The 144179-nt window shown below is 37.2% G+C and overlaps 1 non-coding gene and 1 pseudogene across 1 annotated transcript; both read right to left on the bottom strand.

Moving 5' to 3' along the window:
- Window positions 1-23927: 23927 nt before the first annotated feature.
- On the bottom strand, window positions 23928-85479 carry LOC100467136 (annotated as a pseudogene).
- Window positions 85480-122659: 37180 nt separating this feature from the next.
- TRNAK-CUU lies at window positions 122660-122732 on the bottom strand. Its single transcript has one exon. It is a non-coding gene; the product is annotated as a tRNA-Lys (tRNA).
- Window positions 122733-144179: the final 21447 nt, after the last annotated feature.

Genomic DNA, 144179 nt, shown 5'->3' with positions numbered 1-144179 from the left:
ATCTGACCCTATAAACAAGATTACCATTGCTTGATACCTAACTCAAGGCCTGTATAGTTTAGGGTAAATCAACCTGGCTTAATATAGTCAACTGTTTTATTTGTTTTCATTTCGAAGTTAGGAATTAAGGATGCTTTTCAATCGAGATAATGTGCCTGTTTCCAGTCACATAAGATAAAAATGAAACTCAGTAAATTTTGAGTGCAGCAGATGAGGTACAACATACAACATGGTTGAAAATGTCTTCCTTGCAGAAGGCTGTCCATTGCTGTGTCTACACATTTTAAAATAGATTTTTTTTTTTGCAATAAGAAATGCTATAAGGCAATATAGGGTAGCGAATGCCGCAACTCTCAATCAGCACAAAAATTCTTTAGAAATCTTTGGAGTCACTTCCCTTTATACATACATTATCTTAAATGCTACTGGCCCGAACTGTGTTTTTGCGAATAGGAAGTTAATTAGATAATCAAACTTTGAGCCTTGAGCGATGGACATTACAGCCGACTAAGGGGGTATGTCAGGAAAAAAAAAAAAAGTGTCTTTTCTTTTATGACCAAACCAGGAGGTTATACAGCTGGCATTACATACATGACAGATGTGCATATCTGGAGCCTTAAATACACAGAAGCAGGGAAGCAACCGTGCATATTATCTAGCAAGAGACAGCAGCAGACACTCGCCAAAAAATACAGACAGAAAGGGACAAGAGAGACAGACATAACAAGATAGCAAAAAAAGGAAGGGGGATCAATAAAACGATACAACCTGAACTTTTCGCGAATTAAAAAATGCAAATAAATCTTTACATATGCATCAGTATTAAAAATAATACACGCTGGAACCAACAGGAGCGGGAGCAGGAGGAGGAGGAGGAGGAGAGGTGGAGGAGGAGGAAAGGAGGAGGAGGAGGAGGAAAGAATGGAGGCGCCGCGGAGCCCTGATTATGCATGGGCTGGAGCTGCCTCCTCTAACCTGTTCTTCTCCGAGCCGGGCAGCCGGCGGTCCTCAGCCGCCCACAGAACAGGAGCCGAAACAACCGTTCCCGAAGGCTACAGCGTTTATTTTTCTCTTTTGGGGGTTTTGGCGGTTGTTTCAGGGGCTCGCCAACTGGCCCCTTTAATTAAAAGCTTCAATAAAAGGCGATCGCGCCAGGAATGCACCGGCTCCTCTCCGCGCAGGATTTGCATATTTTTTTAATGCCCTAATTTCCTTGATGTATGTAAATGTAGCCGGACGTAGAGGGAGACAGGGAGCTGACGTCAATGGACGTGACCTCGCAGCTAAACCTTGAACGTGAAGCCGGGATGGGGGGAAAACACGGAGCGGCAGCCGGCGGAGCCCGCTAGTGCGGGCGGCGGTAGCGGCAGCGACCAAGCCCAGGCCGGAGGAGGCCAAGGGGCCCCGTACCCACCCAGGGGGAGGATGAGCCGCCGTCTTCTTTCTCCACCGCCTGGCTTCCAGCCTTGCCAGCCTTCCGGCCGTAAACACAGGCTCTTGTCCTGCGCCTCCGGCGCCACCAAATAAACGTTCTTTTGCTTCCCTCAGAAAAACAACACACTCAAAAACAGCAAACCAAAATCAACAGATAACAAACCAAATCAGATCCCCAACTGTTATAGACCAATGTTGGGGTAACTTATCAGAGAGAAGACTCTGACAATGGAACATGATTTTTTGTTTGTTTTTTTTTGGCTTCTCTCCACAACAAGAAGAGGGGGAGACCGCAGGCAACAGCAAATCATTCCTAAAACACGATAAGCTACACGTGTTTCCAGTAGGGAGAGGTAAATCGCCCAGCCAACTGGTGGGAGCTTCTCGTTTTGGTACCTATTTACCTGTGCACTCATTAAGCGCGTCGGCTTCATTAACTGCCATGCTATTAGCCTGCATTGTAATGTGATGGAAGTGTGTGTGTGTGTGTGTGTGTGTGTGTGTGTGTGTGTGTGTGTGTGTTAAGGAGGCGCTGAGAGCGACATGAGAGCGAGATCGGTGTTTCTCCAAGGCCACCTCTGGGACTTATCTGCAGGGCCATCTAGGCCAGAGTTCCTGGGCTGGAGTTCGAGTTTTACCCATTTGGGAATGCGGGGTGTGTCGATCAGAGAAGGCTCTCTCTCTGAACAGCCAGGCCCTTCCTATTACACTGTGTGGGAGGAGGTCTTTTGAGGTGTGAGCCATTCCTTGGTCGCAGCCCAGGGCGCTGCCTGGTGGATTCAGCCTGGTGTGTTTTTATCTTGGAGCTCAGCAGCCTCAACCAGGAGGTAGCGACTCTCGGCTGCACGGCAGGGAGGCCTTCAGACTATTCCCCACCCCCGCCCCCCACCCAGACCCGCGCGCCGGCGTGTGCGTGCCTGCGCACCGGGCGGGAGCCGCTGGCACCTCCCAGTGCACATCCGCCCCCGCTTCTGCTCGCTACCCACTCCTAGGTAGCTAAGAAATGATCCTCGGCCTCTTCTGGGCCGGGGCCGTGCGGAGTCCGGGGCGGAGGGCAGAGCCGCGGGCTGCCGAGGAAGGGGCGCCGGAGGCCGCGGTGTCGGCTTCCCAGTCCTGCCCTCGGCCGCCAAGGCTGCCGTTTCTTCGTTCCACCTCGCAACCCTAGCTTTGTTTTCCTGACAAGCTCGTGGCCACCGAGCCCCACGCCTGCGAGGGGAGTGTGTGCGTGTGCGCGGGGGACGGGCGCGCGCGCGCGGGCGGGCGGGGGCCCTCGCGCCAAGGACACGCATGGCTGTCTGTCCTCCGGCTGCACTTGGCGGGAAAGCTGGGGGCCGCCGGCGGGCTTGAGCGCCGGCGGCTCTCATTACCACCTCCCCGCTCCCCCCGGGCTGCATTTACATACGGGCCACTAGCCTGAATTTTTATAGCCCCGGTTCTGCCCCCGGTCGTACGCGCGCAGGCTCGGAACAAGCGCCCGCGCGCGCAGACACCCGCGCCCAGGCTGCCAACGGCTGGGAGCGCGAGCAGGCCCAGGGGTGCAAGCCGCCCTCAGCGAGACAGATTCTTGCACCCTCCCTCTCGCGCCTACATCCCTGACAGCCTCCCGGCTAGTGTTCCAGGAAGCCCACTTTCCCTCAAGGCCCCCACCCTTCTCTCCCTGCACACTCCCACCCACACCCTTCCACATCTCTCTGCCTCTTTCCCTGGAACACACACAAACACACACGCTTTTTCTTCCTCCTCAAATAGATAACCCCTATAGGGCGTCCCTGGTACCTTTTGAATAGCTCTGGAGTTTAAAGAATAAAAATCCTTATAACGTATTGCTTGTCTTTAGCCAAACATATTTGACGACCACAACAAAAAGAGGAGGAGGAGTGAGGAAAGGGGACTTGAACCAAAAGACCTTTCTTTTTTTAAAAAAGTCTGCAAGTCAAAAGGTCATTCTCCAAGTTTGTAAATAAAATTGCAAAGAGAGTTCTTAAAAAAAGGAGAGGAAAGAAGGAAGGTAGAAAAGATCCACAAGTTACATAAAATGGTGCATTGGAAAAACAAGACAGGCCTATTCTTAAAAAAAAGAAAGAAAGAAAAGAGAGTCTAAAGAAATCAAGAGAAAAAAACTGAAGGAAAAGAGAAAAAGAGGGAAGAGAAAATAAAAGGTAGAAAAGGCAAAAGAAGTTTCCAAAGAAATGTGTGCTTTACATCCTACAATAGGCAAATGTAGCCATTGCCTTCCTTCAGACGAGACATTTCTAATTTGTTCCGTCTGTCAGGAGGGGACTATGAGAGGTTTGGGTGCAAATTCATTATCTCTGGCAACGCAGAACGTAGTGTGGGGACTGAAAAAGACCGTGGCAATGGATGAACAATAGGGCTTCAGTTCATCAGTAACAAAAGCAGTGGGGAAATTGGTTGAGTTTCAGAGCACGTCCTCCTCGGCAGAGGGGGCTGGACTAGACCTTGGACAGCCCCCCCAAAAACTTGCCGAGCCTCGCACACACCACTTCACTCTCCACTCCGAGGCTCAGGGAGCAAGTGCCTGGCGTGGGGGGGAAAAGTTGGCTTTTTTCCTCTTTCGTCTTTTGCGCCCTTCTCTCTTTCCCCAGAAGGGAAGATCCGTTTAAACTATTTTAGACGCAATCAAGCAAGAATCACCGTGTGGAATTGAGCGGCAGTTTTAAATGTGCTAAGGAGAGGAATGACCTGAAAAAAAAATTTTTTTTTCTCTTTTGAGACGCCGAAAGGAGCCGGTTTGTGTACTGCGGCCGCCCTGTGACTCTGGATCTTGTCTTCTGGCCAGCGCCTCTATTCCTGCCCAGCTGGATTTGGGGGGCAACACTGCCTGGCGCAGGGAGGAGAGCAAGTGAGTATCGTGGCGGCCCGCAGGCGGCAAATCGGTCAGCGGTACGGGGCCAGCAGTGACCGCTGCAAACCCCGCGCCCGCGCTCCTCACCTCGTCCTCGAGACAGTGACCGCAGAGCCCCGCTGCGGGCCGCTCCGAGGGCCAGTCCGGGGCTTTGCTTCAGCTAATTGATTGTGAGTCTCGGATGCTAAACCTGTTGATCTCTCGAGTTGTCTGAGCCAGAACTGTTAATTATCCAGCGGTCTGACCCCCCAGTTGCAAAGAGATGCCAGGAAAATTTCGCGTTGGAAAGGGGAATTTTGTATGTAATTTTGTGTTGTCGTTTAATGGGACTTTTTTCTTATAAACCTAGAGCTAAGTACAATTGTATTTTGCGTTTCTGGCTGGATTCAGGGTTTGCATTTTGAATGATTCTTTTAACCACCTCAAAGTTACAATCATCTGGCAATGAAGTGAGGATCTGACTGGATTCTGGTGGAAACTTAATGCACACTAGCTAACTAGACGTGGTGGATTTCCACTTCCTTTTTCTCTTCCCTTTTGGATTCCGGGAGGCGAGAGGCCGCTTTACAGGGTTATCCCAAGTTCAGATTCATCAAGATACAGCCATCGCTGTTGCTTATGGCACTTGGAACGTTTCAGCTTCAGATGCTTCTGGTATCTGAGCGGAGCCCGGTCTCTGCAGTTTGCTTGGAGCCCAGACCCCGCTGAGGGGGGGAAGACCTTCCTTCCGTGGCCTGGAATTGTCTGAGGGAACACGGGGAGCTGGGAACCCAGGCACAGTATTTGCATTAGTGTCTGCCGCGTTTTCTCTTGCAAATGTACGGGCGCCGCTTGAATGGGGGACTGTCTTGAGGGGTCAGGGCAGCAGTGGTATTGATCTGAAGTTAGACCCGAGGCCCTGTCAAGTCACGGCCATGGCCGGGGGCTCTTTTGGGGCTGTGGCTGCCTTGGGCCCAGAATGGCAGGGTCGGATCCAGTTTCTTTCCTCTCCTGGTGCCCAGCTCTTCCCAGCACCCCCCTTCCCCACCTTGCCACCAGTAATTAGGGCGCTGTCTCCGAAACGAGCTCCCATAGTCAGCATAATTGAACCAGTGCGGTACTTTCATTTTGCAAAATCAGTAGCCCCACCCCACTACTCCAAAATAACAATAAGCATTTAAAAAAATCATAAAAGAAAAGCAAGGTATTTTTGGGAGATTAAGACTTATTGAATATTGAGTCATGGAGGAATGGGGGAAGGGAATAAAAAATCCACCACTTTACAGCAATCAGGTTTTACATTATTCATTGATTTACTGAAGGAAATAGCCAATCAGGTGCCATAGATATGAATGCACATCTCACGGTGCTATGGCCTTACAGTAAACTATTTGCATTTTTCTAATGGATTAGATATTTATCTAGGGATTCCCATTGTTTGTAAGGCCTGGAAATCCAGTTCCTTAAACATTTAGAAAATATGACTTTGTGCCAGTCTTGAGATTCTTACATGGAAGAACTCTCCCTCGTCTTTTGTATGGCAGGTTACAGTATTAAAATCCCTAATGTTTTTTTAAGGGTCCCTCTTCCTTCCAAGCTAAAAATAAAAGAAAAGAAGAAAGAAAAAAATTAATTTCCCAAACCCCTCCAGATTCTGCATATTTTGCATTCTCATTATCATGCATGTCTCCATTTAAATGCAAATTAGCATATTTAACCCTGTGGGTGCTGAAGCCCAGCATACATTGTACTGGGGCTTTCTGTAATCTCTTGGCATTTTAAGGGATCATGGTAATTGCAATACTTTAAAATGAAGCCAAATCTAAACATGATTATATAGATATATGTACATATTAAAACTGTGATCATTTGTTTTCTTGACTATTTTTCAGATGAGACTACAAAGAAGCATAAAATGAATAGACAATACAACCAACCAAAGGTAATTTAAAATTTTACATTTGATAAAATCAAAATGATATACAAAGTCAAAATAGAATTGCCGGGTGGTAGGCCTGCAATGTATTGCATATGTCCCAGTTCATGCAATAGATACAATTCCGGAAAAATCTAAGTTTCCATATGTGCAGTTTTTTCCCTGTATGTAGCCTTTGTATATTATATATCAAGGATAATGCAAACATAACCTGTAACTGCCTATAAAAATGAAATTCAGGATACAGAAGACATAATAGGACACTTTTATTAGAAAGTAAGCCAGTCAAGTACCTTGCCTGAACTATACAAATCGCTGTAAATTAAATGGCTTTTATGTAGAAAATGGTAGTCTTGAGTGTATCAGTGGACTGTGGTTTACTTACATAAGAATCTACAAACTCAGTATTAAAAAGGGATTTAGTAATAGGCCAATTCTTTATATACTCTGCAGTAGTCTGAATAGGATTCAGAGAGGTGCTCTAAATATGAGTGGCAAACCTGATTATTTGCATTTATGGAATAGCATAATTCTGATCCAAATATGTGGAAAATCACAACTTTTCACTTCTAACTTAAGCTGAGATTGTTTATTCCCAAGAAAACCAGGACGTTTCAATTCATGTTTTAGCCATCTGGAGACCTATAAAAAGATTAGAAAACAAGCATGACAATCACGTCCTAATCTACTGGCCATTAATGGGAATTTATTAGAGAATGAGCAGGCAAGCCATTTGAATTCAGTATATCCTTCAATATGCAGATTTCAGAAAGAGTATTCTGTAGCTCAGATAAATGGCTTTCTGAAAAACAATAATATCTGAAATAAAAACATGTAGGTGCTAATAGTTGCTCATAACAATGTATGGCAGGCGTTGCTAGGAATCAGCCCAATTGTTTCAACTGGCTCACACCCTAAGGGATAATAAAGTCCTTGAAAGGTATATGACAAACCATGACATGAACCTTGGCAATATTCAAAATAATCAGGTGTTCAGTGTTAAGCCTTGCTATGTATCTTTTATTTCTCCATACCTGGAAAGAGGATGGAGAGGTAAAATATTTAATTGGCTATATGGCTAATGAACAGACTGCTCATAATCTTTAATTTTCACTTTTTGGGGCTCTCACAATGCATCTACGGTATATGTGGCATGCATGAGGGCCATTCCTGGAGTCAGTTCATGTGACTATGTGGCATTGCTTTAGAAGATGCTATTTTAAGACAGTATTTTCTGTAGCTTCTAATTGAAGAAGCACTTCAAATGTTCAGTGTCTTGGCTTCCATGGTAGTTACTTGGGTTCTAAAAATGCATTTGATTGTTAAATTTGGGAATATACCCACATTAATTTGCAAATTCACACAAATATGGGGTGACACACATACACAGACATACACGAATCACATCTCTCCACTTTCACCAACCCCCACCCAGATGTATACAAGGCAAAAAGATATTCTAAAAATATCTGGCATTTCTTAGGGTTTTGACTTAAGGAATTGAATTTATCTGATCATATGCTTGTTTTATGTAGTACATGCCAAATCACTAATGATTCTGCTTCTAGGTCTTGGAAGGCAAGGCCGAAATACTCTCAATCTTCCAATGCAACAAAGCTCTTTACAGTTTTACATAATGTCAAAGTGGCATGTGCTTCAGTCATGTGTTCAATTCTGTCCATTCGTTTGTGTTGTGACCTCATAGTTCAAGAAGGAACAGTAACTCTATGGGAGTGTGTTTCTCTGAATTAGTTTGTAGTTTGCACGTACATTTCATATGTAACCCAATGCAGCCATTTCTGATCATACTTCTTAGACCAAGATTTGAGAAGAAAAGTAGATGAGTGATTTCCATAGCTTAGTCTTTTGTAAATAATCAGAACATAAATGCTCACCCAAAAAAGTGAATAAAAAATCTAAGGGAAAGTTGGCGCCTGTGTTTCTAAATTGTATCTTTAATTGGTGTAATATTATTGTATGAACTGTAGATTGGGGGCTTTTCATAGCAATTTTGGTTTTCTGGACTTGTCAGTCTTCTCTATAGGATTTACATATGTGTGTTCTGTATGTAACTTGGTAAGCATATTCACACTCATGTCTTACAGGAATAAATTACTGAATTAATGAAAGAGGATATATTAATTCTGAAGTGTTTTAGTCATTGGGCAAAATAGTCAACCTAAAGAAATGAGAGTATTGTGATAAACTAGTGATGTGTGAAATGAAGATGAGGATTTATGACATTCGCGTGTAGCATATATTTTAAAGAATAGTAACACCACCAAACATGACTCCCAGTTTTGGAAAACAATCCATAAAGTTCGCCCATGGTGATTATGCATCTTATGTGGACTGCACCTTAGATACTCTGTTCAGGGGCATCTGTGTATTGGAACTGTGCATAGCATAGACGCATTAGACATAGATAACCCATCAATGAAGGAGAAGAAGAAAAGAGCTCTTTAAAGTGACCATATTTACACTTTGAAAAGTCCCAAGAAAAGGAACGAGGCTAATTAATTAATAAAACAATATTCTCATCTAGATAGAAGAAAGGTGGGGGTGGGGCAGGGAAAGGTGGGGTAGAGTTATGCTCTTAACACCCAGGTGTTTTGTCGTTTTCCTGAGGTAAGGATACTTTTTTCATAATTTCATAAGGAAGACTAGTACATTTTGTCCTTCTGTATGAAAACTGATTTTTGAAATTATAAACAAAGGCTCAGCGTTTTCATTACAGCAGAGTTGTGTACAACAGTAGAAACTAATGCTGCGGTGTTTACCTGTGCTACATTCTAAGGCACACACCCTGTACAGTGTCATTTTTTTAAAAAAACCAGGATGAAGTTGGCCTGCTTAGAGCATTCCGTTTGAACTTACAGAGCAAACAAAATACGCTGCCCTATCGCCATGGCACATAGATACAAAACATGACTGAGCTGTGAAGCCATTAAAAACACACCACCAGAGCAAATTGTCAATTTAATCACACATCGACTCACTGCGTAATACAGATCTGATTCCCAGCCCCAGAAAGCAAGGCCCTGCTTTAAGCAATAGCAAAGTGCCTTCCATCTGTCTGCCCATGCAATCCGCCAGAAGAGAAATGCAGGCAAAGACGTTCCCCAGATCTGAAATGCTTTTATCTGTCCTTAGAGAGAGATTTCTTCCAGTCTTTGGATATTAGAGCGATCTACACTAGCACCGACGAGGTAAAAGGCCGCGGGTTGCTTTTCCTGGAGCGGTCGGTAGTGCTAGCGGAAGAGATGTTGATTGAGAAAATAGGGCTTGTTGCAGGGCTGCCGCCGCCACCGCCGCTGCCGCTGCCGCTGCCGCTGCGGCCGCTGCTCGGGCAGGAGGCGTGGGGCAGTTGGCTGATCACTGATGCATATCAATAACCGTGTACTTGAGATTTCTCATGACATCATCATTACCTTGGTCTCCCGCGGTCTCGAACCTTTGACCTTGCCGGGCTGGTCCACATTTTGGCAGTGAAAGCCCCTCCAATGATGGCCCTTTTCTCCTTCTTTCAGACCGGGGGCAGCAGCACGCCAGCAAGACGGCATCTTCTCCTCCCCAGCCTAGAAGCCCTGTGAAATCGAGGATCTTCCCCCTAAAACACACACACACACGAGATATGTGCAATCAAGCTGCCACCGCTTGGTAAAACGCTCACGATGCCTAACCCAAAAGGATCAGGAGCAGATCCTTGAATCAGCTGTCACCTCTTCTATAGAATGGGATGTTTTTTTTCCTTCCTCCTTAACCTGCGCTGGAAATTGCCGTTGGCTTTATACATCTTTATAGAGAGAGGCTAAAGAGTCTTGCGTGAGAATGAAGCAATTTACAATGCAAATAGAGGCCTGTGGAGGGACGGATGCTGCTGCTCGCTCGTAACCTCTTGCTGCACCTTAATAGCTGGGTTTATTTTCTGATATTCATAGATGAATTGTTGGCTAACGCTGCCGGAGATTACTTGCTGAAAGGAAAAAAAAAGTTCGGAATAAACTTTGAAAGCAACAGATCTCGTTTGGATGTTTTAGCCGCACACACAAACAGAAACCAGGTCATATTTACATGCAAGAAGGAATCTTACGCCCGGCAAGTGTCCTGGAGGACTACTCTTCGGTTCTACCAGAGAGATCGGGATCTGGAATCTGGCCAGAGGAAGACAGAGGCGTGTGAGGGAAGCGAGTTGTTATCTTTGGTTATCTAGCTGTATGAGTGTATTGGTCTTCATAAAGCTAGATAACCGAAAGTAAAAACTCCTTCAAGATCGCCGGGGAGCATGTGAGAATGAAAGACTACAACCAAGAGACAGTAAAAACCAGAAAGGTCAGGAATCCTTATTGAATCTAACTTTGTTTTTGTGTTTGCTTTTGTTCTTTTTCCTTATGATTAAAGGTGGGGTTAGAGGAAATTAAGTGACACACAGATGCCAAAATATAAAGGTGCCAGGTACTTTGAGAGGGGTTGTTACAGCTGCAAAGGAGAATTGTATAGTGCTAGTAAGTAAAGATGCATGTGTAGTTTGTCCTACTTTAAGACAAAAGTTTATATGAGGGTGCTTTTTTTTCCCCCTTAGAAAGCTATTGTAGAGATGTCTGGTATCTAGTTTAAAAATGATTTCATAGTAGGTAGACCTAGGCTATTTCCTTCTGAGGTTCCCCTCCCCCGAAAAATTTGAAGATTATGCTTGAGGACTACACGTATTGGGGTTGTATGTCAAATTATATGAAATTAGACTTTCAGAAAAGTTTATAATGGAAGGTTAATAATCTGTATCTCTGAGGACATACAGCTACCAGAGAAAATGCAAAAAAAAAAAAAAAAAGCAAAGGCTGATTTTTATTCTTCTATTCAAAATACAAGGACAGATGCTTCTCTGTTCCAAGAGGGTTTCCTTGAGGAAGCTACTGAAGCAGAAAGACATGATGGAGACGAGATCGCCTCCCCTCTTGTCAAAGTGTTAAAAAAATGTTCTGTCTTACTCTGCGCCTAGCATTGGAAATGAAAGTGACATTTACGCCACAACCCACGTGTGCGCCTCCTCTCTTTTTGTTTAAGGATGATCAGGTCTATCCAGGAAACAGCTCTGGCATCCCAAACTGAAATAATTAGGACGTATATAGACCTGACAAAAATGGAAAGGGGGTGGGGAATCTGAGGGTCTGTCTTGCCTAATTGATTCCGATAAACGGAATGCAGGAGATGTGAACGGCAGGACGCTCCGATTCCCACGCTCGGGGGCAAGTGGTAAAGCGGGCCCGGCAGCCTATGACAGACAGCCCTGTTGGGGGGTGGGGGTATGAAAAAAACATCAAGTGCACACACCATACTCATCTCCATCGCTTAAGAAAGTAGAGGCATTTCCCACCCACAGCCATCTGCAGCCTCCCAAATGGTACCACCAACTGGTCCATGGCTGCTGCATACTGTCTGTTTCTGTTAATTTTATAACCACTGTTTAATTTGGCCATAATTAAGTTCAGCTTTCTTCTTTGCTTAAGATTTTCAATATTTAAGGAAAGCTAGTAGAAAGCAGTTCCAAAAAAGTCCTGTTTCTACCTGCCCTTCACGTCAAATTCTCAGTCTGTACTTTTGGCTTTGTGACCACCTTTTGGCTTTTGTTTTGGGTGGATTATATCTAAAAAATACATACTCTGTAGTGGACATCATTATCACTTCATCAGGCTGTTTACCCCTTAACATGATATTAGGAACTTGGCCTAATTATGCTAGTAGACACACACTGGAAGTAAAACTATAAAATCATCGGCCTACAGAAAGTTAATTACAATAGTAATATGATAAAAGGTTGTTTTGGTATCATCCCAGTGAGATGAATTCTATACAGCCATTTTTATTGAATCTAAAAATGACTATACTTAGCAGAAACTTTGGGGCTTTGGAGGTCCCCACTGCAATCTTTTCATAAAAGTTCTTACATTTTTCCACGTGTCATAGCAAACATTTGTATAGGCGTTAAATGTAAACACAAATATTACAGTAAGAAAATGCCTAAAATGGCCTGTTATCTTCCATGTGGCCTGGATTACTGACAATCTCAAATCCCAAATAAACAATTTTTCTTCAAAACCGTTACATTTTCCTTTGTAGCTTCAGCACCTTATAAGATTCCAGACTGGAGAATCCTGTAAACCCACTGTTAGTTTCAGTTAGAAACTCTGAGAGACTTTATTAATGTAAATTCTCATTATGGCTGCTGAACACGTGCCAAAGTTTTACTACTGTAGTGACCATTGAGAAGACCCTTGTTTATTTACATTTGAAGCACTGTTTGTGCAAACAACCTTTCATTGTTAAGTGCCTGTATTCCTTTCATTTACTTCATGTCCAGGGGTGCTATTTACCTAGAACCATTGTCTACTACAATTAACATTTACATTACAAAGTGTGTGGTTTTCTTTCTCAAGGAGGTTCAATTAAGGCAATAAGATGTTTGCTAGGGAAACCTATTGTTTACTGAAAGCACTCAATGGAGTCAAATTACTGAAGCTTTTGCTTACATCTTGGTCTTTTATGTAAATGTGTTAAATATAGCATCTAAGGAAAATAAACAATATTATAATTATGTGTTTGCCATTGTCATATCAAACTTGCTTTGTACCATACTAATGTTACATGACTTATCTATCAATAAAAATACATTTCAATGTTATTATTTTCATTTTATTTTTTGCTGTTCCACTACCTGCTGCAACATGTCCCAATTTTTCTTTTTTCTATTGCACATCAAACTTCTGACATTTTGTTTTATTTGTGTGTGTTGAAGAGAGGTACTATATCTGAGCATGGGTCTGAAGGATGTCCAAGGTAATCTCTACAGTGACCTTATAATAAGGTGATATTTCTTTGAAATCTGAAATATTCCAAAGGCATGTACATATAAGTCAAAAGAAGTGTAAATATCAGTTAAGTAGTTCTTTGAAAGCTAGTTTTAACATTGGCAGAAACCGGATCAAGTTTATTTAGCGTACCACTGCATTGTAAAACAGTTGGAGCGAAGTTGCAGGTTGCGTGAGTATGCATGTTAACTAGTGGGAACCAAGCGCAGTCTTTGTGAAAGGGGAGCAGCAGATTGCTGTGCAAGGCCAATGTTAAAAAGGCAGCTGAATTTAACACCATCTGGAAGAAAAGATCCCTTCACGACTTTCTCACACCGTCAGACAAAACTAGTGTCTCTTGTTCCGAGCCCTTGTCTATGCAACCATACAATACTGAGTCATTATACTTTTGCTGAGAGAAAATTTGAGAACACAATATGGGTAACCAGTGAATGACCAAGTTTCATTGTGCCCGCTTAAGTCGATTGAAATCTACGTCTAGAGCTATGAATGGTAGTATTGTTTTCCTCACCAGGGCTGTACTAAATGTCAGCACAGTGTAAAGAAAAACTTGAAGTCTGCAAATAACTTACCAGATCTCAATTATAATATTTTCCCACACTAGAACTAATATCATTGCGAGGGGCTACATTGCAGAAAATACAAAAAGAAACGAAAAGGAATAGAGAGTTCATTTAGAAGTTATTTTATCCAGACAAACATTTTAATTTTCTGATGGGAACTTCAATTCAGGCTGCAGGCTGGGTTGAGAAGCGGAATTCATTACTGGGAAGTTCAAGTTACAAAAATGCTTCTTATGCAATTAAAATAGAATAAAACAACTACTCCCACCTGAAACCCTCCCTTCTTAGATATAAAGATCTTGACTCTACTTGGGTTTTATTGCTTTAGCTCTGCTTAGAATTATTAGTATGAATCTAGCCTAAATTTTGCTTGAAATTTTGGCAGACACTGCTCTTTCAGAGTTTGCCACTATGATTGACATTGCAAAAGAACATCACAGATGTACATTTCCAAAAATATGCAACATTCTGGCACCTCCCTAGGTGGATTCTGGTACCCTCAGGAATACACCTCCCTTTGTGTTACACTTCCTCCCCATTTTCTAACTTTCCTTTTCTCATGATGTGTGTAAATCAGTTATTATACCTAGATTTAACATTCACATAATCGATTTAACTGTAAACAGTCAGAAAAAGGAAACAAAACAGTTCAAAAAGAGTAAAAGGAGTTGGTTGTGTATGTTTTATTGGGATGTCTATTTTAAATATAATTGACTTTGCAATTTTGTTATTGTGTCACGAAGTGTCGCATAGTTCTTAACATGTAAGTGCAAAACAATGAGTAATTGCTGTTTTGCTGAATAATACATCTGAGTTGCCAACGTCAAAGGTATTATTTTGTGTATTTCTAAACAGGAGCATTAACTGCAGGTTTTGACATCTAGAATCTTTTCATGAAATACTTAAAAATTGGCCAATAAAATGACACTTGTGAAAGAAAATATAAAGATATAACCAACTAATTTTCCTTGTCCTACTTTCTACTAGAAAATTAACAATGAAAAGTCACTCAATAATAGAATCATAAAGGATATAACATAAAAACACAGTCATACAGAAAAATCCAAAACAACAACAAAAGTGGAAATTGGGTAGAGGTAAAAAAAAATACACAGGAAAAACTCCTGCAATATCTTTGCAGGATGTGAGTGGATATATCCACCAGTATCAGCCCCCTAGTGAAGTTACCATTAATGTGCATAGTAATGAGATAAAAGCATTATTTACATTCAAAATGAATTATTTTCTCAAAGTGGCTTTTCTTTAAGTCTCCTTAAACAATACATTTCCACCAGTGCTGTTTGATTTTTAAACTGAAATTATTTTCTTAGTTGGAAAAATATGAATTCTAATTTGATTTTGTATAGTCTTTGATGAAAATTAAGAAACCACTTGAATAAGAGATAAGGATAAGTATATTTCACGTTCCTAAAAGTTCTTCCTATTTATAGACTACATTTAAACGGCTCAAGACAGTTTAGCATTTTGAGAATTTTGAATTTTTTAGAAATGGAGAGATAAAGCCAAAGGTTTTATTTTCTAATGTAGCTAGAAAATAATCAAACAGCGTGTAACTGTATATCTAATTTTTTTCCTATGGGTCTGTACCTCTGGAAATGCCATTGTGGCTTAAGAATATTCATACCCTTTCCCACTGTCTTGCTGTGACTTAGCTTTTCCCTGATAAGTTAGGGTAAGTAAAACCCACCTTATATATGATGTTGCATTTGGATGGATGCTGGGGGTGGAGGTGGTGAGATGGGCAACAAAGACAAGGTGTCCTTTAGAAATTAATGAGGAAAAAGACACCTATAATGCTGGCCCAATTGTTTTAACGTTAGTACTTCCAGACAGCTGAACAGGTCCTACAGTGACAGGGCATGTAAGGTAGTTCTTCAGTGTCTCCAGATTTTAATGGATGGCTTTGTTATCCTGTTTTTGTGTTCATCGGTTTCTTAGCACAAGTTAACCTAGTACAGAAATCAGCAGAAACCTTCATTCTCATCTGCTTAGAGAACCCATTTCACCCCTTTTGGGAATTGTTCGACTTTATTGTGGAATTAATTCTAAAGATGGAATGGAAATGAAAAGTATATAGTTATGATTGCTCCTAAAGAATGTCTGCTTGCCCTCAATCAGGGTCGCGAGAGTTAGTGCACTTCCTTAGAAAGGTGATGACCATCTTTGAGGTGGGAGCATGTGGCTTTCCGCTTTGCAGCCAACTGCCAGACCACAGGGGGTAGGACTTTAAAAAGTGAAGATAATCGACTTTATTCAGGGAAATATGGAGTTCAGAGCCATATTTGTTCAAAGAGAAGCACATCACTGTGTTTGGTGGTTTGACTGAGGTTTAGCTGAGCTCCCGCACAACGCATTCTTGAGATCTAAAAATAGCCAGGCTTAGCAGTCGCATTGCAAGGTGCTTGGCGTGGGCGGTGCACAGAGGAGACAGCCGACTCTGTGACTGGCTGCGGAACTGGCTGGGCTAGGCAGTGGCAGCGGCAGCGGCGAAGGCTACCGGCTTGCCGCCGGGCAGCACGACTCCTCCCGGTGACCGCCAACAGCCAGAGCTCTCCTGCAGTTGTGGCTGCTTGCGGCCCTTTCCTGAAGCGGGCGTCTGATTGGTGTTTCCCGGGAGACGGGCTGCCAGAGCCGCCAGAGCTGCTGGAGCTGGTGCGCCGGCGCGCGCGCTCCCGCGACTGGCGCGCTCCGCGCCGGCGCGCGGCAGGGCCGCGGGGGGCGCGCTGCGGCCCAGGTAGCTGGCTGGGACGCCTCCCAAGTTTGCGCGAGCTCAAGTTCCCGCGCCCGCCCTCCAAGGTTTGAGAACCGTAGAGGGGGGCCGGCAGTCTTCCTCTGCCTAGCATGCTGAGTTGCATCCGCTAGGGCTGTTCTGTTTTTTTATTTGCCCGCCCTTCGGCCCCTCACCAGCGACCTCGGTCCTGCTTCTGCGCCAGCTCCGGATTGCGGTTGTTTAGGAATCTCTTAGTTGGGCTTGTGCATGAGGGTGGCGTCGGGGTTTAGTCACGCCAGGACGTCGGTTGGAGCAAGGGATCTAGCTGCGGCCACCTCCTTCGCAGGGCCCCTTCCTCAAGCTAGCAGGCAACTTGTGTTTAAGGGGCTTTCCTTTGCTAACAGTTGCACTAGTTCTGCCCAGGAATATTCCCTGGATATGGTCAGTATCATTGATAAAGATACTGTGCTCCCCTCCCCCCATTTTTTAACCTAGTGAAAAGCTAAAGGAAAGAGCAACCCTCCCCCAACACATACCCTGGGAAGCTCTTGGAGAAGGAAGTTTTCTGAATCAGGAGCCAGGGTTGGTGAGCACACTCCGCTCTGGGCCCTTCCCTGGATCAACTTCCACTTCTGCCCCATTGCCCATTCGGGACCCAGCGCGGATCTTTTCCCTATCAGATTTGCAGGAAATATTAATCTCCCTGTTGGGTGGATACAGTAGAACTTGTTCAGAGATTACTTTAAAAAGAGATCTGGGTCTTAAGCACTTACTAAAGCCAGTTAATAACATCATGCATGGACATTTAAACTTGTTGTAAGTTGCAGAGAGGATTAGTGGGAAGTCACGCTGTGCGCAGCTAATGATACCATCTTAACTCTAACCGGGCTAAATCCACCTCGTCCGGCGCAGGTCCAGCTCTGCGGCCCTCGGGTGAGGTTGGGAAAGAGGAGGGTCTTGGAGCAGCTCAAGAGGGCGGAAACAGGAGGAGCCACTCTGGTCCTCGCTTCAGGTGATGGTCACTTGTCCTGGGAGATTGCGGGCGATCTTGCGGCTAGTTGGGCACGAGCACTGGGACGAGGACACAGGCTTCCTGGTGTACGTGTACGCGCCACAGCCCACAGGCTGTGCTATAGTGACACTAAAGGACACTTACCTACATGTAAAGCAGGTTTGATTTCATTCACCAAAGGATGCACCAAGGTCTGTAGCAAGCTCAGGTGAGGTTGTGGGATTCCCACGGTGGTGGCTTTCTGCTACTGATCGATTTGCATTACAAAGGCCGTTTACTTTCAGTTCTCTTAACAAAAGTAGTCAAGCTCAGTATTTCACAGGTAAATTTCGAAGCATGTTATTGACAACTTCCTGTCATAGGCTTGCTCAACTGGTTTCAAACTGATTACTGTTTTAAGGCAGTTTTCGACTACTTTATGACAGGGCCAATTAGAAATAATCTTGGAAAAATGCTTCGAAAATGCTGCGTTATTAAAACACTCACCTAACAATATTCATTTGGTTCTGTCACTAAGTAGCTAACTGACGGATATCTTGTGTTCTCAGAGTTTCTTTTAATAGTCACTGGCCCTGGGAAAACAAGCTATCAGGAGCATTTTAACTGCAACCTGGCTCTTGGATTTTTTCTTTTCTTTTTTTTTTAGTTTTGAATTCAAACTTGACAAGGTTAAAATGTTTATGTCTTATATAATTGCTAGTGGGAGACTGGAAATAGCTATAGATGCTAATCACTGTAATAATTGGTGAAAACTTGTAAATGAACCTCTTGGGAAAAGGAATGTGTGCTAATAATAATAATAATAATAATAATAATAATAAGCACTTTCTCTGAATCAGTCCACAACAATGATTTACAGAATGTTACGCAGGATATTTCTCAAATCTTTGTCTTTTAGGGGAAAAAATATAGTCTACATATATAATCATACATGCACATATATAAATGAGTTGAAGAATTGCTAACCAGTATGATTAAGAAATATTTTCCCTGAATAAATATTTCAAATATAATTAATTTATGCACTTATCGACCCTGGTCTAATGAAAAAAAAACTTACTATAATTTATTTGGAAGTAATGCCTTCATGAGGACAATGATAGATTTAATATCATTGAAATTCAGAATCTATGCATTTACTTCCTGTCAGGACTACATCTCTTGTATAGTAATAATAAAAGTGTACTTAGTCCTTATTTTTAATTCAGTGAGCATTATGAAGGTACCTGAAACTGTCGCATGAATTTAACAGTCTTTGAGAGGAGCTCAAATAATGGATTTTAGGCCTTATTTTTAGAAAGCACATAGTTTGTACATAGAAGCTGCTCAATATATATCATTTTAAAGTATTGAATTATCCTTGAAATATATGATCTATATACAAAGTTAAATTAGTAGTGGCTGACAGGAATCTGAAGTTGAGGATGTTGAACAGTCTGGAATAGTTTGAAAACTGTTTAGGAGCTTTAAATATAAAGTTATCATCATGACAAGTGGCTTTGAAAAGAGTGGAAGAAAAATAATTTGATAGGTCTTCATCTTTAGGGTCTGTAGTACATGCCTCTTGAGTGATTCTGGTAGTGAAAATATCTAGACAGCAAGGAAATAGGGATTAATTGATGAATTCATATTTGCATTGTTTTATAAAGTAACTCTTAAGACAATTTGTAGGTACTTAGATAAATATAAAAAATAACAAGTTTAGCTGTCCCCAAATAAAGTTAGAAATTGCTGAGTAGCTTAGATTTTCACACTCAAGTCTCATGCTCAATTATAGTCTAAAATCTGAGTTTGCAGATATGACATGGGACTCTAGTGATTCAAACAGCATAGTACAAATACTGCATATATTTCTGCCAAATTTGTCTCACGTGGACTAGCTGGTAAGGAAGAATCCATAGCATGACTGAGCTAACAGAAAGTGTGTTACCTTTCCAAGAGGTAATCCCTCCATTTGCATGTGGTGCCCACTGACAAGAGAGAGGACTTGAATTTCTGTCATTTTTCTGGAATTCAGCCTTAAGGTCTATATCGTCAGTTCAAAATAACATGAACAGTAATTTATGCTAACCAATAATTATTATTAAGACAAAATTATTTTCTTGGCCAATAGAAATAGAAATTTGGCTTTTAAGTTCAACTTAACTAGCTCCATTTTATTAGAGATTGTGTAATTCAATTTTGATTTTTCAAATTGCTTTTTATATTATGAAGAACCTTCTGTATAAAATGTAGTTTGAAAAGAGAAAAATATTTATGCTTTTATCATTTTAAGTGATCAAATACTGCAGTGCTAGATATTAGAATATCATGTGCATCAATACATTATTAACTTAATCTAATGCTCAGAGTCATTACCACATTCATGGGCGTCTTTCTGATATCTCTCCAGTCCACTGGATTTTGAAGTGTGATTATGTAAATTTTGTACTGATAAATAAATGACTATAATTGTACTTGAAATACCACTCAAATTCTTAAGACCATGGCATCTAAATAATATATTATGCATTCTTTAATTATTTATCAAGACTAATTCAAAATAACTGTAGGGTAAAGCATACATTTATTTTTAAATAGCCATCCTTTCCCCCAATTTTTTTCTACACCAGGTTAAAAAATATCCCAGATGGTGGAAGTATGGAGAGATGAGTAAAAGGTTGATAAGTAGAGTAAACAACAAGTTTATTCCTCAAGGAAACATCTCTGGTCTGGCCAATAATACTATCACCATGATGCAATTTTTATGGCGTGTGATCTTAATACCAGATCAGTAAGGGTATTTTGGTGACAGAAGAAATCATGCTTAAATGTTAAGCATCAGTGTAGAAATTCCTCACTATTACTTGACAAAGAAAAAGGGAAAAGTTGGCAGGAAAAAAAATTCAACGATGGGTATTTTTTAAGGTTCTTTTATAATCATAGTAGGGAAATTGTAATCTTGAGTTATAAAATTTGAGTAAGAATTATACAATCAAATAACACTAAATGTAAAGTATGGCTTTCCTTCATTTAATTATAGCCATAGAAAATCACAATAATCGAATGGTACCTTTTCATTGTTTAACATTGCAAGGCTGTATTCAGAACTCTTGTACTGTGCCTTTAAAAGAAGCCTCTGTGTGTGTGTGTGTGTGTGTGTGTTTTACCTACATAAATTCTAATTGCAGAATCCACTCTAATCACCATGTAGAAATCATCTGAAGCCTCATAAGTTCATGAGCTACACACTTTTCTTTTTTATTCTGCAGACCACACCTTATCTGGTTGCTAATGAAATACAGGAGATTGATTGCAGAAAATCTTCAAGGGAATATTTGCTGTACCACATATAGTAAGCTCCATTTGGTGCATTAGCATTTAGCCATTTTATGCAAATTTAGAGAAAATGACTCATGTATATGATTTAATATGCATCAGCGATAACTCATACCACCCTTATAAGAAGAAAGAAATTAAAAATTCATTAGAAAACTAGACTAGTGTCACTACATGGTTAAAACATTATTAAAGCATATTTCAATGTTTTGCTTACACTAGTGTTCTCATCATGGTGCCACCATTTCATGACAAAGGCCGTAGAGGAGAAAACATTCAACTTAAAATGTCTGCTGGCACACATCGCTGGATTTGTGTGTCACTAAACAATGAGCGAGCATAGCCTTGAATACCAACTATTTAATTAGCACTTTTGGAAACCATGCATAGAAAATAGCTCATTTACATGCATCTGCTTAGCGATTAGTCCCATAAAAAGCTACCATTTTTTTTGTTGTTTAATATAGCGAGCATTTTACCATCGGCCATGAAAAAAAATCAAAACATATGTTATTATTTTCAAATCCTGAAATTCAGAGATTTAATTAAAACAGGCAAAAGTCTTCATATTTCTCTTCAAGGTATATTTAAATTATTTAATTTAACCTTAAGTGTACCATAAAAGGCTGGATACAAGTAATAATTAAGAACTTCAAAGGGCAACGGAAACCCTCTAACAGTCCTTGGTTTAATTAAAGGCTATTATTAGAAAGCTCTCGAATATACAGTTACATTTAATGACAAGTGATGGCTAGTAAAAGCTGTGTTTGAAAATTATGAGTATCTTATTCTAAATACAATTGATAGGGTGTAGAAAGTATTGCTATCATTTCATTTTGAAAATAAATGACATGTATTTCTTGAAAAATAAAACTGATAACATTAAAAACCTGTTAGTTTAAGATGCTTTGCTTTTCATTAATTCTCTAGTCTACACATACCTGTCATGATCAGAAATTAATTGTATGCTTCTTAAAAAACACTTCTGCCAATTTAGATGTCTTTAAGAGGTATTTTTTTTTAATACAGTGGTGTATTTATGAAGCCATGTATATAAATGTGTATGGATGAATTAACAATAAAAGTGGACTTTACTAGTGTATTTGAAATGTAACATTCTTTTTTGGAATGTGGGTTGATATTTAATATAATAGTAATAATTTATTTTTTAGAAGTTTATATTATCTTCCACATTTGTGTAAGTAGAGAATTGGCCCAAAAAACAGGTGATTCTAAATACATTCTAGAAAGTGTATAAAGCATATAGAAAATAGGATGGATCATTTATGTAAAATTTGCTCTTTATCATGAGTAATTATGCTTATTGTACTAGTTTGCTCCGTATGTATTTATACATGGAATTTAGTTGGAATTTGCATAAAATTCAGGGCAGATGAGTAGAGTGTGATATACACACACATATATAGATATTCTGAAGTGAAATTGAACAAATATTTTAAGAGTTTATTTAGAACATTTTACTGATTCTGTTTGTTAATTATCTTTAGTAATTGGCTTATAAAGCATTTATAGTAAAAAATTGCTTACTTATTAAGCATATAAAATTTTAATTTTATGAGAAATCTATTATTTTGAAAACGTGATACTGTTTTCCTTGTTCACTGTGGACCAGTGAACTACACCATGAAATGTTTGGTCTAAGAAAGATTGTGTGGTTTAAATATGTAGCTATGAATCTGTATCTGTGTAGCTTATCTATCCAGTTACATAATGTAGTGTACGTATCTGTAGTCTACCGTGTAAGACAAATGTGCTCCTGATGTGCCTTTTTCTACAGCAGGTTTCTTTCATTTGAAAAATTTTTTTTTACTTCAATTTCTTATTTATCTTCCTCATAACCAGTATTATTCTTTATTTGTTTATTATACTCACCCTACTTCCCTCCTGCATAGACACTCAGAATTTAAGGTTTGTAAGCAGAAAACTTACTGATCTTGTTCACTGCTGAATATCCTGCACCTGGAATGGTGTTGGACAGATAGTAGATGCTCAATGATTATTTGTTAATCAAAGAATGAATACATTTAAATATGAGATTGATCTTTCTGAGATAGCTAGCTGTTACCCTATGGATCTAAGGAATTGGTTTAGATAGACTCGTTCTCCCAACATGGAAGCCCTCTTGAAGCTGCCCAGCTTTGATGAGATTATCTTTCCTGGATAGAATAAAACCACTGTTTGGTTTTGGGGTTAGTGATGACTGCAAAGAAACTTGTAATCTAGATTTTTCAAAGTTCAGTTGTAGGAGAATTACATATATATTTGAGATCTTATCTTTGATATAGGGAATATCAAGTGGTTCATAGAACAGGGCCAAGTTAACTGGACACATGGGAACTGAATCCTAAATACAGAATTATTAAAACATATTCCAAAGAAATATTTTACAAGGAATTTTAATATTTTTCTTTTAGTTTGTTTTGATTAAAATATCTAATTCATAAAAGCGTGCTGTTTGTAAATGGCCTGAAATGCTTACAATTTTAATGATAAAGAAATAGATGTGAGTCAGAGTCTCCCTGAGGCCTGACCTTCTTCTTAATTATGTTAGGACCATTTTTGAAATCTCCATTTCTTTCCTTAGAATACTAGGGCATTATGAGTAAAGATATGGTTATGTAACTAAACAGTGCTCCTATGACTTAAAAATTAACCTGAATGTCTAACCTGCAATCCAATAGTTACAGAGAATTTAAATCATTGATTATAATTTCGAGCAGAAATTAGAATATATCATTTGGTATAATAAGTGAAAATTTATCTTTTCACATTTTCACACAACATGGGTTAAAAATAACAAATGTAAGATGGGAAGCTCAAATCAATGGAATGTTTACAGGGCTCTTATGTTCCCACCAATAAGGTTCTAAGGTTCTCAGAAAATAACCAGTAGTAGATTGAGTCCATAAAAGAATAAGTATACATATTCATAAGACCAGGCAGTTAGAAAAGTGAGTCACCAAAAAAGCCCAGCCCTTTTCTATTTATGTACCATTGAGAAACAATGTTCTTCTCCCCCGCCCCCCCAAACGCCCCGCCCCGCAAAAAGCTTTTTTGTTTCCATTTGTGCCACAATTTGGGCAAGGGTTCCAGGGTGGTGAAAAAGCTGCCTAGTGGCTGCAGGCAGAGGCTCAGGCAGAAGCCCTGGCATCAGTGGTTTGCCAGAGGGGTCCCTCAAAGCCTGCTGGGCTCCTGAGGCTCCTAGTTGTGCTCGAGGGTGAGCCTTTCTAAAACATACTGGCCCAGCCCCGCCTGCAGGCCAGTCTGCCTGCGAGGTTAGCCAGGTGGTCGCCATGTTCTTGATGAGGTTCACCTCCTGACCTAGGAAGTGGTTATTTAGGAAGTCACAGAGAAGGGCGTCTGCGCATGTAGAACTAAGGGCACGCAGATCCCGAAGGACCTGGTTCAGGTTCTTCTCCAGAACCACCGCGATTTCCACGGTGTACAGGCTTTTACGCCACTCATCCTCCGACGGCTTCTGCACTACGGGAAACAGGTCACTGCGGCAGCGCCCAGCGCACTGGTTAATTACATCTTCAAGGGGCTCTTGGGCCCTCACGCTTCTCCTCAGCCAACTCGGCGGAAGCGGTGCATGCCCTCCTGAGCCACATCGTCGTGGTTGAAAGAGAAGCCCACAGAAAGGTAGGTGTAGGAGGCCTGCAGATGCCTGTTGACCTGGCAGTTGACGGCAGCCTCCACCTCCTTGGAATAATTCTGTCAAATCTGGTAGCTGCTCACGGTTGATTGGCAATACAGAGCAAAGCTTAAAAAAAATTGTGTTGCTTGATTTTGGGGGCAGGGGATGGCTGAAAGGTGGCTCCCAAAGTTGTAACTGGAAGAGAGGTTGAAGGGTGGCTGGAGGCTGTGCAAATGGCGTCAAACACCGTTGAAGTAAGAGAGAGATCCGCGGGCGGCAGGGTGCACTGCCAAGAAAAAATGTTAGGATTTGGGAGTTGGGTTAAACATTTGATTAAGCCCATTAACTCTTTCATATTATTAAGGTATTATTTTAGTCTGTGAATGCATTTTTGGAAGCTACAGTGGATTTTATGTTGGTGCAAAAAAGGCGCCAAATGATTCCCCGAGAGATATAGTAGACTTCTCAAGTCATGTGGCTTGAACATCGTGACCGACTGGAATCCGGTAAAATCTGGATCCAAACTGATGTTGTTGGCAGACTTCATTATAAAGCAAAGCAGAGAATTCTGATTATATATTTTATCAGGTAATTTTCATGCTTCTGACTTTTAATTAAAATAGAAGTCTCCACTGTGTTAGTGGCCATACTATTTACTACACTAAAGGTAGAGCTAAATATGAGGAAATCAATGAAGAATTTTGGGGCTAATAGAAAATCTATTAACCAGAAAGTATGTATTGAGTACTTTATCAGAGTATACAGTGTGAAGGGCTAATTATATGTTTGGGAGTGTAGGGTTGGGAGATATAGAGATGGAAACTTTGGAAGAGGACTTAGAGAAAGTGTAAGAAATGATGCTAACTTTAAGAAACCTAACATCTGGTTGAAGAGACTAGATTAATAAATATGAAAAATTAGTGAATGATGTACGGATGTTGAAATCTGGGATGCTCATTAATAGTATTATAGGAATGTACAGTAAAGATAAATCATTGTGAATACCTAAGGAAAGCTTAGTAAAGAAAGTAATATTTGCAGCTTTGTATTTGAACTTTGAAAGAGTTGTAGAATTAAGACAGAAGGGAAAGTATTGTGGCCCAGAAAACCAAAATGATTTATGATGACCTGAATGCATCAGTGAACACAGCATGTTTTTGAGAGTGAGAAAGAGGAAGTTTATACTCAGTAATGGTGATTAATATTTGTGGATAGGTAGAATAAGCCCAGATTACTTGAAACTTGGCCATTAGAGAGAGACATGATGATGAAAATTATGCAGTTGTTCCGGATTTCTTCTTTACATATTCAACAGATATTTATTGAGCATCTACTATGTGCAAAGTACTGTGCCAAGCACTGGGAGAATAGTGGTGAACCAAAACCAATTCTTACCCAACCTCATGAAATTGTATTATAGCAGGAAGGCTAGACTGAAAAATTAACTATACAATTGACTAATTATGGCTATAATTAGTTCTACAAAGAGGATAATACAGAGTACCATGAAACAGTGTAACTAGTCTGGAACAGGGGTGGTGTTAGGGAAGTTTGCCTTAAGAAGTGATGTTTGAGTTGAATTAAAGGAGGAGTAGAGATGACTGAACAAAGGGGAAGGAGTGTGAGCAGAACTTGATAGTGGGAGGAGACAGGACATGTCAAGGTCAGTAGACAGGAGGAACCCTACCATGTTTGAAGAACTTCAAGATCAGTGTGACCTAGACTACAGAAATATATAGAAAAAAATACAGAACGGTCTAAGATGAGGTTAGAGAGGTAGGAAGACAAGATCATGCAGACTTTGTAGGGTTTTGTCTTTGAATGAAGTGTGGTGAAAAGCTACTGAAAGATTTTTAAGCAAGAGAGTGGCATGTTTGGATTACATTTTTAAAAGATGATTCTGCCTTTATTTTGGATTGGAGGAAGGCAAGGGTAGGTGAGGGAAACTAGTAATGAAGCTGAGGTAATAGTTAAGAGATGTTGATGGTTTGGACTAGAGTGGTTGTAGGGAAAATGGAGGGAGGAAAATAGATTAGTGAGGTGTTTAAGAGGCAAAACTTAACTGGATACACAAAATGAGGAAAGTAGTCTTTATTTATTTATTTAGTTAGTTAGTGAGTTAGTTAGTTTTAAAGTAGGCTCCATGCTCAACATGGGGCTTGAACTCACGACCCTGAGATTAAGAGTGCTCTAAGGACTAAGCCAGTGAGGAGACCCAGAGGAAAGTAGTATCTAGAGAAAGGTTCACTGTCATCAATTTTCAAGTGGGCCAAAGTGGGCCTAGTATGGATATAGAGAAACCACTTGGAGTTTGTTGCAGTAATCTGAGAAGGTGATGAGACCTGAAACTGGGAATGGAGAAGAGAAGACATATTTAGAGACATTCTAATAGAGCAACACAGAGATTTTTTGACTCAAAAATTTTAAGTCTTAATGATTTTAGTGGCCTGGGTGGCTAGAAGAAGGAAGTAAGACAGGGAGGAAAGTGTTGAGTTTGTGGTGTTAGATAGTTATATAGGGAGATACAGGAGTATGATTCTATTTGGGAAGGCATCAGGAGAGATTTGTAATTAGATTAAAGTCGTAAAATATGTGGAGTTTGCCAAGGACACAGTATAGAGAGTAGAGAATAGCAAACCAAGGCAATGATTCTGACATTGGTGGAAGAAGTAAGCATGTGTCACTTGTGGGTTAGCTTACATTTGGAAACACTTGTGCTCAGTAATTTCCTTTTGAAGGCAACTTAGATTTTACTGTTTAGTGTGTGTTCAATTATTAAAATAAGTAGAATCCTCCCCCAAATTTCTGCAATTTGCCACATTTAAAAATACATTACATTGAAATAAGAAAGAGAAAGAGGAGAAACTAGTTGGAAAGTGTTCATATAATTTTAGAAGTAATTGGAATTTAAGTAATACTTCATAAACATTTAATTAAAAATGATTACCAAGTAATCCAGTATATGCTCAAGTTCATAGACATTTCTTTTAGAAAAATGTTAGCTTATTCTTTCAATCTGTAAATATTTTTGAGAGCTTACATAATTGGTGGTGTTCTTGCTTCTACTGATTTACTTCTGATAAGCTGCATTTTATTTATATTTTATTTTATTTCAATTTTTTAAGTAAGCTCTATGCCCAACATGGGGCTTGAGCTCATGACCCTGAGATCAAGGGTCTCATACTCTACCAACTGAGCCAGCCAAGTGCCCCTGAAATCTACATTTTAAAGGGATGAGATAGTCAATAAACAAATAAATAAAAGAACGTATCAGATAGCTCTAAGTGCTATGATAAATAAAACAGGGTGATGGAGCTTACTTTAGTTTGGGTGGTCAGCCAAGGCTAACTTAAAGAAGTGATGTTCAAAATGGCACACGAGAGCATACTTATGCTAAGTCTATGAAGAGGTGCATACTTGTCTGTCTGTTTACATAAGATTAATGATCCTATTTGGGTTTAATAACATCAAAAACTTTGACATAATCTCTTTTGAGATTGAGAAAAAGATTAAGATGGGGGCACCTGGGTGGCCCAGTCAGTTAAGTGTCTGACTCTTGGTTTTGACTCAGGTCATGGTCTCATGGGTTGCGACGTCATGGATGTGAGATTGAGCCTTGAGTTGCCTCTAAGCTCAGAGGAGAGCCTGCTTGAAGATTCTCTCCTCTGCCCCTCCCTCCGCTTGCATGCACGCTCTCTCTCTCTCAAGTAAATAAATAAATCTTTAAAAAGGAAAAAGATTAAGATCTTTTTCTATTTCGATGTATTATGAATTTTTTAACTTGTTGAAGTTATCAAGTACAATTTTTCTTTTCAAGACATTTCTTAATTGCCTACATCATAGTTTTGAGAACTATTGTTTTCTAATTATGTGTGCTTAAGGTAGTTTTGGGAATCCACACTCAGATTTGAGTCTGTTATTTAACAGTTTCAAACAATTTTTAAAAATAGGCATGCATACACCTGCTTTTAAAAAGTTAAAAGTTCTAGCCATTTTGACAGGTGTAAGGTGAAACCTCATTGTGTTTTTGATTTGTATGTTTCTGATGATTAGTGATGTTGGGCATCTTTTCATCTGCCTGTTGGCCATCTGGATGTCTTCGGAAAGAGGTCCTCTACCTCAGAAAATTAAAAATAGAAATATCATATGATCCAGCAATTCCACCAGTGGGCATTTGGCCAAAGAAAATGAAAACATTATTTGAAAAGATACACACACCCCTTATTGCAGCATTGTTTACAATAGCTAAGATATGAAAGCAACCCAAAAGTCCATCAATAGATGAATGAATAAAGATGATGTGGTGTGTATACTGTGGAATATTATTCAGCCCTAAAAAGAATGAGAGCTTGCCTTTTGCAACAACATGGATTGACTTTGAAGGTATTATGCTAAGTGAAATAAGATATGATGTCATTTATATGTGGAGTCTAACGAAACAAAACAAATGAATAAACAAAGAAACAAAGAAAAGAGCAGATTCTTAAATGCAAAGAACAAACTGGTGGTTGCCAGAAGGGAGGAGGGTGGAGGAATGGATGAAATAGATAAAGGGGATTATGAGGTACAAATTTCCAATTATAAAATACGTTACAGAGATGAAAAGTACAGCATAAGGAATGTAGTCAATAATGTTGTAATAATGTTGTTCAGAGACAGGTGGCGACTATACTTGTGGGAAGCACTGAGTAATGTAGAGAATTGTTGAATCACTAATTTGTACACCAGAAACTACTATAACACTGTACGTTATACTTCAAATATATATATAATATATATAAATAATATATATATAAAATAAAAGTTAAATGTTGCACAGAGATATATGGTAAAAACTAGGCTCCCAGTTCCCTGAGTTTCACTATCCAGACGTAACTAGCAGTTTCTTGAGGTTTGGAAACTGTTTTAAAATTAAAATTGAAATTAGTTTGCTTATAGAAAAGTTCCTCAAATTGTAGTTAGGAATGTTTTTTTCTACTGTCTCACAACTTTCTCTCAAATATAATATCAAATGTATGCGAAAATTGGATTTAAACATAAATTATTAAGGGTCTCAATTGTTGAGGTTATCTTTGGTAAAAAGCTAGGCCTTAGTGAGTTCATATTGTTTATTCTTTTTGAAATTCATATTTCAGAGACTTAAAGGAAATTTGTGGACAGCCTTTCTCCAAAAGGTATTTATTTATGCCTCAAGGGATCTCATGAACATTTTTGCGAACATAGGGAGTTTATAATTACGATTTAATTTGTAAACAGTTTCCCTTGCAACCTCATGTACTTGACCAACTTTTAAAATGCCAAGATAGTTATTGATTCTCTACTGACTTCAAATTAGCTAATCTTTCAACTTTAGCTTAAACCATCATCAGTAATCTTCTTGTTGACTTCCAAACACTTATGAATCATTTAAGAATTTAAGGACAGAGTGTTCTCATGGCATCAGAAGTTGTTGCTGCTTGATCCCTCACCTCTGTCCAGTGGACTCCTAAAACCACAAGAACAACAACAGTGGTCTGATGTCCAGTCAGTCACTTCTTCCATTAGCAGATTGTGGTTGATGTATCTGTTCTGACGACATCTCCTGAATTCTGTTTGTCCTTAATAACTTCATCAGAGTTTAAGTTACATTTATATATTCTGTGAAGCTGTCAACTTCTTCTCTGTAGTCCTAGAGCTAGCCTCTCAGTTCAGATCGTTCATCTTGGAACAACTGTGGCTGCCAAAGGGAAATTTTACAGCAGTGTTAGCACGAAGCATTCCCTGGTAGAATGGAGATGGAGCATTATGCAGTTAGGTGAATAAATAAATGTCTTTGGTTTTCCCGATAGCGTATTATAAAGAAAACTTTGAACATCAAATATATTGTTAACCAGTGCCTAAATTGGGGAACAAACCAAGGATGTAAGCAAACATTTCTTTCTCATCCATTACAATTACTCTGACTCTTCTAGAACTGACAAGGAAAGAGAGGTGAGAAGAAAAGAAACCTTATTTTGTTAGACACTGTGCTGGGTGCTTTACATACATTGTCTATTTAATCTTCAGGAAAACTTTGTAGTTTATATTAACCTCATTTTTCAGAACCAGAAACTAAGGCTTGGGAGGTTTCTTAAAGCAAGTAAAGAAAGGAAGGGACAAAGGAGGAATGAATAGCTATAAAATCAGGGCCAGGATATTACTTATATTTAAACAAACAAAAATTTGGTAGAGAATTTTATTATATATTTATCTGTCTTAATAGTTAAGAAAAGCTTCATGTGAGTAAAACCTTAGCACTGTGAATTCATAAATTATCAGGTCATTTAAGAGAAAAAAGTGGTATTTGATGGGGAAAAAAACCCTAGTATCTTCCAAATGAAGTGAATATTTCATTTTGCATTCAGTTGCTATGGTATCATGGAAGTATAATTTATAAATTATACACATTTTACACATTTAGAAATTAAATCTATATGATAATTTTAGCACTTGTATTTCTTAATAGAAATTACCCATTTTTATGTGTGAAAATTTTTTCCAGCTTTATTGAGATATAATTGACAAAAATTGTGTATATTTAATGTGCACAACATGATGATTTAATATACATATATACTGTGAAGTAATTACCACAATCAAGTTAATTAACTCATCCATAACCTTAGTTACTTTTTTTTTGTTTTTTGAATCTGTGTGGTGAGAACAGTTAAGATCTACTCTCTTAACAAACTTCCAGTATATAATACAGTATTACTAACTGTACTCACCATGGTATACGTTAGATTCCCAGAACTTATTCTTCTCAAACTGAAAGTTTCTNAGTTAAGATCTACTCTCTTAACAAACTTCCAGTATATAATACAGTATTACTAACTGTACTCACCATGGTATATGTTAGATTCCCAGAACTTATTCTTCTCAAACTGAAAGTTTCTACCTTTTTTTTTTTTTAAGATTTTATTTATTCATTTGACAGAGATAGAGACAGCCAGCGAGAGAGGGAACACAAGCAGGGGGAGTGGGGAGAGGAAGAAGCAGGCTCCCAGCGGAGGAGCCTGATGTGGGGCTCGATCCCAGAACGCTGGGATCACGCCCTGAGCTGAAAGCAGACGCTTAACGACTGAGCCACCCAGGCGCCGCAGAAAGTTTCTACCTTTTGACCAACATCCTGATTTTCCTGACCCCAAGCTCCTGGCAACCACAGTTCTACCCTTTGGTTCAATGAATTTGACTTTTTTAGATTCCACATGTAAGTGAGATTGCATTAGTATTTGTCTTGCTGTGTCTGGCTTATCTCATTTAGCATAATGCCTTCAGTGTTCATCCATGTTGTCACAATTGGTAGAATTTCCTTCTTTTTTTATGCTGAATAATATTCCATTGAATACATATATCACATTTTCTTTGTCCATTTATCTGTCCACAGACACGGGTTGTTTCATACCTTGGTTATTGTTAATAATGCTGCAATGAACATGGGAGTACAGGTATCTCTTCAAGATCCTGATTTCATTTCCTTTGGAAATATACCCAGAAGTAGAATTGCTGGATCATATCTTGTTTTTTAATTTTTTGAGGAACCTCCATACTGTTTTCCATAGCAGCTGTATCAATGTACATTCCCACCAGCAGTGCACGAGGACTCCCTTTTCTTCACACCTGTGCCCAAACTGATTTCTTGTGTTTTTGACAATAGCCATCCTAATAGGTGTGAGGTGATAGCTTATTGTGGGTTTTTTTTTTCTTTTTTAAGATTTTATTTATTTATTTGACAGAGATAGAGACAGCCAGCGAGAGAGGGAACACAAGCAGGGGGAGTGGGAGAGGATGAAGCAGGCTCGTAGCAGAGGAGCCTGATTTGGGGCTCGATCCCATAACGCTGGGATCACGCCCTGAGCCGAAGGCAGACGCTTAACCGCTGTGCCACCCAGGCGCCCCCTTATTGTGGTTTTGATTTGCATTTCCCTGATGATTAGTGGTACTGAGTATCTTTCCATGTACCTTTCCATGTACCTGTTGGCAGTTCGTATGTCTTCTTTGCAAAAATGTCTATTTAGGAACTTCACCTTTTCAAAAATTGTGTTATTAGTTTTTTTTGCTATTGAGTTGTAGAAGTTCCTTGTATAGTTTGGATATTAGCCCCTTAAGCAGATATATACTTTGCAAATATTTTCTCCCATTGTGTAGGTTACCTTTCATTTTGTTGGTTATTACCTTTCCTGTACAGATACTTTCTGGTTTGATGTAGTCCTTGTTTATTTTTGCTTTTGTTGGCTGTGATGTGTGAGATTTTTACCCTTAATTTCATGGAAAGAAAGTGGGCAGTGGAATTATATTTATCATATATGATATTTTAACTGTACAAATATATTAACTGTATTGTTTAATAAGTGACAGTTTTGCTTTGCTTTATGTCTAAGTGTGTGAGGAGAGGTGGCTTTGATCAAAAGAAAGTTACAATTAACATAACCCACATTTGTCACTCAAGCATTGCTTGAATCAAATATATACTAGCATTTATTTTACCCCTTAAGCCTCTGAATTTTAACACCCAGATGAACTCATGCTCCTGAATGCTCTGCAGAAGAACCGAGCAGGCTACATTGCTGCAGTGTGACATTGCCTTACTGCATGGAAGGCATGTTGATACTGGGCAAAATTGTGAAGTTAAGGGACATTAGTAACTTGTGTGTTAGTAACAGATCCTCTTTGTTCTGAGCCTTTTCTCTTCAGAGTTGTGTTCTCTTTCCACACCCTTATTCCTCCTTAAAGAAAGATGTCTAGTTCTTTCTTGTCTTCTCCAATTTTATCCTATTAATTTTTGCTCTGGGGACAGAATTGGAAGAAACTAATTCCTGAGATGAAAATGACTGATATGGTTTAATATTTCTTAAAACACAGCGTAGATCAAAGGAATAAAAATTGTTTTATTTAACAAACTTTAATTCACTGTTCTGTGTGTTTTGTAAATGCTAACTCATTTAATCCTCACAATAACCTATTAGGTAGGTTTTTAATTGTGGAATGTCAGGTGATCAGTAAGGGAAAGCTTGGGAAGCAGTTAATCATTTTGTCTTCGAAATCTTTTCATGAAATGAAATTCTATTTGTATGGCCTGCCTCGTTTGTTACTCCCATGATAGTAATCATGAACCAAGGCAAATCAAGCACAAAATCTTATGGTCAGTCTTGTTCTCTGTGGGGCAGTGATGATAGAGCCAATGATTAGATTAAATTGGACCCTCATGACGGGGGTTTTATGGGCTCATACTACAAGTAGAAATGTTCACAGCTAAGTTTAAAAAGTTTTACAGAGATTTGCTAATTGAAATTTTACTATTGTTGTAATTGAGATGTAAGTTAATTTTTTGTTATATGTAATGTCACTGACCTTTTATATGTATTATTTTAAAATGTTAAGAAGTTTATTTTTTGACTTTTGGAGTGTCCTATTATAATCCCAATTTTAAAATGAATTATCCATAAACAGTAGTTGTTTTCAGTTTTTAAAAACACATCTTCTGATGAGCACTGAGTGTTCTGTGCAACTGATGAATTACTGAACTCTCCATCTGCAACTAATGATGTTCTATATGTTGGCTATTGAATTTAAACAAAAAAAAAATAAAAACACATCTTCTTAGAGAAGCCCTTCTTCATAAGAATGAGAATGAATTGTATTTTTTTTTTGCAATGGTACTCTACAGAGGTATAAACACGCTCTAAGGATATCATAAATTGTTTTTTAATTTAGTTATTTAACACTTTTAATGTGTGACAGTATTGAAATGTGAAATACATTGTGATTTTAACTACTGAATGATGATACTCTAACAGGGATCTCTAAAAACCCCTTCTAAATATGGGAAAGAATTAAAGGATTGTAATTCACAAAATATTCATTTTAATTGAATTTCTGCCTGACTTTTTAGAGTATATGGAAGAATCACTAAGAAATATTTTGTAGGGGCACCTTGGTGGTTCAGTCGTTAAGCGTCTGCCTTCAGCTCAGGGCGTGATCCCAGAGTCCTGGGATCGAGCCCTGCAATGGGCTTCTCCGCTGGGAGCCTGGTTCTTCCTCTCCCGGTCCCCCTGCTTGTGTTCCCTCTCTCGCTGGCTGTCTCTCTCTCTCTGTCAAATAAATAAATAAAATCTTAAAAAAAAAACAACAAAAATATTTGGTAAACAGTGAAAGCAACAAAGAGGAAAAAGTACTAACAGCAGTAGATTGATTTTAAGAAGTATCAAATTTTGGCACACCTGGGTGGCTCAGTCATTAAGCGTCTGCCTTCGGCTCAAGTCATGATCCAGGGTCCTGTGATCAAGCCCCACATCAGGCTCCCTGCTCGGCGGGGATCCTACTTCTCCCTCTCCCTCTGCCTGCTGCTCCCCCTACTCGTGCTTGCGTGCTGTCTTTCTGTCAAATAAATAAATAAAATCTTAAAAGAAAAAGTATCAAATTTCAATTTTAATGGCAGTCATTGTTTAATTTTCTCAAATCTTACATGATGAATTAACTGATAGCAAATTTGTCCACTCTGAAACTTATTATTTATGTAGTAATCCAGTTGTCATTTGATTTCTCAACTGGTAATTTCTCAAAGAAGTCTTCGAAGGGGGCACCTTGGTGGCACATTTGACTCTTGGTTTCAGCTCAAGCGGTGATATCAGGGTCATGAGATCCAGCCCCATACTGGGCTCTATGCTCAGCCCAGAGTCTGCTTAAGATTCTCTCTCCCTCTTCCTCTGCCCCTGTCCACCCCTACCCCTGTGCTCGCTCTCTAAAATAAATACATCTTAAAAAAAAAAAAAGAAGTCTTTGAAGAAATAGCATAACGTTTTATTAAGGTCAATACAGACAGGCTTATAACAGTAATTATCAACCTATACTATATTAATGGTAGAATTAAGTCAGACCAAAAAAAATGCAACTCAATTTATCTTTACTCATTTAAATGGTTAAGTCATAATCTATGAAACATTTTGTTGCTTCTGTGACTTTATAACCCTTAGGCAACTGGACTTCCCCAATATATAGGTTCAGGATAAATTGTACACATTGGAAAGAGTTCAGCCTTCCTTGTGAACATTGTTTAAATTCAGAAAGTCAGTCATCTGTCTTGAAACCTCATTTTGTGCTCAAGAGATGTAGTTCTAGAACTAGTTTTTGCTGTATTGATGCTTAAAAACTTATTTAATAAAAATTGAATTCTAGATAATTCTTTTTTTTTTCTCCCCACCTACAGTGAGGATTTATGGCGAAGGAAAATAAAAATGAAACTAGTTGCTGTAATGTGATAAGTAGGGAGAAGATTATAGGCCCTTTTATTTTCTCACAAACAGCTATAAACTTAGGGCATTCAAAAAGAATTCATGAAAATCACAGTTGAAATGAAAGCATTCCCTTTTTGCTAGGGAGTTTAGTTCAGTGTCTATAATGTCCCTTAACACATCTAAAATCAGAACTGAGTCAGTTTGTAGCTTCGCTACATACAAATTCCTTGAGATGTATTATACAATTGTTGGTCTGAAATAAGCAGTAGATTTATTACCCAAATGTTCTCAATCACTATAATAGGGTAGTGTCAATGTAATTACAGTCAAGGAAATGAACATATCCAGTACCCAAACATTTTCCTTGTACCCCCTTATAGTTTCTCCCCCTTGGCCCTCTCTGTCTCTCCTCACTCTCATACAGCCAAGTAACCTTTGAATTTTTAATAAATTTGATCACAAAGTATATACTGTTTTGTGGGTGGGGACTGGCTTCTTTCACTCGGCATGGTCATCATGGAATTCATCCATGCTGAGTGCATCAATACATCAGTCCTTTTTATTCCTAAGTAGTATTACAGTATATGGATATATCACAATTTGTTCATTCACTTATTGATGGATATTTGGATTATTTCCAGTTTGACAATTAAAATAAATCCACTTTGAATATTTGTATCAATTCTTTGTATGGATATATGCTTTCATTTCTCTTGGGTAAATGTGTAAGAGCGGAATGCCTGGATTCAAGGGAGTTGTGTGTTTAACTTCTTAAGAAACCTCCATATCTTAAAAGAAAAAAGTTATATTGGTATTTATTTCCACCAGGGGTGTATGAAACTTCTGGGTCCACATCCTCAGCAACACTTAGTATGGCCAGTCTTTTAAATTTTAGACTTTGTAATAGGTGCATAGTGGTATCATTTATGGCCTTAATTTGCATTTTCTTAATGACTGGTGAAACCATCATCACAGTAACATACTGAACACATCCATCACCTTAGCATGTGCTTGTTTGCCATTCATCTGTCTTCTTTGGTAAAGGTGATTATTCAAATCTTTTGCCCATTTGTTTTATCAGATTGTTGGTTTTTATTATTAATGAGTTTTGATTTTTGATTTGTATATTCTGGATACAAGTCCTTTATCAGATATATAATTTGCAAATATTTCTCCTACTTTGTGGCTTTTGTCAAGAAAATGAACATATCCAGTACCCCTTTTTGAAGAGTATTTTCTTACTGTATTTCTTACTGTATTTTCTCACTGTATTTTTTGAAGAGTAAAAGTCCAACTTGAATGAGGTTTAGTTTATCACTTTTTTCTTTCATGGATCATGTTTTTGTATCTGAGAAATCTTTGTCTAACCCAGCATCAAAAATATTTTCTCCTGTGTTATTTTCTAGAATTTTTAGTTTTATATTTAGGTCTATGATCCATTTTGTTTTAATATTTATATATAGTATAAGGCAAGAATCAAAGTTTATTTTTTTGCATATGGTTACCTAATTAGGTAACATTAGGACAAATGTTGAAAGTTAACAGTTCTTCATACTAAATTTTCTCTTTTTATATAACCGGTGTGGTTTCTGTTTCCTGACTGGACTCTGACACAACCTGGCTCTCTCTTGAATTGTGATCTGGATTTCTAAAGAATTTTAACTAATATTTTTGCCCAGATTGTTATAGCCATTAGCATAAATAATGTCCAAAAGGAATCTTCAAGACTGACATGTAGGTAATAATATTCATTTTCTTGTAAGTAAGTTAAAAGTTCTGGTTACCAATATATAGTGATAAAATATTTTAGAAGACAATATTTTCTCAGTCAGTACTCCCACAGTAAAACATTAGATTCTGAGTGCTTCCAAGAGTTTGGATTGGGGTGGGTGTTAAGTGTTAATACAGTACTTAAGTATAGAAAATAAATGACTGTCAATTTGTTTTTCTTAGAAATATCTCTGGGTATTTGGGCTGAATGGATGGGTAATTTGCATTGGATGGAATTAACCGACTAACTAACCAACTAGTCAACAAATAAATATACCCCAAATCAAAACAATGGAATCAGTGAAGCAAGCCATGTCCAAAATGAAATGTTTCGTACTTTCATAGTGACTTAATCACTCATTTTACCATTTTTTCCTTTCAAGTATTTTTAGGCCATAATATAGATAGAATAGTGATAAAAGTGAAGACTTAACAATTTGGAATTCTATGAGGGCCTGAAGTTCCTTGTCATTAGAATCTTGACCCTTGAACCAGATTTTATTTTGGATCCTGGTAGGAAACAATGTGAAGATCATAAAGCATAAAATTTGTACTTCTAAGCCATCCATAGCCTGTGCATTCTCTTTTACAACAATCCCAGGTTTGGGTGTATTGTGAACTAATGAGTATCTATATAGTTATGACCAAGCCTATTACTTAATGAGAAAGACTACTCTTTAAGCTAATGGTTTGAAAATACACATATTAAATTTTAAACATATACAAAATAGCCAATTTTGCTGTTTCTTCTGCAACTTGACTAAGTGTTCATTTTGCTCTTGTACAATGAGTAGAAAAAAAGTCAGTAATATTGACAGACTTTCTAATGAGGTCCAAAGGGCCAGAATACATTTAAAATATTGAGAGAGAATCCCCTACTTGTTTTTAGATCACAGAATAAAGGAGGGGTTGGTTGATAAACTACCCAGAAATAGAAACCATGTTAAAGGTGATCTTTTGGCTGTTAGGCTTTCTTCAGGCCATAATATATAAAACTAATATTTTTATATTTCTTCTTTTGCCCAAGGAAGCCCTCAAAGACAGAATGCTGCCTTTAACCTTATTTTATATTCCACAGAGTATTTTAAAGACTAGAAAAATATTGCTGGGGCAAAAATGATTGGGGCTGTTAAGGATCAGAAAAAATCTAGCACTTTTTTTTTTAAATAAGCAGACGTTGAGAACTTCATCCACAAAGTTATTCCAAATTCAGTGTTCTAGCCAGAGACTTTTGTAGTAAATAAATAAGATTGACCTAGAGTTCACTATATTTTTGGATCTGAGTGTTACTTTCTTTTAGATTGGTTTACTTGAAACTTTACCTATATTTCTATAATAGTTTTATTTACATTTAAATTTTAAGTCAAATATTGAATTCTAAAATGATTTTAATTTAGACCACTGAGTTTTTCAATACATTTTACTTACTTTTCCATAACAGCCTGAAAATATTAAATTATATAAAGATATTTCTAGAAATTATTAAAATCACAATTTTTTATTTTTCTCATTGAATTTGGTTATAGAATTTTTAAAATGAATTAAACATTCATAAAAAATTAAAATGACAGAAATCAAAGCATTAATTCCAAAAACTACTAGCAAGTAGGTCTTCATAACTTTGTCTAGTGAGCAGATATACATGCTCTGAAGAAAAATCTTGGATAGATATGGCCAGTTGTATGCATGGATTGTGATATTCAATGAGGAATTCAGGGCAGTGTTCTAAAAACTAGGTGGCTGCCAAAATCACCAATTATGTTAGTCAGTTGTGAATATCTAAAAAATGGAACAAATAACTATTACAGTTTAAGGAAAAGGAATAGCAAAAAAGGGAGACACTATTGATTACTAAAAGCTAATTCTGAACTACGTGTTTTGCACTTATTATCTCATTTATTCCTCACAGCCTCATAGCAATAAAACAGTTGACCTGTTATACAGCTAGAAAGTGTCACATTCAGCACTGAGGTGTGTACTCTCAATGCCTGCTTTCTCTCCACTACACATAGTTACCTCATAAATATATACCAGGTAATATTCTATCATTAATTTGATGGGAACAACAACTTCATAACCAAATAGTATGTCATTTAATACTGTGGAATGTGTTAAATTCTCAAGAAAAGTGAAAACATGTAGATTTCATGCTATGTTTTTAAATACAATTGTAGATTTTTTTAAAATTTAAATTTTGGTTAGAGTTTATTTTGGGCTTCATTTTTATGATTTTCAGTACTGATATTTTATAATATTGATGAACTTCAATTTTTCATATATTTTTCTGGGATAAAATGGCTAAATGTAGCCGAAATGACTAAGTAAAATTATTAAGTACTTATACAATGAAGAAACCATTCAGAAACTGGATGGTCTATTAAAACTTGCCATTTTGATGATGGTAATTTTAGTCTCTTATTAATTAACTTTTTATTCTCTTTAATATTTAGTGAAGTTTTTTTGAAAATGCCAAAGAATTCAGCATATTTTATTTTAATTTTTAAAAATATTTTATTTATTTAATTATTTAAAGCAGAGGTGGGGCGAGAGCAGAGGGAGAGAGAGGGAGAGAATCTCCAGCTGACACCACAATATGTGCTGAGCCCCATGTGGGGCTTGATCCCATGACCCTGAGATCATGACCTGAGCTGAGATCAAGAGTTGGACCCTTAACAGGGATGTACTGTATGGTGACTAATATAATATAACAAAAAAATATTATAAAAAAAAGAGTTGGACGCTTAACCAACTGAGACACCTGGGCACCCCTCAGCATATTTTATATTTCATTCATTAATAATAATAAACCAAGTCAGTGGATGGACTTAATATCAAGTAAGATTTTCAAATGAATTGTAATGATTCGTAAGACTGGGAATCTTGTGTTATTTTTCACTGTCATAGTTTCTAAAGAGCAGCACAAAGCTCATGTCAGGCACGTATGTCTTAGTAGTTTACTTGGATCATCTAAAGGTGGTTTACTGATCAAACCCACCAGGGGATAGAAATGGTTTCCAACTGCTTGGGTTTAAAGTACTTGCTGAGATTAACTATTTCCACGCAGCGTCAGGACACTCTACTAAGAATGCATGGTATATAAAAAAATAATAATTTCTGAGAATGATTGCATAATGGAGATCTTGGAAGATAGATTAGTTTACTTTAACTGTGTTTTAATGATGGGACCAAGGTGGAGAGGCATTTTCATTTTCAGTGATGTTTGATGAATAGATCATTAGATGTGTTTTCAATTCTTTGGGTCAAAGCTAAATGACCAACACAGGATTGACATTCAGAACTCATCATCTGTCTAGGTTTGGAAATAGTGCAAAGAATACTTGGAGTAGTTGTATTCTATCTGCTTAGAGTTACAATATTCTATCATTGTGGTCACGGTCCGTGACTAAATGTGCCATATGATTGTTTGTTTTTTCTTAAAATGAACTAAACATTTTGCTTGGAAATTGTAAGGAATTTTTGTAATACAATCTAACTGGGACATTTTAAAGAATTCAAAAATAAGAGATTGGAGTAAGTAGCTTAGAGTCACACTGACAACAAAAATTTTGATGAATTGTTTCCTAGTGATCAGTGCTAAATATGACAACCCCGTTTCTGTTTGTGATTCAACAGATCCTAAGACTATATAAGTGATTACTAAAAGGTGATTGTGAGCCAACTTTGTAAACACCGTTTTAAATGGTTTTTCTCATGGCTAATACTAGAGCACGTGTAGTTGTACTTGCAGGAAAAGACAAAGATGTATTTGTTAGTATGCACAAATACTTTTTAAAATTAGAATAAAGTTATTAAATTGATACTATTTAAAAATATTTCAGTATTGCTTTTAGGAAATTAGTTTTTTGATGAATGCTTGTCTTTAAACATCCCTTTCACTGTGGATAGTTTGATAACTTGGTAAAAGAAGGGAATTATAGCATATTGTATGTACTCAACCACCTGTCAGATTTATTTACAAAATATTTGTTTTTCTCCCTAAGAAGGACTTCAGTTCATGATTATTGAACAAATATTGAAGAATTATCTAATAAATATGGACTTCTAGGGTCTTATTAGATTATTATCTGAATTGACCTCATGATTGAGTCCAAATTGAGTTGCTGATTTTTTCAACCCATAGTTCAGTTTTCTTTTCCCGCAAAGATAGTCTGAGCCCTTTATATTTGTTTTTTTTTTAATGATTTTTTAAATTATATTATGTTAGTCACCATACAGTACATCCCCGGATTCCGATGTAAAGTTCGATGCTTCATTAGTTGCGTATAACACCCAGTGCACCATGCAATACGTGCCCTCCTTACTATCCATCACCGGACTATCCCAACCCCCTACTCCCCTCCCCTCTGAGGCCCTCAGTTTGTTTCTCATAGTCCATAGTCTCTCATGTTTCATTCCCCCTTCTGATTACCCCCCTTTTCTTTATCCCTTTCTTCCCCTACCGATCCTCCTAGTTCTTATGTTCCATAGATGAGAGAAATCATATGATAATTGTCTTTCTCTGCTTGACTTATTTCACTTAGCATTATCTCCTCCAGTGCCGTCCATGTTGCAGCAAATGTTGAGAATTCGTTCTTTCTGATAGCTGAGTAATATTCCATTGTATATATGGACCACAGCTTCTTAATCCAGTCATCTGTTGAAGGGCATCTCGGCTCCTTCCACGATTTAGCTATTGTGGACAATGCTGCTATGAACATTGGGGTGCATATGGCCCTTCTCTTCACTACGTCTGTATATTTGGGGTAAACACCCAGTAGCGCAATGGCTGGATCATAGGGTAGGTCAGTTTTTAACTTCTTAAGGGACCTCCACACTGTTTTCCAGAGTTGAGCCCTTTATATTTGTATCTTAACATTTTCACTGCATTTTTAAAAATAGAGAATTCCCCATTTTATTTCACTAAACAAAATAAAATTCATAATTAAAGTTAAAGCCAAATGTGGCATGGCTAAAAAAAAAGTGCTTATTTTCCAAAAATGAAACAAATGAGCGAAAGACCCCAACAGTTTGGTAACTATCTACAGTAGTGAGACATTGTGACAAATATCTGTTCCTCAAGATATGCTCCCAGGCCCCCCAACCCAATCTTCAGTGACTGTGTGAACCTGTGGAGGCCAGTAGAAGTGGGAATGAGGATATTTTATTTGAAGAGCAAATTAAGTAGGTCTAAACAGTGAAGCAGTGCTCTGAGGAATTGGTGAAGGTTTTTGCATGAAGAAGCAGCAAGGAAAAAATATGAAATGCATAAAAACTCTGCACAGCAGTTTTAGAGCTTTGATAAAATATAAAATGTCTTTAACCCCTTTGCTGTTCTTGCAAACGCCTGCAATTCAAGAATTTTATTATTCTGGGGCTAACGTAGTTTAAACCTCAATAACTGAATGTTTCCTTTGGGATACCTTCAGGCAAACTATATATTGATTTTCTCAGAATGCACTGTATTTTTCATTAGTACCAAGGTTTGGTGGATATCTAGTCATTTGTTCACCAAATTCCTCTGAAAATTAAAATGGACTATTCCATTTTGGCTGTGGAGTCTTCGGAGCATGGGCATTAATTCTTTTCTGTTGGACACTACCAGGATACGCTGTTTTGACATTCATCTTGTCCAGGGCATATGATACCAAATCACCTTTTAACTTGGTCTACCATTTTTCTCTAAATACCGTTCCCTACTTGCCTCTTGGGTTTGATGGCTCATTTAACATTGCCAAGATCAAAGTATTTTTCTGATTTATTTATTTTTAAACTATAAAGTTGCAGATTTGCCTACATAATGCAAGTAAAATAAGATCCTGTCTGATCATCCTTTTATTTGAATTATCTAGGAAATTTAGTTTTTTTTTTTTTTTTTTTTTTTTTTTAAAGATTTTACTTATTTATTTGACAGAGACAGAGACAGCCAGCGAGAGAGGGAACACAAGCAGGGGGAGTGGGAGAGGAAGAAGCAGGCTCATAGTGTAGGAGCCCGATGTGGGGCTCGATCCCATAACGCCGGGATCACGCCCTGAGCCGAAGGCAGACGCTTAACCGCTGTGCCACCCAGGCGCCCCAGGAAATTTAGTTTTTTAAAAGGCAAATCATCTCGAATTGGCTCAATATTCATTGTTTCTTCTGTTGCTAGAAACTTGGTCTATGAGGTAGGTAATGCGATTTCACAGTTGGAAGTAGAGTTACTGAAGTAATTTTGGTGTACCTTCAGTCTTATCCATCATGAACCACTTCTGTTTTCCTGAGTGAGGGGATCCCCAGCCTTTCTTAAAGCCTACACTGCTCACCAAGCCAGATGTATATATTTGAGGTCATGTATTAAAGAAAGCTTACTACTTATTTTGTCTTATACTTCTTGGTACCCAGCACAGTTTTGACTCAACTAGCCACCCCCAAGTATATGTAGTTTGAATAGTTTATACCTTTTTTTGGTATACATTTAAATCATGTAGTTGGCCAGTGAGTAAGAAAACTAAGCCTCCGAATTCATGTATCAGCATGGATCAGTGGTTATTATTTAGTTTTCATGATAACCTTCTGAAGTAGTTGCATATTAATATGCCAGTTTTACAGATGAGGAAACTGATAAGATTGTTTGCCCTGTTCTAATTGTAAGTTCATAATGATTCTAGAAGAACTGAGGTGTATTCTTTGGAAATGTTGAGCGTCAACCATGACAGGAATAATTCAAGGAACCTGGGAAAGGCTCAACGTAGACATATACTCGCTCTTTCATATTTACTATAATGCATCCTCAATTTTGAATTTCTGATTTCAAAATTTTGGAATTTTGAATGCCTTCTATGCATAGATCACTATTCTAGGCATGGAAGATTCAAGGGTGAAAAGGAAAGGCCCTTGTTTTTATAGAATTTACATCCAATCAGGGAGAAGGTGAGAGAGTCAATACAAAAAGAAACAAATAAATGAACAAGGTAATTTCAGGTAATGGATAATGCTTTGAAGATAGTGAGACAGGGTGATATACAAAGAGGGACTAGGGGAAGCAGAGTTGGGCTGGGACCGATGAGAGCTACTTTTAATTGGTTGATCCTTTACTGAGGAAGTGAAATTTGTCTTTAGCCTTTAATGATATAAAGAGGCTAGCCATATGGACATCTGGAAGCAGGGAAAACAAGTGAAATGACCCCACTGTGGTAATGAGCTTGGTGTGTGCGGGCAACAGGAAGAAGGCAAGTGTGGCCAGAGAATAGGGTGCAAGGTAACAGCATCATTAGTATGAGATGTGGTCCTTTATCCATGCTCAATCAAATTCATAATTTGGCTGTAATGATGTGATTTAAGGATTCAGAATTTAAAACTTTTGGGTCAAGATCAGTGTTCACCTATAATATAAGATTTTGGATCAAATATCCTTTTAAAAGAATTCATGCAAGAAGGAGATACAAAATTCAACTTAAAGTTATAGGAAAAAATCCATTTAATGAAGTCTTGAGCACTTCCGTGTATCAGACTCTGAGCTAGGTGGAGGTAGGTGTATAAGTAAGACATAATCCTGACGTTAAGGAAGTTCCTGAGAGGTAAAATGCAGGTTAAAGCGATTACCTATCAGTCAGGTATATGAAAAATGAACCAAATTCAGAAGTTATCCTTGTGTCTGAAACTGCACTTAAGTATCGTCTCAATTGCAATTAGCCTTTCTTGTCCCGTGTCCATTGTGTTTGAAATCAAGTTTAAATTTAAGCAAAGTAAATTATACATTGTGGATGCTTATTAACTAGTCATTTATTAGTTTTATTAACAACACCTGAGAGATTAAATATGTTTGATTTGTATCAACAATTACTACATCTGTGCTGTAATCATAACAGAATAAGGTAATAATGTAGAATTTTTAATCCATGTCTTAAAACGATTTCCACATAATCTTGTCAGTTGCAATGGCATATATTTTGTTTTATAAATCCGACTGTAGTTATTCTAAATTTTCTTCTGAATTTCTAAAACTAATTAATTTTAGGACAAATATGGGTTGACACATTACTAGAGCCCCTTAATTTTTTCTTTTTTATTTAAAGAACAGAAGTAATAAATTCCCATTAAAAAGAAAAAATATTACAGAAATTTATAAAAAGTCAAAATCCGGATAAATTGCCCCTTTTCCCCTCCAATTCCAAACCGCAGAGGGTCACCATAAATAGTTTGGTGTATGTCTTGAAGCTTCTTTCCTACTTCTACCCCCTCCTTCTCCACACACAGTCTTTGCTTAATTTCCTGTTTATGTGAATAAATCATACTCTACATGTGCTGTGACTCATTTAGCAGCCTATTACCAATATATTTTCAAGTTAATACACATAGATTTATACCATTCTCTTAGGATGGTATAGATTTCCATAGAATCGATACCTCATAATGTATTATTACTTTTTGCTTTTTAAGACTGTTTATATTATAAAACAATCAGCATTCAGACAAGAATAGAGAATAAAGTAATAAAAATAGTAAACATCTGTGTCCATAGCACACAGCTCCATCATATATTTAGCAAAATGTCTCTTGATGGGAATATATGTTATTGCTAGATCTTCAGTGTTAGAAACAGTGTTGCAACGAATAGCATATATGCACACTTAACATTTATGTGGGTATACAAACTAGTTATGAAAAGTCAGTGCCTAGAAGTGGAATGGTTGGAACAAAGGGTATACGCATTTGAAAATTTGAGAGACTCAGCAAAATTATCCTACAAAATGGTTGTGCTTACATTACCATTAACCATCAACAATGGATGCCCTGTGAGGTCCCATTCTTTTTTTTTTTTAATTTTTTTTTTAATTTTTAAAATTTTTGTGACAGAGAGACAGCCAGTGAGAGAGGGAACACAGCAGAGGAGTGGGAGAGGAAGAAGCAGGCTTCCCAGCGGAGCAGCCCGATGTGGGACTCGATCTCGGAACGCCGGGGTCACGCCCTGAGCAGAAGGCAGACGCCTAACGACTGCGCTACCCAGGCGCCCCAGAGGTCCCATTCTTGAACATGATATACTTACATAATAAGGAATGAAAAACAATAGGAATTTAATATAAAAGGACAGTTTTTAGAAAAATTATATTCAGCTTCTAAAATTATATTATTAAACTCAGAACTACTTAACTGTTTTACTTTTATTAACTTTATTATCAGTTAGTGCCTCAGGTTGATGTCTGCTTGCTCCTAAGTTCAGATTTTTTTTTTACAGAGGTAGAAATATTTCTGCAGTGAGCAAATAAAATTGATTCCAAAGGTTTGCTGCCTATAGTTTGCATTTGCATACTCTGTTAGCACCTACTGTTGTATCTCCACTCTGTGAAGTATTTTTATGTGGTATTACTACCCAGTATAATAGATATCAAACAGGATCTTTCTTGAACTATTATAATTGGAATAATTCCAGTATAGCCTTTTAACCTCTAGGAACTGAGTGAAAAAATCTTTCCCTTGGTCATAATTCTTTTTTTCAGAAATTCTAGCTTCTATTTCATTTCCCTGATCACTAGAAATGTTGAATTTAATCAAACATACAAATATGTATTTCAAACTCAGCAAATTAGAATCAAATTTCAACTAATTTTTTAAAAATTTCAACTGATATTAAAATAAATTTGTTTACTGAGGAATGCTCTAAAAAATGAGTACGTATCACTCTTGTGTCATGTTAAGAAACTACATAAAACAAAAAAAACCTATGAATTTTAAAATTAAGCAGTTTTAAAATTAAGAGGGCCCTATTTATAGAGTATTTAAGAGTCAACTGTTTAATTGTTTTCAAGGAAGATAGAAAGGATAAAGATTTATTAAATGAATTTATTAAATCAACAAGACATTTATTGAGCTCTGCATATATGGTACTATGTTAGGTATTGTTGAATTCAATAATAAATGAGACCTATCCCCACTATTCAAGGATCTTACACTTCATTCAAAAGATAGACTTTGGTCTCTCTTCTAGGTCAATAATAGTTTCACATTTTTCTGCAATTTTATAACTAAGATAAAAAGTTATAAAGTTGATTGGATCAGTGCTTAGATGAAGACAAACTACTTATGGTTCCTGTCTTATACTTTCTTTCCAGTGGAAGCCTTCTGTTGAGGTGATTAGAATCAGGAGGCTTTTTCTTTCAGGGTAGCATGAGGTCCAGACTAATACAAATTGTTCACTAATTAATTCTTTTATGGACTTAAGTACTTCTGATTATGAGGAGAGTGTGTTCAGTGCTACGAAAAAGCATGGGCATGGAGATTATGCATATTCTAGGGAATCATCAGAAGATTGAGTGGATATCTGTGAAATTTGGGGCTTATGATTTAGTCTTTTGTTGTTAAAACAGGTGTAGGTATCCTCACCTACTTACAGAAACTGTGAGGACGGGTTTAAAAATAAAAGCAAAGAATATGTCTCCAAAATTAATGCCCTTTAAACTTGAGTCCTTCAACTGCTTCATTGTAAGTAGACTCAGCGATACCACAGAGAATAAGCTTTTATGAATTAAACATTTTATGTCCTAGTAGCATATAGAAACAATAAGATGAAATAAGGTCCAAGAATAACTAGAACTTTCTCTAGAAACAGTTTGCCTTAATAGGTATGTCCCTTGAGTGCTCTGCTCATTAATAATGCACATACAGACATACCACTCCAATCATACTTTTTTCTCAACCTGACGCTAAATTAAACCATTAAACCATTAGAATTAAACCATTAAAGGAATAAATATTTGTTTAATCACAATGAAAGAATGGATGAATTCAAGTCAAATCAGTGGTTAATTTCAAGGTACTGAAACTAGAACTAAATATTTTAAGGTGTATGTGTCAGAACTTGGTAAAAATTACATTTTCTTTATTAATACGATTTATTTTCGTGGTGAACTTGAAGTAAAATGTCCTCTGTTATCTCTGTGAACTTAAATTAACCTCAAATTAACCTGTATTATTATTTTAAATTATTTTTTCAGTGCTCACAAAATTACAGAAGGTGTTTGGCTCTTTATTTCTTCCAGGATGCTGAATTACATCCTGATTGACTGAGATAGTTCTATGTCTGATAAAAATAAGCATTTTTTCTCCCTTGGTAGGTTATCACAACTCACTAAAAGCTGTGGTTCTCCAGTGTTTTACATTAAAATCACCTGGGGAGCTTGTTAAGAATTCAGATTGCCAGGCCTCTTACCCTAAGATTCTGATTTAGTAGGTCAGGGGTGAAGTTCAGAAGCTTTTTCTCAACCACCCCTTTCCAGTCTAATGCAAGAGGTTGATCCAAGCCTTGCATTTTAACATAACTGCCAGAGGCCAAAATCTAAAATAGATTTAGTGAATTATTTGCAGTAAAACATAAATATTTTCATTACTTTTCACTACTCCTAATTTCATGTACGAATTCTCCCATCAACCTGTTTGCCCTCAAATTCACAATTAAGGGGTAAATCTGGTCTCTTTCCTTTCTCATGGAAAATACTACTATTTTCATTTTATAATCCTCTAGTAAAGTTTGTGCAGACACACTGGTATTTATGAATAGAGCTGAGGCTTTGCAGATTATGTTTTGTTTCCAAATGTTTTCTCTCAATTTTTATACCTTTGTAAGAAACTGATGAGGAATTAATAACTGTATTAATAACCCTGCTTTATAAAGAGCTGATTTGCGAAATGATTGGGATTTTTAAATGGCATGATATTGTTACTCTTATAGGGTCTTTGTAATTTGGTGGACATACCATCTTGACTCTTCCCTCTGAGTGTCTTTGTTTGAAGAATTGTAGTTGTCTATTTTCTTTTTAGTCCAAGGATGATTTTGAAAATTAAACGTTTATTGTTCACAGCACAAATGCTAATTGAGTGTCCACCACCTAAGAAACACCATTCTAAGCCCTAGGGATACCACTGTGAGTAAAATAGAACTGGCCTGTCCTTAGGAAACTTTCAGACTAATTTATGGCCTGAAATAATTGGTCGCTTTATGAGGTTACTTCGATTATCAAAGTGAACTTGAAGTTGAAAGAAACATAGTGACACATGGTTGCTGAAGATTTTTAGAGCTGGAAGGGCCTTAAAAGATGATGCATTTTAGTCATCCTATTTTATTTTATTTTATTTTATTTTATTTTATTTTATTTTATTTTATTTTATTTTATTTTAGATTTATTTATTTATTTATTTGACAGAGACAGAGACAGCCAGCGAGAGAGGGAACACAAGCAGGGGAGTGGGAGAGGAAGAAGCAGGCTCAGTGCGAAAGAGCCTGATGTGGGGCTCGATCCCACAACGCTGGGATCACGCCCTGAGCCGAAGGCAGACGCCCAACCGCTGTGCCACCCAGGCACCCCCATCCTATTTTAAAGATGACATAACTGAGATTAAGGAAGGTCAAGACTTTTCCCAAAGTCATGGAGTTTGATAGTGGCACAGACAGACCTTGAATTTAGCTCTGATTAAAAAGTTAGGATTTGCGGTGCCTGGGTGGCTCAGATGGTTAAGTGTCTGCCTTCGGCTCAGGTCATGATCTCCAGGTCCTGGGATCAAGTCCTGCATCGGGTTCCTAGCTCAGCGAGGAGTCTGTTTCTCTTTCTCCCTCTGCCTCTCCCCCCGCTTGTGCTCTGTCTGTCTGTCTGTCTCTCAAACGAATAAATGAAATCTTTTTAAAAAATGTAAGGATTTTAGGGATAGACCTTAGAAATCATCTCTTGAACTCATTTTAAAATTAAGGGTACTGACCCAGGTCCCAAAACCACATGGGTGCTTTGTGACACAGGATCTATAGCTGAGCATTCTTTATGCCAAACAGTGTTCTTGACTTTATACCCTGGGGTTGACTCTGAATCAGGATTTTTCCACTCACACCATATTACCTGTCTTACAGATAGAATGTTTGGCTGAGATTATTAATCACTTCTTTTTTTTTTTAAGATTTTATTTATTTGAGAGAAAGCATGAGAGAGAGAGAAAACCTGTGTGTGCACACATGCACAAGAGCAGTGGGGGAGGGTAGACGGAGAGGGAGAAACAGATTCCCCTGCTAAGCAGGGAGTCCGATGCAGGACTCGATCAGGACCCCAGGATCATGACCTGAAGAGAAGGCAGGTGCTTAACTGACTGAGCCTCCCAGGTGCCCTATTAATCACTTCTTAAAAAATAAACTTTAAATTTTAGAGTAAATATGGATTTATAGAAAAATTGTGAAAATAGTACAGAGATTTCCCATATACCCCACACAATTCCCTCTATTATTAACATCTTACATTAGTATGGTGCATTTGCCAAAGTTAATGAGCTAATACCGATATCTTATTATTAATTAAAGTCCATATTTTATTCAGATTTTCTTAGTTTTTACCTTAAATCATTTTTCGGTCTCAGGACCCCATCCAGGATACCACATTAAATTTAGTCATCATGTTTCCTTAAGCTCCCCCTGGCTGTGACAGTTTTTCATACTTTCCTTGTTTTTGAGGACCTTAACACCTCTGAGAAGTACTAGTCAGGTATTTTGTAGAATATTCCTCAGTTGGAATTGGTCTGATTTTTTTTTTTTTAAAGATTTTATTTATTTATTTGACAGAAATAGAGACAGCCAGTGAGAGAGGGAACACAAGCAGGGGGAGTGGGAGAGGAAGAAGCAGGCTCGTAGCAGAGGAGCCTGATGTGGGGCTCGATCCCACAACGCCGGGATCACGCCCTGAGCCGAAGGCAGATGCTTAACCGCTGTGCCACCCAGGCGCCCCATGTCTGATGTTTTTCTTGAGATTAGACTGTAGTTATGAGCATTGGGAAGGAGGGCCACAAAGTAAAGTACCCTTTTCATCACATCGTATCAAAATTATGTACTATCAAACATGACTTATCCCTGTTTTTTTTTTTTTATTCGACAGAGATAGAGACAGCCAGCAAGAGAGGGAACACAAGCAGGGGGAGTGGGAGAGGAAGAAGCAGGCTCCTAGGGGAGGAGCCTGATGTGGGGCTCGATCCCATAACGCCAGGATCACGCCCTGAGCCGAAGGCAGACGCTTAACTGCTGTGCCACCCAGGCGCCCCATGACTTATCCCTGTTGACATTGATGTTAACTTTGACAACCTGGCTTGGGTTAAAAGTAACCATAGGGTTAATTTGCCCTCCGCCTTGCATAGTGTAGTACTTGCAAGAAAGTCACTGTGCACCCCACATTTAAGGAGTGGGGAATTATGTTCCACCTCTTTGACGGCAGAGTAGCTAATAAATTATTTGGAATTTTTCTGCATGGAAAATTTGTGTATTATCCCCCATTTATTTATTCAATAATTTATATCTGCATGGAGTTATAATTCAATAGTACTTTATTTTATTGCTCAAATTGTTCCAGCTTTGGCCATTGGGAGATTTTTCATTTGACTCCTATGTTCCTTTGACATATCCCCATCAGTGTGTGTGTGTGTGTGTGTATAATATTTTCTTACTTTCTGGTACCGCAAGATGCTTCAGGCTCATCTTATTTATTTCCTACTCGAGTTCTAGAATCAGCCATTTCTCCAAGGAACTTTGGTTCCTTTTATTGGACACTAAGTTCTGGGCACTAGGTGTGCTTGATGTTTCTGGGATGTCTTTGCTTCTAGAACCTCTCAGCTGAAAAAGCAAGAAAATATATGTGTATATGTTAACCCTTGTATATAAGCATTTCTATATATATCCATTTGTATATATATTAAACAGGAATTTACACTGATGTCTTTAATGTTAATCCATTAGCACATGGATCATTCTAGTCTTTTCTCTCCTTATTTGTATGTAATCTCCCCCTCCAAAAGTGAGAAACCTGGCTTCTACCATTTACCATCCATTTGTTTAATTTTCTAATTCCAGTATACATGTATAGTAGTTTCAACAACTTTATCAACTAGAGCACAGTACTTTTGTACAGTTATAGACTCCACTCATTTCCAGGGTACTTAGGTCAGCAGCTCTTTCTCCCATTCTTTTCAGTGAGGTTGTTTCATACATTTGCAATCTGATTAGATAATTTTGTCACAGTCTACATTCCTTCTAGATGATTTTTTTAAATCATTTTTTAAAATTTGCCTATATTAAGGTGCACTCTTTGTGCTTCAAAGTTCTGTGGGTTTTGACAAGTGCATACCATGTATTTACCATTTTGATATCATATGAATAGTATTGCCATCCTAAAAAAAAAAATCTCTTGTTCTTCACTTAATCAACTCTCTTCCCTGGCCCCAAACCCCTGGTGACCACTGATTTATTTATCATCTCTGTAGTTTTGCTTTTTTCATAATGTCATATAAATGAAATCACACAGTATATAGCCTTTTCAGACTGGATTTTTTCACTTAGCAACATACATTTAAGATTCATTTGTCTTTGCATGGCATTACTTTTCATCAAATAAGGTACTAGAATATATTTATCTCACTATTTGTGATTTTAATTTTTTGGAATCATATACTAGCTGAACTGATAGAAGCAAGAAAAGAACACTATGCTGGTAGAGGATGTGATTCACTCTTGAGGTTGGTAAGGAAAAGCTTAATGGAGGAGGAGAAATTTAGGTTATGCCTTTTATTTATTTATTTTTGAAAATTTTTTTTTATTTTTTTTATTTTTATTTTTATTATTATTTTTTAAAGATTTTATTTATTTATTGGACAGAGATAGAGACAGCCAGCGAGAGAGGGAACACAAGCAGGGGGAGTGGGAGAGGAAGAAGCAGGCTCATAGCAGAAGAGCCTGATGTGGGGCTCGATCCCATAACGCCGGGATCACGCCCTGAGCCGAAGGCAGACTCTTAACCGCTGTGCCACCCAGGCGCCCCTGAAATTTTTTTTTTAAAGATTTTATTTATTTATTTGACACAGAGAGAGACAGCCAGCGAGAGAGGGAACACAAGCAGGGGAAGTGGGAGAGGAAGAAGCAGGCTCCCAGTGGAGCAGGGAGCCCGATACGGGGCTCCATCCCAGGACCCTGAGATCACGCCCTGGGCCAAAGGCAGATGCTTAACAACTGAGCCACCCAGGCGCCCCAAGTCCTTTTATTTCAGTAGCTTTCATTGTAAAGACAATGTTAAACATACACATACATGCACAGTCTCACCACCTTCACACAAAAGGTAAATTCATTTTGTGTATAGATTTTCAGTATAGATGCATAAATTTTTGAAGCATTGTCAGTAAGATCTTGTATTTTTTTTACTTAGTAATATTACTGCAATATTTTCATGTTCTCATGTTCTTTTTACAGTTATAATATTGCTAATTTTTTTGAAGATTTTATTTATTTATTTGAAAGAGAGAGAGCTAGAGAGAGCACGAATAGTGGGGAGGGCAGAGGGAGAGGGAGAAGCAGACTCCTTGCTGAGCAGGGAGCCCAATGTGGGGCTCGATCCCAGGACCCCAAGACCATGACCCAAGCTGAAGGCAGATGCTTAAACAGACTAAGCCACCCAAGTGCCCCAATATTGCTAATGTTTTATATTTATTTTTTATGTTTCTAAATTATGTCAAATTTTATTTTTCCTTTATACCTCAACAAAGCTGGAAAAATGATTATACATGTCAATTGTGGGTAATTAAGTAAATACAGAAAAGTATAAAAAATGTAGTTCTGTTAACTGCAAAGGCAACATTTCAGTGTATTTTCAGTCTTTAAATGGGGCTTAAAATTTTGTACATTTTAATTTTCTATAACATTACAGTATTCTTTTTTATTTAAAACTGTTCTTATTTTTGTTTAAGTTTTGTGTTTTTTTTGTTTTTTTTTTGTTTTTTTTAGCCAGAGAGAGAGAGCACAGGCAGGGGGAGCAGCAGGCAGAGGGAGAGGGAGAAGCAGGTTCCCTGCTGAGCAGGAAGCCTGAGGCAGGGCTTGATCCCAGCACTCTGGGATCATGGCCTGGGCTGTGGGCAGCAGTTTAACCGACTGAGCCACCCAGGTGCCCTAAAACTGTTTTTAAAATTGTTCTTGGGGGCATCTGGGTGGCTCAGTCAGTTAAGTATCTGGCTTCAGCTTAGGTCATGACCCCACAGTCCTGGGATTGAGCCCCACATTGGGCTTCCTGCTTAGGGCTCCTCTGCCATTCCCCCTGGCACGTGCTCTCTCTCACTCATTCTCTCTCTCAAATAAATTAATAAATAAAATCTTAAAAAAAAACAACAACCCAGTTCTTGGCTTTTGGTAAGTGTTTCGTAAGTATTAGCTATTGTTACATGATAAATGTCAGTGGGTATGTCTGGATTTTTCATGTGGATAACCTCAGGTCTAATTCATCCATGAGCTACTTTTTTTTTTTTTAAGATTTTATTTATTTATTTGACAGAGAGAGAGACAGCCAGTGAGAGAGGGAACATGAGCAGGGGGAGTGGGAGAGGAAGAAGCAGGCTCCCCTCGGAGAAGCCTGATGTGGGGCTCGATCCCATAACGCCGGGATCACGCCCTGAGCCGAAGGCAGACGCCCAACTGCTGTGCCACCCAGGCGCCCCCATGAGCTACTTTTTAACCCCAAGTTTAACCTTCCTAGTTTACTGAAAATATGAGAAATATATAATGTCATTATTGTAGCATTAAGCATGTTTTTAGGTTGATTAAAAAATTAGTTTTAAGTGATACTCTCAGAGGCATGGAGTTGGAAGCTAGAAAATGTTTTCAGAAACCAGTCAAGAGAGTGTGGATTGGGGCGCCTGGGTGGCACAGCGGTTAAGCGTCTGCCTTCGGCTCAGGGCGTGATCCCGGCGTTATGGGATCGAGCCCCACATCAGGCTCCTCTGCTGGGAGCCTGCTTCTTCCTCTCCCGCTCCCCCTGCTTGTGTTCCCTGTCTCGCTGACTGTCTCTGTCTCTGTCAAATAAATAAATAAAATCTTTAAAAAAAAAAAAAAAAGAGAGTGTGGATTGTGTGTGTGAATCACCTGTCATGTCACCAAGCCCAACATTCTCAAAGTCTGTAAATTTTCAGCAGCCTCAAATGAATACTTCACATTGTGACTTCATTAATGATTTGAAAAGTTTAGAATTCATTAAATAGGAGATACAGCCTTTCAAATATAAATATGAAATTGTATTACAAAGAAATTTTGCATTATCCAAAACTCACAATTTTCCATTTTCTTTCTGACATGCTTATTCTATCGATATAACACAAATTCTTGAGCAGCCAATGTCCCTTAGTATCATAAATTGAAGAAGCCAGTTAGGATAGGACCTTAGCCATCAGAGAGCGAATAAGAGAGTTATTAGACAGGTGAAAATATTTAAAAAATGCTTTCCAAGGCATCCGCAATAAGACTCAAAATACCAGGGTAAAGAGTAGCAAAATTAATCACCTCATTACTATCAACAAAACACCATTTTGTGTCAACAGAGAATGGCTATACGTTAAATAAAACTTGTAAATTATGATAAAAATAAAATGTGTAACTTTGCAAACAAGCATCAAACAAAGCACAGATGACAAATGTGATAACCCCTGATGGAATGAACAAAACTGTAGTATTTAGATTTGTGCCTTTTGGAATATTAGAGCAGGATATAGTCCCAGAGGTCAATCAGTTCAATCCTGTTTGTTTTTCATTTGAAGAGAAGAAAATTGGGCCAGAGACATTGGCTGATGTTCAAGATCACTCAGCTAGTGGTAAAGCCTAGACTAGAAGGCTAATCAGTATGTATCTAGTATAAGCTCAGTGATTGAGACTGTGAACTATAAAACATGCAAATGTTGATGCTACCTTTCCTGTCCTCAGGGAGATTGAAAATCAAGTTTGATCTTTTTTTTAAAAAATATTTTCTTTCTTTATTTATTTGAGGGAGAGAGAGTGAGTGAGTATGAGAGCGCACATGCACGTGTTCAAGCACACAAAGCAGGGGAGGAGGGGCAGAGGGAGAGGGAGAAGCAGACTCCCTGCTGAGCAGGGAGCCTGGTGGGGTGCAGGGCTCAATCCAGGACCCTGAGATCATGACCTGAACTGAAGGCAGACACTTAACCGACTGAGCCACTCAGGCGCCCCTGGCATATACTTTTAAAAGAACACTGTAGATGAATTTTTTGTGACTATCCTCTATTCTTTCCTGGGGCAGAGATGGCAGACCAGATATGAGGCTGTTGCAATAAGGTAAGATGTGATCCTGGCTTGAAGCAAACTGGTAGCAACTCAAGTGGTGAAAAGTGGTCAGAGATCTGGATAAGAGATCCAGGTAACTAGAGCTGACCCATTTGCTAAAGGATTAGTTGGGAGAACTGAGAAGACTACAGGAGCCCAGGGCAACTCTAAGATTCTTCCTTTGAACAATTATAAGGTTGGAGTTGCAATTTTTGAGGTATGGGCGTTCTGGGAGGAGCAATTTGGGGAGGTGGAAGATAAGAAATTTGGCTGTGAGCATGATTAATGGTTTTTGCTAGTATCGTGACTTGAGATCTGTTGTTCGTGGCTCTGTGAAAAGTCACTAGTGTTAGGGACTTGAAATACATTAACTTCCCATCAGTTTTGGCTAAAACATCTATTAGAAGATTTTGTTTTATAGTTTTTTGTTTATTTATTTATTGATGATTTAATCAACTTTATTAAACAATCATGAATTAGGCAGCATCCTATCTAGCAAGTAGAAAGGAGCTCCAGAAGATTTTATTTTTTGATGTAGAAAATGTAACAAAGGATCTGGTAAACATTTGTTTACAATATTTAGAATTTACATTTAATTTGAGAGATTTATACTTTGCGCAAATCTATGTCATCTTTTTTACCCAAAATGGCAAGAAAAAATTTAAAATGTACAACTGTTAATAGTAAGATAGGATTATAGAATCGGTTAAATGTTAATGGGTTTAGTGACATTCATTTTTATTGTATGATTTAAAGCAAATCCCAGATAGCCTATCTTTTCACTCATAAATTCTTCTGTAAAAATGTTTATGTCTGAAAAATGTTTTATCTACTTATCTAGCTATAGCTTCCAATTCCAGTATACATATACTATCACGTTCAAGGCCTTATCTGTCTATGGGTAGGTGAAAGAGATCCTTAAGTCATCTCTTAAGAGTTTCTCTAAACAAAGTGACAGTTATAAAGTTAAATAAAAATTCTTCAGTGAGATTGCACTACATATATTAATATAAAACATTTCCTTTTCCTCATTCCATCTTGTGTGAAGTGTTTGATTTTTCTAGGAATGTTTGTGTAAACATCTATTATGTGCCCCTTTGAGAAAGTATAGCTTACTGCACATCTGTTTGAAATACATCTCAGCCTATGTTGAAAATGGCTGAACTGAGGAGTTTCCTGGGAGCTTAAAAACATTTTAATATTCCATTTAAGAGAGTAAGAAATTTTAAATGATCAAAGAGAAGTTTCTAGATCAGTGATATTTTGAAAATATGTAAGTGGAAATAGATTTTTAGCCATTATATGGCTTTGGGACATTAAGAAATTACCTAAGAAAAATTTTGCATAATAGATCAATATATATTTATCTTTCAACTGCCCCTAAATTCAATTGCACATATTATCACACTTATAAGCCTATAGTAGAAATTTATTTTAGCCGAGAATATCCCAAAAGATACTGAAAGGAAGGCATAGATTTCAGCTATTCTCAGATACTTCAAACTGATCTTTGTGGTACTTCAAGGGTTTATTTTGGAAAGGACATCATAGGCATGCAGGTGTGGAAGTGCCCATAAGGGTTCATCTAGTTCATCATGTCATCCTAAGGATTATTAAAATTTCCAGATGCAAAACTAGTTATAATGGGTCGGTTTTCCAACCTGTGAACTCTGGAGAACTCTTCTAAAGGCAGAATCTCCTTTTCAAAGATATTAAAAATAAGGTTTCTCCTCATTTCACTTTTGCAGAGTCCCCAACCCTTAAAAGAGTTTAGAACTTAAACTTCAAATAATCTTCTCTTTGACAAGGTCTTTTGGTGTTCTTCAAATAATAGTCCTTTGTTTAAAGAAAATCAGACTTAAACTTATGTATTAAGTGATTAAAGTAAAGCTCATTATTATGTTTTCCATGTTACTTCACCTCTGATCTTTCAACTTTGACCTCTACTTTTGATCCATTTCCAAAGTATTAAAATATAACCACTATAAAGAACTGTCCTTTATAATAGCACAATCACCAACATGGCCCTTGGCTATTTCTGATTATTCAGGCCTTGTTCTTCAGTTTTGAGACTACCTAGTATTTTTTTGTTCATTTCATATCCATGGTTACCCAACTTTATTTTTCAAGGACTTTTTCAACATCTGTCTTATTACTTCAAACAGTAAAGTCATTAAAATATTCAAAATTCTGTTTTTTGCATCTGTGCTTATAAAAGTAAATAAACAAAAAATTTAAAAAACTATGTTAAGGTAGAGGATAATAGGTGATTATTTTTAGACTATTCTTGAATATTGTTGCTATGTCAGCAGTAACATATGTATACATATGTATATAACCAATACAAATATACATATACATATGTAAATTACTACAATGGATTAAAAAATTACATTAAAATCTCTGAGTTAATGATATTGTAAAAGCTTACTTTATTGGTCATTTTTGGGATCTAAATCATTACTGTGAAAACTGATCAATAAATGTAAAGAATTGAGAAAGAAACATTCTGTTTTTAAATCTTGGATATTTAAAAATACTATCATTTTCCACCAAATATTAAGAAACTTCCTTTTCCTTCATGAGTAGCATTCCAGATTCATTTTATATCTGTCACAATTGTAATGGCACCTATGCTGGGGTTCCAGGATTTTACAAGATCAATTTGGAACATTTAGGGACTTATTAAGTAATATTCTTTTCAGTGATGTACTTCAATTAAAAATTCGTGGTGTTATTTTTATTTTTTATTTTATTTTTATTAAAAATTTTAAAAATTAAATATAGTTGACATGCAATGTTACATTAGTTTCAGGTATACAGCAGGTGATTGGACAAGTCTATACATCACGCTGTGCTCATCACAAGTGTAGCTACCATCTTTCCAGACACATTGCTATTAAAATATCATTGACTATATTCCTTATGCTGTGCCTTTTATTCCTATGACTTTTTCATTCCATAATTGAAAGAGTCGTGCTACTTTTAAATGAAACAATGAAATGATTTTCTTTGAAGGCTATGCATTAGTGGATTAAAAGGGGAGACTCAAATGTGGGAGAGTGAAGATTTCACTGGTGTTTTCTGCCAACCCCTCTGAACTCCCTAAAGGTCTTCTTAGGGAGAAGCTTCTATAAGCTTCGTGTTGTGTTAAAAAATCTCAAGAGCTCTTTGGCTTCTTGTGGGACAGTGCATTTTAGCTTTCATTTGTAACAACTTTAAGATACTAAACCAGTGGCTTTGGCCCTCACAGTTCCGTGGTTCCAGGTAATTGCTCTGTACTTTCTACTTTTGTAGCTGTGCAATGTTGATACTTTCTTCCTCAAGATCAAATCCACTTTATGATGAATCTTGATCTAGAACGTTTCTCTGCCCTAATCCATTCAACTGCCTTCTTATTGTTAATTCCTTCTTACTGTTCTCCTTGCTGGTTTTGAATCTAATCTCAACATGAATTCTATGGCAAACCTCTTCCAAGGTGCATCCCTTCTTCTAGAAGGAAAGACAAAGTCCTCCCTTACCTTTCTCTTATTCTTGACTGTAAACCCATTTACTCACATTAACCAAGCATATTCACTTAAAATAGTCAGTTCTGCAAACTTCCAGATGCAGCTAAAATATTCCTGTCTTCGCGAAGTCTTCCTCAGACTCTTCAGATGGAGTCTCTTATATAGTGGTGGAACTTGGTTTGTAACTTGGTAGCATTTACTGTGTTCTCTAGTAACTTATTCACTTAGTGATGTAGCTCTTACTAAATGGTAGGTTTTCAGCAGCAGAAGCCATGACTTATGTATCTTTTTTTCTACCACAGTTCCTAACCCTTGGCAAATATTCAATAAACATTTGTTGAAAGAATAAAAGAATTAATGAATGGATAAATAAATGAGTGGTCTTTTGTACTTTTGTTGTCTCTGCCAATTTCTTGCTTGTGCTTATGGCATTTTTTGTTTGTTTTCATGTTCACTAACTTTTACATTTATTAAGTGGAAATATGGTCTTCAATCTAAATAAGTAGCCCTAACTCTTAATTTCCTCTTAAATCCAACTTGAATAATCCATGTATTGGTAAAGCACTCTGGGAATTTGATTTTGTATTTGTCTATGTGGGAAAATCCCAATTGAATTTCTACAAAAAGGAAGAAATTAGGCTTGGTCAAGAGAATGATCAAGTCATTTGATTTGTCTTAGAGCTTGTCATCAACATAAGCATTTTATTTCTAATTTACTTGCAGTAGCTTTTCTTCCTTCTTAGTAGACACGGTAATCAACAGGAAAGCAGCAATCCTATAAGTAAGTTAAATTTGAAAATTTGTTTTCCATCGACATGGTAGTAGGGAAGTCTGGAGCCAAATGGTGGTATTTGTGTCTTGGCAGCCTAATTACTCTGTCCCTCCCTCACTGCTATCGTGGCCATACTTACCTAACCCTCCTCTTTCCCATGCTCTGCTTAAGAGGGTTTTGGCCTAGTAGATAGTGTGAGTTAGGAGGTCTCCTCAGTTACGTGAGTCACAGTTTCCTCATCTTTAAAGAGGGATAATAGATCTAGATGTTTATGAAACTCAAAATGCAGACACCAATTTTTGTGAATTCTAACAAATTATATATGTAAATTATAGGATCATTTTAAATTTATTAGATCACCTGTAGCATAATTTAGTACTTCTATTTGTGTCTCTGTGTCACTTACGATGACAAATAATGCAATAATCTAGTCTTGTTATAATCGGGATGACTTAGAACATGCTCTTGGGGAATTTTAGCATAGCCATCTGAAGAGGATATTTCTATATCTTTTGTCTACCCATGAAGATTCATGGTCACAGGTACGGGTTGGAGGGCAGGTGAATGAGACTGACTTGGGGGGCAGGGAAGGACTGGCAGTATGGTCATTAGGAGATTAAACAAGGAGCAGCAGAATATAAGTCCACCCAGAGATGGCACTATGACCAAAGGACCAAGACAGTAGATAGTTTCTGTTTTAAGAAATTAATGTATACAGATCAAAAAGAAAATTTATGTTGTAAACTGAGCCATTTGAAAGTGTAAACTATCAGATTAGGAAAACATCCCAAATTAACAGAAGGGTGCTTCTACCTACACCTGTTTTTGTTAACAAGTATTTCAAACCAGGACATTTGAAGAAAGACGTGACTGTAGGTTAACCCTCAGCACTATTCATGGAAAGTCAAGGGTGAAATCTAACATATTAAGTGGTTTGCCTATTAGGGCATATATACTTCTGTCTTTACTTTTAGGGAAGAAACTATATGATTGAGAACAATATACAGAGGACCATTGTGCTCATGTGGGGACACACATACACACATACAAAGTACTTGTTAAAGGTTACGAAAATGAATGAAATTCTATGGTAATCAAGTTTGTCTTTTTTGGCCTTCCAGGTGATCTTAATTACTTATGTACTAGAAAGTTTATAGTATTTCTAATGTTAATATTAAAGGATATATTGAAGAAATAGCTAATTTGGGGGAGATTTCAGAATATCACGGAAAAAAGATTAATTAAACCTCAGTATACTAGACAGTTCCAAAGAAGTGAAAAATAGATGATATGAGTGGTCCAAAAGAGAATCCAAAAGTCCAAAAAGAGAATCAGGGAACCCTGATCCTCAGTCTTTGCTATTTTGTCAAGAAACAGTTTCTTTATCTATAGAAATGTCTCCCCAGCTAGTCTGTGAGTGCTGTGAGCATTGTCTTCCAATACATTTATTATACCTTTATCCTCCTCAAAAATGGGTACTATGTAAGAGTATGGTGTGGAAATAGTAAAAGGAAGTGGAAAAGTAGGAAAAATCACAGAAATAAATTTCCTGCATCCTAGGTGACATCTGGGTAAATTTGTTTATTTCACTGTTTTCATTCTTTAATTTTATTGCATTGTAGCTCATTGTCTTGTTAAATCATTTTGCTCTGGACTCTAACTCTCAAATGATGGTTAGTAGTTATCCATCAGTTTATTATTCACTTTTATCTTGAGCATTTTGCTTAATGTGTAATAAGTGCTCCATAAATGGATTTTAAATAATGAATAAATAATAATATTTTATATCTTTGAAGCAGTTTCATGCACATTGTGTCAGTTTTTCTTACCTCATTCTCCATGTATGATTATCATCCCACCTAAAATGATAAAAGTAATTTTGTGTTTTTTGGGGGGTATGCTGGTTCGAGATGAGAACTCAGTCTAGAATCAGTTCAAGTTAAACCCAGTGTGATTGTGGTTTAGTCTTCCAGCAGGCAGCCCCATCTGTTGGTAGTTATCTTGGCCTCCCTCTCTGTGATCTCACCCTTACCCTCCCCACCACCTCTGTGATCTCACCTCCTAGTACAGTCCCTCTTGCACTTCACTCCAGCTCCACCTTCTCCTTGCGATTCCTAAAACACTCCAGGTATGCTCTGCATTAGGGCTTTCTCACTAGCTGCTTCTATCTGGAGCATTCTTCCCATAGGTTTCTACTTGTTTAACTCTCTCATCTCTCATCCTCTCAACAGAGCACTCTGATAGACATTACTGCCATTCATCAATATCCAACTCCCATCTGCCACCAGGCAGATCACACTTCCTTTCTCTCTTGAAGTTAGATAGGAGCATTTGATTTGTTCTGGCCAAAGGAATGTGAGCAGAGGTGACATATGTCACTTCCAAATGGATATTTTTAAAAGCCTGTGTGTATTCTCCTGTGTACATTCTCTTGTGTACAGTGCTCCCTTCCCTGTGTCCTTGCAACTGTCAGCCTTTCAGATGATGGGGTCTCTGTTAGCCTTGATCCCTGAGTGAGGATGGCATGGGCAGAATGCGCACCAACCTATAATGGATATTTTGCAGGAGCCAGAAATAAACCTTTGTTGTTTTAAGCTACTGAGATTTGGGGGTTGTTTGTTACTACAACATAACCTAGGTAATCATGAATAATATACTTACCTATTACTATTCAGTACTGAAGCCTATTCTCCACCCCCTCCCCAGGGCAGTCATTTTCTTTTATTCTACTTTACCTTTCAGAGCACTTATCACCTTCTAAATAGATATTAGATACCTTATTGACTATGTTTATTTTTTATTTTCTCTGTCCTCTCAACATCCCCTCCTCCCCCTAGAATGTAAGCTCCATGGGGTTAGGGCTCTTGGTCTGTTTTATTCAATTATATGAGATAAGCCATTCAATAAATATTTATTCAATGAATGAATATTAAGCACCACCATGTACTGTTCTGGATGTTGGAGATGTAGAGATAAAACACCTTCCCTTACTTGCCCTAGTCTCATGACTGACACAGATAACATGTCATTATATCAGCAATGCATCGAGAAGAGCAAAGGTATAGCCACAGCACTGTTGGGAGGCAATAGTAGCCACTTTACCCTGCCTAGAGATGTATGTTAGGGAGGCCTCCAGACAGGTGATGTTGAGCTGGTATTTGAAGCCAATTAAGGGAGACCCAGACAGATAAGGGAACAGGGAATTCTAGGCAGGGAACAGGATATAATAAGGAAGACCATGAGAAATAGCATGGTTTATTTCAAGAGCTGCAGAGGAGTTTGGTATTGCAGAAGTTCCATTTATGGAGGATAGAAAGGTGATAAGGGACCCATGATGGTTAATTTTATGTGTCAACTTGACTGGGCTAAGGGATGCCTAGATTGTCGGTAAACCTTATTTCTGGGTGTGTCTCTGAAGGTGTTTCCAGACGAGATTAATATTTGAACTGGTGAACTGAATAAAGTAGATGACCCTCTCCAATTTGAGTGGGCATCATCCAAGAGAGCCTAAAGAGAAAAAAAGGTGAAGGAAGGATAAATAAGGTGTCTCTGTTGGAGCTGAAATATTGATCTCCTGTCTTTGGCTTTTGGACTCAGCTGAGAATTACTCCATTGACCCCCCCGATTCTTAGGCTTTTGGACTTGGATTGAATTATACTACCAGCTTTCCTTGTTCCCCAGGCTGTAGGCAGCAGATCATGGGACATCTTGGCCTCTATAAACACAGAAACTATTTCCTATAATAAATATTTTAATCTCTCTCTCTCTCTCTCTTTTTCTATTCTACTGGTTCTTTTTCTCTGGATGACCCTGCGTAATACAGATTTTGGACCAGGAGTGGTGTAGTTGAGATATCCCTTCTAAGGTGAAGGATAAGTTGTTACATCTGGCTCCTCCTACAACCAAGAAATACAATACCTAGTGGGCCTCTAGATTTTAGAGGCAACACATTCCTCGTTTGGGTGTGTTACACTGGCCCATTTACTGAGTAATCTGAAAAGCTGCTGGTTTTAAGTGGAGCCCCAAACAAGAGAAGACTCTCTAATCAGTTCAGGCTGCTCTGTGACTTGGGCCATATGATCCAGCAGATTCGATGGTGCTTGAAGGGTCAGTGGCAGATAGAAATGCTGTTTGGAGTTTTTGGCAGGCCTCTATAGGTGAATCACAGCGCAGGTCTTTAGGATTTTTTGAAGCAAGGCCCTACTGTCCTCTATTGATAAGTTACTCTCTTTTTGAGAAAAAACTCCTGTCCTGTTCCTGAGTTTAGGAGAGACTGAATGTTTGACCACAGGCCACCAAGTTATCATGTAACCTGAGCTGCCCATCATGAACTGGGTGTTATCCTGCCCACCAAGCCATACAGTTGGGTATGCACTGCAGTACTCCCATTATCAAAGAAGTATTTATACCCGATGAGGCCCTGAAAGCACAAGGAAGTTACATGAAGTGGCCTAAATGTCCTTCTCCCCACCCCGCCCCCCAACTACACTGCTTTTCTTTTCCAGTGTGCACCTGTGGTCTTGTGGAAAGTTCCTTACTGTCAATTGAAAGAGAAAGAAAAGAGTCAGGCCTAATTTAGAGATGGCTCTGCATGATAAGTAGGCACCATCTGAATGTGGACAGCTATAGCACTACAGCCCCTTTCTGGAATATCTCTGAAGGACAGTGGTGAAAGGAAATCCTCTCAGTGGACAGACTTTTATGTAGTATATCTGGTTGCTCACTTTGCTTGGAAGGAGAAATGGCCAGATGTGTGACTGTATGCTGATTCATGGGCTGTGGCCTGTGGTTTGCTGGATGGTCAAGGACTTGGAAGAAACATGATTAGAAAAGTGGTGACAGGGGCACCTGGGTGGCACAGCGGTTAAGCGTCTGCCTTCGGCTCAGGGCGTGATCCCGGCGTTATGGGATCGAGCCCCACATCAGGCTCCTCTGCTATGAGCCTGCTTCTTCCTCTCCCACTCCCCCTGCTTGTGTTCCCTCTCTCGCTGGCTGTCTCTATCTCTGTCGAATAAATAAAAATAAAATCTTTAAAAAAAAAAAAAAGAAAAGTGGTGACAAAGAAATTTGGGGGAGAGGTATGTGAATAGATTCTCTACACAGAAAACATGAAGATACTTGCATTCCGTGTGAATGTTCACCAACAGGTAACCTCAGTAGAGGAGGATTTTATTTTATTTTATTTATTTTATAAGGATTTTATTTACTTATTTTTGTAAGAGAGAGAACAAGTGGGAGAGAGAGAGAGCAGGAGCTGGGCGGGAGAGACAGAGGGAGAAGGAGACTCCCCGCTGAGCAGGGAGCCCGATGTAGGACTCCATCCCAGGATGCTGGGATCATGACCTAAGCCGAAGGCAGATGCTTAACCTACTGAGCCACCCAGGCACCCAGTAGAGGAGGATTTTAATAATTAAGTGAATGGGAAGACCCATTCTGTGGATACCAGTCAGCCTTCTTTTTTTTTTTTTTAAAGATTTTATTTATTTATTTGACAGAGAGAGAGACAGATGCGAGAGAGGGAACACAAGCAGGGGGAGTGGGAGAGGAAGAAGCAGGCTCACAGCGAAGGAGCCTGATGTGGGGCTCGATCCCATAATGCCGGGATCACGCCCTGAGCCGAAGGCAGACGCTTAACTGCTGTGCCACCCAGGCGCCCCGTCCAGTCAGCCTTCTTCCCTAGCCACCTCTGTCATCTCCCAAGGGCTCATCAGGTGAAAGGTCATGGTGGCAAAAATGGAGATTATGCATGGCTTCAGCAACATGGACTTTTATTCACCAAGGCAAACCTGACCATGGCCACCATGGAGTGCCCAGTGTGTCAGCAGCATGATCAACATTGATCCCTCAACGTGGTACCATTCCCTGGGCTAATCAGTCAGCTACCTGGTGACTAGTTGATTACCTTGGACTCTTTTGTTATGGAAGGGTTAGCATTTTGTCCTTATTGGGATAAATTCTTCCTCTGGGTACAGACTTGCCTACCCCGCATACAATATTTCTGCCAAAACTACCATCTGTGGACTTACAGAATACCTTGTCCACTATCATGATATTCTACATAGCATTACTTCATATCAAGGAACTCATAGCAAAAGAAGTGCAGCGTTGGGCCCATATTGATGAAATTCACTGATTATCATATTACCTCCATCCTAAAGCAGCTGGCTTGAGAGAACAGTGGAATGGTCTTTTGAAGACTCAGTTTCAGTGTCGGCTAGAAGGCAGTGCTTTGCAGGGCTGGGACAAGGTTTTTTGGAAGGCCGTATGTGCTCTGCAGCTGTGAACCTGTGAAATCAAACATATTACATATTTCCAAAATACAGTGGTGGGATAGGGTTAAGATATACATTCCCATTCCGAAAGGGAGAAATAGAAGAGAAAAAGGGAGAAACAAACCAGGTAATCTTTTTATTTTTTTTTATTTTTTAAAGAATGTATTTGTTTAACAGAGCACAAGCAGGGGGAGCAGCAGGCAGAGGGAGAGGGAGAAGCAGGCTCCTTGCTGAGCAGGGAGCCCAGTGCAGGGCTTGATCCCAAGACCTCGGGATCATGACCCGAGCCGAAGGCAGCTGCTTAACTGACTGAGCCACCCAGGCACTCCCCAAACCAGGGTAATCTTAAACCTAACAGGTCAAACAACACTAAATCTCAAGGCTTGAAAACAGTCCTCTTTGGCTCAGTGCTCTGCCTTCTAGACAGACTGGGGTAAGAGGTGGACCCTCAAGGATCTGGGTGGTCCCACCCTCACAGCTTTGCTGCATGCAGCCCACGATGCAGCTCTCCCAGGCTAGAATCATACACTAATGTTTGACTAGTCTGGGGTAGTGGGAGTGGCAGGTCCCCAAGGATCTGCTGGGCATTAGCCTAGTGGGGACTCCGGTAGTACTACCCCAGCAATGGCCCTCTGCCAGAACTGAGTGCTTGGTGGCTCCATTTTTTTTTTTTTAATGATTGATTCATTGATTGATTTAATGTCTTAGTGCTTTAGGCTGCTATACAAAAGTGTTACAGACTGGTTGTTTATAAACCACAGAAATTTCTCAGGGTTCTGGAGGCTGAGAAGTTGAAGATCGTGGCACCACTAGATTTGATATCTGGTGGTATAAATCCTGATCTGAGTCCAAAAGTCTGAGAACCAGGAATGCCAATGTCGGAAGGCAAAATATGGATGTGTTCGCTCAAGCAGAGAAAGCAAACTAGCTCCTCCTCCACCTTTTTGTTCTAGTTGGACCCTCCAGATTGCCTATGACCACCTTTATCTATCTGCTTCACTCAGTTCACCGGTTCAAATGGTAATCTTTTTCTGAAATGCCCTCACAGATACATCCAGAAATAATGTTTTACTAGCTATGTGGCATCTCTTACCCTTCAAGTTAACACATAATATTAACCATCACAGATCCCCAAATTTATATATGGAAGTCCTAATCCCCAAGGAGATCATATTAGGAGGTGGTGCTTTGGGAAGTAATTAGGTCACAAGGCTAGAGCACTCATGTTTGGGATTAGTGCCCTCATAAAAGAGTCCCCACAGAGTTCCCTACCCCTTCCGCCACATGGGGACACAAGAAGTGTGCGACCTGGAAAAGGCCCCCACCTGATCATGCTAAACCCCTGATATCAGACATCTAGCCTCCAGAATATGAGCAATGTCTGTTGTTTATAAGCTCGCAAGTGTGTGGTATTTTGATATAGCAGCTGAGTGGACTAACACAGGGCCAGATTATGAAGGACTCTGAATGCCATTCTAAGGAGTTTGACCTCATAGTGTGTAGTCCACTGAAGGATTTTAAGCAGGAGATTGAGACAATTAGATGAATTATATTTTAGAAATACTACTGTGACTGTGATGTGGAGGTTGGACAGAGAAGGTAAAAGGCTGATGAAATAGTCCAGGTGAGAGATGATGACATTCTGAACTAATGGAAAAGCAGTGAGCATGCAGAGGAAGTAACAGTGACATATTAAGTGTCTAGAAGATTTAAAGTGGAAGTTTGAGATTTTATTTTGTTTTAAACATTTTGTTATTACTATTATAATTTTAGTGACTGAATGATTCTTGATTCTATTTACCAAAGTAGGTAAAACAGGAGGAAGACTCAATGTTGAGTTGAAATGACTGTGAAACTCCTGGAAGTGAATACGCAGTAAGTCTATGGATGCATAGGCCTGGGTCAGTAGATTGGGAAAGTCATTAGCCTTTAAGGATAGATATAGCTATGGATGTAGGATGAGAAGTGAGCCAGAGAGGGAACCCTACAAAAGCACATACCAGGATTGGGAAGAGAAAAGATAAATCTGGTTAGAAAAAGAGAAGGCACAATCTAGGATTAAGAAGGAGAATGGATCTGCGAAGGCTGAAGAGAAGACAGAGTTATCAAGGGTTCAACACATCAAATTCTATGTGGAAGTCAAGAGCTTGGGAAGCAGTCAGTGGATTTGACTTGTAGTATTGTTAGGGACTTCAGGAAGAGTGAACTTCACTTTACTTATCCATAATTAGTGATATTCTGAAATCCTGCCTCAAAGACTGAGCTGAGATGCTGAGGAACCCAGACATGTTCAGGATCACACAGCTAATTAGTAGCTGAGTTGAGCCAAAATGCTCTTTGCAGTACTTCTTTTTTGTCTTAGAACTAAATTTTTAAATATTTGAAAGTTCCTTGTAAACTAGGCTTAATAGATTTAGTAATTGGACTCATCCATGTTTCCTCTCTTCCTCCCCTGACCAAACCAGTTTGTTGGCAAATCCTGTTGAGTCTTCCTCCAAAACGGATCTCTATTCTGATCAGCTCTCCCCACGTCTACCACTGCAACTCAGTCCAGCCTCCATCGCTCTTGCCAGTCAGTGTTACTGCAGGAGCCTCCTAACTTTTCCCAATGCTTCCTCTTATGCCTGCTCCATAATCCATTTTCAACAGAGCAACTAAAATTGTCTTTAAAAATCAGATCATACCACTCCCTTGCTTAAAACATTCCAGAAGGTTTCCAGTAGCACTGAGAGTGAAACCCAAATTCTTTAAATGCTAAACAAGGCCTCATGTGCCATATCTATTGTCCACCTTTTGGACCATGTCACACTCCACTTTCTGCCCCATTATTGTTCCATATACCATCCTTTTTTCTATTTCTTAAACAAGGCTGCACATTCATGCCCCACAGCCTTTGCACTTCTGTGGCCTCCTGGATGCTCTTTCCCCAAATTCCCATATGGCTACCTCTTTGTCCTCATTCAGGTCTCAGCTCAGATGTCAACCCCTTAGAGGTTTTCCTTCACAGCCTAACTAAAGGAACCTCCCTTAACCCTACTCCCAATTCAGTCTTTACTATTACAAAATCTGTAGCACTTCTTAGCACTTTTTGAAATGACATTGCCTATTTGTTTACTCATATCCTTTATCTTTGCCATGAGAACCGGAATTCTGTCTATCCTGTTTGCTTCAGTCTTCCCAGGGCCTAGAGCAGAGAATGGATTATGAGATAATAGCTAACTCTTATGTTTGTCACTTGTCCAGCACTGTTCTCAACACTTTACAAATATTAACTTATTAAATTTTTACATCAATTGTATAAGGTAGGCACAATTTACAGGTAAGGAAAATGATGCGCTGACTTAGGTCATTAAGGCCCTTGCCTAAACTAGTGGGTGGAAGTGCTTCGTAAATATCAACACCCATCAGAATCACCTGAGGGGTTTGTTGCAACAGAAGTTCCTGGGCCCTCACCTCAGTATTGTTGGTTCAGTAGATCTGGGATGAGACCCAAGAATTGTCATTTCCAGTAAGTTCTCAAAGGGTGTTGATGCTCCTGGTCCAGGAACCACCTCCAAGAGTCACGGCAATAGAGCATTTTCTCACATTATTTATTGTAATATCCATATTCCCATAACCCATTATCATGCCCACTTTGTAGTTAAGAGAACTGAGGCTCAGAAAAGTTAACTGGCCTTCTGATGACCACAGAGGAAGGAGTGAGTGGAAAAATGGCTTGGACTCAAGTGTGGCTCTAAATCAGTGCTCTTGGCATTGCCCTAACAGGCCTCTCTGTGGCACTAAATATTTTCAAACGTTGTTTCAGTAGATAAATTGTAAAGACTTCATGAATTTGGCAGATAAACAAAAGAACCCCATGAGAACAGAAGGAACTTACATCTTCTACTCTGTTTCAACTTAATTAATCTGAGTAACCAAGATGCTTTCTACACAAGCTGACTTGACCAAAATTTATTTTCATTCTAATTTAGACCTGCCATAAATATGATCCAACCACTCTCCCTTTTTGTTTAGAACAGAGACATATGATAGCATTGTAAGTGAGGTTTTTCTGGCTCATTACTGTTAAAGAACCTTTCCTGCAAAACAAAGAAGAGATTCAAGACTATTTACTAAAAATTATAATATTTTAATATTTATCATTTAGTTCTTTTTATAAATAACACTTATTCTAAAAAAAGTTTTTTAAAATAAAATCTTTGCACAACAATTTTGAGTAAAATTTCTGAAGTACTTGAGTGTTTTTTTTTTTTCCTTAGATAGCAGCCCTACCACACACTAGAGACTTGAAGCTATAAAACTTTGTTTTCCTCAGGTTCTTTTAGGCATTAACATTCCGATGCCATATTCTTATGACAAAGACTAATAAGAAGAGAAAATGGCATACCCTGGATCTATTTTAGTGATAAAGATAGAAGTGGGAAATGGTAAAAATCTACCTTGTTCTCATTACTACAGTGCTAAAACTGTCATCAATTATAATCACTCACCACATCCCTAACGTGAGACTTTGTTGGTAACTTCTCTTCAACACAAACTCAGTCTCCTTTAATCCAGTGTATGTGAGAAATATATGTGGAAATATATTGATAGTGCTTACATTGATGGCATTCTCTTCACTTATAAAAGCATGTGCTGAAAAAGGAGTAATGTCAGCACATAATAACCAGGTTTCTATAAGACAGTTATTTCTGTTTTATTGCCCATCATCTTATAAGCAAAATAGAAAATGTTCCAAGCATTTACCTTCACCTATATTTCATAGTCATAGTTATCTATGCAGAATTTTTCTTTTGTCTTTGCTCAGCGTGCAGAAATGTCAATACATTTCCTCCTTACCCTTTGCCTATGGCCTCCTGTTCAGTTTTGTTCAATTTGACTTGACTCGTTTCTTTCTTTTTTGTTTTTAGTCCTCTTCCCTTTTCTCCTCCCTCCTTCTTTCTCTTTTCCCTCTCCTCTTTCAGTGAATAGTTATTGAGTCCATGATGTTCTAGATTTGGAAAGTAAGACACTTAGAGCCATGCTGGAGAAGAAAACATATAAACATAAAAAAGTCCCTTGGTTCAAGGTGTTGCATTGTATGGTGATGAAACAAGAAAACAGTTACACAGGAGGTGCAATGAGCATTCAGTGGGAATAGAGATCCTTATGGAACGGTGTTTTTGAGGATGGCTTTATAAAAAACATTTCCTTTAACCTATTGCTGCACAAGAAGTACCCCAAAATGCAGTGGCTTGAAATAATAATTTGCCTTAACTGTACCATCTGGGCTGGGCTCAATCGTCTTCTGCTTCACCTGGTATCTGCTGGTATTCGAATTGCAAGATGGCTTCCTAACTTGTGTGTAAAGCACCTGGCATGTCATCTAAATGGCCAGAACAAATGGACATCTCTCTCTGTGAGGTCTCCCCAGTAGAGTAGCTGAACCTCTTTGCATGGAGGCTCAAGGTTCCAACAGAGAGCATTTCAAGAGTAAGAAGCCCTAATGTGCAAGTACTTCAGTATTTGCTTGTTTTCTACCTGTTACTGTCCCAGTGGTCAAAGTCAGTGTGGGATGCAGTGAATACTGGGCAGTTCATGAACACTTGGTTCGTAGGGGCCACCAGTTCCAACAAAGCACTTGGAGGGCCTGACTGCTCATGGAGTGTGAGGAAAGACGAGAAGTTACATACGGAGAATTTGAGCATGAATGATTAGAAAAATTATGGTACCATCATTAGAAGAGAAGAAGTTACAGGGAGGAACAAGTCTAAATTTGAAATGATGAAAATGTCCATTAGGCAGACAGAAAATTTACTGGAATAAAGACATGAGCCGAGGGTTGGAGTTCTAAACTCTGGAGTCATATGCAGAAAAGAGTTAGTTAAAGCTTTGACTGGTGAGTTCTGAGAAAGATAGAAGTTGGATCAATGAAGTTTGAACTATGCTTATAGTGAGAAGTTGGGAGGAGGAAGAGCCAGATTAAGAGACAAAGATATTGAATATTCCTTTCATAGTTTGTGTCACTGTTAGCATTTTTATATTTCTAGTATAATTTGACTCTCATTTGTACACATCTAGGAAAATATATATTTATTAATAATAGTTAATATCTTGGAGACTTCCTCAGGGTTCTCAAGTAGGTGGAATCATTTTTTTTTTCAAGATTTTATTTATTTGACAGAGAGAGAGACAGCAAGAGAGGGAACACAAGCAAGGGGAGTGTGGGAGGGAGAAGCTGGCTTCCCGCTGAGCAGGGAGCCTGATGCGGGGCTCGATCCCAGGACCCTAGGATCATGACCTGAGCCAAAGGCAGACGCTTAACGGCTGAGCCACCCAGGTGCCCCTCAAGTAGGTGGAATCATTGTATGAAAACTAAAGTTAATGATACAGCTTGACAGAACTAACCTTTTATTAATTTTTACTTTATTAGTTTTATTAAGATTTATTAATCTTTGTGCTGTCCTGCTTTTAGAAAGTAACAAAATTGTGTAAAAGCTTGGTTTTAATGATGAATTAATTTTCTTCTTATGAAATGGACTTGATATTAAGGCTAGATTAGTGCAAATGCAGATTAAAAGTATGGTGCAGAAATATTTTCTTGGTATCCACTGACAAAGTAAAGTCAATATTCAGAGGCAGTTAATAGTTTTCTAAGAGACTGTTGCACATATAAGTGAGAATTGTTGATTGAGGAACTGAATTCAGAAATTCCCTGAGGCAGTGGCAGGAAGTTTCTGTAGTTAAGCACTGTCTAATTTGATGAGCTACCCAGGTAGGCCCCAGGTTGCATATAGTTAATATGACAATGAGACCCAAACAACTGTGGGCAGGCTTTGGCGCTCTCTCACCCTTTAGCCAGAGGGGATGGGGTACCCCACAGAAGCCATTTGGATGAGATAAGATGAGAAAACTGCACACAGAGAAGTTGAGTAACACGGCCAAGGTCATATAGTTATAAGCGGCAGAGTCAGGATCCAGGCAGTCTGATCCCAGAGGCCATTTGTTTAACCACTATACATAGTGCTGCTTTAGTTTTAATTTGTTTTCTTGAAAGCTGCATCTTTTTCACATAATAATTTTGATGACAGTAAATTAAACATTCAGAAGTAGTTTGCCTATATAAAGACCAATATATATATTTTAAAATTTTTGAAAAAGATTTTATTTATTTAAGACACAGAGAGAGAGCATACAAGCAGGGAGGAGGGTCAGAGAAGGAGGGAGAAACAGACTCCCTGTTGAGCAGGGAGCTGAAACAGGGCTCAATCCCAGGACCCTGGGATTATGACCTGAGCCGAGGGTAGTCGCTTAACCAGCTGAGCCACCTAGGTGCCCCAAGACCGAAATATATTTTATCTTTCCCTCTCCAATTTCTTTTAAAGCTAGGATGGTTTGGACTAGGATAATAAAGTTATTCTTTGTGTTAGATAATTTTGTGGTTATATTCCTTATAGAGTCCTTTTGCTTGCTAAGTATCTGCTTATTTAATCAACTATATAATCCAGGCAAGTGTATATGTGTCCTCATTCACTGAAGGCACAGAAGAATATTTGAATTTAGCCTAAGCATTGTTTAAATAGAATACCTTCCTGATACATTTGAAAGCAACAATACTAAAATTAGAATAACTTAATTTTGAAAATTGAAATATTTTCTGCAAGGGTATGGTGATGTTGTTGAAAGGGAGAAAATGCTAATGCTGGCTGCCCAGGTGACTATGTTAATAGTGTCTGCCCAGCAAAAGGACTGATGCCAAAAGCCCAGAGAATCAGAAAATGGGTGAGTATGAGGATATCAACATGGTAAACACCAGCATTTTAGTTGAGGGGGTTAGAAGTAAGGTCTAAATTCCTGATTTCGGTACACCTGGGTGGCTCAGTCGGTTAAGCGTCTACCTTCAGCTCAGGTCATCCCAGGGTCCTGGGATCCAGTCCCGCATTGGGCTCCTTGCTCAGCGGGGAGCCTGCTTCTCCCTCTGCTTGCTGCTCCCCCTGCCCTGTTCTCTCTTTCTCCCTGACAAATAAATAAATTAAATCTTTAAAAAATAACAAATAAATAATTCCTGATTTCTCTCATGGGCTCCATTGACAGATAGAATTTTTAATAAGGAGATACTGATATTCTTTACATTAAAAAGCAAAGGAAATAAAGTTTTGAGTGAGTTACTCAAATAACATTAAGTTTATATTTAATATGCTCTATTATTGGATTATCTCCTTGTTTTTTGTATTACATAGATTTGAAAATATTTCAGTTTTCAAAATTAATTCTTGCAATGTTATTTTAGTGATCAGTAAAGTGAAGAACCAGATGTAAAAATTTGTATTAAAATCACTGTAACATTCTTTAAATCCATAGGATCTGACAATGTAGTGGAATGTGATGCATCATTTAGAGTATTTGTTTATGTTCATGAAATTTCCTCTAGTCTTTAAATAAAATGCAAGTTCCAGTGAACTTTTAACATGAAAATAACTTTTACTGATTACGTCTTTGATTTTAGCATTTTAAATGATTTTCATTTTAACAGTATTCAGAATTAAGTATATAGGATAACTGGTAGCATACACATAGTGACTAGATAAATCATTCTAATAATTTTCAGGTTGCGAAAGTAATTATATATATTATACTAGGAGATTTATTTCCTCATTTTAAGAGGGGCTATAATACATGCAGCTTTAATTTATTGTAACTTTGAAAATTCTGTGGGATTTTTGTTACACATGAACTAATGAATAACTAAATATCCTTTAGTCATAGTCTTTCATTCAGTGAACATAGAGTTTAGACAACTTTCTATGTAGGAATATGAATCATCTAGTAGAAAGATTTTTTGTTAGCTACTTGTATCCCCATAGTGATAGTAGGTATTAAATTGAGGCTAGAAGGAAATTCCTTACTTTCATATGATCTTCAAATAATTTTAAACCAACTAAATTCTTTTCAAGCTTGAATTTCATGTGTTCCAATAACCCTAGGCTCTTTTTGAATCTTGTTATCATAGAATATGTGATTTTAGAAATGTTTTTATTTAAGTCATAAAATAAAAGGTGCCCCTGCTATAGCATGGATATTGCATGCCTTCGGATTTAACGTGAGCCAGTCTTCTCTCAGCTAACACCGTTGTTAGAATGGAGTTCCTACAGAATCACAAAAGCTGAGAACTGTATTTTATATGAAATCTGTTACTATTTCTACAGTGGAGGAAATGGCTTGCTCTTTCATAGTGGATTCCAAGAGAGTGGGACCTAACAGAGACAGATTAGTGACAGACTTGCATAGTGGCCTGTGCCTGCACTAAGAAACAAAGTCAGCATGGTTATTTGTAAATTTGATCAATACAAGCATGGTTTTTTATTTTTTTCTTCTTGAGTTGACGACCCGATTCTCCACTTAATGTTAGTCATTGTGTCAATCCAGTGTATTGTAATCTTATTGTTTCTTTATAGAAAATTTGAGCAATATTCCATCAGTGCTAATTAATCCATTTTACTAGAAAGACCCCAAAGTGCTAATTAATCCATTTTACTAGAAAGACCCCTTTCTACTAGAAAGATAGGAGGATGATATCTAAACATATTCATTGAACCACTCATCTGTTCTCTCTTTAATTCATTCAACAAACTTGTTGTCTTCTTAGTGTGTGTTAGGCCCATCCCTAAAATACATCAGTAAGTGGAAGAAAAACACTAAATAAATAGGTATGATCTGTGTTCTTATGCTGGTTCAGACAAGTGGAGGAGGCAGGCATTAATCACATCAGCATACTAATGAAAGTATAATTACAAACAAGTACGTTCTTTTATGGAAAGTAACCCTATACTCAGTATGACAAATCAATTAGGCTTTGTCTGAGGGTGAGGTATGGGTGAAAGAATGGCTCTGCTGAAGTTTGTGTAGGGTGGAGTATGAGGGAGCTTTCTATTGAGAGAAGAATAAAACATTTGCAATGATCCCAGTTGAGAGGAGCTGGAGAAGCTGAAAGAAGGCCAGCATTGCAGGTGTTCAGATAGCAAAGGAGAGAGAAGCACAAGATGAATAACAGACCCACTCAGGAATTTTTAGGCCATTTATAAACTCTGTCTTAATCCTAAAAGCAAATGGAAATTGTGGAAAAGTTTTGAGAAAGGGAGTGCAATGAGTTTAACTACAGATCCCGTAAAGATATGTCTAAGACATAACCCTTGGAATGTGTGAATGTAACCTTATTTGAAAAAAGGACTTTGTAGATGTAATTGAGATGAGGTCATCCTGGATTTTTCCAGAGAGCTCTAAGTCCAATGACATGTCCTTGAAAGAAATAAAAGAGAAAAACCATAAAGGAGAGGGGCACAAGAAGATGAAGGCTGCAATTGGAGTGAGAAACTACAAACCAAGGAATGCTGACAGTCATCAAAAACATGGAAAGGACAAGGAATAGATCCTCTCCTGGAGCCTCTGGAGGAAGCACAGCCCTCTGGACATCTTGATTTCAGACTCTGCCTCCAAATTGTGAGAAAATAAATTTCTGTTGTTTGAAGCCATCAAATTTGTGGTAATTGGTTATAATAGCCCTAAGAAACAAATATGGGGGGTGGTGGATGCTTCAACTGCAATATGTAAAGACCTTATCAGCCCTAGTCCATCAGTTGCTGCTTGGGTAGCTTTTCCAAATGGCCCTCTAGCTTGAGCTAAATTTTAAAATTATGCTTGTTGGGGCACCTGGGTGGTACAGCCAGTTAAGCATCTGACTCTTGGTTTCGGCTTGGGTCATGACCTCAGGGTCATAAGATCAAGCCCCACATTGGGCTCTGCACTCATTGTGAAGTCTGCTTGGGTTTCTCTGTCCCTCTGCCACTGCCCCCCTCTTCAAATCAGTCAGTCAGTCTTTTTTAAAAGATTTTATTTATTTATTTGAGAGAGACAGAGAGAGTGAGAGAGTGCTCAAGCAGGGAGGAGGGGCAGAGGGAGAGGGAGAAGCAGACTCCCTGCTGAGCAGGGAGTCCCCTTGTGACTCAGGACTCGATCCCAGGACCCTGAGACCATGACTGGAGCTGAAGGCAGCCGCTTTACTGACAGAGCCATCCACTAAATAAATCTTTTAAAAATATGCTTGCTCTAGTCTTAGTTGTTTATTTTTGATTTTGTCACTTGTGCTTTTGGCGTTATATCCATGAAATCACTGCCAAGATCAATAACCCAAAAGTTCCCCTGTGTTTTCTTCTAGGATTTTTATAGTCTCAGGTCTTACACTTAGGTTTTTAATCCATTTTGAGTTTATTTTTATGTCTAGTATAAGGAAAGAGTCTAATTTTATTATTATGCATGCGGATATCCAATTTTCCCAACACTCTTTGCCAAAGAGTCTGTCCTTTCCCCATTATGTGTTCTAGGTGTCCTTGTTGAAGATCACAGTTGACTGTATATATGTAGATTTATTTCAGGGCTCTCTATTTCGGTTCCATTGCTCAGTTTGCCTGAGCAACAGTACCATACTGTTTTGATTACTGTAGCTTTGTAATATATTTTGAAATCAGAAAGTTTAATGACTTTAGCTGTATTCTTTTTCAAGAGCGATTTGGCGATTGTGGTCCTGTGGTTCCACATGAAAGCAAAAATAGACAAGTGAAACCATACCAAACTATAAAGCTTCTGCACAATGAAGGAAACAACCAACAATGTGAAAAGGCAACCTATGAAATGGGAGAAAATATTTGTATACCATGTATCTGATAAGGGGTTAATCTCCAAAATATATAAGAAACTTCTACAACTCAATAGCAAAAAAACTAATAACCTGATTAAATTAAGTTGGGCTATGGACTTGAATAGACATTTCTTCAAATACCCATACAAATGATCAACTGGTATGTGAAAGAATGCTCAGCATCACTAATCATCAGGGAAATGTAAACCAAAGCCATAATGAGATATCACTTCACACCTGTCAGGATGGCTATTATCAAAAAAAAAAAACCAAAACCAAATGGTGAGGATGTGGAAAAATTGGAACCCTTGCACATTGTTGGTGAGAATACAGAATAGTGCCAGTGCTATGGAAAACATTATGGAGTTTCCTGCAAACATTAAAAGTAGAATTACCATATGATAGTAATGCAGCAACCCCATTCCTGGATATTTATCCAAAAGAATTGAAATCAGGATCTTAAAGAGGTATTAGCACTGCCATGTTCATTTCAGCACTATTCATAATAGTGTGGAATCAACCTAAATGTCCAACAACAGATGAATGGATAAAGAAAATGAGGTATAAACATATAGTGGAATATTATTTTTTGGCCCTAAAAAAGAGGGAAATGCTACCATTTGCAACAAAATGGATGAACCTTGAGGATATTGTGCTAAATGAAATAAGCCAATTTTCAGAAAGACAAGTACTGCATGATTTCACTTACAGAAGGTGTCTAAGAGTCAAATTTATGTAATCAAAGAGTGGAATAATGGTTGCCAGGGGCTGGGGGGAGAGGGAAATGGGAAGTTACTAATAGCAGGTATAAAGCTTCAGTTAAGCAAATGAATAAATTCTAGAGATTTCCTGTACAACCTTGTACCTTTAGTCAACAATACTATATTACACATTTACAAATTTGTTAAGAGGGTAAATCTCATATTAAGTGTTCTTACCACAATAAAATAAAATTTGAAAAAATTACACTGACTTGGCCTCATCTTGGGAGATTTTCCTAAACTGGGGCAGTAACCGAATGTAGGTATCCACTCTGTGAGATTTACAAAGTTCAGCTACTGAGGGAATCAGCAGGAGGTAGAAGGAGGCAGCCTCTGAGAATGGAGGCCGAGGGCCCTGAAGGTGAATTTTGTCTCAACGTTCACGTGTTATATCTTACTTGTGTTTTCATTTTCTCAAACCTGTAAAATACCTATTTTATGAACTCATTTTGAGGATTAGCAGATCGGTTTATACGAATTTAGCAGTTTTTGGGAAGAAATAGCAGCTGAATAAATGGTGTCAATTTTTATGGTTAGTCCAAAGGGGTTAGAAGGAGTCATCTTGAATCTCTATAAGACTGTTGCCCCTGGTTAGCCACTTCATTAAAATGCTCTGAACTTGAGTCTGGGTAGCTCAGCTCATTTTTGGAGACAGGCTGAATCTGCTCCAAAGGAGGACGTGAGGCAGAAATCCAGGAGAGTGAAGAAAGGTGAAAATTTTTAGGATTTTCAAATAGCCTACTTCTGCGCCATTCAAATAGGCTTAAGGGTAAAAAAAATCATATTGTGTTTTTAAAATAGCATATTTTGGAAACATCTCTGTGTCGTCATACATATCTGTTAATTTTATAATCTTATTTCAAATCCAGTTTCATTGTAATTTTGTATATAAAGGAAAGAAATACTCTCCCAATTTATTGACTTCTAGATGCTCCTTGGATGATTCTGAAGGCTGCATTTGATGCTTTCCCTTCACAAGGGTCTTACTTAATAAAGTATTATTTACTTAGCAAATGACTAGATACTACCTTAGTGCAGTTGAAGAAATACGTTACCACATCTCCTCAGAATGGCCATATGTTTCAGTAAAGATCCATTAATTTTAAACTATGTTTGAAACTCACCTAAGTTCATATTTTCTCACATTTTATCTGAGAAATGCACAATGTTTATTTGTAAAATGGAAATGAATTTTAATATTGCACTTCTTACTGCTGTGGGGTTTAGAGTTGGCTTCATATCATTAAATGCATGGATGAATTAGTGTATTTATTTGCATGTATGATATATCTGTATTTCAAAGCAAACATTTCAAAGGAGCACCCAAATATGTATGTAAAATTTGTATTTGCCTCCTAGTAATGTTCATAGAGAGGGTATGCACTATACAGATCTGGGTTTAAAATAAAAAATTGGACTGTTTGGAACTCCATTACCCAATTTTCATGGGCATACATGTATATATGCAAATTTGTCAAGTGTTTATGACATAATTTAAAAATCCGACAATAAATAAGTAAGATCAAATTCTACCCACAAGTGACTTAATATTGGTCAAAACATTGCCTTTTCTCCTCTGTGTTTACAACACAGCCAAGACACACGGGGCCAAGCATAGTTTGTGAGACAGTTACTCACATACATTTCATTTCATAATGTGGACACTTTACAGTAAATAACTTGAGACCAAGGACATATTGGAAATAGTGCCGGGGGCTGCTATGCTATTTTAGTTATCCATAAATGTAAACTTCTTTAATTAAGCACAACATGGTCTCATTTTTTTTCATACATTTTCCTCCAGATTTTAGTTCTTAGTTTTTATTTTAGTATAAATAGATTTTAATCATGATTTAAACATATGATGGTCCGGTTTCATTTTGATACGTGTGTATCCGATTCACACGGAAGTTAATGGGGGTTATGAATACCTACAGAGAAGAGAATACACCCAGAGCCTCCAAAACAAATTTAGAACAATTTAAAATGCCCTGGAGTAATAAAGAGCTAGTTTAAGGGGTCAGTAAGAGGGTAAGTATATGTTTTAAAGATTATCTTTGTGAAAATTCTTGTGGCTTTGAGGCCCAAGGGAGGAATAGATGGGTGTGAACAGCAAAAAAAGATAAACTAACAATTATGCCTAGGGTAAAAGTGTAAATTACAGTTTACCTTGGCAGAAAGCATGTGCATGGTAACATTTTTTATGAGAGCTATTTGTATTTCCAAGAGCTGTGTAACGGTTGTTTATCCCTCAGAATGTCCTTGTGAGGTGTGCATTTCCTACCAATCAGCCTTATGTGACAGTGACATGGGGATATATTTATCATTCAGTTTCTAGGATCAAATATTTTAAGTGATCAACTAAGCTACTGCCAGTATATACCTGTGCAAATGAAAAAATTGAGAATAAACGGGGCTTTAGAACTTCCCTCAGATAATTGAGTGACAGCATTTGGATTGAATTTCAAAAGGAATCGTGCAGTTGTGTTATATAGGAGACATGGAACACACTTGTTGCCATGGACCATGCCTGCTTCCCCATCCTTCCACCTCTCGTCTCATCCATAGTAAGCCTTGTTAATAGTTCTCAAGGTGCCAGGAAAATACATGCTTAGATCCTCAGTCTTGAATGCTATTTAAATGTTGGCACTCCTACCCTCTTTTTAAAAACCACCGGAAAATATTAATTAGATCAGTGAAACCAAATACAAACCTTTATTCCCACTGCCCCCCCCCCACCGAAGATAACATAACAAAAATAACCCAATGCCAACACTAGTTGGGTGGTATAACATAGACCACCTATTTTGATTTGGCATTATGTAGTTTAAAAACCATTGAAGTAAAGTCAGAACACCTGAGTTCTAATCTAGTGCTTTTTCAACGCTGGCTGCTCATTAAAAACATCTGGGGAGCTTTCAGTACCTACGGATGCTAAGGACATCCCTCCCTCTCTCTGAGAGTCTAATTCAGTTAGTTTGGGGTAAGGATCGGCCATCAGTATTTTTACAAACTCCTCTGTGAGTTCACTGTTCTACTTTCCATTCTATAGCATTTAACTTTTGCGAATTCCTTTCAAGAACTCAGCCCCCCTTAAGCTTCTATTTTCACATTTCTAAAATTGAAGCAACACATACCAAGCCTGTTTGTCTCACACAGTCACGAAGATCAAATGAAGAGATGATTTTAAAACTTGCTAAAACTAGGACATGCTGTACAAACGTGAGACATGATGATGATCAGGTTAGCTTTCTTGTGATTTAAAGAAGTCAATTTGAAGAAACCTTGGGAAAACTTTTTCTTCCCCTCCCCAGTTTCTTTGATTTTGTACCCTGGCTCTTTGATAAAACTTCAGTCTATTTTTACTTGAGTATATACTGAGTACTTGTTTATGCAGCATTAAACATTAGTTTGCTAATTGATTTCTGTCAAGTCAGTGGTAAGGACAGATAGTGAGAAGTGCTGATTTGTGTTATGTATATGCATGGATGCGCACACGTTTGGCTACATAGTGTCTGGGAAACACTCTTGATAGATTTAAAGAGTGGATAGTGATAAACATATAAAAAGGCAGTTGGCCAAAGCATGTCATAGTTTATTCATTCATCCAAAAAATACTCTTTTGAGGGATAAATATGTGCTAGTCCCTCTGCCAGGACATAGAAATAGATGACATTGTCAACGCCCTCAAGGAATTCACAGGCAATTGACAATGACAGACAAGTAAACCAACACTTATAATACAGAGTCATGAATGCTGCAATTGAAGATTTTTCAGCCTCCTGAAGAGTATGTAAAGAGAAGTGAAGGGCATGAGAATGTGGTCAGGTGAGGCATATGAGAAGATACGAAGGGTGAACTGAGTCTTGAGGGACGCACAGAAGTAAGTTAGGGGAAGGAAGGGCATGGGTCCTCCAGGCCGAGGGAAAAGTGCAAGAGGAGAACTGATGGAATGTGTCCCAGTCAGGGAAGGATGTGAAGTTTATATAACAGCATGTGAGAGTGTATCTGGGGAATGCATGGGTTTACTATTTATTCTGAAGGCCATGGGGATACATTTTATTTTACATAGGGGAGTATAGATTAAATTGCTTTTTGGTAAGCTCCAATAACCATGGGAAAGGAAGGGAGATGGACTAGAAGACAGGAGAACAAAACAGTTCATCATTGATGTAGTCTAGGCAAGAAAAATGATTTGAGACTGAATTTAAGGCAATAGTAGTAAGAAGGAGTAATTTAGTAGATTGAGTAAGAAGGAGTAATTTAGTAGATTTAACAGAGTAGAATCAATAAAATTCAGTTACAGATTAATAATAACCACATTAAACATTTTAAAATAACACCAACACATGAATGCTAAGTTATTAAAATGGATTGTAGTAGTCCCAATAGCGGCCCCCCAAAGATGTTCATGTCCCAATCCCTGGGATATGAATATGTCCCTGTGAATATGTTACATTACGTTGTAAAAAGGACTTTGCAGATATGATCAAGTTAATGATTTTGAGATTACCCTGGATTACCTGGGTGAGCCTGATGCAATCACAGGGGTCTTTTAAGAGAGCAGCAGGAGGATCAGAATTAGTGGTAGGAGATGTGACAGTGGAAGCAAGAAGTTGGGGTGGTGTGAGGAAGAGAGCATGAGTTAAGAAATCTGGGTGACCTAGAGAAGCTGTAAAAGATAAGATGCATTCTGGGGCACCTGGGTGGTGCAGTCGTTAAGCATCTGCCTTCGGCTCAGGGCGTGATCCTGGCGTTATGGGATCAAGCCCCACATCAGGCTCCTCCGCTGGGAGCCTGCTTCTTCCTCTCCCATTCCCCTGCTGTGTTCCCTCTCTCGCTGGCTGTTTCTCTGTCACATAAATAAATAAAATCTTAAAAAAAAATTAAAAAAAGATAAGATGCATTCTCTAAAGCCACCAGAAGGAAAACATTCCTGCCAACACCTTGATTTTAGACTTCTGACCTCTACAACTGCAAGAGAATACATTTTTTTTTAAACCTCTAAGTTTGTGGTAACTTGTTATAGCAGAATTGGAAGCTAATACAGGGGAGTAGTGGAGAGGCAAACAGAATAGATAACAGGATACCAAAGTGAGTGTGAGACAGATCCCTATCCTCTCACATATATTGACAATTGGAGAAGTTGCCTTTGGGAGGGGATACTTTCTAATCACAGCCTACTGAAGAATGCTTCATAGGCATTATTTGTAGAGCTTAGAAATAGATATCCTGGGGCGCCTGGGTAGCATAGTCGTTAAGCGTCTGCCTTCGGCTCAGGGTGTGATCCCGGTGTTCTGGGATCGAGCCCCACATCAGGCTCCTCTGCTGGAAGCCTGCTTTTCCCTCTCCCACTCCCCCTGCTTGTGTTCCCTCTCTCCTGGATGTCTCTCTCTGTCAAATAAATAAATAAAATCTTAAAAAAAAAAAAGAAATAGATATCCTGCAGTTAGTTAGGAGGAACGGAGGGTTCACACCTGATTGTCGACAAGGAAAGATGTGAACTGAGTTCCAGTGTTACTTAGGCATTCTAGACAGGGAGGGACTAAGTGACCACTTGGTTGTGTACCAAGAACAATGGTGCTATATGGGAACTGAAACCTTTGGTTTACTACTCTCTTTCTGTTCACCTTATCCAACACCCACTAATCATTGAACCCAAATAGTCCTGTAAACTTCAAGCCTTCTTACAACTGCTGCATGACTGTCACCCTACATTTCTTTTCATTGCATTTGGTGTTAACAGTCTCAATTTCTTGGACAATATGTCCTCCCCATTTTGCATTCTTTCTTAATGTTGTTGGAATACATCTTCAAGTATTTTTCCTTGGAAAGGGTATCAGAAAACTTTTTTGGGTACTTGTATGCAGGAAGGCATTCCCTCCCCCCACCATAATTCAGCTGGGTATAAAATTTCAGGTTCAACATCATTTAACTCCAAAAACTTTGAAGATATTGTGTCATTTTCTTCTAGCATTAGTAATGAGATTCCGCTCTTCTTCATACTCCTTTTAAACTCCTGTTCTTTCATATCGGAGGTTTTCAAGAAATTATCTTAAAATCTTGGTGTCAGAAATTTTATAAAGTATGTCTAGTTGTAAGCCTTTTAAAAAAATCCATTCTGCTTATCATGATGTGGTTCTTTTGGTTTGAAGACTACCCTTCTTCAACTCTGGATATTTTATTCTACTTCTTGTTTTTCCTTCTCTTTAAAAATTTTTTTTCAGATTTAGTTATATCGATATTAAGCCTCCTAGAATAATAAGAGGTTTTCTAGAAAATCTCTAAAATCTGTTGTCTATAAAAATGTGATATATTCTCAACATTTACTTTTCTATTAAATTCTTTATTTTAAATATCATATTTTAAATTTCCAATAGTTATTTATTTTCCTTCTTATCTTTTCCCTAGCTGCATATTTTTATTTTATGCATGTGTTATTATTTTGAATCTCCCTGAGGATAGTAACCACTATTAAAAAAAAACAACTTCTCTTCACTAAATCATCTCTTGTTTTAGATTAGCATGCAGAAGGTTTATTAAGGCATATCCTTGGGATCAACATTTGGGGGAAGAATGAGAAAGATACAGGATTGGGCAGTGGAAGATATTGAGCTGCAATGTAGTCTCTGTGGAGCTCTCTGCTGAATTTCAGGGAGGTGTTTTTTTTTTTTAAGATTTATTCATTTATTTTAGAGAGAGAGAGTACATGAGGAGGGTGAAGGGCAGAGGGAGAGGGAGAGAATCTCAAACAGACTCTCAGCTAAGCACGGAGCTCAGAGCCAAGCGTGGGGCTTGTTCTCACAACCCTGGGATCATGACCTGAGCCAAAATCAAGAGTCAAACACTTACCGACTGAGCCACCCATGGTCCCCTGAGTTTCAGGGAGTTTTGAAGCTGGGATAACCCTACAGAGCTAACCCAAGTTGGGGTGAGGGAGCCAGGATGTGTATCTCCGTGTTGATCAGTCATTGGATTTGGGCCATGGTCTTGGGTTGGGTGGCTGTCCTCAACCAATACAGTTACCTTAGAGCTTTCTGTTGGCAACTCTGCCGGCAACTAACTGAGGTGAGTCTGGTTCATCTCAGCATCTACATTTTTTTGAAGGTTAGGTTTTTATGTTCTACTTGCTCAATTTTTATCTTTCTCTATTATAAGCTGTTGTTTTTTCCCTCAAAAGTTTGGTGAGTTTGGGTTTTTATTTATATGTATGAATGAAAAGTCTAGGCAGTTAACATGGCTAACCCTATCTGTGTCTACAATAAAGCTCCTCCTTGAATGAGAGGACTATCAGAGAGCTCTCTGTATGTGATTAGGGCATGTAGGCTGGCGGGACTCACTTTAAAGATGCTCAGGCAGGGAATTATCTGGCAATTCCAAATGCCAGAATGAGGGCAATCTTATTTTGGGGTGCTGTCTGTTCCAGATAATGTCCCAGATAATTTTAAAATTTTTTTAGAAATTCCCGATTTTGAGGCACCTGGGTGGCTCAGTCAGGTAAGCATCTGCCTTCAGCTCAGGTCATGATCTCAGGGTCCCGGGATTAAGCCCCGCATCTGGCTCCTTGCTTGGTGGGGACTCTGCTTCTCCCTCTCCTTCTGCCTGCTACTCCCCCTGCTTGTGCTGTCTGTCTCTCTCTGTCAAATAAGTAAATAAAATCTTTAAATAATAAAAAAAAGAAATCTGATTTTAAGCCTGGGGGATAAATGCTAATCCCATATGCCCTATATATCTGGGGTGGGGCGATTGGAGTGGGGTTCCTGAACAAAGAACTGTCCATATTCCAGTATTGCCTGAACTTGTTTTTCACAAAAATCACCTGAGACCCTTGTCAAAAAGCCAGAATTCTGAGCCATATTGCCAGACTCACTGAACCAGAGTCCCCAGAGAATGGTCCTGAGGTTTTCTAAGTTTACAAGAACTCCAGGTAATTTTATGATCAGCCCAGGTTTGTAACAGCACCTGTAGACAGCCCTTCAAGCCATCAGCTTCCCCATCTACCTATCAACTTCATCTCCACTTCCATTCTTTGTATCTGCTCCCTTGGAGTCTATCTGTCTATTATGATAGCTTCCACTTGCTTCCTGTCTTACAGTAAGTCATCAAATTCTCTGGTCTTAGGCCTGTTATCAGTTTATGTACTTCTTTACATAAATACTTCTTTACAAAAGTACTTTAACAGAAGTACTTTTGTACTTCTTTACTGTTTCTTCAATGGGTTTTTAATAAAGAGGGAAGGTAAACATGTGAACTAAAATACCCTCTTAAATCAAACCTCAATAACCATACTTTGGAAAAATCTCTGAGCCAGGCTATTGCTAATGTGCAATATGACAGATTGGATACGGGGATAAGGGAGATAGAGCAGTCTTGGGTAATCCTCAACTGGCTGGTTTTAGCAGTTGGGCACATTTTTGTGTGTTTCACTGAAAAGAAGAATTAGGTGGGAGGGAGGAACTATTTTGCTGGGGAAGATAATGAATTTAGTTTTTTACACGTCCAGTGTAATATGAAGGCCTAGGGAAGAGATCTGACGCAGAAGCACAATCTGTGAATCATTTATTCGTTCATCAATTTGCATATAGTAAACAACTTCTTAATATATGCCAGGATATGGAAGTAGAATATTTTATAGGGGGTAGAAACAAACAACTAAGCCTTCATGATAACTCATAGAGATACCAAACTCAGACCCGGGTGATCAAGAAGGAGCTGACATCCAGGCTGAGACGGGATAAATGGTATGAGCCTGGCAAAATAGCCTAGGCAGATACATTATTTTAGAAACAGTGAAGAGCCAGTAGGAAAGCTGAGAGCCAAAAAAGAATGCCAATAGGAATTTCTATATGACTAGTTCTTAGCAGAAAGGAGAACAAGAGAAGAGGCTGGAAAGGCAGAGAAAAGTGAGATGATGCAGGATCGTATACAATGGGTACAATGCGAAGCCACTGAAGAGTTTTAAATAATCATCCTACCAGTGGATCTGGCACCTTGGAAATGAGTGATATCACCCAGTGGTTCTCTAGCTTTGGTCTGCATCAGAATCAACCAAGTAACTTGTCAAAAATGCACTTAGTATGTGTAGCATTGCATTAAGCCCTTTACATACATAGCTTCTTTACATATATTATTTCTTGAACCTCACAATCTTGGAAGTGTGTGGAATTTATATTCCTGAGGTCACATTGCTAATAAGTGCCAAAACTGAGACTTGAACTCAAGCATTCTGGCTGTAGAGTCCCTGCCCTTACTCCCACACTGTGTTGCCTTGGGATAGAAGCATTGTATAAAATAGACCCTTGGATTTCACAGAGGACTTATAATGAGGCCTTTGAGAATTCTGAGATTTGCAATGCCACTATAGGAAACCATTTATTTTCTCCCATATCCAGAGAATTGAATTCAGAAGTGTGGAAGCAAGCCTAGGAATCTGAATTTTAACAAGCCTAAAAATGTTTTGTGCCAGATGGTTCCCTGACCCCTCTTGAAATAATTTGAGAGTAGAGAAGAGGTCTGAGGTTGGCCCCTTATGACAGAAGAATCCATTAAAATGACTGAAAAGAAATGTCTGCAGAAATAGGAGGTACACTTAGAGTATTATTATAGAATAGGAGAAAATTTGAAGAAAGAGTTCAATAATATTACATGCAAGAGGCAAGACAAGCTAGGTAAGGGCCAAAAAGTCCTCTTTGGACACAGTCATCATTCACAGATAAGGCTGAGACTTTTCCCCCCAAAACTATGATTCCCACTTCAGAAGAGCTTCTACGTCTGGCTATCCACGCTGCATGAAACTAAGCCTAGAGATAGTTCCATTTTTCTCATGGTTTTACCTCTCTCGTAGGAGCAGTTGACAGACTTTGGGAAGGTCATTTCTTCATAGCTTATCTTCCTAGGCATTAAATTTCAACCACAGCACACCTATGAATGGCAGACTCACTTAAATTTCTTAGAGATTTGCAGATATGCTCTAGGATTTGACCCTTTAAATATGCAAAGATTATTTGTTTCAATAAAGTGTTGCTGAAGCAGCAGTCTCTTTACCTTGAAGATTCTACCACCCATTATAATTGAACTTGAAGAGAAGAATTGAACTATGGTTTAAGAAAAACTCTGTGTCTGTTTTTAAATGTAGGCAAACAAAATTCTCGTAATTGGTGTGTAATCTGGAGGTGGATAATTCTTTGTTTTGGAGTATTTAATGTTTTCAAAACAAAAATAAAAAACAGACTCTGCTCTGAGGTTATAGGTTATTCAGGCTCTAAAGGTAAGTGATTTCTTTGCAACATGGTAAAATGTATGTGCCTGATTCTTACTGATTTTTACTGGGATTGAGTCTCAGCACAGAGTTGTCTAATAAAAAATAGTGTTAAAATCTGCCCTTAACTTACTATCAATTATAGATGTCTGTACTGCAACTTCCAACAGCTCCAATTTCTTCCTAGTAACACTAAACATTTCTTCTAAACTGAATTCTAAGCCTAAATTCTTCTTCAGTCATTCTTCCATTCTTATTAATTAATGTATTTATCTTTAGCTGGAGGCCCAGATTCTCAGCCTTGGAGATCACTTAGAAATTTTATGATAATAAAAATAATTATCAAGCACCTACTATGTTTGGCATTGTGTTGTGTTCTTTGCATATCCTTTAAGCCTTGCAGTTTTGGAAATATAAATACTTCTATTCCCAAGATCATATAGCTAGTTAGTGTCAAAACTGACACTTGAACTGAAGGATTCTGGCTGCAAAATCCTTGTTTATACTTCTGCACTGCGTTGACTGCAGATAGAAGCACTACATATTAGACCCTTAAATATCACCAAAACTATAGAAGGGGCCTTTGAGAATTCTGAGATTCACAATGCCACCAAAGGAAACCATTTACCTTAAAAACAGCAGATGCTTCCTAAACCTATTTAAGAGCTTGCTGGCCCTCATGTGGACTAGCCTCATCACCCACACTGTATGCATTGTACCTAACATCATTGTGGATTACACATTGTAGACCATTGGGTCACTGGCTCTCGTTTATTTATTCAATAGTTGTTGAGGATCTGATAAATATGGCAAGGTCCTTATCTTTATGGAGTCTGTATCTAATGGTGGGTGGAGACCAGGAATGATAAATCTATAAATATCAATCTAATAGCTTACTTTGTGGTTTTCATACACATATACATATTATTGAGGTCGTAGAGTACATTCAAAGAAAGAGGCATCTTTTAGGATGTGAGAACAGGTTAAGTTAAGAGGTTGCTAAAGACGAAGCGAATTCTATTTGGAAAGGGCTGAGAGGAACCATTCTAATCAAATAGATGTGCCAAGAGAGAATGTTGCTCTTTGGAAGGAAAGAAAGAAATCATATTAAGGAGGCGTTATGCAATGAATTTTGAGATATTAAGAAAATAACATCTAGACCACTAAGTTTCTTTGGTTTGAATGTTCCTGTCAGGTAAGAGTTAGAATACTCCAACAATCACTGGACATTTCTGTAATAACCTGAGCTAGAATTTCAAACTTCCAGAAAGAAAGGGAGAGTAATAGCAGTCCATTTTAGAGTCTGCTTCTGTCCGTCCTGCCTGTGCTTGTCTTCCAGTACCATTCACACTTTCTAAAATTAGGAGAAGGAAGGGAAAAATGAAGTGGGGGAAACCGAGGGGGAGATGAACCTTAAGAGACTATGGATTCCGGGAAACAAACTGAGGGTTTTAGAGGGGAGGAGAGTGGGGCGATGGGCTAGTCTAGTGATGGGTGTTAAGGAGGGCATGTATTGCATGGAGCGCTGGGTGTCATACGCAAACAATGAATCATGGAACACTACGTCAAAAACTAATGATGTGCTGTATGGTGACTAACATAACATAATAATAATAAAAATTAATTAAAAAATAAAATGGCCTCTCATTCTTCAGGAGAGTTTGGGGGTACAGTTGTTTATATCAAACTCTGAAGATAAAGAAGGATGAGAACTTACACTTTTAAGATTACAACCATTATAAAAAAGTAAAAGTGGGCAGGAGGATGGGCTAAACAGGTGATGGGCATTAAAGAGGGTGCTTGTTGTGATGCGCACCAGGTATATAAATGATGAGTCACTAAATTCTACACCTGAAACTAGTGTCGCATGGTATGTTAACTAACTGAAGTTTAAATAAATACTTGAAAAATTAAAAAATACAAGTCTTTGTAAAAAACAAAAAAGTCAAAAGTGACTTACCATGATTATGGTATAGAGCTTAATGTTTACGTCTAACTTTAATTTACTCGATGTTTTAGATTTCGGTAGGGAGTTCAACTGACTTTTTAAAAAAGAATTATTATGACACACAAAACTATTTTTAATAATTCACCAGAAAATCTGACTGTAAGGCCTTTTAATTATTTTTATGATAATACCTACTGAAAATACAAATGGATTAACTGTTGTGTTAATAATCACCATCAGCCAACTTACTAGAAATCTTAAATGTTACCATAACATTCCTTTTTTAAAAATATGAAGCATAATTATCTCTAGGTTATTTTCAAGGCAATCTATTTCAGTTAACTATGTTCAAATTTATAAATAGAATTATTTTTTAAAAGAAGTAATTCAAAGACATGATAAAAAATCAAATAAAAATAAACATTTTCAACTTCAGGAAAAGTGATTTTTCTGAGGAATGTATGTAAAAATTCTCATTTATATTTACACTAAAGCTGTGGATAAACAATTAGTTTTTTTAATATAATTTAGAAATCATTTGAAGGAAACAATACTTTCTTTTTTACTAGAAAGTTAAAAATAAACTTCACTGTAATGTTCATATCTTAGTTAAAAAGCAGTATAATTCTGGAATTGATTCTGGGTTTTAATTCTCTTTCTGGTACTTACTAGATATATGTTCCTGGGCAAATCTCTTAATCTAGTAGAGGTCTTATTTATTAATTTTTTTTAATAACATGGGGGTAAGTGTAATTATCTCACAAGCTTTTCAAGAAGACATATTAGATAATGTATACAGTGTAGGCAATGTTTATAAACTAGGAAATTCTACATGTATTATATACACAGACACACTCATAACAGCTTTTTAAAGATTGGCTAATGATAATTATAGAAGAAATACTTTATGTTTTAAGATAATAAACTCCTTTAGGAATGTCTACAACTCAGTGATATTAGGAAGGGGAATATATATATATATTTTTAAAGATTTTATTTATTTATTCGACAGAGATAGAGACAGCCAGCGAGAGAGGGAACTCAAGCAGGGGGAGTGGGAAAGGAAGAAGCAGGCTCCCAGCGGAAGAGCCTGATGTGGGGCTCGCTCCCATAATGCCAGGATCTTGCCCTGAGCCGAAGGCAGATGCTTAACCGCTGTGCCACCCAGGCGCCAGGAAGGGGAATATATTTAAATGAAAATGCCCCTGTACTACAGCCAGAACAGAGAATAGTCCATCTAGGAATTATGCTGGACAGCAGAAATATTTCTTCAATGGGACATGGGTGCTAGTTTTGATCTGTTTAATCTTGAATAACCCTTTAATATTTCATACAATATTGACTTTATAATAACATGTTTATTTAAATTGATAGAAAGTAATTGTCAAACTTCTCCCTTAACCCAGGCTACTTACCTTAATTGCTGGACAATAGCTGTGAAGTTAGAGATTTTTTAAATTTTTATTTATTTATCTTATTTTTAAATTTTTAAATTTTTTTCAGGAACGTTTAATTGACTGAGCCGCCCAGGCACCCCAATTTTGTTTTATTTAATCTGTTTGGATTTATGGAATCCCAGCCTCACATGGAGCACTAGGAAGGATTATTGAGTGGGGATGGAGGCAAATCCATAGAAGATATCATCATTACCCTTTAGGAGATTGAAGAAATGCACATCACCTCTTGAAAAAGAGGAAAACACATTTATGGATGAACATGTCAGTGACAGCAAATTGATATAGAAACTGCTGGCCTGAAAGAGAGATGACAGGCCCAAATATTTTTAAAAGTCAGATTGTTTCTGCTTGGGTATGGTCTGTAGTGGTCAGTCACAATGTGTCTGAATGGTTGTTGAAAGCATAATTTCAAACTTTCACATCTCACAACTTATCTTGCTTCTATTCCCTTTCCTGTAAATTGGATATCCCCCTGCCCTATAAATTGGACAAACTGTACATTTGTAGGGTGATTTATAATTTAGCTTATATATTTTCATACTTACTGCAAGAAATTACGTTAACTCTCGTCTACAAAATAAAGAGGGAAATCTACTCTGTCAGATCCTACCAAAGAATAGTTTATTATGTCTAGACTAATTATTATAGTAGTTACATTAGCTAGTGACTGTTCTTTTGTTTGTTACACATCATGAAAAAATATCCATTTAATTCTGTTAAATAACTAATGTGATTGACTCTGACCATACTTTTATTTATTTTATTAAGTTTTAAATTTTAATTCCAGTATAGTTAACTCACAGTGTTATATTAGTTTAGGTGTACAATATAGTGATTCAATAATTTTATGTACGGCTCAGTGTTCAGTGTTCATCACGGTAAGTGTACTCTTTAATCCCCTTCACCTATTTCACCCATTCTCCCACCCACCTCAGCTCTGTTAACCATCAGTTCTCTGTACTTAAGAGTCTGTTTCTTGGTTTGTCTCTCTCTCTCTCTTTTTTTCCCTTTATTTATTTGTTTTGTCTCTTAAACTCCACATAGGAGTGAAATCATATGGTATTTGCCTTTCTCTGACTGATTTATTTCACTTAGCATTATGCCCTCTAGCTGCACCCACATTGTTGCAAATGACAAGATTTCATTCTTTTTTATGGCTGCATAATATTCCCGTGTGTGTGTGTGTGTGTGTGTGTGTGTGTGTGTGTGTACACACCACATTTTCTTTATCCCTTCATCTATCAGTGGATATTTGGGCTGCTTCCATAATTTGGCTATTATAAAGAATGCTGCAATAATCATAGGGGTGGGTGTATCTCCTTAAATTTGTGTTTTTGTATTTTTTGGGTGAACACCCAGTAGTGCAATTACTGGATCATAGGGTAACTGTATTTTTAACTTTTTCCACAGTGGCTGCACAAGTTTGCGTTCCTACCAGCACCTTTTTCTCTACATCCTCACCAATACTTGTTATTACTTTTCCATTTTAGCCATTGTTGATTTTGTTGATTTTAGCCATTCTGACAGGTGTGAGATGATATCTCATTGTAGTTTTGATTTGCATTTCACTGATAATGAGTGATGTTGACCATCTCTTTTTGTGTCTTTTGGCCATCTCTATGTCTTCTTTGGAGAAATGTCTGTTCCTGTCCTCTGCCTATTTTTTAATTGGATTATTTGTTTTTTTTGAAAGTTGAGTTGTATAAGTTCTTTATATATTTTGAATACTAACCCTTCTCCCATTCATTGGGTTATCTTTTAGCCTTGTTGGTTGTTTCCTTTGCTGTGCAGAAGCTTTTTACTTTGATGAAGTCCTAATAGTTTATTTTTACTTTTTTTGCCTTACCTTAGGAGACGTGTATAGATAAGTCTTGCAACTGCTGATGTCAGAGAAATTACTGTCTCTTCTAGAGTTTTTATGTCAAACCATACTTTCAAAGTTATGTTTGTCTAGTGACAGAACTCCACAAATGCCTGGACTTAATTAGTTCTAATAAGCTATTCCTTGTACAACCTACTGCATCAGTCAGGAAAACATAGGCAAGATCCCAACTTTTGGTCTCTGGTACCTTTACTTTAATTATTGAAGACTTAACTTAATTAAAAATTATAAGAGCATTTGTTGAAGTGGGTTATATCCACTGATTTTTTTTTCATATTAGAAATTAAAATCAAAATTTAAAAAGTTATAATTTTTAAATAACAATAATAAATCCATAGCATGTTAATATAAATAGCACATTTTTGTGTACAATTACTAAATTTTCCAAAAACAAAAAAAACTTAACAAGTACCATCATTGTACATTTTTTTCAAATTCTACGTATTGGATTCTTTTATCAATTTCTGCATCAAGTAGGTTGCAACATCACATGCCATGTAGAACCTTGGAAAACTCTGCTTTGCACTTGTGAGGAAATGAGAGCAAAAGGGGAAATAACATCTTCATGTTATTATGAAAATAATTTTTACCTCATGGATCCCTTGAAAGAGCTTCAGGAGTCCCAGGGGGCCTCCAAACCATACTCTGAAAACCACTGGGCTAAGTTATACTATGGTAATATACAATCCTCAAATCCTAGTATCTTTTTTTTTGAAGATTTTATTTATTTGAGAGAGAGGGAGAGTGAGTAAGCGAGAGAGAGCATGAGTGGGGGAGGGGCAGAGGGCGAAGCTGACTCCCCTCTGAGCAGGGAGTCCAACGTGGGGCTTGATCCTGCGACTTCAGGATCATGACCTGAGCTGAAGGCAGACGCTTAACCTACTGGGTCACCCAGGTGCCCTCAAATCCTAGTATCTTAACAGGAAAGTTTTTTTCTTCTTTCTCATCCTAATATCCTTTCTGGATCAGTTGGACATTTTGCTCTATGTCATGGTAGCCGTCACTCTGGGACCCATTTTAGTGGAACAGAAACTCTTCAGAACATTGCCGGTAGCCATGACAAAGGGAGAAGAAAGTATAGGCAAAATGTGGACTGATTCCTAAATCTTCCCCTGCAAATGACACCTTTTACTTTTGCTCGTATGTCATTAGCTAAAGCAATTCACATATCCTAGCCTGACTTCATGAAGGCAGAGAGGTATAACGCTCCTGCAGGGACAGACAGAGGATATTAGTGAACCCTAATACTGTCTACCATACCCACTAATATTTTTAAAGCACATCTAACTCTTTTGTGCCAAGTCATTAGATGCTCATAGACCTTGATCTTGGTCAGACTTGAGTAAGGTAATCTTTACCTTTGCCTCCAAATCTGGTCCTTTTCTAGGTTTCAAGAATTTAACAAATTCCTGGCATGTGTTCAGTGTTTAATTAATGTTCATCAAATAAATGGACAAATACCTGACAAAATATCATTTAGATATGGGTATGATATTTACGTGCCTAAAATTCTAAGAGTGATATATCCAATTACTGCCCGGGTTAATTTTGGATCTGGAAATGGTCTTATTGCTGCTCTAGCTCAATCTCATCATTTAGTAGATGATTCAATTGAAATGTGAAGAAGTTAAATCACACTATTTTAATCCTAGAAGTGGAAATAGAATTAATTGTGTCAAGTGTATATTTTGGAAATGGTATTTAGTTTGGGAATGCTTCTAGATAGTCCTAATAAATACTGAAATGATTAAATCTAACAGATTTCTACATCAGAGTTTCATATTGTCCAATGTCTAAAATTTCTAGGACTCAAACGAAAAATTAAGGTATTTTCAAAGCAACTATAGCTTAAATACTTTAATTTACTTTCTCTTGAGGTGCCACTAGAATAAGAATTTTTCAGCAAATTTCTAGTTTTTTTTTTACAGGCTTGTGCTCATTCTACATGCTACTGTGTTGACTACTTCTGTAAAAGCCTTTTTCTAAAACCAATTATGCTCATAAAAATGTCTTGCAGATGGTAACAAGGTTATATAATAAAAATTGCCAAGACGTGGATGATTACTCCCACCTTCAAAAAAACCCAGTCATTTATATTTTATTTTCATTAATTCTAGAACCAAAAATGCCAAACTTAAATAAAAGAGATTGACTGAATACAGGCAAATAAAGAGCACTGCATTTTCCCATAGTATGGTAAAATTAATCAGTGAAAAAACTAAAAGCTTGCATTCATAACATACTTTTTTCCCCAAGAACAATATATTATTCTAGTTAAACTTGGCAGTAGCCCAATAGAGGTAGGTAAGGGACAAATATTCCCTTTTCATAGATGAAAAAAATCAAGGCACAAACAGATAAAGAGAGAAGCCAGAGGTCACACAGTTATTAACAGAGCCAAGAAAACATGATGATGTTTTTTTTCTTCCAAGATGGTGCTCCAGACACGTAGCCACTGTAACCATGATTATACATTTTGATAAATAACTAAAATTAGAAAAGCACCTTGGTCAGAATATCTGGAATGAAACCTAAATCGTGCATATAGCAATTACCTTTGCAGGAAACACGAAATTGCTTCCATTTCAAAAGCATGCTCTCCCATATTTTATTTTTTTCCTACTTTCTTTGTATTCAAAAATGTCTGTGGTCTAACTTAAAATAAATGCAAATATAACTGTCATACAAAGTAGCATTTGTGCCTCTAGTACCATTAAAGACCCTCATGTGTGAATGGGTGTTTAATTAGGCTGTATTAGATTAATCCCATGTCTCCATTGGTTATAACAAATGAAAAGACAGTATATACTGTCATGGGGATAGACATTTAAAGTTCAATGTAACTTTCATATTTTTCCATGTTGATCGGTCAGCTAGGACTTCCTTTTAATTTGATGAAAATTTGGTTTGTAAATCAGAAAACCTTTTAATTGCAAGAAATGCAAAGCAGGAATCTTTTTTTTTTTTTTAAGGATTGACATTACCTTTGTTGTTTGATACATTAAAATAAGACCCATAAGGGACAGCTCTAAACAATGAACTTCATGTAAAATAGATAAAAGCTTGCTCCTTGGGCCTACATAGAAATTCAGACAGAGGCTTGGAAAGAACAACTTAATACTTCTAATAGGATAATATTGCCTAGGTATCAGTAGAATATTTGTTATAAAAGGTCTTAAATCTCATTTCCTAATGACATTTTGAAGTAATTCTAACCACTTTTAAAATAATTGCATATAGATTATAGTTATTGTATAAGAAAAGACTTGTTTCCAATTTAAACAATGTTGGGAAGTTAAATTTAAGTAGCGAAACCTAATTTTTAAATCAAAAATATTTTGGCCGATGTGTAAGTTTTGCTTTGTCACTGTACTGTATTCCGTTCAGTAGAACAAAGACCAGATGCATAATGAGCCAATGTAAATGAAGTCAAATCAGCAAAAGCATAGTGGGGGAGGGGAAGGTATAAAATATGACAGTCAGTATAATGACCAGGGAGTAGAGAATTTAAATGTTTAATGCCTACACATTCAGATTCATTTTTCTGTCATCGCTTTGAATGGGTAGACTGAGGTGCTTAGAAGTCCAGAATGAAAACATCATCCCCTGGACCAAAAGAATTATTAATATTATTTAATAGCACAGATATGATCTGCACTCATAATCATCTTCTTTCTACCACTTCTCCCACCCACCTCAGGAAAAAAAAAAAAGAAACGTGGTTATAATTAGAGATAATTTGAAAATGCTGTGTTTATTTGGGGCTTTCTCTCTTACCCTCCTACACTAACATGCCAGCTTCCCATCTCCCAGCCATGATGGAAGCTCAGAACACAATAGGAACACAGCAACAATATGAATTGCAAATACATGTATATCTTTCTGCACAACCTATCTTATTGACTCTTAATAAAATGAGTATCTTCTAAAAAATATCCTGAGCTGTAAATTGCTTTACTACTGATGACGGGCTTTAGAAAAATACTACACATGCCTTACAATCAACTAGACAGAGTTGTGTTAAACAGAATTGCTTAGCTCTTGTCTGTAAATTACTCCCCTCCCTCTCCAATAAAGGAATGAATCTTGCTTAATAATCTATGCTGCTTAGCATGTGTTATAACTGTACATGTGAAAATCTTTGTATTTTACATATCCCATCCTTTAGGACTATAACAAGCCTTTATCATAATGTTCTCACATTTAACATTTTCCTACATTGAGTGTGAATTTTCAAGAATACTGACATAAAGATCATTTAATGCAGTGTCCCCCACCATCCCATTTTCGCTCGTGCGCAGTTCCAAGCTATGGCTGTCTTGAAGATATTCATAAATTCATTTCGCTGTCTAGGCAGTTTAACACACAGTAATTAAACTGGAAGCTATAAACAGCAAAGCATATACATGGACTTCTCAAATTTCAATATTACATTAAACTAGAGAATATTAATCCCTAAATACATGGATTGATAATGTGAAGGTGGGATTGTATTTTGGGGTGGAGATAGGTGAGAAAAGAATCGAACTGACGTTATTGTAAAGTAAGTTAAATTTGTGGTTTTAGTGCTAATTAAATTATTCAAAAAAAATTTGTGTCTTTACAGCTTAAAAAAAGGAAAAAAAAAAAAACCCACCACATTTCTTTGGCGGTGGTGATGTGTACTAAAAGGCTTCCGTTAAATCAGCTCCACGAATGGGAGGAGATGTGTATTGAGGGTTGGGGAAACACAGGGACCCAAATACTTGCTTTGTAAATATTTAAGCTTTTTTGCAGGTTACAATCTAAAGAAAAAATAAAATGCTAGCCTTTTACCTTTGAACCCTTTTGTGAAATATCTTAATGTTGCCAAATGTGAATATAGTGAACTTAATCAGTAAATTTGACTGAGATTTATGAACTTTTTCATTCTAAATGCATTTACATATACACAAGCACATATATGTACATAAATTTATTTTATTACATCCATTTTACACAAACTGAACCTTAAGCAGTTGAAGTACTAAAAAAAGCCAATCAGAATACTCTTCATATATCCTTAAGTCCATAAACCTCTTTAAATTGTCTCTTTTAAAAAACAGCTAAATTATGGAAATGCGGACTGCATTACAGAATATTTGCCAGTTATATCTTGATTCTTATTTGAAATTCCCACAAGAATATAGGCATGACAGTAATATAAACCATAGAAACAGGCAAAAAAAGTAGAACACAGGGACTTGTAAATAAATCCATGAATATCAAGAAGCACAGATGCTAAGATTATGCATTTTTACCAGTACAGTTCTGTGCTTGTAAACTATAAGGCCAGACATTTGTAAGATGCAGTGTAGCAGGTCCTGCAGAGGGAGGGAGTAGGAGAGACACTGAGAAAGGTGGGGAGGAGGGAAGAAGGGAGGGAAAGTGAGTGAGAAGCAGAGAGAGAGATTGAGAAGAGGAGAGTGTGTGGGGGGGGGTGCACATAGCCAGACACAATAACGCATAATAATGTTAACATTCCTGCATGTCTAATGGCTTAAATATGCTGTGTGCCTCACTCTAGCTCCACACAGCAGCTGATGTCAAAGAATCATTTAATATTTTATCAATAGTCCTTCTTTGAACCCCCCAATTTTTTTCCTATAAAAAAGATTCCAGGGTTTCCAAGCACCCCCCAAAAAAATTAAATCTCTTGAATGGCAAAATTTTAAGACACAACATATTTGTGAATACTTCATGTTTAGCAAGATTCACACCATTTTCCAACGTGTCTTACATTATTTACATCTTAGCAGTGTCAACATGTCTTATTTACCAAGGAAACATAAAGGCAGATTTTTAGCATCTTTTTTTCATGTTAGGAATGTATAGCTTTATTTTTTAATGTAAAAGAAACCCATTGATTGAATTATTATTATAATATCAGTTGGACTTTTAGGTTTTTTTCTTCTGGTGGAAAATATTGTTTTCTTGTTTGACGGATACTATGCCTGTAACAAAGAATGACTGAATTGTCTTAACAAAGAAGATGAAGGCTGTATGTGTTGGTTACAATAGAATAACCACCTTCCAGATCTCTTAAATCCACAATATATGTAGTGTGGGTCCTGAGTGGCTTTTGTTTTCAATGTCTTTTGTAAGCTTTTAGGGTTTTTTCTGCATCAAATGTCAAGTTAATTTACAGGGCGCTATTACTGATATGTTTCCTTGGTTTGTGGTTTTCTGTGAAAGGCAGGCAGCTGAGACCAAGTCTTAGGCTAGGGGGGAGGGGCAGCCGGCAAGCCCATAACACATACACTGTGCCAGGGTCTGTAAATTGGCTGCCTGTATGACAGCGGGCCCAGGGAAACCTCTAGTCTTCATTTGCATGCTGAAGAATATCCAGGATTAAACCGGACTGATTTTCATACAGGATTTAGACCTGACATTTATTATTCGGTTCACAGACCTCTTGAAGGAAAGTTTGTTTTCCACTCATAGATGAAAAATCTTCTAAGATAAATAAAGACTGGCTTAGCAGTAACAGTAAATAAATATCTCCTGTATTTCTTATGAATTTATCATATATGATTACCAGACAGATGTTTGCCACCAAATTATTATATTTTCCTCTTTAGCAATTCTAAAGAAAAATATCTATCAAGGCCCAACTCGGTATTTATAAAACATATTTATTTAATTCTGGAAATTGATTTTTTCATAAATAAAATTTAGAGATAGACACTTGATTTTTAGAACAAATTAAAACAATATTGGAGTAGTAAAATACTCTGAAATGCTTAATTTTACATCTGCTCCATGTGTTTTTAATGGACAGAGAAGATTTTGGTTATACTGTAAGCATCAATTACATGCTTTTATAAAACATGAAAATTATAAATGAATGCTACACATGAACCCTATCTACCAAATTTATAAGATAGTTCATTTTCATTGCCTCATAGATCCATGAAATATTCCAGTGTCTTTTAACATTTAAGTATTAATTGTTTGTCCAGACAAACACTTAAAATCCAATACTTTTGCAATATTTTAACTAAAGCTTTAATTTCTAGTATTCAAACAAAACGTATTTTGACACAGTACCAATATGAAGAAACATGGTAGGGTTGCCTTACATTTTCTGGAAGGCATTTTGTGTGTGGGCCAGAGTAAAGACTATGTGTAGGGATTAAACAGGCCCAGAAGAAATTTAGGATTCCTTAGTATTAATAAACACGACAGATTTTTCAAATGCATTGAAAATACACTTTATGTACTTAATAAATGTAAGGTAAAATCATACAAATGTCAGTAATTAAATATATTATTGTTTCTGTCAGTGCATATGGAGAAAACACTGTAAAATCTGCTACCTATTTGAATTTTTAATGTGTCAATGGAAATTTTGAAAACGTGTTCCGGCATTTGATTTCTTTATGGATTTTAACTTATTCATAACAAATCTTAAACATGGACAATATAGGATGTATTCCTGGAAAGTTTTTGTTTGTTTTAATGTTGCATTTTATTATGAATAAATGTACATATGAATTGCATTTACATCTTCAAATCAATTTATGATTATACTCAAAAGAAGTACATATTATTAAAGTTTTAGACTATATCAATGAACTTCTTACAGTGAGATATCAGTATCATGTATACAAATCAGATTATTAACCAAACATTTAATAAATGAACAAATGAATCCATCTAGTTTTGTCTTAATTCAATTACCATACATAACATGCACAAGAATAACAAGACTCCTTACCAAAAATTAGGTAAAACCAAAAGTAGAAATTATTGCTGTGAAAAGATTTTGGTCATGTTTCATGTAGCAAGATTTCTTCTTTACGTAAATTACAAATGGTAACATAAATACTGTAAATGTGTCTACATGTGCAAAGTGAAGAGATTCCAGGCACTTACTTGAACAATTCAGGCTAACCCCCTCACTTTTGCTTGCGATAGATAATTGAGGCAAAAGTGGTTTTCTCTTGAATTATCTGGATGATTGCATCAATTCTTCACTTTGCTTTAGATGTGTGTATAGACATAGCAATTGTGTGTCTTCAGAAAGTGCCACTTTAAAAAACATGCAAATAGAGAACACATTCATGTACAACACTGCTACCTCATAGGTTTAATATACCACTGAACTTATTTGTTAATCAGATTGGAATCTTAAAAAAAGGGGAGGGGTTAAATATATTTTCCTAAGTAATTATTTCTAAAAGCAACATACAGTGATATTTAGATGTAACATACAATTATATATGCATCATGCAAACTAGGTTTCTTCAACCTTCTGTGGCATACTAATGCCTCAGTATCCTTCATTATTATTTCTATTAGCAGTCTACTTCCACAGTAGGCCCTGCTAATTGTATGGAGAGTATTCACGATGGTGTGTTACTAGTAAAGTCCTGAGGAACATTTAATTGTGAAAGTTTGACCCTCAACCTGAAAGTATATGCTTGAGAAAAAGGAAATCTGAATTCAGTTGGTTGGAATGGGGAGGGTCATTTTCAATCAAGCCAAATTTTAATGACTTTATTGTTAATACACTTAAAAATTGGGCTGATATAATGACTTGAGCTCACACAGTTATTTCGTCTTTTTTAGTGACTGCATAAGAAATAGATATTAATTGCCCCACCATTTAAAATTCTTGATACAATTCACACTTGCTCACTTTAAACTCAAGATGTCTCTCAATCAAATTGTGGGGCTCTTTATATCTTCAATGTAATTAGTATTATACAGTATTCATGACAAACATAAAGAACAAGGAAAAGGGTTCCTACTTGGTAATCATTGTAAATATGAAATTGTCAAGCTAGTCCTAATTAGTCACTGAGATAAAGATAATATGCAAGTCTTTAAGGGGTGCAACAGACTTAGAATAAAATTCAAATATGCCACAATTAGATTATTGTTTCAAATGCCTATGCTTAATAAAGTTGGTGGACCATTATTTGGCAAATAATTCTGTCAGGCAAGCAGTCATAGTTTAAAAGTAATTAAGCAATTCAGCCTCATCTTTAAATGGTACATGCAAATGTCCATGCTTTTGTTGGTTTGGAAACATGTGAGATGCTTGATAAAAAGTATTGCATGAGAGAAAATTCACTATATTATACTTTTTAAACTTCAACAGGTAGAGAATCATTTTTAAACTTGCCTTTAAAAACCATTCTAGTAAAGCATTTGATTGTTTAACATTTTTATTATTCAAGTTCTTACCATTTCACACTACTCCCTAGAGAGGGGCCAAGAAAATATTAAAAATACTATAGAAATATAAAGGATAAGATATTTGTCACTCTCGTTTAAATTGATGTATGCTGCTGTCCTATAAACGTCACATCGGATAACCCTGAAAAATTACCATGAATCTCCATAATTACGCATATTCATGATGCTGTTTTGCATAGTGCTAACAGCAGACTGCATGTGGGGTGGGACGTGAAGGGGGGTAGGAGTGATGTGACAGATTAAAATTATTACCAGTATCATGGAAATAGACATAGCAATAGTTCCATTTTGTTAGGTCTTAGAAAACAAAAGCATACCATAAAATTGCCAGTAATTAAATAACTAGAAATTTTTCTCCTACATATTTCATCATAAAAAGTTAACGATAAGCTGACTAGAATTATTGTTACTTGAAATGTGCTTATATTTATTATAGATTCCAAGGTACAAGAGTATGTCAACTGCAAGGAGAGGGTGCTTTTTAACTTCTCTTGAGGTAGGGAATGAGAAGGTGGGATGATGGAGAATTTTCAAGCTGTCTGAAGTACATGGATTTCTTATATGATTCCAAAAGCTCTTGATGAGCTGAGTGCAAATCCTGTAGGCACAATTCTTCTGATAAACATGAGGGCTGAATCATATTCAGTAAACTGTTAAAAGGCTCTAAGAGAAAAGTTGTCTGGTGTCTATCTCAATAGCTTTTTGTGCTGAGGCAGAGAGCAGAGTTAATCAGGGACTCTAGAAGTAATTATCGACAGAGTTTGGGTAATACAAATGCTTGGGTAAACAGCGATTGTTCTTTCCACAAGATTGCGAGTAGAAACAACAATACTGGTATTGTCCTCCACTTCTCATTAAGGGGACTCGGGGAGGGAGGGCTGCACTGCTAGGCGGATGGGAAACTGACAGGCAAACTGTGCTCGAACGACTCTCTCCTGATCCCACTACCACAAGCTCTGGCTTTTGGCATCAGGAGTGCCAGCTGCATCGGCAGAAGCCAAGCCTGTCATACCATCTTCACATCAAATCTTCAGGGTACAAGAGCTAGAGCATAGTTAGAGCTTAATGAAGAAACAAATACAAAAGGGAAGATTAGGCCTTGTTAACACTTGCATCCATTTGTTCTTATAGAAATTGCGCTGGATGGGTTGTTTTATAGAACTCATTCTTTTTTTCTCCTAAGCAGAAAGTTACATTGAGGATGCATTTTCTTTTAATATTGTAAATACACAGGGAAAAAAGAAATCTTTCAGTTCCCCTGTAACTATCAGCCAGCAAATTGCTTTGTCAAAAATGCCACTTGAAACAGTGATGTCCATGACAACTGTCAAAATTGGTAAATAAATACTTTTCATTTTTTTATATTAATCATATTGTACTTCTTGCCACATGAAGCATTTCTTTGCATACTTAAGTGGTACCATTGCCTTCTTTTGAAACATGGGGATGTGGAACTTTATCTATTGTTATTGGATAACAAACAATCTCCTCTTTGGGGTGCAACATTTATGTTTCATGGCACCACATTACTTTTATCTTCAAATTAATTACGTTTGAGAAAAAGGAACCATATTTTTGAAGTTCACTATAAACTAGTCGGAAAGTTTGACAGCAGAATGCTACAATTATTTTTTATTGTTGTAAGCAGTCAGTCAGCTGTACAAAGGTGTATTGTGTACAGCTGCAATGTAAAACCTATTTTTGTTTATGCTATCTGTCAACCACTTAATATGGCTAAGGTGCATTCTAAATGATCTTATTCTCAAGGAAACAAGAACACTTTAACAGAATAATGTACTTTCTGGTCTATACCTTGTCTATAGGGCCTACCCAAGAGGGTTCATAATGTGGCTCTGAAACTTTGCATACATGTTGAAAGAAGATAGGCAATTTGTTGTAGACTCTGAAGAGAGGAGTGTTCAGTATCTGTATGGGGACTGAGATAGTTGATTTTTATAAATTCTCCAATATTTAGATGCAAACTCAGTGAGATCCTTGTGTGCTTTATCTTGCTTAAGATGGAGAACAGAAATATGGGCAATGAGGTATTCTTTCAGAAGGTAACCTTCTGTAGGTATGTGAAAAGACAATACCCAAACAATGCAGCCTAATTACTAAATAACTAATTTTTTGAGAAAGGCATTTAAAATAAAGTATACTATATACTATTTAAAATAAGGTATACTGGGGCGCCTGGGTGACTCAGTCAGTTAAGCGTCTGCCTTCGGCTCAGGTCATGATCTCAGGGTCCTGCGATCGAGCCCTGTATCGGGCTCCCTGCTCAGAGGGGAGTCTGCTTCTTCCTCTCCCTCTACCCCTCCCCACCACTTGTGTTCTCTGTCTCTCAAATAAATAGATAAAATCTTTAAAATAAAAGTAAATAAATAAAATAAAGCATACTAGAAGTCCAAGTCATTTTATATAAATTGAATTAGCGCAAGGTAAATTTATACCTATAGTCATATAATAATAACAGAGAAGGATGTTATAAATTAGATTTTGTATTCTATGAATAAAGTTTACCATTCAATATAAAGCAAGATTCTGCCTCTCAGATATTACTGCCAAGCTATCCCTTAATTTTTGAGAAATGTTACTTGAATTTACATTGGCTAGTATGAATAAGTCCTTCTTTTTTCCTTAATATGTCCTAAAGAAAGCCACTGTTTGCAGCATGGTGGGATTGGATCCCCTTTATTCTGTTAGTGTCTGGAAATACCACCAAATTAGTGTTATGTGCTGAGTTCCCTGAACTCTTCCTGTTTGTGGTTATTATGTTTGTGTGACATGATACTGTTTATGGTATATAAAACATCCAAACAACAGTGGGCCTTGAAATACTCAAAAGTATCTCATAATTCCTAGTGCACATATACTTCTCAGTACTTGAACTCATGGATGTCACCATTTCAAGGTGACTACATCTTAAAATGTGAGTTCATGTTGTAGGGAGCTGACCCCATCACAAAAACTTCTCGGAGAATTTGTTACCACGAATTCATTGATGAATCATTTAAATGGCACTTGTTACTTACAAGTGGTGATTCTCATATGCTTTCAGATAAAGAGCAGTTAAGTACTGAATAATGCTATTTTTATTTGTTAATGTTATTAGCAGTTTCCTCAGTAGCTTATCATTAAACATGACAGGTAGATTTGCATGATGTCTCCAAATGTGTTTAGTTACACAATAGTATTAATATAACTTTTTGTGATAACAAGTAAAATGAGACTACATTCATCTTTCTGATCAATAGCACTCCTTTTTAGGATTTTATTAATAATTACTTCAGCATTAATGTGACTACACTATTACATTCATTTCTAAAACTGTCCAGCCAATTTTAGATGATGCAATCAATTATGTATCAATAGGACATGCAATTAGAGTATGTACAAGAGAATCTTTACCTCTGGAAATCATATCATCTTAAGTATGATATTATAAAATACATATATGTTTATCTGGATTATTTTAAGACAATAGCATGATAAAAAAGAGTAAAATAATTCATGTTCCCAAAAAGCAAAATTTGACAAAAACATTTGTTTATTATGCTATAATCATCACATGAAAATATTACATATATTTAAATATTTTACTGACAAAAATGAATGCAAGTTAGTTTTCTGTTTGGGAAGATCTGAAGTTGAATTAGAGTTTAGGTGAGAGTGAATGGGGCATAGGTGTTACTGTTACATTTAATTGTGAGTGATCTGGCTCCATTTTGGGTTATAAAACATTATTTAAAGAGTTTTCTATTTTTATAAAGCTTAAGGTTAATTTGTACAGGTTTAGAACTTAGGTGAACCATTATAAAAGAAAAAAATTATACTTTTATTTAGGTCAGGAAGTATCCAGCATGCATTTAATTAAACTTTCCTTTACAATAAGTTGATTTTATGTGAAACATGAGCTATATAACGAAGAATCAACTTCTCTCTTTCTCCTTGAAAAATTGGTTTGGTAAGAATAGAACAATCCAAATGCAACTAAAGAAATTAAATATGTAGGAATATTGAATATTTGGGAGCTGGATAAACTTCTATCGAGTTCTCTTTTTTGAAAGACGTCATCTTTGATGAGAGCTCTAACAAGAATGAACTTGCTCCATTGCTCTCTCTCACTTACTCCTTGACCTCTAGCAGTGTGTGACTATCTAGAGGGAAAGGGGGCTTGCATAGGAATGGAATCCTAACAGGCCCTAGCAGCAACCCAATTTCTGCTGTAGCATCCTAACCTCTAGCTTGCTAAAATTAGAGTCCCTATCCCACTAAGAATCTCTTTTGGCTTCCACCCTTGTTGCAGAGAAGAAGAGTATGTTTTTTTTTCAAGAGGTAACTGACAGAGGGTGGGGGTGGGTGGGTATGTAGTCAGAGTCTGCTTAACTGGAGTTTGTGTTTGTGTATACTAGATAAGTGTATCTTTTTGCTCACTTTTTTTTGTCTACGGGCATCTATATCTAGGGACTTAAAAAAGTCTATTTATCCAAATTCTAGTTCAACTAATATTTCCACTCAGTTATAGAAGCTGCTTGCCTTGTGTGAATCAGGTGGTTATTTTGGCATATCAGAATCTTTAAGAGCACTGGTCCTGGAATGAGTAGATCTGGGTTCAGATTGCTGCTTGTCTTCTTTTGGAGCCAATTGCGTTTTCTTTCTGAACCTCAGGAATTTCTTCCTTACACAGTGACTCTAAAGATTACATAAATATCCATAAAATACCATCTGACAAAATAACTAGCCCTGTATCTGAAACACAAGAGGTACCCCAGAGTAGTAGTTGCATTGAAATTTGAATGTGCAGAGTCCAGGATAAATTGAGAGCTGAGTCGTCCTTTAAGAACAGTTGTTTCATCCTGGGAGGGGCAGGGCGAGGCCGCAGAGCCCCTTTATCGTTGTGGGGGAAGAGAAGCCAGGCCCAGTGCGGGACTGCCGCTTGGTTGTCGGGTCAGAGTTCCGCATTCAACCCGACAATGTGAAATTTCTGCATCTCTCTTCCTAGCTTGTAAAAGTTGAAAACTGAGTGCTTAAAAACAAACAAAAAGAATGAAAGCTGGCACAGGAATCAAGTATTGTTGTTGTGTTTTTTCTTTTTAACATGGAACCTGGCATATAATGATCTAAAGAAACATTTGCCAAATACACACACAAATAAGTAAAGGTGAATTTTAAATATGCACACCACTAAAATATGAAAATAAGTAATTCTAAGTTCACCCCTATCACTATCCTTTTTTTTTTCTTTTGAGAATAAAAAAGTTCAAGGGATTTTAAGAGAGTGAAGGACACTTTAAAATCGTCCTTCTTTATGTTTACATATGTTGAAGGAAAACCTGCTTCGCATATATATCTTTATCGAGTGTACCTTAAAGTACAAAAATAAACCCATATTAATGCATACTTCTTATATAACTTTTTCCATCACAAATTCTAGTCATAGTCACATATGTATTCATGGAATAGTCCATCATATCTTCATAATATGAGCTTTTACCTAGAATGTTTTCTTAAATAACATAGTCAGATGTTTACTAAATATGTCCTTTAACCATCTCATGAAGGATATATTTTCAGATACCACCATACACATTTGGGTTTAGTCAAGATTGCTATGTATGTAGGCCAGCAAAAATGAGTGCCTCAGCTTTAGGCATTGTGTTGACCTGTTAACCTGAATTTCATTTCTGACTACTTTTGTATTTAAACTTAAATTCCATAACCTATGTATGCATGGGGGATTGATTCTCATTTGAGAATTATCATCCTACTTTAAAATAACTGAAACAGCAAAAATAGGTGTTCTTTCCCACCATCAACTTTTTCAAGATTTGGAGCTTGTCTTCTTGAGAGCTCTTCCACAGAGCAGAGGAAAGAGGCAACTTCAAGTCTAAGACCAACAGAGGAGTTTGCAGAGATGCCACTTCATAATGAATGGCGGCATCTGTAGAGTGCCTTTATTCTGTGGCATTCATAAAAATTATACTACATCTATATACATTGAAGTGACATTATAAATATAAGAACTTTCTAACTGATATTTTCCTAGCAAATATAATTCATAGAAATCTCAACGATTCAAAATAAAACTGGGTGATGCCAATATCTTTTTTCTGGTATAAAACTTTTACTTGGGAAAATTATAAAAATACAGAGTCACGTTAACCTAAAAATAAATATATGATGCAGATAATTTTTTATAGCTGCCAACTGGTAGTATCAGCTCACTTACAAGTGATAATACTAATGTAAGAAAGTATAAATTGGATGTTCAACTTTGCAAACACATCTATAAACATTAGAAAGGAAATTTTCTTTCTAGGAACCACATACATCAAAGTTAATGCAAGAAAATATTTCTATTTCATTATTTATTTTCCTCATTGCACTTTGATTTTAAGGCCAACAAGAACCTATCTATATGCTAAATTTTGCACATTTTTTTTAATCTTGGGGCAGTTGATGATGATTTTAGATTATTATTTGTATATCTGTTTTAAAAGTGTTTATTGGTTATTTAGTGGAAGCTTAATAACCTTTATAACATAACTTTTCACATAATAAATATTTTAACTGTGAAATATGAAATCAAGATGATGTATTTACCTTTGTTTCTATAATACAGTATGACCTGATAAAATAGATGTAAAATAATTATTCTACTAAATAAATAAGTAATAAACTTAATGCACAGTGCTTTTTGGATAACAAGCATTTCTCACAGTTGCATGTTCATTTTAAAGATATTTTCTTCTTGTATTTTAAAACATATGTGACCTTCTCCTGTTAGGAACTTACTGAAAAAAATCTTTACTAACATTCAGCTTTTTCAAGTAAAAGACAGATATATCCTACAGAGGCTTTTCCCCCTTCTCTCTATATTGTAAAGGACTTATTTTTTTATAATAATTTTTTATTATATTATGTTAGTCACCATACAGTACATCCCTAGTTTTTGATGTAAAGTTCCATGATTCATTACTTGCGTATAACACCCAGTTTGTAAAGGACTTATAAGGACAAATTTAATCAAGCAGTTCAGTATTTATAGTATATAAGCCCTTAAAATAGCCACAGAGAAACAAGAGGATAGTTCCGTCTCACTTTTATTTACTTTGAAAAATAGTATATCACACAACAGTTTTTACTGATGATTAGGACTCACAGATGTGCTGGTTAAATGAAGTGCACGTGTCTAATAACAAATTTGCACTTATGTATGTTCATAATTATACAGTTAATATTTTTCTTTACAGTTTATTTTTTGCAAATGTTACATTTTCTGTAGAATGAATTGCAATGAGCTTATAGTGCTATAATATTAATAACACCAAAAAATATATTAGCTGTCCTTCCTACAGCACATGCATGCCAATTTCTGATATTACTGTTCTGTGCTGCATACACATGGTTATATGTTTCTCACCAATCAGAGTCTCCTCTCTTTTCTACCTCTCTCTCTCTTCCCTGTCTCTCTCGCTTTTCTTCCTCTATTTCCTCCATTCTTTCCCTCTCCCAACCCAGTTCCCTTCCTTCCCTGCCCTCAGTTCTCACTGCAGAGTACAGTGAACATATTAAGAACATTCAGTTGCGGTTGGGCTTCTAACCTTGCTCAACTCCAGCATTAGCAAAGGGATTCAGTTTCTTGAATTCATTAATAGTGTTTTGCCACAAAAGGCTTTGTAGTTCTCTCCTGAATATTGAGCCTAACTTAATAACATTCCATTTATGTTAAAGACACATTTAATCTGTAAATGTGACCTTTAGAAGAATTCTCTTGTTTTTCATTAAAGAAACACTGCATTACAAATATTAATTATTCCTTGATGCCATATTTTAATTAACTAATCATGTGCTATTTGCAGCAATAAAGAGTGTAGTAATGTATGTGCAGTAATGCTGTGTAATGCAAGATCGATATCAAAGAATCCATTGCTGCAGAAAAGACATGTTTTGAGTATCTTCTCTGGATGAGTTTGCTTATATGAAACATTTTGTCTAGAATGATGCTTTGTTTTGCTTTTTTTTTTTTTTTTTTGTATTTTTAAATGCCAATGCAGGTCTGATTAAAATGCTGAACATATCGTTAGCCCCATCACTAATAAGTGAACGTTCACTGATGCATATTAGCAAGGTCTAGCAATGTGGTGAAATTGTCACTTAAGTGCTTGGAATCTGAACACAGAAAATGACAGGCAATGCCGAAGGTCCGGCTCCAGTGCATGTCTTCACTGTAGCTAGAGTCACTGGAATGGTGAAACCAGTTTAGGTTCAAGGTCGCTGCTGACATTCAGCTGTCATGGCTTCATTGTCTGCAGGCCTTCTCTCCATTGACACATTCAAGAGTACTTTATAGCAACCACAAAGAGCCAGTCAATTGATACCATTACACTTCATGCACACACAAACCACAAGCCTGTTCAGGACTGTTGATACAGTCTAACATTTATTCATTAAGGGATCTATTGAAAATGCAACTTGCCCAGCCCCACTCTTAACAACATAGACTTACTTGTTTAGTCCAAACATTTAGCTACGTCTTTTTCAAGTTTTGCACAGCATTCTCTAATTGAGGTAACATTATCTGCATTTTAATGCTACACCATTTATGTCCAATGAAAGATTACCTGAACAACCCTGCCATTACCACACTAGTTTAAATACGGGCAGTCGTATAGAAAAAATATACACAAAAGATGTAAGCAGGGGGAAAGGGAGATATTTATTTGTTCTGGGAGTGCCACGGAAATCCAATTGCTCAGAAATGAAATAAGAGTCTGGAGTGAAAGGAGGGAAAACCTAAGCTTGGGTCAGGGAAGAGGCAGTGATTAGCTCCATTGTTAGGAGCTCTTTGAGCTTCGTTGGTTGTAAAGAAAAACCCACTAATGAATCTATTGAAGCTTGCCAGAACTTTGTGTGGAAGACAACTTAAGTTATGGTGCTTATCTAAAAAATGGTAGTAAAGCATGTGGGTATATAAAACAGCACATATGTCTCTTTATTAACAGCTTGCCCATAAAAACAAAAAAATTGTTTAAAGGTTGTATGTTGCACAAATAGCTTATTTAACACATGTATATTTAATTCAATATTCGCAGGTCTTAAAAAAATCACCTCAGTGATGAGGAGATATGAGAAAATATGTTCTATTTAATAGTTAAAAGACAAAGAAATAGGCAGAAGTATAATGTAGTTAATCTCTTCTTGGTTTTCTGACAATATTTGTAAAGAAAGATGGGCTTAAAAGTCAAGTTAGAATGCTTTTTCATGTTTTGCATATTTTAAATATGCAAAGGAGTACACTCATTAAGGAGTGTAATCAACTGACATTAAAAATAATAGACTTTGGAAAAAAAGGATCAATATGTCCATGTATTGCATTTAATAAAAACATTTATCATGCTTCCATCATATATGGCATCTCTAACATAGAATTGAGTCCATTTTTGCAATTTGATATAATATGAAACTACATATGCCTTTTTAATTCTACAAAATATATTGCAGTGTCTCAAACAAGGCTAGCATTAAAATAAGGATTCAATTAAGCAACAGTTTACGGGAAAAAATAATTTTGGCCAATCACTTGGTCAAGATCATTGCTAGTACCTGGAAAACTCATACTGTATAATAAGCAAAAATAGAACATATTCTTCTGAAAGTTTTGCCTTAAGTTTTTCCAAATATTTTTAAGTGTTATGTTGGTGAAACGAGGTTCAAACAATGAATGAGAAAAGGTCCTCATTCTTCCCACGTCCCACCCGTCACCATCAAACTCAACCCTGGTTCTATGACTTTTTCACAAGAATGAAGTTTGTTACTTGGGAAGCATGATTCTCTGCCTCTGAGAATTAGTTTTATAAATAAATGAATGTTAGGTCAGTGAATTCACTCACTTGTTTCATGAGCACTAAAGCATTATTCCTCCAAAGCATACTATTTTTGGGCAACAGGAGTAACCACTAAGCAGACTTCTTCTTAAAATGCCATGGGTCTTTTTTACTTTGGACATCTCAGATTTCCGCCTAAGGCCTTGGGAGACTTTTTCTGGAGATTATCTTGTAGTTATCAGAAAGTCATCTCTTTAAACCTGTGTCCGTATAAGGGAAGATACCATTGCCATGGTATTGAGCAACCTTTCTTCAGGTCTTTACTAATTATTCAGTGATCAAACTAGGATGAGCAAAAGCTAAATACAACCAAATAAAAATGAGTGATATGTAGGTGCAGTTTTTCTCCAATCCAAACCATCAGGAATCCATTAGGTTAATATTTGTTACAAAGAACGTCTCTATTTCTGTAAGATTTTACATCAGGAATTTTGACTTACTATTGATCAGTAGAGGAATTTAAGGATGAGAATTGCAAGAGCTGTATCAAAAAACTGAAAAGATAGGGGCGCCTGGGTGGCACGGCGGTTAAGCGTCTGCCTTCGGCTCAGCGTGATCCCGGCGTTGTGGGATCGAGCCCCACATCAGGCTCCTCCGCTATGAGCCTGCTTCTTCCTCTCCCACTCCCCCCGCTTGGTGTTCCCTCTCTCCCTGGCTGTCTCTATCTCTGTCGAATAAATAAATAAAATCTTTAAAAAAAAAAAACACCAAAAACTGAAAAGATGAAAGAAAGCTATATTTATAGGGTATCTACTACATTACAGGTGTTATATTGGGAACATAACCTATGTTGTGTAGTCTGCACAACCACCCTGTGTGCTTGGGGATGATTATTATTATTATTATTTTATGAATACAAAGAAGATTTTTTTAAAAACTTACCTGAGGCTACAAAGCAATTAAGTAGTAAAGCTGCATGCGATTTAAACTGAAGATTATATTCTCCTGAAGCTTAAACTGCATGAGTACTTATTTCAGCTTAAGGACTTTGGTAGAATCTGGCTGATTTGCTGATTTAGGGTGAATACTGTCTTCTCTCTTTCTGCCTCACTTTTTCCCCCCCAGATTCACTCCCTATAATGAGCTTTTCATTTTGCCTTTCTTTTCCTGTCTTTCCTTTGCTCCAGAGAACATTGAAGATTGATCATCTTCCTTATCAGACACCCTCCATATCAGCTTAATAGAAGCAACTTCACTAACAAGTGATGATGGTCGACTTATTCACAATTCTTTCTACTGGATCTTTTTCCTCAAGAAAGTATATCAGTAGAAATCTGTCGGTCTAAAATTCTGGGTCTCTGTAAATATTATATAAAATCATTATGACATGTTATAATCATTCAAGCTTCCCTCCAAAACTATCTCTCATTGATTCTTTATTAATTTGACAAGATTTTTTTCTAGGAAATTTCTTCTGAGATGAGGAAACAAACTTTTATAGTAAGTTACCCTATATTTTCAGAATCCAGATGAAGACATGTAGGTTAAGTTTTATAATGTGTACCACAGTACAGTTCTGCATATTTTGTTACTGTGTGTGTGTGTAAACTTTCAGGCATATCTTACCTGTCTAATAGCTAACTGTCCTCTATTCTCACTACTCTTGTATGGAAGAATTTTTAATATGCTTACAACATATTTCTTCAAGAAAAATAAGACTGCTTAAATGCAAAGTTCTCACTACAATATCTTGATCATTTGTTTGAATATTCACTCATTTAAATGGCAAAGAAATTACTCCATTTGAAAATTATACAGGATATAGTGCTTTTCTCACAGACACATTTACTTTCTCTCATAATGCAGGTTTTTTTTTGGTTGTTGTTTGTCCGGGTCTGTTTCCACAAACTGTCCGAAATGGGACTTTACCAAAATTGGCACCAAATAACATTCAAATAATAGCAGAAGGAGAGCGATGACCAGGACGATTGACTTTCATTCTCAAACTTTGCTAAAACCACATATATATTTTTACTTTAAATGATGTCCTTTGGTCAAGAACATATTAAAATGATATTAAATTGTTTATTAAAAAGCAGAATTATTTTTGGGAACCTCTCCCCCTGTGTAATTTTTATTTTTACTCTTCCCTACTAATACAGAGAGCAAATATTATGTAGCATGGTTACTATCACCATTTCCTCCCTTTTTGGCGAAAAAAAATTTAAGTATCACAAATAGCTTACAGAAAAATAATAAACTCTTTTAAGAAAGTGAAATATGCTTTTAAGATATGCTTTCAGTTAATTTCTAATCTCAAAGGAGGCTTATTTGGTGGTTGTACCCTATAATTAGTGAGATCAGTAATCAAGACAACTGTGATTTATTTTACTAGGAGAGCTCAGAGACTGAAGACATCTGGCCTAGACCCGTCTGCTGGTAAAATTCAAAATATACCTAAATCTGCTTTGTTCCATGATTCTCTTCAGAGGGATAGGAGGAGAGGTGGTGTTCTCTGTGTGAGGACAATTCTGCAGTGTCAGAATCAAGTAATATTTGTTTTTGGACAGCAGAAAACAAATTTTCATATGTCTAAGGACAGTAAGCACTTGGGTGGACGTCAATGAATACTAAACACTAATTGATCTGATACATCCATATGCACATACACAAATACACATGGTGGCCTGTAATGGTTGAAAAATTACATTTTGCTTCCATTAAAAGATCTGTCACTTTTAGGTCAGAGAGGGATTTTGGAGGAGTAATCTCCCACAATAGAAAACTATCCTGACAATGGTGGTGTTCTAGGGTTGTTTGTTGTTTGGCTTGTTGATGATGCTTAGCCAAGGAGACACTTCCTTTCAGATCCTGTCTCCCAAACCCCAGGGCTCTGTTCTGGGCAGTTCAGCCTAATGGAATTAAGCCTGACACGTTTCAACTCTATTTCTTTATAAAATAAACATAAAACAATGGTTTCGATTTCTAATAAAACTCTTGAAGCATGTGGGACTCCAACTTTCCCTGTTCTTTACACATCTGTAAATAAAGCGGATAAAAGAGGAGCACAACAGGATAAATCAACATAAATTTGAAATCCACTGCAGCATATTAAATGGCGCAGTCTCAGTCAAAGACAGGCTGACCCCACGGCTTCGTGCAGTTTGAAGCTAATTGTTTTCGTCAGGATGGGAACGTCTGGAAGTCCATGGCTGTATCCCACCAGTAAGGCTCCAGTAACTGAGCCGGCCCACAGAGAATGGACCCACTTTGTAGCGACACAGCGGGCTCAGACACCACCTATTCTGCTCTCCAAACTGTCATGCATAACAACTTTATTGTGCTAAATTGAACTTGAAAGCAACCAAAGGCTATGAGAAGGAGAGGCTATGAGAAAAGCGTGCTGTCAGCGCTGGCAAAGGCTGACCTGGAAAGTAGGCTCAGAGACAGGGGAATAAAAGACCAGGCCCCATGAACACAGCATATTGTTTCATTTTAAAGTATGATTCCCATACCAGAGAAAGTAGCAAATGTGATGTAAATTTATTTAAATAGATTCGACCGCTTAAAAGTTTGCCAGCCGCTCTTATCCAACTTTCCCAGCTCTCTGATTCGTTACTTACAGTGGGAATATAATGACATATAGTCATCATTGTAACAGCTTCTTTGCAGGGGCACAATGATGATTAATAGCCAGCAGCAAATTTTCACATGGACTCTGAAGCACTATGGCATTAAGCAGCCAAACAGTCCCAAATCCCCCTTTTCTGTTCTGCTGAAAAGTCCCCTCCTTGTACCTTGCAGATAGGAACAAAGCCTATCTTAATTCCAATCAGCTTTTCCTCATTCAAAGGGACCTTCTCTTTTTCATAATTGATTCATGTGCATTTTTTAGTGTTTCACTGAGCTGAAGCCACTTTTTTCCTTTCCTCTGTTCTGCCCCCACACCCGCACCCCTCTTTTTTTTTTTGAGGGGGCGAGGAGTGGGAAATATTTCAACAACAACAACAACAATAAAAAAATGGTGTGTTTTTTCTTCCCCAAATATTTGCTAAATACATTTCTCAGTTAGTATTCATTTGTGTTGTACATTTAAAGGCTTTAAGACAAGAATTAATTCCTGGATTTCTTCCTCCTTGGAAATGGTTTTGGTTATAAAAAGCATGAGCTCACTGAAATAACTCTGGTGGGAGCCCCCTAAGGATGCCCTGTTTGGTTGGGGGAGTCTCAGGAGCTCTCATTCCCACGAGAGACTCACAGTTGGAACAAGGACAGAATCCCTTGCTTTGGACAGATTCTTTTCTCCCCCCCTGTTTTGGGAGCCATTAAAAAATGAACAAGTGACCGAAGTGGAAGGCAGCAAATGAAACCCTCGTAACACGCTCTATCCTTAAGTATCATTTTACTCCATAGTAATCTCACATTATAATTATTTGTAGAAGTTGCTGTGCTACTTATAGACGTGCTCTCTCCCATCTACACTTTCTGCCTCCTGTGATAACAACAAAAATGACATCAGCCAGTGCTGTCTTGGATGGGGATTTCCACATGCAAACTCAGTTTTGTTTCTATGCCAGTATAATGACCACCAAGGGCAGAGTGTTAGTAGTTATACTTTGTCTATTTGCTTACATTTCCTACAATTCTGCCCTCATCTTGATGTGGGAGTAGGGTGACCATATGCCCCTGTTTGCTCAGGGCACACCTCATTTATGTCTCTTGTTCTTACGTAACTATTAGCAGTGCCCTCCTTCACTCTCAATTTGATTCAAGCAGTTTGCAAAACCCATACGTTTTGGCTAGCAAAACTCCCAAATGACATACAAACCGAAAAGCTGGGTTGTCTCTTACGCAGATGCAGTGGACTGATTTACCCTATTGCAGTTTAGGGGAAAGAATCTCACTTGGAAACCCTGCTGCCGATGTAGCAGCGCTGACTTTTGTCTCGCCCACTTTTAAGAGGTCAGCTGACCCTATACAGTTTCTTTGATATGTAGCAGAAAGGAGGTCATTTGCTGAAATGAAAGACACATTGCCAACCAGATTTTAAGTGTGACACTCTCCTTCAGCTGGGTCACGGTTCTCAGTGTGAACCAGAGCAACACAGTTCACTGGTCAGATAAAAATACTACGCTGTGTTTTTGATAATGACCTTTCTCTTGCTTTGGTGTCTTCAAATGGTTAAATGAAGAATATGTCAAATTGATAGGAGGTATTCTGTTCATCATTTTCACTCTAGTGCTTATGTCTTCTCATAAAAAAGTAACATGTGAAAGTGGTATTATATATCTATACTGTATTTTTCATCCAAAAATCTCATACAGGAAAGTGTCTTCTAGTCTTTTGGTTGTAGAACCAAAGTGTCTCCGAGAGTGTTACAAATCCATATGGTAATCTTCCTAAAGGCTGGATTTTGCATTTGGATTTCAGCGTTAACAAAGAGATGTGTAATATCATCTGTGGGCAGAGAATTCCCCACTGACTGGGCCACTGAGGTGGTTCATATGTGTTGTTTATTCCTGAAAGTATGTGGAATAAATGGATTCCTGATATGCTGGTTTCAGAATAACTTTAGTAAGAACCTGAAATTTCTCACTTTCCATCAAACCACAGCCCCGAGTCAAATACCTGAAGGATATGGACTAAGAATTATGACTTTAAGTTTTGTTTTGTTTTTACAAGAGCATAGTCCTTTAGTAAATCCATCATTCTTAGCCAAATTTTGGCCTGTCTAGTCTTTGTAAGTGCATTTTACTCCCCTTTTAGATAATTCTTTCAGAAATAAAATGAATGGAGTACATGAATAATGTTTTGTGATGTACTCTTATGTCTTCATTTTCTCATAATGTTACCATTCTGAAAAAGTATAATTAAGACTTTGATAAGAACCATCAGTTTTGTTGGATTATGGTGTTGAGTCTGGCTGTGAAATTCCCACATTCATAAAGGACTTTGTTTTTTGCTGGCTAATACAGAATTTTTAAATGCAATTGCCTGTGGGACTCTCAGATAAGTTCCTTCTTCATCCCTGAGGTTGATAAATTGCTAGGGACACACAGAAGGACAAACTGTGCTCATCTTGTGTACTGGAACCATTTGAGGAACTAAAGGTCAGGGTGCCTCTTTAAGACTTTGATTTGAGATTAAAATGCTTCCCCTTGCTTTGCTCACCTTGTTTTAGAATGTCATAAAGCACTATTCTTACAGTAGAAAAGTCTCTTTATACAAAATATGTAAACTGAGGCCCACTGTCTTTACACAGACAGAGCTGACTTTTTTCCTACCCAGGCCTAATTCTTCCTGGATGCCTAAAATATTTACTTTATGTACATACACTACCTTGACTCTAATCTCAAGCCAGCGAAACAAATATGTCATATCAGGGTGATTATTTCTTATTACCTGGTGTGTCCATTTAGAAATATAAGATATCTCTCTTTTTTTTAAAGATTTATTTATTCATTTGAGAGAGAGAGTGTGTGCATGCACACAGGGGACAGAGGGAGAGGGAGAGAGAAACCCAAGCAGACTCAGCACTGATTGTGGAGACCAATGCGGGGCTTGATCCTGCAACCCTGAGATCATGACCTGAGCCAAAACCAAGAGTCAGACGCTTAACTAACTGACTGCACCACCCCTGCCCCCAAGAAATATAAGATCTCTTAATTTATTTCTATCTGTTCTTTGATATAATCAAGATTTTCAGTCTCTACTCTGCTTTTCCAAATTTCTCTCTCCTTCTTTTATTTGCTTATAAAACTCTGGCTTCTTTTCCGTTATCATGGAAAAAGAGGCTGAGAGAGAGTGAGCATATGCCCATGAGATGAGTCATAGTTGGTCTAAATTTTTCATCATAATTCTGTTTTCCTTTGCCAAGGTTTGGGTTAGAGATGGGCATGTGACTCACCACACTAAGGGACATCATAATCAAATTGCTCAAAACTAGTGGTAAGAAAAAATTCTTAAAAGAGTCAGAAAAAAAGGTATTTTATATAGAGGAAAAAAGATGATAATAGATTTCTCTTTGGAAGCAATGCAAGAGAGAAAATAGTGAAGCAACGTCTTTTCAGTTTGAAAGATAGAAAGAAAGAAAGGCCTGTCAACCTAAAATTCTATATCCAGCAAAAATAACTTTAAAAGATAAAAGTTTTTCAGAGATACAAAATGACCTGCAGACCCGCACTACAAGATATGGAAAAAAATTACTTAAGGAAGAAAGAAAATAAGACTACATGGAAATGAAAAGCACTGGAAATGTCTATTTCATGAAAATTTTATTTTATATTATTTAATTTATTTTAAAGATAATTTAAACCTGGTAGATGCTACTTAAAGAACTCTCAAAATTCAACAGTAAAAAAGAAATTCAATTAGAAAATATGCAAAAGTTATAAATAGACATTCCATGGAAGAAGATCTAGAGATGGCAAACAGACACATGCAAAGGTGTTAACATCATTAAGGGAAAGGCAAATTAAAACCACAATGAGCACATCTATCAGAATGGCTAAAGTTAAAAAAACAGTGATAGCATCAAATGCTGGCAAAGATACAGAGAAACTAGATTATCCATACACTGCTGGTGGGAATGTTAAATGGTACAGTGGCAACTTTAAAAAGCTAAACATGCACTTACCATATGACCCAGCTATCACACATGTGGGCTTTTATCCCAGAGTAATGAAAATGTACATCCATACCAAAACCTGTATACACATGTTCATAGAAGGTTTGTTTGTTAAACCCCAAATTGGAAACAACCCAAATATCTATAACGTCTGAATAGATAAATAGTGGAATATTCATACAAGGGAATAACTATTGTTATGTACAACATTGTTGTGAACTATTAATATGTATAACAATATGAATGAATCTCAAAGTAATTATGCCGAGGGAAATAAGCCAGACAAAGAGCATATCTTGTAAGATTCAATGTATATAAAATCCAGAAAATGCAAACTAATTGACAGTGACAGAAAGCAGATTATTAGTGGGTGCCTGGGACTGGAGGGGAAGAAATGGGAGGAGGGATTGCCAGGTGATATGAGAAAGCTTGTAGTAGTTATAGATAAGTTCATTACCTTGGTGGTGGTGATTTTTTTATGGGTTTATACATGTGTCAAAATATCAAAAATTCACTTCAGTTTATTGCATGTCAGTCATTCTTTAAATTAAAAAAAAAAGCATAACAATAGAGGGCGAGTTTATAACACTCCCCCTTTGAGACTACCTTAACTAAGAGAATATGGTGGACTTGAAGTTGTATGGTCTCTAAAATTAGGCAAGCAAAGTCCATGCAGCTTCTCTCAATTTATTTCAGGATGCTCAATCTAAGATACTTGCTGAGACATCGTGTGGAAAATATGACTACTCTGAGTCCCTCTGCTGGAGAGACCTCATCGTGAGATCACATGGAGAGGAAGGACCTGAGACTAGGAACAGATAAAGAACTCCTCAGCCAGCATCTCTCTGTCAAGCTATCTGAGCTGTAGCCATCATATGCTTGCAGCTACAAGAGAGAGATCCCAAACCAGAACCATCCGGCTGAATGCTGAGAGATAATAAAGGAGTGTTGTTACTTTTTCTTGTTGTTTTAAAGTAAGCTCTGAGCCCAACATGGGGCTTGAACTCATGACCCTGAGATCAAGAGTCACAAGCTCTACCAACTGAGCCAGCCAGGCCCCCCAGGACTGTTGTTGTTTTACAACGTCAAGTTTTAGGATGATTTGTTACATGGCAGTTAATGACTAGAATGCCACCTAGTCTATATTTTCTATATTAACATTATACCTTTCATTCTTTTCAGGAAAGACTGTTTTGTGTTAACAAATGGCTAAATGTAATTTGTGTTTTATACATTTGTGTCTAGTACATTTTCTACATTTGTGTTTTATACATAAAATTATACATTTTACAACTTCCATATAAAGAAATTTGCAGACCAAAAAGACATATTGTCATACGTGTCCTAGCTTTTGGTTTAGAAAAAATAGAGAAACCTTATCTATGAATTAAGAGAATCACTGGTTTCAGTCAAAACCCCTCATAATTAGCAAACATCAATCAATCAACCAGTCAATAAACTATTGAATGTTGGATTTTGATGAGAATATAAAAATATCTAGCTTGCCATGACCAAGCATATATCACCTGGGTGAAATAAAGCCTCTTGTGGTAAGATGTGGTAGAGTGTCTTCATGGAAGAGGAAGAATTTGAGCTATAAGTTATGAACATCAAAGTTTGAATGATTTTTTGAGTTATTGAATTTGTCTCAAAGAAAATTTTATTGTGCATGATTACCCTATCAATATTAAGCATCAAGAAATACAACCTGAGAACCACTCTTTGCTAGTCAGACCATTTCCCTCCCACAGTTTATCAGCTTCCTTGAACTTAGGGTTAAACCTGAATGTATATTTGTCATACACTTTTGTTTGCTTTAATTTGAAATAAACTTAGCAATGGGACAATTGTAATACAGCTAATGGATAAACAGGGGTGCTGCTTAATGCAGTCATGCTGAGGGGTGATAGATTTGATATAAACAGTAGCTGATAGCATTAACCTGTGTTAGATTTGGAGAACAATTTCCAATGTTTTTGCATTCAAAGTCTGTATAGTGGAAATATATAGTGGAAATTTCTTTGGTTTGGGTCTAGTAAGCTGAGTGGTCCAGGGTTGTGCTGGAGCCTGCCCATACTGACTTGCACGGGCCACTTGTTATCACCTCTTTCCAATTCCAGCCAGGGTGGAAGTACTTATACTACAGAAATGGCAAAAGCTACAAGTCAGGGCTCCCTCTACCCTGCCTCATCCCATCCCAGAACAGATTGTTAAAAATTTATCAGCATAGGGGCGCCTGGGTGGCACAGCGGTTAAGCGTCTGTCTTCGGCTCAGGGCATGATCCCGGCGTTATGGGATCGAGCCCCACATCAGGCTCCTCCACTATGAGCCTGCTTCTTCCTCTCCCACTCCCCCTGCTTGTGTTTCCTCTCTCGCTGGCTGTCTCTATCTCTGTCAAATAAATAAATAAAATCTTAAAAAAAAATTTATCAGCACAACCCTGCTTAAACGTCCAAGTCTTTGGATACAAATCAATTTCAGTAGGCTTCTCTGAGTTGGAACTGGTTTGGAAGGTGATGAGCTATATATGTAGGTGAGGCCAATGCCAAATGAGAGATAATAAGAATGAGTTTCCGGAAGGAAGAGAAGGTAATCAGTTTTCGAGAAAGTATTTATCACAGTAATATATATATTTTCTTTTCTAGCTTCTCCCCATCCCTGTGGGACAAAAATGTGACTTCCTGACTTCTCCGAGAGAGGCAAGAGGGAAATAATGGCCAATGAGGTAGTGGGAGTTCTCACCACTAGTTCCAGAAGCATGACAGAGGCAAGCCTAAAGTTTCTGTATGGGAAGGATTGTACAGATGAAAGAGAGGTTTGACCATCAAGATCCCAAAGGCCTGTCTTGGGAGGTTGTAACACTCAGAAACGTACCAGGTAGTTTGCTGTGAAGATAAAATAATAAGTGTTAAATACTGAAGCTAAGAGTTGGAGGATACAGAATAACATTCATTGTAACTAGGTGCTAGTCCATTTTTTATATTTCATTTTGTTTAATATCTCTTTAAAATATGATGTGCACATTAATAAACATTAAGGTTTTTATATCACTATTTTAGGGGGGGAAGCAATTTTTAATAGAGAAAACTGTGGAAAAAATATTTACTTAAATCCTCAAATCATCCCTGTGGTAGACCATAATAGGAGAAGCCATATCCACCAGCTTGTGAGGTGTTCTGATACTGCCTATTAAGAAATCAGTGGCCTCAGGAGTAAATCCAGCCCTATACAGAGTGACATATGATGGAGAGAAAGAATTTAAGTTGGCATGCTTGTAAAATTCGACCTGCAATTTGAGAAAGAAAAGAAAACAAAACAAAACACTTTGCTGGAGAATTGAACTAAAAGACAATGAAGGATTTGGGAGAACTGTTGCTGTGTGAGGCTTTCTCTAGGAAGGTGATGGAGATCCAGAATTTTAGATGCAGATTTGAACCATGATTAGAGATGAGCATATGTCATAATCACCATATTTGTATGTTTAAAATGTAAAATCCAATGACTCCCATTGTCTTGCTCTCCAATCCCCTTTTAATTCATTCCCCATTTATATGTTTCAGGGTCCTACCTGGATAAACGCATCTGTTGCACTATTAAAATCCATTCATCTCTACACTTTAAATAGGAGCCGTATCAGAAGATTACAAACCTTAACCCTGAAAGGATACTCAGTGTGGTAACGTGTACAAGAGTGAGTATGTGGTTTTCAAACCTTTACACATAGTTTTTCAGTTGACAGGCCTAGTAGACAGCATTCGTCCTCCATATCTCCTGCCTGTTTCCACATGGAGCTTCTCTGGGCAATTGCCTCCTGCTACGTGTTACTTCCCTACACCTCTGCACCATTTCCTCTTCTCATTGGTGTTTTCAACTCCCAGGTTTGTATCGTTTATGGATTTAATTCATGTACCATTTACCTTTTTTTCCAAATAATTAAGCCCAAAATTACATTAGAGCTTGCTCAAGCTGTTTGCCACTTGGATAAATGATACATCATGTCTTCTCCAGTCAGTCACCATCTAGAATTTTCAACATTCTGCAAGTCAGTTAGCTTTATTAGTTGTATTCTCTGGGAGCCCTCAGGAGAATGAAACTTACCCAGGGAATCAACCAACATGCAGCAGTCGATTTTTGTTTTCTTTTAACATTTCAACTTGAATGTTTTTCCAGTGTCTTTTTTGTGAAAAAGAATATTACTATCCTCTTATTCTATACTGGTCAACACTATTATTTTTCAGTAAGATGGAAAATACTTTCACTTATATTTAGCTGAGGCTTAATATGTATAAAAATATGGAAATCATTTTCTTATATCTTGCATAACATTACATATTATGAACAGTTCAAGTTTTAAAATTCAGGCACTCAGAGAGTAGTTCTATTAATTATGTTTAAGTTATTTTTTCCCTTTATTTGGGACTTGCCTAACTTGTAGTAAATATGGAGTATTTTTTCACTACTATATCCCCATTACCTAGAGCATTGTTTGACATAGTAGACTCTCCATAGATATTTGTTGAATGAATATTAATAAAATGACTTAAAATTTAATAAATATATCATCCTTTGCTGATAAATATTGGAATATAAGTTTTGTGAACGTAGAGGCGCTGTCTGTATATTCTGTTGATGTCTACTACTTAGCAAAGTGCGTTGGCAATATAGTGTGTGTTCAATGAGTGAGTCTTGACCAGTGTCCAGTAGATAATCAAACAAATAGTGTGTCTGTCTATCTTAGTGTGAGCTCCCTAGCCATTTACATAGTCAGTTATCTGAATCACTGTATTGTTTCTCCAAATAGTCTAGTATATTCAATATTTAAGGAAAGGCGTGTCACATGTGTCCTCTGGCTTCAATACTTGGCACACCTTCAAACGTAGAGTACCTGTGTTTAAAACCAGAATTTCATAAATGCAAAGATTCTTAATTCCTCTTTTTTAGTCATTGTATTCTCATTATAAAGCAGTACATAATGTAGAAAATGTTATTTTCTTACTATAGAAAATGTGCAAATCAGTGATAAATAAAAAGAAAATCACTCAAATTTTTTCCACTCAAAAATAGCGATTGAAATTTTGGTATCTAACTTTCCAATCATATGTGTGATGTACATATTTATAGATATTATATTACACGTAATTTTGACACTTGCTTATTCCCCATTAATTTAACATGAACATTTTCTGATGTTTTAAATATGGAATTATTTTAATGATCAGAATCATCTTTCTTCGAGTTATTGCATGGTTAATTTCTTCTTATTCTTCATGTCTCCCTTTTTTCATCTCCTCCTGAGTGAGGCTTCCTTGATTACTGCATGTGGCCACAACTCCCCACCCCCAGCTTTTTTCTATCATGTGAAGCATGATGTGTCTTTATTCATTATTGTACTCCCAGTGCCTAACCAGTGCCTGACACTTGGTTAAATATTTTTGAAAAGAAATTAATAAATGAATGAAGGAAAGGATAAAGAAAATTCTGTTGGAAAGTCCACCATAGGGACTTAATGCCCCTATTTTTATACATTAGGTTATATATATCTCTTTTATTATTATAAATATCACTTTGATATATTTCTCTGGATAAATTTTTGTGCACCTCCATGGTTTTGAGGTTTTTTTGTTTTTGTTTTTGTTTTTTTAGTTTATGTTCCTAGAAGTAAGATTGCTGGGCTAAGGATAAGTAAATGTTAAGATTTTAAATAAGTATTGCCAGAAACTTTGTGACAATGTACATGCCCATCAATGGTATTTCTTTTTTTTTTTTTTAAAGATTTTATTTATTTATTCGACAGAGATAGAGACAGCCAGCGAGAGAGGGAACACAAGCAGGGGGAGTGGGAGAGGAAGAAGCAGGCTCATAGTAGAGGAGCCTGATGTGGGGCTCGATCCCATAACGCCTGGGATCACGCCCTGAGCCGAAGGCAGACGCCCAACCGCTGTGCCACCCAGGCGCCCCCATCAATGGTATTTCAAATTGCTACTTTACTCAAGTCAGAAATAGATTTTTGTCATTTTAAAACAGTATTATTAGTGGATAAATTTTATCCCATTTTAAATAAAATTTCTTTGATTGTTAGATATAGCTAACAATTATATGCTCATATATGTTATATGAGCATATAATTATTTTCATATGCGTACTGGTCATTGTCATTTCTTCCTTTCCTTTGGTTAATTGTTCATGTGCTTGCCACTTTCACATTTTGAATTTATGAGTTCATTACATACTAAGAATTTATTTAATTTCTTGCTATTCATCTTGTAAATATTTTCCACAGTTCATGGTGTCTCTATGACTTTTTTTTATTGTATTAAAATTTCCATATGATATAAACTTTAAAACATTCACAAAAAAAAGTAGAGATAACACATATATATGCGTTCATGTGTGCATCACCCAGCTTCAACTGGGTACGCAGCAGGTACAACTGGATATAAGGATCAAAAAAATCTCATTAAGATCCTATTTCTCTTTCCTAGGCTTTTATCCTCTCTTAGCTGTATTCATAGGGAGTTATCAACTCATGCCTAATCTTGTTTTATCTCCTTACACTCAATTCCTCTGTTTTACCTCTTCCCAACTCTTGATTATGTTGAAAAACACCCCATACATTGTATCATTTAATCTGCAAATATTTCAAAGTGTATCTCTAACAAGACAGAGACTGTCCCTCCCTTTATTGTAATTTTTATTGAAATATAGTTGACATATTTTTATTTAAAAAAATTTTTTTTAAAAATTTATTTATTTTAGAGAGAGAAAGAGAGTGTGTGGGGGCGGGAAGGGGGGCTAAGAGGAAGAGAGAGTCTTAAGCCAGCTCCATGCTGAGAGAGGAGCCCAGAGGAGGGCTTGATTTCACAGCCCTGAAAACCAGGGCCCTGAGACCATGACCTTACCTGAAACCAAGAGTTAGAGGCTTAACTGACTGCCCCCCCCCCCGGTGCCCCTATATAGCTGACATATTTTTTTTTTTTTTTTTTTTAAAGATTTTATTTATTTATTTGACAGAGATAGAGACAGCCAGCGAGAGAGGGAACACAAGCAGGGGGAGTGGGAGAGGAAGAAGCAGGCTCATAGCAGAGGAGCCTGATGTGGGGCTCGATCCCCATAACGCCGGGATCACGCCCTGAGCCGAAGGCAGACGCTTAACCGCTGTGCCACCCAGGCGCCCCTGACATATTTTTGAAAGACTTTTCTGTTTCCACATAGTCTCAAAACTAAAATAATAGTTTATGATATAAAACAGAAAAATTTCAGTTTTCATATCTTTTTAAGGTTTCTGCTTTTGTTATTCTTAGAAAAACTTCCCTCACTTTATGATTTATAAAAATTTATGTAGTTTCCTCTAGGATTTTATTTTTTTATTTTTTTTAAAGATTTTATTTATTTATGTGACAGAGAGACAGCCAGTGAGAGAGGGAACACAGCAGGGGAGAGAGAGAAAGAAGCAGGCTCCCAGCCGAGGAGCCCGATGTGGGACTCGATCCCGAAACGCCAGGATCAGGCCCTGAGCTGAAGGCAGACGCTTAATGACTGCGCTACCCAGGCGCCCCTCTAGGATTTTAATACATAGTCTTTTGCAGATGAATTAATTAAAAAAGAGTTGAATCTCATAACTCACATGTATCACTCTCAATATTATAGTGTAGAATATATTCTGGAGATATTTTAAAATTTATTTTTACAAAATTAAACCTTATTATTTTGTGAATTGATACTTATTGTAATTGTCATTCCATGTCAGTAAATATTGACCGACATTATTTTCTAAAGGTGCATAATATTTAATTGTGAAACCATATCATAATTCTTTTCCCAATGCTTTAATCCTGGTTATTAAGATGGAGTAAAAGTTTTTCACAATGTAAATCATTAGTTAAATTAATTAAACAAATATTGAATCCCTCTGGTATGCGAGACACTGTATTTGGCACCGAAGATACAAAAATGAGAAAACACACACATACACGCACACACACACAGTGCCGGTTCCTTTGTGGCATAAGGCTTATTAAAGTAGTCATGAACACTTTTGTTCAAATATTTGTGCACCATTTTAATTGTTTTCTTTACATAAATTCCTAAAAATGAAAAATGCTTTTAAAAAAGTAATTTTTAAAAATACTGTTAAATTCTCCTACAGAATTATTTTGACATTTTACATTTTCACCTGCACTATATTAGTGTTAGTGTCAGGTATCATTGTTCTTTTCAATCTTTGGTAATCTGATGGGTGAACAATGTTTGTCACTGTCATTTTACTAATACTAAATGTGAAAGTATTTCATTTATTACTAATGACATTAACTACTTGCTCATATGCTTACTGAACCTTTGAATGTCTTTTATTGTAAATTACCTGTTCATGTTCTTTGCACATTTTTTCTTATTGAGGTGTCTGCCTTCTTATTTTTTATAATTTTGTTTTTTCAGTTTAAATATTTATTGCTTCACAATAATAGTTACTTATGGAGGTCATATATGCAAACCACTAAAATCTCTTGGCTAACTAAAATGAAGTCTATCTGCAATAATCATATCAATGTAATTTGGAGACTTTTCTAAATTCTCAACAGTGTCTACATAAATATCTTTATACTGGAAGATTCAATCATGCACCAATCCATGCAGAGATGAAATGCTTCTTTAGTGGTAAATGTAAAACAACTGTAGTTTTGTGTTGGAAGATAAAAAAAAAATGGTGGTTGTAGAATTGGTAATGGGTTATAGATTGTTCTTGTTTAAAAATGGTAATATTAGCAGTATTGATAAAAAGTCATTGCTATCTGCCAGCTGTCATATTATACAAAGTAATGTTGAGAACTCAGAATAATTCTTAATGTGTGTATAACAAAAGTCGCCAATGCAATTAGCACCCTTGTGGGCAATTTCAAGAGAAAAGCTCAAGGATTGAATTATTGTGGATATAAAATACATTTTCACTTGTGACACAAATTGGTATAGAAATGTAGACTTCCTTAGACTCTCTGTAGTTGGTGAGTAGGGAACTGATTTCAATTTCTAGGACCATTAATCTTTTACCTTTTATGGGTAGTAAATTATCTTTAAATTAAAACAAACAAACAGTATACCTGTCAGACTGTATCTCAGAATAAACACAGGCTGCCAACAACTTGTAATTAGGACCTCTAACCTGATCTACTTAAATGGCTTTGACAAGTAGAGGAACATAAAACCAATTTTCATTTTCAAAGAGGAAAATAACTTTTAATAAAAAATTTGAAAAAATGACATACTTTCAAATTTTTCATGCAAACAGTATATCACACTGAATTTAATCACATTTTTATACATAAGCTGAGTGGTTATCTCTTGGGTTTATGTCACATTTTTGTTGCATTTGTTTTTATTTTTGTTTTAATATCTCATACCCAAGTTAAGAGTAGTAGTTTGAAGGTGGAACATTTTCAGCACATGTGGGGTCAGTAACACCACATTTTAAACCATATTAATTGTCAGCTTTAATGAGTGAAGTCTTGAGAATGTTCTGCCTGTCGCCTACCCAGCATGATCTGGTGGAAAGGGTCTTTAACCTATGGGAAACCACCAACCATACAATTGCTAGCATGAAGGAGTGGCAGAAATAATTTCAGCCATTGCGGAAAACCTAGTAGATTTATTATTGTTGTTGTTCTGATCATTTGCATTGGATAGGGGGAAGCCATTTAAATTTTTCCTGTGCTGTCATTTAAAAATATTAAGGAAATAAAGGCTATGGAAGGGAGTCAGTTAGGATAATTTAGGTTAGCATGTGATGGGATGGAAAACCTGCCTTGACCCTGAGTCACATGACACAAAATTCCCGAAGAACTCTGGCTGCAGGTACAAAAAAGATTTCATTAAGATCCTATTTCTCTTTTCCTTGGCTTTTATCCTCTTTTAGCTGTATTCACAGGCAGCCTGTACCCAATTTCCTTTTAAAACTCTTAGCCTTTGCTCTGACAGGACTGGCTTAATTCTTTTTAAGATTTTATTTATTTATTTATTTGAGAGAGAGGGAGGAGCACAAATGGGGGGGAGGGAGGGAGAGAGAGAAAATCTCAAGCAGACTCTGTGCTGAGCCCGCAGCCTGACCCAGGGCTCCATCTTACCGCCCTGAAATCATGACCTGAGCCAAAACCAAGATTTGGACACTTAATCAGCTGTGCCACCAAGGTGCCCCATAGTTAGGGAAATTCTTGACTGCACCTGGGCTATGGGCTCCAGTCACAGAATCAGAGTGGCAAAGCCCCTTTTAGGCCACATGGAACCAGAGGAGTGTAGGGGAGAATATCCCAATAAGTGGATGTAGAGGGAAAGGGGAATTGATGTTGTGGAGGCAAACCACAGCACTACAGTCTGGAGTGTAGAGTTTTCTGTTCTTGGGTTCTCATTCTTTTGTATTATGGGTGCTCCCCAGACAAATAACCATAGCCATCAGAATAAATTTAGATAAGCTTTCTTGTCACACACCTGCGGAGAAGGAGTCAGAGACACAATGGCAACACTGAGAGATGAGTCTAAGAGATGTAAACATGTAGAAAGAATTCTAGAAAGAATTTCATGTATATTGATGGTGTTGTCTAGCTCACCTTAATAGCCACCAACAAAATTGTAAAATTTTTCATGCCCAGTAACTTTGGTAAGATATTTCACTTTTCTGAGAGAGTACTGAAACTACCTTGATTGGACATGAATATTGTTATTTTGCACAACCACCTTCAATCAGCTAGGAAAACTGCGTATTTTGTTTGTGTATTTAGGGAGGATAAAATGTATAAATGAGAGAAAGAGTACCCGATTGTAGGTGTAGTATTACTTTTTAAACCGTCATATAATTTATAAAAGAAATACCAAAAAGATTGACTACATGCTCTTTAAACTTTAATAGGACATCCTCAAGAATTATCAGTTTCTTACAAAATAGGGAATGGCATTCTAAAAAATAGATGACCTGTGGCCAAGAAATACTGCAGTCACACATGTTATCTGCAAGGTAGTCTGGAATGGCTAAATATCTTAGTACTTGTATTTCAGTATGTTTTGCAAACCTTGCTTGCTGCTCCTGATTAAGATTTTTCATTTTCATGTAATTTTTCAGGATAAGAGTTGCAAGATTTTAGATGCCCAGAACAAGAATGTTTACTTTGCACAAGAGAAGTCAACTGGGCTTACAGTAGTGCAATAGAAAATTTAGGCCCTTTCTGCTATTATTATTTCTGTTCTTAGTGAGAATTGAGGAGGAAAAAAAGACAAGCAGTTAAAGGAGGACTGCTCTTTGAAAACTAATCCTTTAAAAAAAAAAAAAAAAGTTGGGATTTTAGCATTGTTTCCTAAGCCAGGAAGCCTCTGGGTGGGTAAAGCAGGTATGTATGTATTCCTGGAGAATTGAGAGAGGAAATGGAAGACTATCAAATGGAAACAGAGTTAGAGTCTTTCTACATTAGTATTTGAATATAAAATGATTATTCCAGATCACTAAATAATTGTTTTGACTGCTCATTGCACCAAATCTGTAACAAAAGTTAAAAATCACACTTAAAACTGATTTTTGTAATTAGCAGAAATGTGTTCGAAGAGAAACTCAAGAGAATCCTTGTGGAGACCAGAAGAGGTTTTGTAATGCTTAAGATATGTCATAAAAATACAAGTGTTACCTTAGTAGTTATTTTATTTATTTTTAGCAAAATCATGGTAGATGTAGTGAACAATCAGTGCTCTAATCCATCTTTTATTCTTTTCTAGGATAATGTTATATACTTTTCAGATTGTCAGTAACTTTTTTAAAAATAATTTTTATTTTGTTATATTAGTCACCATACAGTACATCCCCAGGTTTTGATGCAATGTTCCATGATTCATTATTTGCATGTAATACCCAGTGCACCATGCAATATGTGCCCTCCTTTATATACCCATCACCGGCTTATCCCAATCAGTCTCTCATGGTTCATTCCTCCTTCTGTTTACCCCCCTTCGTTCTTCCCTTCCTTCTCCTACTGATCTTCCTATTTCTTATGTTCCATAAATGAGTGAAACCATATGATAACTTTTATAATAGACTCCTATCAATTAATTACTAATTCTGAGGACTCCATCATGGAATTGGTTATTGTGGTTTTCCTCATATTATTGTATTGACCAGTGGAAAATCAAGCACAGATGTAAAAGTATATTTTAAAATATTTTATTAATTTGCTTTATATTCTTCTCCTCCTCTTCCTCCACCTGCTCCTCCTTTTCCTCCTCTTCCTCCGCCGCCGCCAGTAATACTTCTTTTTTGACTCAAGTAATACTTTATTGCATCTTTTCATTTTAAGGACATGGCATAATTTGGGACTTTAGGTGAAGAAGGAAAAAAAAAAAAACTTGTGGAAAAAGATCATGGTGTAGTGGGAAGAATACAGGTTAGCAGCCAGACAGACAGGTGTGGATCTCAGCTTTGCCAGTTAGTAACTTTGGGTAACTTAACTCTGTTGATCATTGGTTTGCTCATCCTGAAGAGCACATTGGTTATGTCTAACTAGAAGGGTAGTGAGGGAATTAAACACGCTAGGCTATGTGAAGTGCCTAGCGTAATCACTGGTCGGTCATTGCCAATGACTGCCAGGAAATCCTCAATAAATGCTAATTATATTATTTTTTATCATAATACTATTTTTATTAAATATTTACTCAGAAATGGAACAAAACTTTGTTTAATCATGCCAAAAGACAATCTAAAGTGCATATAAAATATATAATGTATTCTAAATGTATGATGGTTCATACACTATATAGACATTTATTTCTCACTCATGTAAGTAAAAAAATAAGTTTTCCTGTTGATAGGCTGGCTTACTCAGCAGTCCAGGCATCTTTCATCTCTTGGGCTCCTCCATCCTCAAGATATGACTTATGAGGATGTAATGCTCATTTATATAAATCCAGCATAATGTAAAAAAACATGGAAGAAGGTACCATGGGCCTTATCTGGAAGGGCAGTCCACCAAATACATTTCACCAGCTAGAACTCCATCAGCACAGTTACATCTAACTGCAAGGTGAGATCAGGAACAGAGTCCAAGTTCATGCCCTAAAAGAAGGTGAGATGTGTTTGAGGAACAGTCAACCAGGCTCTGCCACATCAAGATGTTAACAATAGGGGCGCCTGGGTAGCGCAGTCGTTAGGCGTCTGCCTTCGGCTCAGGGCGTGATCCCGGTGTTCCGGGATCGGGGATCGAGTCCCACATCGGGCTACTCTGCAGGGAGCCTGCTTCTTCCTCTCCCACTCCTCCTGCTTGTGTTCCCTCTCTCGCTGGCTGTCTCTCTCTCTGTCAAATAAATAAAAAATATTAAATAATAAAAAAAAAATGTTAACAATAAAAAGGTTAACATGAACAAAATATAACAAATTATATTATAAATAATTGAACACATTGAAATACTGTTATATATGTAATTTTATAGTGGGTTATATTATGCAATTGGGCTGGCAAAAGAAGAGATGACTGTATCTTTAAAATAATTAAATATTAATGGAGTATTTGTAGAAGGGGAGTGCAGGTAAGATGGGTAGATTAGATGGGAAGATGCTGCTGCAATCTGGAGAGTAGCCTGGGATTATTTAAGCGTTGCGATATCCATCCAAAAATGACCCCTAGAGCTGTGTGCCTGGACAAGTGAAAATTCACAGCCTCCACTTCAGTGTCATCATGCAGCGTTAGAAACTTTATTGTCCATAGGACTGCTTTTGGTATTTGCTTCAAGCCCCAAAAGGTAAGCATAGTGGTGAGACAGGGCCTAAAAACAGAAATTTCTGGAGGGGAGTTTAAAAAATTCAGAGTTGGGTTCTTTGGGAGGAACCAGTGCAATAGCTCTTACTGATTTGTAGGTTGAGGGAAGGAACTCAGTTCAGTCTGGACTTCTTCAGATTCCCAACAGTGGTTAGAACCTACTAAGAAAATTTATTCAATGTGAAATTTTTTAAATGATTGAATTTCCTATTCAGGTTAATTTTTGTAATGGAAAGAACAAAGAAATGAGGAGAGACTAAAATAGTGTTTTTACAGACTGGAGAGGCAAAGGCTAAGAGGTTATATGGCTGAAGCTCAAGCAGTCATAAAGGATATAGAGTGAATATAGACTGTACACTGAATCCAAACATGTGAGAAACAGGTGGAGACTCTTAAAACTTGAACCAGGTAAGTTTAAGACTGATAAAGGTAAAACCTGTACACCTTCTTTCCTGATGATAGTTTGACCAACTTATTTAGAGAAGGTGCCCAAGTTTTGGGGCATAGTGGTATGTTCCCATTTTCTACTTGTATATGAATGTCTCCGTTTTATGCTCAGAGAACAAACAGAGTTGTGATTTGTATTTTCCAATTAGCATAGATGATTTAATATACTTGGACAATTAGATTGATTTCTTTGAGAATTAGGGGCACACCAGCCTGTTGATGTACTTCTCCACACTATGCTCAGTTGTTTGGAGAGGCACTTGCACCCTACATAAAATACTTCCAAGAGCTGCTGACTTCAAGAGCTAATCCTTTTTAAGTTCCTACTCTGTCCTTCTGATTATGTCAAGAAGAAGTTCTCAGTTTGGTGTTCATCTGTCTTTAACACCTAACACTTGCTAACTTTCCTTTTAACAGAGAATAGGAGTTCAGTAAACAACTGAATCTATGATGAACCTGGTGTGGGTTTGACAAGCCTTAAAGGGAGAACAGGAGTCAGTTGAACTCATGTTAGAGAATCTGGAATCCACAAATCCAAGATGTTTCCTATGTTAGTTTACTCAAAAGGTAGTGGTTACATGGAAATTTTATATCATGAAAACGTGAAATATAGGCTTCCAGAAAGGTTAATCTAAATTCACACATGTCAGAAAAATATCAAGAAGTCTCCGGGTGTATCCCTAACCTTTTGAGTTTCACATGATAGAAGACCACTATCACATGACATGCCCCTGTATGCTCCTAGAAGAGACAGAATATTGGATGGACCATGGTTCAGACCCACTAGACTAATTCTTGTGCTTTTAAGTAAAATCCTCTGTTTCTTTGAAAAGACCTCTTTTAAATTGCAGATGAAGCTGGTCTGGGGAAAGGTGTCCCTAAAGAGAAAGTAGCGTAAGTGCCCATGTTAGTACTATCTTACTGTGTGCACAGGATAAATCTAATGCAGATTGAACTAATCTAAAGTTCAACATCTGTTTCATTCAAAGTGGAACATTTGAAATTCAATGCAAAGGAGGACTTTCAAGCCTGGCTTTTATTCTGAACAACTAATTGTAGTAGTCAGTTTTCAGTTTTTGAGTCCATAAAGCCCCTTAGCTAGTCTCAATAAAAGTCCCATAAAGTAGCATTACAATTTGATGAATGTTTTATAGGTTTCATTCTGTTTTTAAAAAAAAACCATTGTATATAATTTTATAAATTTTTGAATTTAGTAATATCGAATATCAGTAATATTAAATACCATGGTTAAGAGCCTATATTCTGGAGCTGGACAGACTTGGGATATAATTTCACATTTGCTACCCTGTGACTTTGGGCAAGTTAATCTAACCTTTCTAAGTTCCAAATTCTTTTTTCTTCTTATAAAATAGGGATATAAATAATATCTATCACATAGGTAGCATTAATGAACTAATGCTTATCAGACATATTAAACAAAATAATTTAAGTAAACTCTTAACACAATACTTGGCAAAGAGTAAGGGTCAAACATATTAACTATAATTAATGATCATCTAGTAGCAGTTTTATTCAGCACTGATCTTTTGATTTAATAGCTTTGTTTATAGAACACAAACACTCAGGTTAAATTCATGTTTAAAAAGTGTCTCTTGATGTTTTACAAGCATGCAGAGGTTTAGCATAATGAAAATAAGAGTAAAAAAGGTAAAAGTAAGAATTTTTATTTTTGTTCTGGAAATTTTGATTTTTCAGCACCCACAACAATGACATTATAAAGTATGTCCATCATGGTCATTTACTCACACTTTCTCTGACACCCTCTTTAACTACCTGTGCCCTAGGCTGTGCTCCCCTAAGAGGACAGAATGTTTAGAGCTGGAGGGCAGGTGCTGAGGACTCATCTCTGGGACGTCCCCATTGATTCCACCACCTTTTGTAAGGAGAAAACTAAAGCCCAGAGGGGGATCATTGGTTTGCACAAGTTCAACTGAGTCTGAATTTAAACTCTACCTCTCACACTCACTCCATCGCATCAAACTGGTCCTCAAAACGAGAGGGCTCAGTATCTTTAATAATCACTATGGCCCATTTAAGAAAGGAAAATGACCTTGAAGAAAAATGCCGTAAATGGTAAAGATATAGGAGAATATGTTGGTTTTTTAGAATCAGATAAATTTTGTAAGCAGTGCTTCTAAGGTCATATCCAGAAGATATTATATATAAAATGTAATATGTTATTATTTATATCAGTTATTATTAATATAAAATTAATAGCACACTAGTATTGTTAATATTATTGATATGTATATTAATTATAACATTTTAACATTAATTTATCTGTATAGTTTTCTTTCTCGGTAAAGAATTATTGTAGTGTTACCAGAGAGAACACCATTTTTATGAAATTTCCAGATAGTATTTAGTTGGGGAAAAAAATTCCCAAGATGGCATACTAAACAAAGAAATAGCCAGCTCAGACCCCAAATTGTGTGGAAAAAGCCTTTTTCTGTAATTCTATGATGCTGGGATTAGGCAAGCAGCTGATGGCTTGATCAGTCAGGGGCTAACCTGAAAACTGCTGACTTCCTGGATGTGAGCCAAAGGTTGCCCTTGGGGTTGAGATAAGCCAGTTAATCTCCTGACTGAAACAACTAGTCTAGACATTGAATTGCTCTTGCCCAGTACTTGTCAGGGATACTCTGGATTAACTACATTCTAATTTTGCCCACTGTGTAGTACTGGAATTGCAAGGGTGTCTTGGGCAAGAGTATGGTATAGTTGCTGTAACTTGACAAAGTCAGCTGCCAAGAGAAGGTCATATAAGGTAGAGTGTTGGGTTTACATAATTTTTTTAGATCTGTTCCCTGTCACTAATGGAGAGAAAACAGCTGTATAATAGGTCTAGCTTGTTTTATTCATGTGTAAGGATGTAATAAGGAATCTGTAAGCTGGTATTAGCTGTGCTTCTGATCCTCTGAGAGGTTCTTCTGGCTGTGAGAATCCTTAAAAGTTGTTGAGAGAGTCATTTGGGACTACTGTATGCTGATGACTTTGAAATGGAAGACACATACAAAATGAAAAGACTTTCTGAAAAGCCAGCATAAAATAAAGGCAGTCATTTGGACATTAAGCAGAAATTTGGCACACAATTCTACCATAACCTGATATTTTGATATAAGAAATGCTTAAAACAGATGAAGCAGTGAAATGGGTGTTGCATAGGCCTGGAAGTCTACAAAGCAGCCATCTTCAACCCAGAGGGCATTGAAGGCTCCAAATTTCAGTTGGGTCTTATTCCCTTTTAATATTTGTACCATATCCATTCAATATTAGCCCCTATTTCATTTAAGATATTTTGACCTAAAAAGATGAATGAAGTCAGTTCCTTTCTTTAACAACTTTACATTCTAGGAAAGATGGTCACATCAAATAAAAGAATATCATCAAGAAAAAGAGAACAGCCATCATTACATAGTTACTTGGAGACTGAGCTTCAGCTGGAATGACTGAAGAATTCAGACATGCTTAGAAATCTGTTTCCCTGCATTTTCTTACCTTATTCTACATATTCTTCTCATACTCATCTGTACCTGCTTGTGTTTAATGGACACTAAAGGTTTTCTCTCTAGCCTTATTCTCACCCATGCTCTGCTAGCCAAATGTATAATGAATAATTTTTACAAAAATGTCTGTATGATCTTTGGGCAGAACCTATTGTCTTATCATCTTTGGGTGTAATCCACTTGAGTTGGCTTTACCATATTCCACCCAGCACCAACTTGAACTCTTGGGAGTTCTCTGAGATTCTTTCATTTCCCTCAACTGCACATCTAATAGGCCTCTAAGTTTAGTTGCTTCTATCCCTCTTGACTCATTCTGTGCTACAGGTTGGGTTCTGGGATGCAGATTCTGCTTCAAATCAACATCTGTGGAAGGAAGGAGGATTGGGTAGAGGGTAAAGTTGAACTGTAAGGCAGGCACTATAGCCGCAGCCATAAGAATCTTGGGGACTAAAATGACTTCTGAGTTGTCCCACCTTGTATCGAAATGACAGAGCCTTCATCCTTGAAGAAGTTCTCCATGGCTGTTTCACTTGCCTTTCTGTTTCCTTTGCAACCACCTTATTTTAGGTTTTCAGAACTTTGAACTTCTCTAGAATTTTTTAAACTGTTCCCCTTGTCCTCTTCTATATAGCCTCCCCTTCAGTATAAGACAAATTCATGTCACTCCACTGATTAAAATCCACCAGTAACTTCTCATCTGCTGCAGGATAAAGTCACGACTTTGTAACATGACTTACAAAGACCTTATGAGTTTAGAGCTTTCTACCTTTTCAGACTCATTTCTTTACAACTGCTTCTGGACCAATCCTGGGTTCTAGCACCATGGAGCTCCCTGCAGTTCCCTAAACGTACCCCATTTACCTTGTGTCTCTGCCATTTTATTCCAAAAGAAAGCCCTTTTCTTACCTTATCTGTCTGCTGAATTCATCCTAATCATTCTCCAAAGAGTCAACTCAAGTTGATTTCTTAAAAATGCCTTCCCTAACATTTGTAGACAATATCAAGCCCTTTAATTTCTGTAGACTCTCATCATGAGCTGTAATTGTTTTTTATTTGTCTCAATCTTTATGATGTAAAAACTCAAAGGGCCAGTATATTATAGATACATAAATTCCATGTATATTATAGATACATAAATTCATCTTGTATCCCCTATGGTTAGCACAATTCCTAGTTCAAAACTGAATGTTTCAGAATGAGAAAGAAAGAAAGAAAAAAGGAAAGAAAGAAAGAAAGAAAGAAAGAAAGAAAGAAGAAAAGAAAAAAAAAAAAGGAATGAAGGAAGAAGTCCCTTTCTGTACTAACTCTATATCTTATTCTAATCAACACCAGTAATTGCTTCATTGAGGGTTTCATGAGTTCTGTGTCTAATTATTTTGTCAACACAGAAACATTATGATTTATGAAATTTATTTTTGATATGCTTTGGCTTTTGCATGACTTTTGCCTCTCTATGAAAAAAAATCACATGTTCATAATTACCAACCACAACAATTTGATCAGTGGTAAAATGGACTGAGAACCCAAACGTCCTTAGGCTAAGCTCACGAGAGAAGTTCTGGCAGTAGTTATTGAGAGACATTTGGGACAGTTGGGCAATCAGCATGAAGCTGACCCACAAGTAGGCAAGAAATGTATGTCAGCAGGTGACTGGAATAGGGTGTTGAGGGAGGGAGAGGACAAGAGCTGTTTTATGACTGCTAGGGGCAAAGAGAAGTGATTCAGGCTGATGGAATGAAGGATTCTTCCAGGAGATCCAGCTGTAAGTGGTGGACACCCAGTCATAGCTACTGGCGGGTTGTTGATGACCCTTGGAAAGCCTGGTGTGAGGGACGTATCTAAGTATTAGCTTTGTAGGTGCCAGGATTGAAGCAGAGAACCAAGCAGAAAATTGGAGCAACAGGATGGAGACCCAGGATATTATGACAGGGCTGTGTGGCAGAAGCTTTGCTACTGTGGACAAAACAAGAACTCCTTACGGAAAGTAGAAGCAACATAATGGTGGGGCTGGCAAGAGGGTTGACTCAACGTGGAAGTACTGAAGAAGCCTTTGTTGTCTCCCCAGGTATAGGTTGGGAGCTATTTGGTGAAGGCTTAAAGCTATTATTTGTGAGAATGACCCTCAGTACTAGAGATATAATGGACAATAAATCAAACTTCATTTTAGGCAGGATCCTGGGAATCCATAGTGTCAAAAGTTTCTTTCACTAGTAACCATGAATTATCAAGATATACCCAAGGGTCTAGTTAAGGAATTTATTTTGTGACTGTGTTGAAAACAAATTCCCCAAATAGCCCCCATCCTTACTGTGCTTTGACCTGTATACTCCTTACAATTCAGAAGAGTGAAGAAAGAAACAGAGGAAGAGAATGTGTTTAAAAATACACATTTAACTTGTTTCTCAAAGCCAAGCCTAAGGTGAGAAAGGCACTGCAAGAACGTAGGTGGAGGGCCCAGACTGACTTCTAAAGGAGGTGGAAAAGCATACTTTGTCTAAAATGAAAGCAAAATATAGTGATGTGGTGATGTTTTATGTTCACAACTAGGTCATAACTGGGTGACTACATTTCTAATGATATAGAGCTCAGGATAGGCTGGGAGCAAGGAGAAGAGCAAGGCCCCCTCGATATGTACTCCTTCCACCTGGGACCAGTTAACCACGGAGATGTGCTGCTTATCAGGAAGAATGGGTGCATGAGGTTAGGTCCAGGGGTGAGCAGAAAGAGGAGGGAAAAACAAGAACAGAGAATGACTTCTTGGGTCATCTTTGGCATTTGTATAGTAGGCTACTTGTATTTATCTTCTAGGATAGAGATTATTTTTATTGTGTCATCTTGATTGAACTTCCATCTCCAGAATTCCCTTTTTAGTTTCCTTCTGGTTCATGTGGGCTTCAAGGAAGATTTTCTCACAAGATTTGGATAGCTCAAGAAAGGAAGCAGCCATTTTGTAGCATGTAAACACCTTCTTCCTGGTCTTCTGTCAAATACTAGTTTAGGTGCTGTGTTGAAGGAGTTTCCAGATGTAATTAAAGCCCCAAATCAGTTGTTTTTGAGTTAATCAAAATGGAGAATTCCTTGGATGGTACTGACTTAATCTGGTGGAAGTCCTTTAAAGAGGGGCTAGGCCATCCTAGGTGCAGAGACTCCAGGTGGCAGAGGGGAAGGAAAACTGTGAAATAGTTATACATTTACCTTAGTTGGAATGCAGCAGCTGCTGGGCCTACAAATACCTTCCCTTTCCCCTGATCTTCCTTCAGTTTTTCTTTTTTTTTTTTTTTTAAAGATTTTATTTTTATTTATTCGACAGAGATAGAGACAGCCAGTGAGAGAGGGAACACAAGCGGGGAGTGGGAGAGGAAGAAGCAGGCTCATAGCAGAGGAGCCTGATGTGGGGCTCGATCCCATAACGCCGGGATCACGCCCTGAGCCGAAGGCAGACGCTTAACCGCTGTGCCACCCAGGCGCCCCTTCCTTCAGTTTTTCTGACTCCCGAGCCAGCCTGTGCTTAACTCCATGGTTAGAGCCCCCGATTCTGCAGAATACCCTAGTCGCCAAGGGCAGAGGCAACAAGAATGGATGTTTTAGTCTGTATTTGTTGGATTTCAGCCTCTTTGTAATCATCACTCCTGCCTGCCTATGTACTTGGGCTCTGGCATTTGATACAGAGACAGTCTTGCAGAGAGTGCTTAGCCAGGATTTCACTTTAATAAGTACACACACACACACACACACACACACAGATATAGAGATATAGGTCTGTGTGTATATATGTATAAATATGTATGTATGTATAATTATATAAAATACATACAAAACATGAAATACACATAAAAACATATATACTGATTCTGTTTCTCTGCTTGAATCTTGATTATATGGTACCTTATTTTTACTTTATTTTTATATGTTATTTTACAGCTTACCAAGGATCTCCACATGTTATATTATGACCTAGGGTAAGAAATTGGGTCCCAGAAACATTAAATGACCTAGCCAATGCCAGTAGGTGACCTAATAAAGACTTGAATTAACGCTCATTCTCCCTTATCTGACAACACTCTTTGTAATGATGATGTATTTGAAGTGCTATGCAGAAAAAAATTTGGAAAAGTACAATAGAACTTTTTTTGGGGGGGTAATAGAGGAAAAATGTATGCAGTTTGGGTTGAATAACTTTTTATATTCCAAAAAATTATGTAAAATCCCTTGTTTTGGATTTTAATTTTGTGCTTAATTCTAATATATAAAGAGAAAAAATAGCACAGAGAATTTAGCAAAGGTTTGCTATTGTAAATTATTACTTGTTTTGAGATGAGGGTAAAGTGGGTGAGGTAGTCTGGGTTAGGAGAGATCTTAAAAAAGTAACATCTATAAATTCAAAAAATAAAACAATACAAGACCTATGCAATAGGCATTGTACATTCTCTCATATGTTGCTTAGATATAACAGTTCTAATTTAATCAACAGTAGTTGTTTTGACCCAGCCTTGCCACTCTCTAGAAATATTTAATCTCTTGAACAATGAAAATCAGTACTGAAAAGGTTATGTGTATACACACACACACACACACACACACACACAAATATTTTTCCCCCGGGACAAAAATATAGAGAATCCTGGAATAAAGTGATAATTTTGGAAATAGCAGTAATTTTTAAATTGAATAGGAAAAAATTGAAAAAGATGTGCTTGGCATCAAACATCAATATATAACCTTTCATTGTTTTTCTTCTCCTCCAGCCTTCA

This window comes from Ailuropoda melanoleuca, chromosome 3 (assembly GCF_002007445.2).
Source record: "Ailuropoda melanoleuca isolate Jingjing chromosome 3, ASM200744v2, whole genome shotgun sequence".
Taxonomy (NCBI): Eukaryota; Metazoa; Chordata; class Mammalia; order Carnivora; family Ursidae; genus Ailuropoda; species Ailuropoda melanoleuca.
Note: the sequence above shows the minus strand (reverse complement) of the source record. Positions and strands in the feature narration are given on the sequence as shown.